The sequence below is a fragment of the Sorex araneus genome, chromosome 2, assembly GCF_027595985.1.
Source record: "Sorex araneus isolate mSorAra2 chromosome 2, mSorAra2.pri, whole genome shotgun sequence".
Taxonomy (NCBI): domain Eukaryota; kingdom Metazoa; phylum Chordata; class Mammalia; order Eulipotyphla; family Soricidae; genus Sorex; species Sorex araneus.
In genome coordinates, this window is record NC_073303.1 from 132,659,492 (window position 1) to 132,774,089 (window position 114,598).

Below are 114,598 nucleotides of genomic sequence, written 5' to 3' on the forward strand. Positions count from 1 at the left end.
CCAGATCCAAGGACCTGTCCTACAGGAACCCAGACCAACCTCCTAAAAGCATCCAGGTCTCGGGGGCATAAGCCAAGTGTGGATGCACATGTAAACTCTCTTCCTGCTGCAAAGGCCGGTGTTTTCCAGTCCCCCCACTCAAGGCGCCCAGGGCCTCTCAACAACCACAGCTGCTTGGTCTTCGGGCGAGAGCTGTATCTCTGGGCTGATAGTCCGGCCTTCAGAAACAGTCAAATCCGAAGGCATACCCCAACGTTAGTACATGTCACTGTGGTGATGGGGGCCCCTTACTCCTTCTTTCTGTTTGTTTGTTTTGTTTTTGGGTCACACCTGGTGGTGCTCAAGAATCTATTTCTAGTGAACTCAGGGGGCCCTATATGATGTCAGGGATTGAACCTAGGTCAGCTGTGTGCAAAGTAAGTGCCCTACTTGCTTCACTATCACTCAGCCCCCTTAACACTTCTCAAACTCCAGTTTTCTCATCTGCAGAATGGCATATCACTCATAACAAAGAAGTTAGCCCTATTTTATTGCAAGAAAAATGAGGCATTAAAAAGAGTAAATGAGGGGTCTGGAGTGATAGTACAGCAGGTAGGGCTTCTGCCTTGCATGCAGCTAACCTGGGTTTGATCCTTGACATTCCATGTGTTCCCTTGAGCAGGTCAAGGAGTAATTCCTGAGTGCATAGCCAAGAGTAGCCCCTAAGTATAGCCAGATGTGACCCAAAAAGCAAAAGCAAAAAAAAGAAACAAACAAAATACACCATTAACAACTAACCCAGGAATATAAGATCTGGAAGAGGAAGAGCCCAATTTAAAGCCAGGAATTCTATTTTCAGAGCCCATTAAGTCTCTTATCTGTCTGGTTCAGAAGCTTTATAGGAGCTAAGAAGCACCAAATTGTGAAACATAGAGGAGACATTTATTTAATTTGTTTTTTGGAGGGCCAGTCCCGAGCAGTGCTCAGAAGTTACTCGTAGCTCTGTATTCAGGGCCCACTCTAGGTAGTGCTCAGGGGCTCATGTGGTGCAGGGAACTGACTCCAGGCCTCTCCATGCAGAGCCCACACATAGCTTTTTGAGCATCTCTCCAGGCCCAGAGCTGATGTTCACTAAGATACTGGTTGAGGCTTCGGCTCTGCTCACAGACTGGGCCCACTCCCATTTTCCCAAGGCAAGATTGGTAGGATGGTTTATTTTTCAGAAAAGAAGAAAGGCTCTAGTGGCAAGACCTGCTGTATTTGCAAAGAGAAAGTCTTGCACCATATTTCAGCTGCTTTTAAAGAATTTGACACTTGAAAATCTCTCATCATATAACGAAGACTGTTGGAGTCAGAGGTCACTGGCCAGCGTGTCCCAGGCTCTCTGTAGGAAGCTGTGCATAGGGAAAATTGTTGATGTTACACTTCCAAGAGGTGCCACCAGGGCTGATGTAGGAACTTGCTGCTGCGAAGAAGGGAGAAGAGGCACTTGAAAGGCGTGATGCCTCGCCTGCAGAGCCGCCAGGCTCATGCTGCAGCCCTGGCTCCTGACTAGGGTTTTTATTTTCTGTTTAGTTTTGCCTTTGGCACTGAGGTTTACAATACTGTTATTGAAGGTTTTCGTACCATTCATTCTAGCACCTCACCCTCCACCAGGAAGTTCACTTCCCTCCACCATTGTCCCAGTATCTCGCATCCCAGTTATTGGTTTTTGTTGCCTTTGGGCATTTTTTAAACCCCACTTTGAATGTTTTCTTAAATGCTCACATACAAACACTAGGAACTAATTGTGCACCAGAAATCTTACATTTAGGGGTGTGGTGCCGCCAGCAGGTCAACCTGTACCTGCAGGGTGAGTGCATCAGCAGCCTGATGGTGCTTTCAGGATTCCTGATACCCCCAAATTGCCGCTGTGACTTTAACCAGACCCCAACAACTTGGGGCCAAGTTTACCAAGAAATTAAATGACCAAAAGTTAGGTATTGAAATTCATATGGAACAATAAACGCCCACGAATAGCTAAAACAATTCTTGGGAAAAAGATGATGGGAGGCATCACCCTCCCCGACCTTAAACTTTACTACAAAGCGGTAACAATTAAAACAGCATGGTACTGGAACAAAGGCAGAGCCACAGACCAATGGAACAGAGCGGAATATCCCTCCACACAACCCCAAATGTATGATCATCTAATTTTTGATAAGGGGGCAAGAAATGTGAAGTGGAGCAAGGAAAGTCTCTTCAACAAATGGTGCTGGCATAACTGGACAACCACATGCAAAAGAATGGACTTAGACCTTGACCTGACACCATGCACAAAAATCAGATCAAAATGGATTAAAGACATGAACATCAGACCACAATCCATAAGGTACATCGAAAACAAGGTTGGCAAAACCCTTCACGATATTGAAGCTAAAGGTATCTTCAAAGATGACACGGAACTAAGCAATAAAGTAGAAACAGAGATAAACAAATGGGAGTATATTAAACTAAAAAGCTTCTGCACAGCAAAAGACACAGTGACCAGAATTCAAAGGCAATCTACAGAATGGGAAATATTCACCCAATACCCATCTGATAAAGGGTTGATATCAAGGGTATATAAAGCACTGGTTGAACTCTACAAGAAGAAAATATCCAACCCCATCAGAAAATGGGGTGAAGAAATGAACAGAAACTTTTCCAAGGAAGAGATACAAATGGCCAAAAGGCACATGAAAAAATGCTCTGCATCACTAATCATCAGGAAGATTCAAATCAAAACAACCATGAGATACCACCTCACATCACAGAGAATGGCACACATCCAAAAGAACAAAAGCAATCGCTGTTGGAGAGGATGTGGAGAGAAGGGGACCCTTCTCCACTGCTGGTGGGAATGCCGACTGGTCCAGCCCCTTTGGAAAACAATATGGACGCTTCTCAAAAAACTAGAAATTGAGGGGGCATATGCTGCCTGAGCCCATGTGCTGCTTGTGCCATGTGGCTGAGCACATGTGTCGCCCGCATCTCCCCCCTTGAGATGTGTACTTTCATGCTTTCCTGTCCAGTGCTAGGATGTGTGTAGAGCTTCCTCCACCCTTGGAGAAGCCCGCGTTCTCCCTTGAGCGCGTTACTCCTACTGGTTTTTCTTTTCCACTTATCCTTTCCCCCCTCCCTAAGACCTTCTAAATAAAATCTATTTACTTAAAAAAAAAAAAAAAAAAAAAAAAACTAGAAATTGAGCTTCCATTTGATCCAGCAATACCACTTCTGGGAATATATCCTGGAGAAACAATAAAGTATACTCGAAATGACAGCTGCACTTATATGTTCATCGCAGCACTGTTTACAATCTGGAAAAAACCCGAGTGCCCGAGAACAGATGACTGGTTAAAGAAACTTTGGTACATCTATACAATGGAATACTATGCATCAGTTAGAAAGGATGAAGTCATGAACTTTGCATATAAGTGGATCAACATGGAAAGTATCATGCTAAGTGAAATGAGCCAGAAAGAGAGGGATAGACATAGAAAGATTGCACTCATCTGTGGAATATAGAACAACAGAGTAGGAGACTAATACCCAAGAATAGTAGTATATAATACCAGGATGTTGGCTCCATAGCTTGGAAGCTGGCCTCACACGCTGGGGGAAAGTCATCCCAGATAGAGAGGGGAACACCAAGTAATATATGATTGGTGATCTTGTGCGGAAAGGGAGATGCATGCTGAAAGTAGACTAGAGACTGAACAGGATGACCACTCAATACCTTTATTTGGAACTACAACACCCAAAAGGAAAGAGAGATATCAAATTGGAATGCCCCGCTACAGAGGCGGGGTGGGGTGGGGGGATGCAACTGGGGGGGTGGGAGGGATATTGGGTTCATGGGTGGTGGAAAATGGACACTGGTGGAGGGATGGGCTCTTAAACATTGCATGAGGGAAAAACAAGCACGAAAATGTGTGAATCTGTAACTATACCTTCACTGTGACTCACTAATTATAAAATAAGTAAATTTAAAAAAAATGTTAGGTATGTGGGAGCCATGCCCAAAAACCACCTCCAGCTCAGCTACACAAGCTCATTTACTGGCCTTATTTCAGAGATCCATAAATAAATCTCAAAAGAGATCAAAATTCGCCGTTAATCTCAGACCCACACATGGCTGAACAGGCTGGGGTACATCAGAGATGGGGGGTGAGTTAGTCTGGTGCCTGCCCACGCAGAGCTCCCTGCAGTTGCTTGCTCCCACAGTCCAAAATTGCCACCCTACCCCCGACCTGACTCCACCGTCTCAGGACAGACCTCACCAAGATATAACTTGCTGAAAACTCGGGTGTAGTTGCCAAGCTACTGGAAAATGGGGGATCTGGGTGAAGGAACCAGCAGAGGAACCCAGGTGTGCGGGATGCAGGACTGAGATCTGCAAACCTACTCAGATCAGGACTGGGCCTCCTCCACCCAGATCCTCCATTTTCCAGTAGCTTGGCAGCCACAACCACAAACTGCCCCCAGCACCGTGTAATCCCATCAATGGCCAAGATCCAGAGACTATAAAACAATGCTCCTGGGAGTGCGCAGCCACATTTGCAGCCATGTGCAAACACTTATAGCCTAGTTCTCCCTCAGAGAACCTGTCAAGCTACCGAGAGCATCTTGCCCACATGAGAGAGCCTGGCAAGCTCCCCGTGGAGTATTCGATATGCCAAATACAGTAACAATGATGGGTCTCATTCCCCTGACCCTGAAAGAGCCTCCAATGTGGTACCGTTGAGAAGAACAAGTAAAGAGAGGCTGCAAAAATATCAGGGCAAGGACGAATGGAGACATTACTGGCATCCGCTCGAGAAAATCGATGATCAATGGGATGACAGTGATACAGTGATACAGTTTTTGGAGATCTACTGGGAAAGTGGGGTAAATTGTTATAAAGGGCAAGAGTAGGGAAATAGAGATAGTACAGGGGTAACATACCTTGTACACAGTCAACTCCAATTTGAATCTTTGCCACCCCATGTGGCCCCCCAGGGCCTGCCAGGAGTGATCCCTGAACAGGGCTTGGCCCTCCCCTAGAAAAGGGTCAAGGACAAAGGTTGGGGATCGGGTGGCCCCAGTGAGCTAGATTTCTCTCTGTGTGCAAGTCCAGAAGTTCAGTTTCTTGATGCTCATTTCCTCTGGGGCTCAGGGGCTACTCCCAGAACTGTGCTGGAGTCCAGGAAACAGTGCGGTGCCAGGATGGAACCAGGCCCCCAGCACACATTGTGTTCCCCAGCCACTCCCTCTCTGGCCCAGAGTGCAGCAGCAGCATCACATTACCAGGCCTAGCACTGAGCCATCATGCCTGCACATCCAGGAGTGGCCCCCTGGCCCCTGAAGAGCCTGGGAGGCCCCAAATCAAGCACGAGCAAAGATAGGGAGCACTTAAAAAGATTGTCGCAATGACAGGGTCATATCAAAGCATTTGCCTGATAAAAACTGTAAATAGGGCTGGAGTGATAGTACGGTGGGTAGGGTGCTGGCTTTGCACATGGATGACTGTGGTTCAACCCTCAGAACTCCATAAGACTCCCCTAGAACCGCCAGAAGTTATTCTTGTGGCCAAGTTGGGACTAAACCCTCAGCACTGCCAGGTGTGGCCCCCAAACAAACACAAAGTAAATAACACAGGGCCAGAGATCTACTACAGGTGGCAAGACATTTGATCTTGTCATATCATAGTCACCTCAGCACAACCCTAGTTCAATCCCTAGCACAGTGCATCATCTTCTGAGCCGGCCAATGGTCACTCCTGAGATAGAGCCAGGAATAGCCTCAGAGATCATGGGAGAGAAATTATCCCAAAGAAACCAGATGGCCATTTCTTTTTAACATGCTGAATAGGATTTTCAGGATGTTCAGGGTAAGACTTCTGACAGGGAGGGGAGCCCTGGAAATGTACTTTTGGAGAATGATAAAATTTAAGAAGAGATTCCCTAGCCCTGAAGTGTAGCCCAAGGCATGTAGATCACATCCCTTTGAGATACAAATCTTGAGCTCCTTGGAGTGGCTTCTGCCCATCCAGATGCAGACTTCTGCCGGAGTCCTGCTCCGGCATGGCTGCCGGAGGCCAGCTCCGGCATGAAGACCACCGACTCAGAGATGATGTGTTGACCAGCAGCCATCGAGGCTGAAGGCCCCGTTTATTCTCAAGCAAGCAGTTTTATATTATTTGCATACCTTGGCCCAGGCACGTAGCCAAGTCCAAAGATGTTCTCATGGGTTAGACATATTTTGTGTTTGTCTCAAGATGTTCTCATTAAAAATACCAAGTCAAATTATTCCCAAGGTTACTTAGAGCACGAGAAGTATGTACGGGCAGGATGTGCCCTGCTTATCTTGCTGGTAGGTTTTACCTTCAAGGCCCCTCTTTCAAGAGGCCCTCTGCACAGGACTCTCCCAAGCCCCCAGTGCAGGTCATACAAAGTTCATTGTCCCACGCTGGTCTCTAGTCTCTAGTCTATGTGCTCCAAGCAATCCCACTACAGACTTCCAAGGCCCCACTCAGAGGAGGGTGGTCCTCTCAGAGAAGGAGAAGCCACAGAAGGATCCATTTTGAAGAGACCATCACCAATAGTGCAAGGGACGGGGCTACAGTGTGAGGCTTCCTGTGACAACACCCAGATTAATGTGTATGTACACAAAGCTCCAGAAATAAAAAATAACATTTGGAAGAATTATGTAAAATCTCCCCCCAAAACGATTTGGATCCTGCTCGTCAAGCCCATGTTCTCCCTGAACATGCACCTCCCTTGTCTCTTTGCTTGCCTCTTTCCACTGGAGAAACCTTCCCTCTCTTCCTCTCCCCTCACATCTCTCTAAATAAGCGTCAATGATCTGGTAGGATCTGGGGCCTTTGGAGTGACTTGGTCATGAGGTGGGGCTGAGCACTAGAGCACTGTCCTTCCATGCTGGAGGCCTGAGTTCGGGGGTGTCCACTGTGGGAGGACACAGCAGGAGAATTGCGCACTCCGGCCTCCTCGGGCCCGACCTCTGATGGAACCTGGACTTCCAACCTTCAGAGCAGTGAGAAAAAATACTGTGTAAGCCTCCAGTCCGTGGGGCTTTCTTTAGTAGGCGGCAGGGTGCTCCTGGATGTGCTTGGGAAGCCAGGGAAGGGGAGTTAAGGGCAGTACCTTTGTCCCATGCGGCCGACCTGGGTTCGATTCCTCTGTCCCTCTCGGAGAGCCCAGCAAGCTACAGAGATGATCCTGCCTGCATGGCAGAGCCTGGCAAGCTACCCATGGTGTATTCAATATGCCAAAACCAGTAACAACAAGTCTCACAATGGAGACGTTACTGGTGCCCGCTTGAACAAATTGATGAACAACGGGACTGGAAAACAGTGCTGAGAGTACTGCTGACCTTTGTTCCACGAAGGGCTGGACCTAAAGAGGAGATGGGCCCACGGCAGAGATGGGGTGGAGAGAGCCTCTGGGCCAGTCAGCCTGCTCCTTCTTCACCCACTGGTCTGCAAACCAGTGTATGTTCATAAAGGACGCGTGTGTGGGCTCTCGCCACGTATGCTTCCCCACCCCGGCCTGCAGCCACCTCCAACAGACACTTGAAGGAAGGAACAGAGCACCAGGCTGGTTGGTGATCAGTTACCGTTTATTCCAATCTCTGTCCTGCCGTTAACTCTATTGTCCCCACGCGCCTGTTCCAATTTCACTGAGTGCCCATTCCCATCTCACACTGCACTCATTCCCGTTTCCTGCCTTTCCCCATGCTAATCTCCCTGCACCCAGTCTCGAAGCTTTAGTCTAGAGTCCGACCTCCAAGCATTGGGGGTAGCAACTACACCCAGGTCAGATAGCACATCAACACTCCTTCAGGGGAAGCTCTTCCTTTTTTTTTTTTTCCCCTTTTTTGGTCACATCCAGCGATACACAGGGGTTACTCCTGGCTCTGCTCTCAGGAATTACTCCTGGCCGTGCTCAGGGGACCATATGGGATGCTGGGAATCAAACCCAGTTGGCTGCTTGCAAGGCAAACTCCCTACCCGCTGTGCTATAGATGCAGCCCCCAGAGAAGCTCTTTAAAGACAAAGCTCTCCTGCTGGGAGACCAGCTCAAGGGCTGAATTTCATCAAAGGACTTATCAAACTGTGTATTTCTCCTTTCCTTAATCCATAAGCATTTAAACAGTCATCTTAAATTTACTTAATAACATTACTAATTTAAAAAAATTATTCTTTTATATTAGTCTTTTTGTATGGACATAGTAAGAGATAAATTAATCGTATAGGGTGGCTCTTCTAGGGACATCTCATTGTAGATCCCAGACTACAGTACTCAGACCAGATTAGTCCTTCCTAATCCTATCAGGGTCCTTGTCCAGTCATTTCTCTTTGGGTCATGACAGAATTTGTCCACGATCATGCTCTTAGCTTTTTATAAGTTTTATGGCACTTGGCCTGTCCCCTTTCAATGCCAGGGTAGCTCACAGCTTGCCCTTGGTATATCCAATCCCTTCATCAGGACTCTCCTTTTGGGGTACTAGGAACTAAGGGCACCTGAGGTTTAAGTCAAGTAAATATGACAGATTCTAGGAGTAAATATTATTATTATTATTATTATTTTTGCTTTTGGGTCACACCCGGCAATGCACAGGGTCACTCCTGGCTCTGCACTCAGGAATTACCCCTGGCGGTGCTCAGGGGACCATATGGGATGCTGGGAATTGAACCTGGGTCAGCCGCATGCAAGGCCTACCCTCTGTGCTATCACTCCAGCTCCTCTAGGAGTAAATATTATTTGGAGCCAATTAATTCCCAAGTTATAAAAACATAGCATTAACTGTCTTCCTGTGTCTATACAAAAAGGACATTGTTCTAACAAACTGTGCAAAGAACATAAGGGAAAGATAAAAGCAATATTTCACTTACAAATACGAATTCAGTGTCCTAAGAAGGATCTGACCTTACAAGTCAACAGTCTGATTAGGGAATAAAGGTGATAGACCGGTTGGGGAAGCAGAGCACAGAGAAGAGGTTACAGATAAACACAGAGGAATGGGAGTTCCTCAGACATGTGGTGCCCAAGGACATGTCATGTGTCGCCTGCATCTGCCCTCTTGAGATGTTGACTTTCATGCTTTTGTGTCTACTGCTGGGGTGCGTGTAGGGGTCTCTCTGCCCTTGGAGAAGCCCAGGTTCTTTCTTGAGCAGGTTACTCTCCACTCTCTCCCACTTTTTCTTCCTCTTTCCCTTCAAAACCTCCATATAAAATCTCTTTTACCTCACTGCTTGTCTACTCCTGAAATTCTTTTCTATGAGGTGAGACAAGAACCCCATACCCCTGGGCCCCGGGTGGCAGGGGAGGATTGGGAGAAAGTGACCATCTTTCTCCTCCCCACTTCACATGAGCCACCCAGGGGCTCATCATCTGGATCAGTCTGCAGGGCAGCTGCCAGTACATGTGAACTAGGTGAAAGAATGCTGATATGGCAGCATCCAGGAGGGAGCCAGCCTCCAGCCAAATGTTTGCATGTTGATTGGCTGTCAGCGGCCCTCTGAGGCTACTCGGACAAAGTTTCAAAGGGGTGTTATCCATATTCCTCTTTGTGGCTGTTTGCTAACACAGGCTCTTAATCCTAGTGAGAGCTGAAAGCACAGGAGAGGTAAGGCACTTGCCTTGCGTGCAGCCTCCGTGGCTACAAACCTGCTACACCTGGTCCTCTGAGTCCTGCCGAGGGTCACTCCTAGCACATAGCCAGGTGTAGCCCCTGAGCATCACTGAGTATGGCCCAAACACCTCAAAAGAACAAAATAAAACACAAAAAAAAATTACCTGCGAGCCTTCTAAGGTCTGGGTGAGGTTTGTTTGGTCCCCACTTTCCTCACGTTCTGTCTGTCTTCCATCTCTGACAGACTGCTGTTAGTCCTGTGTATGCAGGGACTCAAGTTCCCTCAGAGCTTCACAGACCTTTCTCAGTCTCCCACAGTCAGAGTGCGGAGACACCCTCTATGTCAGCCACCTGAAAACAAACTCGGCTTTCCGTGCTGAGACGTTAGAAGCCAGGACGAGACCAGGATGAGGCCAGGTGGAGGCCAGGACAAGGCCAGGACGAGGCCAGGTGGAGGCCAGGAGTCAGGAGGTTCAATATGATGCTGTGAATGGGCAAGCATTAGAGGTTGCATCTTGCTCCTCACTATACACCTCTACTTGCGTTGGGGGGAGGAGAGTGTGGCTTGGCCATGTGCAAGGCCTTAACCCTTATCTCTCCACCCCTCACACATATGCTTCTGATAACCTCTCTTTCCCTGTTGGTCTTGTTCCTCAGTCCTGATGATGAGCCCCAGTGCCAGGGGCAGCCAAGTCTGGGAGACACGGTGTGCCCACGGGGAGCACTTGGGATGGCCTGAGATGCCCAGTCTCGCTTTGCAACCTGGTAACCTGGGAACATATCCCAGATGTGCGCTTGGCCTTGAGGCAATCCAGATCCTGCTTTGGAATTTCTGCTCTGTCCTCTCCTACCCTGTCTCCCATCAGATAGTCTGTAAAAATAGAGCTTTTGCTTGTTCGGAACCCAATTCTGGAGCAGGAGCACGACTGGTCCACCAGCACCATATACACGTGTGTCCCGCTTCTCAAGGCATGTGGGTTGGCTTTCTGCTAGCTTTGGGCGGAGTTTCCACAGCAGTGAGAGCTGCTCTCATGCTCACTGTGTCTGGTCTTGAGCCAGGTCCAGTGACAGGAGGAGGCAGGGAAAGCCAGACGGAGATCTTTGAGCGGCTGTGCCCAGGACACTGCTCTCCCTTCAAACAAGTGATAGGCATCTGCTCAGGTGTCATAGGCCCTGGGGGAGCAGCCACTTGGCAACATCATCAGACCATTGTCCTCCACGAAGTCAGTGCCTGCCAACACCCACCCACCTGGTCTGGGCTAATTCCCTGCTCTGCCCATGACCTTAAACGTCTAACTTGTTTTTCCAACCAGCCTATGAAACCCCCAACCCAACCCAACCCAACCCAACCCAACCCAAGAGGAAGATGGTTTTCTGATTTTTTTTTTCTTAGGACAAGAAGTCCACTGTCTTCTTAAGTTGCTTTCCCCGAAAAACCCTGTTTTTCTCTCAGCAGCTCTTACCTTTGAGTAACTGGCCTTCGATGGTGAACACCTGAGCTTGGGTTCAGCTGCTGTGCCAGCGTTCTACCCACTGAGAGATGGGGCTCTGGACAGAAGCAGGAACCTCTGAGCACCATGCTGGTGCCTCGACAGATGATTAAGATGAGTCCTCAGACGCTGCCCTGCAAGAAGGAAGCAGAAACAGGACCCCACTTTGAATTGAGTGGGCAAGATGAAGCTTGTGAGTCCGATTGATCTGAAAAGGGTTAACAAGTCTACCTTCATCTGCATTGGCCTTACATTAACTCCTGACAGTACAAAGAAGCAGTCTTCCCCTTCCCACATATGTCAGACCTGGCTTAGCTTTTATTTTTTAAATTTATTATTATTTTTATTAGTGAATCACCGTGAGGGTACAGTTACAGATTTACACATTTTTGTGCTTGTGTTTCCATCATACAATGTTTGAGAACCCATCCCTTCACCAGTGCCCATTCTCCACCACCAATGAACCCAGTATCCCTCCCACCCCTCAATCCCATCCTTCCTACCCCACCCCAACTCTGTGGCAGGGCATTCTCTTTTGTTCTCTCTCTCCTTTTGGGTATTGTGGTTTGCAATAGGGTTATTGAGTGTCCATCGTGTTCAATCTATAGTCTACTTTCAGCACGCATCTCCCTTCCCGAGTATGATCTCCAACCACATTTTACTGGTGTTCCCTTCTCTATCTGAACTGCCTTTTCCCCCAGCATGTGAGTCCGGCTTCCAAGCCATGGAGCAAACCTTCTGGTACTTATTTCTACTATTCTTGAGTGTTAGTCTCCTATTCTGCTATTTTATATTTCATAGATGAGCACAATCTTTCTATGTCTGTCTCTCTCTTTCTGACTCATTTCACTTAGCACGATACTTTCCATGTTGATCCACTTATATGCAAAGTTCATGACTTCATTTTTTCTAACAACTGCATAGTATTCCATTGTATAGATGTACCAAAGTTTCTTTAACCAGTCATCTGTTCTCGGGCACTCGGGTTTTTTCCAGATTCTGACTATTGTAAAAGTACTGCGATGAACATATAAGTGCAGCTGTCATTTCGACTATACTTTTTGGCTTCTCCGGGACATATTCCCAGGAGTGGTATTGCTGGGTCAAATGGGAGCTCAATTTCTAATTTTTTTTTCTTTGTTTTGTTTTTGGGTCACACCTGGCGATGCACAGGGGTTACTCCTGGCTCTGCACTCAGGAATTACTCCTGGCGGTTCTCAGGGGACCATATAGGATGCTGGGATTTGAACCCGGGGTCGGCCGCGTGCAAGGCAAACACCCTACCTGCTATGCTATCATTCCAGCCCCTCAATTTCTAATTTTTTGAGAAGCGTCCATATTGTTTTCCAAAAGGGCTGAACCAGTCTGCATTCCCAGGAGCAGTGTAGAAGGATCCCTTTCTCCCCACATCCTCTCCAACAGTGGTTGCTTTTGTTCTTTTGGATGTGTGCCATTCTCTGTGGTGTGAGGTGGTATCTCATGGTTGTTTTGATCTACATCTCCCTGATGATTAGTAATGCAGAGCATTTTTTTCATGTCCTTTTGGCCATTCATATCTCTTCCTTGGGAAAGTTTCTGTTCATTTCTTCGCCCCATTTTCTGATGGGGTTGTATGTTTTCTTCTTGTAGAGTTCAACCAGTCTGGCTTAGCTTTTAAATGCAAACATTCTCTCCTCCCACTTATCACCCCAGATTTGAGGAAGTCTTTTTATTTTTTGGGGGGTCACACCTGGCAGTGCACAGGGGTTACTTCTGGCTCATGCACTCAGGAATTACTCCTGGCGGTGCTCAGGGGACCATATGGGATGCTGGGAATCAAACCCGGGTCGGCCGCATGCAAGGCAAGCGCCCTACCCGCTGTGCTATTGCTCTAGCCCCTTGAGGAAGTCTTGATCTGTGGAGCTGATGTGCTTGACCTTGCGTTTCTCTCCAGAGATTGCAGCCATTTGGTTCACAGGCCTGGAAGGACAATGTATGCTTTGGTGTTTTGATGATATATGTTTATCCTGTAAACTCCTTTTTTCTCCGTTAATGGTTTCCCTCATTGTACTGAATTCATCAGAGATGTATGCAGTAGATAAAAGGAAATAAAAGGAAGTCACGAGAAGCTCTTCTTCATCACAGTGCCAGAGAGAGCCATGACCCTTCATGCTTCTACGTTCCTCTCACCTGACTTGTCTCTATGCCTTTGACTGACGGAATATTCACACAACAGCATTGCACAAATGCAGTGCCAGAGCTTCCTGGTCAACATTTATTCAGCTTTCATAAATGCTAGTTCTTCTAACTAGTGATAAACTAAAAATCCTGAGACTAGAGCAATAGTCCAGTGAGTAGGGCACTTCCCTTGCATGCTGCCAGCCGTGGCTCAAGCCCTGTCATTACATATGGTGACCTGAGCCTTGCCAAGAGTGGTCCCTGAGCACAGAGTCAAGAGTAAGCCCTGAGCACTGCTGGGTGTGGCCCCAAACACCAAGGAAATAAATATTTAAATCCTCTTAAGAGACTAGAGTGAGCTAGAAATACTGTCAGGACTTGGGTCTTTGTTTCCTGGCAGGCTCCCCAACCATGGGCTGTTGGGGAGCACCTGGGGGACCAGGTATGCTGACCTGGCCCTGGGCACTTTCTCCCTGGGGCTCTCCCAGCATTGCTGCCACACTCACCAGTGCAGTTGACACTGGGGTGTGAATTTGACTTTTCCTGCCAAGAAAGTGCCCTAAGTCATAGATCCATTTCTCCAGGCCCCAAACTGTAATTTTTTTTTTTTTGGAGGGGAGACCCCTTGTGGGCAGGATTGTCCCAGGTCTGTGCTTGTGGTCTCTGCTGGCAGTGTTTAGGGGACCATGAGGTGCTGGGGTTCGATGCAGGCCTCCAACGTACAGAGCTTGTGCTTAGCTCTTTGAAGCATCTTGCCAATCTTCACTTTCTTTTGGGGAGAGTCTCCCAAGAGCTGCTCAGGAGGCTGAAGGCTGGAGGGGGCCCTCTGGTGGTTCACGACCAACCAGGCAGACGGGTTTGGTGTGAGAAGTGAGAGGTGTGATCTGGCTGAGAACTACCCAGCCACCCTACTGGTATGGTGTTTCCAGGACCACACGCTGTGGTGCGGGGGGGTCTACTGTACGAGAGGTGGGGGTGCGGGTATCCAACTGACTCAGTCACATGCAAGGCATATACTTTTAACTTCTGTTCCTAACCTTTGCATCCTTTTTGATGGTTTGTTTTGGGTCTCTTCTTTTTTTTTTTTGGTGGGGGGGCTGCGCTCAGAGCTTTCTCAGGGATCACACCTAGTGGGGCCTAGGGGACCATATGCAGTTCCAGGGAACTACTCTGAGCACTGAGGGCAAGACAAGTGCCCAAACTTTAAATTCTCAAGAGAACTTGCCTCAAAGACAGCCACCCAGTTAACAGATTCTTCAGAGCCAGCTAGCCAGCTCTGCAACTCCACCCTTTTTCCCTTTTCTCCAGCAAGGCAGAGGGGTGGCCTGCCCTAGCGCTTTAATACTACACAGGGGCAGGTCACAGCTCCCCTCCTTGGTACCTCTCTGTCCTTTGGGGGGGTGTGCGCCATTAGGCACACACCCCTGGGGTCCAGGAGCAAATCCCAGGTTGGTAGGCACGGAAGTCAGGCAGGCTGCCATGGGTGGATGCTCTGGTTCCAGACCAGGTACCCTGCAGAGACAGGGCACAGCCCCGAGACTGTCCTGGGCTCAGGAACTAAGCCCCCCAGCCCACCACAAGCTCAACCCCTTTCCCTTAATAACCTTTGCAGAAGAATTCTCCCCCCACCCCGGTTTTGGGGGCACTCCTGGCAATGCTCAGGAATTACTCCTGGGGCTCAGAGGACCATATGGGATGCCGGGATTGGCAAATGCCCTGTCCGCATATTATAGCTTGGCCCTGCAGAAAAGGATTTTGTCTGCTTAAAAATTTCCAGTTTTCAAGATCTAAAGAAATTGGATTTCTACAACTAGAAGTTTGTTGTCATTTTTGTAGTTTTGTAGTGTTGGGGATTGAACCAGGTATTCATATAAAGCTAGCACTGAGCTATAGCCCCATCTTAAAGGATCTCAAGACCATAGTGGAGGATCTATCCCAAACCCCAATCCCTGTCCCAAAACACAACCGAAAGAATACATTTTGTATTTTCTGTTATGAAGAACTGCTGAACATGCTTACAAAAAAGTGTTCATATAGGAAACTGTGAAGATTGTTCTATTTTGGCAGGAGCCATTAATACATTCTATAGAATATCAGTAACATGTTGTTAAAGTTTGGTGATGTGAGCTTTGGTATACATATCTAAAAAGATGTTTATATGCATATGTATGTATTTCCCTCTATAATTTGTTGCCTACTGTCTGAACCCCATCAAGTATGGTGTGGCGATTATGGAAAATGGGTAGGTAGTGTCTTATGATGTGTATGTATATCAGGAATATGTTTATTCATATGTGAGGCTTGGCCTGAGTGAGTGGGGAGCGGCCTGGAGCGTGGTGGCAGTTGGGTTGTGGAGGTGTTTGGCTGCCGGGGCTGAGGGCTCTCACCTGTCCCCCTCTGGGGCGCCCCAAGTGAAAAGAGCCTGGCGCCGAGTCCGGTGGTATGGCTATGGGGGCCTCATGTTAAGCTCTCTTCCAGGAGAAACAGCCGTGTGATCCAGACAGTGGCTGATGACAAGAGTATCTGGTGCCAGCAGGAAGTGGCTTATGGGAGTGACCCCTGGGTTGCCGGAGACAGGGGGAAATGGACAGAAGATCTCTGCTCCTGGTCCTGTTGAGCCCAGAGTCCAAGGTCACAAAGTTCCGCATTACCTGGGTTCCATGGGACTTCACTCATGCGTGAGGCTTGGCCCGAGCGTGTGGGGAGTGGCCTAGAGCGTCTGCCTGTTTCTTTTGATGGCTGGTGGATACTTTTTCTTTTTGCCACACCAGTAGTGTTCAGGTCTTGCCCCTGCATCTGCATGGAGGGTTGACTCCTAGGGATACTGGGTGGGCGTGATGCTGGGGATCAAACCTGGGTCAACTGCGTTTGGGACTTACCCTGCACACTCTACTACTGCTACAGCCCCTCCATTTACTTCTTTCTCTCTCTCTCTCTCTGTCTAGGCTCTGTACAAGTGACACAGAAACATAGCACAGGGAACACAGATCAGGGAATACAGCTCTAACCTCTTTGACTTTCAACCAAGCAGCATTGCTATATCTAATCTCCTCCTTGGAGGGGGGAAGGGATGGGGAGGGAAAAGAAGGGAGAGAGGGGGGAAGGGAGAGAGGGAGAAAGAGAGATAGAGGGAGAGGGAGAGAGAGAGGCAGAGAGAGAGAGAGAGAGAGAGAGAGAGAGAGAGAGAGAGAGAGAGAGAGAGAGATGGGCGTTGGAACACAGCCGAGCTGAGAGTGACAGTGTCCAGAGGGTGCTGCTCAGAGAGAGCGATGGGGGGCTGGGGGGTCACCTCTTTTTTTCTTGAATCACCATGAGACAGAGCATCACAAAATTACTCATGATTGCGTTTCAGTCACACAATGTGCCAATGCCCATCCCTCCACCAGCGTAATTTCCCAGCTCCAGTGCCCCCAGTTTTCCTCCCACCCCAGCCTGCCTCTATGGCAAGCATCTCTCCTCTCTCTCTCTCTCTCTCTCTCTCTCTCTCTCTCTCTCTCTTCTTTCTCCCTCTCTCTCCCATTCATTTTAGGTATTATGGTTTGTAATACAGATGCTGAAAAGGTCATCACTTCTATCCATTTACCTGCTTTCAACGCTCAGTTCTTGTCCAGAGTGATATTTCCAACTAGTATTGTCATAATGAACCTTCCTCTATCTTAACTACTCTCCATCTCCCACACCAATGACCAGTCCTCCTGGCCCATTTTCCCTGGCATTGGATATTAGTGTCATTACTGTTCAGGGTTTTTTTTTTCAGTTTTTAAAAAATATATATAACCCACAAATGAATGCAGTCATTCTATATCTGTCCCTTTCCTTCTGACTCATTTCACTCAGCATGATATTCTCCAAGTCTATACATTTATAGGCAAATTTCATGACTTTATTTTTCCTAACAGCTGTGTAGTATTCCACTGTGTAGCTGTGCCACAGTTCTCGGGCACTCAGGCTGTTTCCAGGTTCTGGCTATTGTGACCAGTGTTGCATGAACACAGGAGTGCAGGTGGTGATCTGCTGCTGACCCCATCCAGCCTCCCCATTCCCTACTCTGATGCCCACCTGTTCTATGGGCAGAGACTTAAGGTGACCTTGTGCTCCACATGTCTGCCCTGCTGTATCACACTAGGTCTTAATATACATGTTCTCAGGCTGCTTGGCTCCATGAAATGAAAGGGATGGAAGTGTATGAATGCCACCATGGGGAAGGCTGCCTGAGGACAGAAAGCTAGCTGTTGGGGCCAGAGCGATAAGACAGTGGGAAATGTGTTTGCCTTGCATGCAGCCGACCGAGGTTTCAACCCAGGTTCCTATCCGGTCGGTCCCCAGAGTCTATCAGAAGTTATTCCTGAGTACGAGACAGGAGTAACTCCTGAGCATCACCAGGTGTGGCACAAAACCCAACCCGGCCCCACCATCCAAAAAAAGCCCTTCAAAATTGCAAGACTTTCATACTAAATCCCATATTTCTTGATTGTTTCTTTCTTTCTTTTTTCTTTTCCTTTTTTTTTTTTTTTTGCTTTTCGGGTCACACTCAGTGATGCTCAGGGATTTCTCCTGGCTCATACACTCAGGATTTACTCCTGGTGGTGCCCATAGGGGATGCTGGGAATCGAACCCGGGTCGGCCGTGTGCAAGGCAAACGCCCTACCTGCTGTACTATCACTCTAGCCCCTCTTGATTGTTTCTTTGGGTCATTTCTTGCGATGCTTTGGAGATTGCTTCTGGCTCTGAGCGCAGTGGTGGGGGAGAAGAGTCCCTCCTGACAATGACAGGGGACCGACACTGAGTCTCCTGCATGCAAAGCAGGTGCTCCAGCCTGCCGAGGGCTTTCTCCAGCCCTCCTCTTCGATTTTTAAGACTTAAAAAAAATCAAATTTGGCATTTTGGGCCTTCAAGGTAATGGCCTGTTGGACTGAAAAGATACCCCTCTCTAAGGTAGGCTGACTAAATTCTCTTTATTTTTCCTTAATTGAATCACCATGATAAACCATTACAAAGCTGTTCATGATTGGGTTTTGGTCATAGAATGACCCAAGACCCATCCCTCCACCAGTGCACATTTCCCACCAACAATGTCCCCTGTTTCCTTCCCACTATCCCCCAACACACACCCCTTCCCGCCTGCCTCTATGGCAGGCACCTTTCTTCTCTTTCTCTCTCTCTCTCTCTCTCTCTCTCTCTCTCTCTCTCTCTCTCTCTCTTCTTTCTCTCTCTCTCTCTCTCTCTCTCTCTCTCTCTTTCTCTCCTTTTGTGCATTATGGTTTGCAATACAGGTACTGAGAAGTCATCGTGTTTGTTTAGGGCATTCAGTATTTTTATTGAGAAGGCACAGCTAGAGTAACTTTTTTTTTTTTAAGCTGGTGGCAGCTTTGGGGTATGGACATGACTGCTGGGGCTCCCGGAGGCACAGGGAACTGGGAGATGTAGCCCATCCTGAGTCTGAGAAGGTACAGAGATTCCAGTCACAAGACATGCATACTCGAGTTTTCAGCAGGTCAATATCCAGGCGAGGTCCATCTCAAGAGGGTGGAGTCCGGCAGCGGGCATGGCAATAATTTTGGATTGTGGAAGCAAGTGGCTGACAGGGACTTTGCTTGGGAGGACACCAGGCTGACCCATCCCCCTCTTATTTACCTTGCTCTGTCCAGCCTGTTCAGGTTTGAGATTAACTGCAGCTTTTGATATCTTTTGAGATTTATTTATGGGTCTCTGAAGAGATGCTGGTAGAAGAACTTACATGGTGGCACTGGAGTTGGTTTGCTGGGGTGACTGCCGGTGCTTCCGGGAGTACAGGGAAGTGGGGGCAGGTCGTTCACCCCAAGTTAGATTTATCTCTGGGTCTCTGAAGCAAGATCCATAAATGAGCATGTCTGGCTGAGCCAAAGGTGGTTTGTGGATGTGGCTCCTGCTTACCTAACTTTTGGAGGTTTAATTTCTTAGGAAACTAGTCCTGAGTTGTTGGAGTCTGGCCAGAGACACAGTGGTGGATATGGGGTATCAGGAAGCCTGAGGGCACCACCAGGCTGTGACACACTTGCCCCACAGGTCCAGGTGACTTGCTGAAGTGCTGCATCCTGGGCCTCGGGGCGACTCAGCAGTGGGGACCAGACAGAGGCAGGGTCGGTTGAGTACAAGGCAAAGGTCCTATGTGCTGTGCTATTGCCCCAGCCCCAACCTCTGGGATTCCAAGTCATACAGAAGCCAGGGAAGGCTGAGAAGGAAACTGAGGCTAAACTTTGAGAAAGTAAATTCAATTTGAATGGGTTTCCTGGTAAGATCCACCTGTCTTGTCTTCGGCGAGAGGGCACATGCAGCCGTGCTTGGGGCTATTCCCAGCACTGTGCTTGAAGGTTGCTCAACCCAGTGCTCAAGGACCCACACTGACAAGCCTGGGCTCCTGCGAGTTGCATGGCCTCTGCCCCTCATAAGACACCTCTCTGCCTGGAAAGCTACTTTCCTTCTAATGGTGTCCCAGTCTATGAACTCCGTGGACACTCTTTCAGGGAGATGGTTTATGGAAAAGAAATCCTGTGGTAAATGAATCTTGGTAAGTATTATGACTTCTACTTTCCTTGTGAATATCACAATGCACCATCAGCATATCGACTCTGAAAGAGGCAGGAGTACATGCTCTGCATGTGGGAGTCTCTTGTTTGGTCCCTGTCATCGCATGGTCCCCCAAGCACTGCCAGGAGAAACCCTGAGCACCTAGTTGAGTGAACACTGCAAAGGGTGACCCAAGAACAAACCACAAAGGAACAAAAAATCCTAATTTTACTGTATACTGTGTACTAGAGATTCAAGAGAGAGATGCTGAGAGAATTGAGAATGAAATGTTTTCATTTTCTCAAATCTGAGCACATCAGCTTCTCCATTTTCTCTTTCTCAACTTTCTGTCCTCTCAACAAAAACACCTTGTCTATGCATTTGTTTCAGCAGTAAACTTTGAGTTTATGCTGCTTTCTTGGAGACCTTTAGTAGGATCACCACCACTGGAGTGGGGAAATGACAAAGGATTTCTGCCTAAACCCATGTTCTCTCTTAAATACATATTTCCTCCTTCCCTCCCCTGCCCTCCTCTCCTTTCCTCTCCTCTCCTCTCTCCTCCTCTCACCTCTCCTTCCCTCCTCACCTTTCCTCTCCTCTCTTTCTCTCTCTCCTTCCTTCCTTCCTTCCTTCCTTCCTTCCTTCCTTCCTTCCTTCCTTCCTTCCTTCCTTCCTTCCTTCCTTCCTTCCTTCCTTCCTTCCTCCCTTCCTTCCTTCCTTCCTTCCTTCATCTCTTCCTTCCCTCCTTTTTTCCTTCTGGCAATGCTCAGGGGTTAGTTACTCCTGGTGGTGCTCAGGGGACCATATGGAACACTAAAGATTGAACCCGGGTCAGCCATGTGCAAGGCAAATGCCCTACAAATGCTGCTGTACTATATTTCTGACTCACCTCTCACATTTTTATAAGCAAGTTCCACTCAATAAAAACAATTTTGCTTCACCTTCCAAAAAAGATTTTCTGCCTAAATTGAAGGCAAGGTGGAGGATAGGCAGCTGGGGGAGTCATAAGGGGTGCTCCAGATTATTGAAATTGTTATACCAGAGTAGTACTAACATTTATTGTAAGTGTGAAAATTTTCTCAAATAAAAATTGTGGGACTGCACGGCCGCGAATGACATCTCAGACCTCACACCATTCATACACTAAGAGTAGCACACCACATCTGATGAAATTTAATGTAGAAGGTAACCAATCTATAGAAGAAAATAGATTTTTATAAATACACACACACACGCCTCAACCCTTTACAACATATTAGTATTCTCTTAAAGAAGGGCTTAATGGCCCCTGAGTGAAATACAACAATCTTCACACACTCTCCTCTAAGGAAAGTTTTTTGGAACATTTTCAGCAATTTTTTCATAACAAATAATACAAAATAAATTATTGCTGTTCTGCTTTGGCATAGAAGTTGGGACTTGGGAAGGAAACATCCAAAATATGGTGGTGGGAATGGTGTTTGAATATTAAATATAACCAAATATTGTGAACTACTTTATGTGAAAAATACAAGCTCGCGTGCGCGCTTAGAAGGGGGTGATGTGATGTGTGTTGTGTGTTGTGTGTTGTTCTTGGGCTCTCAGGGCGGCTCTCTCTCTCTCTCTCTCTCTCTCTCTCTTTCTCTCTCTCTCCCTCTCTCACTGTTCGCATTTGATGCTCTCTATCCACTGTGTATGGACCAGATTGGGATGGCTCCTCCTTGTGCTCTGCTTGTGTGTGTGCCACTGTGCTCTCTTCCGTCTGTTTCTCTATCTCTGACTCTGTCTCTGTTGTCTCTCCTCTGGTCTCTTCTGATCTCTCTTCTTCTGACCTCTCTCTCTGGAGCCCTTCTGCTTTTTTCTCTGGAGTCTTCGCTTCTAACTCTGACTCTGACTCTGATTCTCACTTGCTTTGTGCCCTTTCTTTCCCCTGTTTCTGGCTTCGATGATTCACTTTTGCTCTGCGCTCTGCTTCTGTGTCTTCTTCCTGCTTCTGTTTCTTCTTCTTGTTTCTGTGTCTTCTCTCTCTGCTTCTGTGTCTTCTGTGTCTTAGCCTACAGTCTTAGTTTATAAAGCAATCACTTAGGGTGGTGACACAAAGGTGGGTTGAACATTAACAAATCAACAAAGAGGGGTAAGACCACTTCTCCAGGAGATTAACAAAATCTCATCTAAAGAGATTACTCCAGATTACTAGGAGATCTGCTCAAGGGTGGGATCCAAACAAGGGTGTGTCACTTTCTTCCTTCCTCAGCTAGTAATCCATTTAAATAGTTGTAGTAAATCTACGTCAAATATTTCTAGCAATGTCATTCTGTATGAGCACAGTAAGAGATATAAACTTAAAGTTTGGTTCTTCCTGAGGACATTCACTATATATTCCAGACCACAGTCCTCAGGCCAGGTTAATCTTCCTAACTCCAGCAGGGTCCTAGTCTCAGTGTTACTTTTGGATCATTTGTCTATGACCAGGCTCTCAACTTATAGTTGAGTATTGTGGCGCTTTGGCCTGGCCCATTTCGATGCCAGGGTAGCTCACAGCTTGCCCTGGGTCTATTCCATCCCTTGTCAGGACCCTGCTTTTGGGGTGCTAGGAACTAAGGGCAACTGAGTCATGAAAGCAGATGCCCAGGAGTAAATATAATTGGAGTCAATCAGCTCCTAAGTTACAAAGCATAACATTAACTGTCTTCCTGTGTCCATACAGAAAGGACATTGCTTTAAGGTAAACTAAGTTCCCTGTGGCAAGGCTGAAATGACAAACCCAATATTATCCTATACTTTATAAGAACAAAGTAAAAATTAAAAAAAAACGGTGAGTCATTATTCTCAAGTGACACTTCTTGGGTCATTACTGCTCCCCCTATACCTCCCAATTCTCAAAAGCCTTGATTCCAGCTGCCATAGCCACAGGCTCAGAGAAGAAGCTGGCTGCTTATTTGGGGGTAGGGGGATAGGGTTTGGGCCACACCAAGTGGTGCTCCCAGCTTCTTATTGACTCTGTGGTCAGGGTCAGCCCTGGTGGTGCTGGTGAAGGGGCAGGGGCTTGAACTGGGGTTGGTGTCATGCAAAGTAACAAATTTAACAACTGTACTATCCTGCTGACCCCAAAGCCTATGTGCTTCAGCAAATCTCCCTTCTCTATATATTAGGGGCAGAAAGAAAAAAAATGAAAATAGCATTTTTACACTTGCCAGACACTAGACATTGTGCTCAGCACTTTTTACAAATTTTATTTGTTTTGTTTTTGAGTCCCATCTTGCTGTGCTCAGGGATTGTGGGGCCGTATGGGCTACCAGGGATTGAACCTGGCTAGTCCGTGTACAAGGCAAGCATTCTACCTACTGTACTATAGTTCTTTCTGTATATCTTCTTAGCTTACTCTATTTCCATTTTCCATATGTGAAGAAAACTGAGACTCAGTAAGGTAAGTAACTTGCCTAAGATCACATATACTAAGTGGAAGAACCAAGAATTGAAGGTCAGTGGTAAAGTTCAGAATTGTTATCACTATAATAAATTAATTTGTGCACTCAGCAAATGTTTCAGATAGTACTCAAGTATTGGGGATAAGAAAGGGATAAGAAGAGAATAGATATTCTCCAACTCTAGTTTATGTTCTAGTGAGAATGTGGAAAATGCCCAACAAAGCGTTCAGTGAAGGAAACGCAGGTGAGGTGGAGGAGCAGAGGCAGCCGCTCTGTGAGGAGAGTGATCCGGGAAGGCCTCTGGGCAGGGCTGGCATGGACTCTGAGCTCACATCTACCCTGCACTGTCACCTTGACACCTACAAGCATTCCCATGTTGGGGGCCGAAACCTTGGGAAAGAGAACTTGGCCATTCCCTAAACAAAGATTAGCCACCTGGATATTATGAAAATATATGCGTCACAAGATAATAGCTGAACTGTTACAGAGACAGACATCCTGTACTGGGGACAAAAAAGCACAGACAAATCATGCTCCGGCCCGTCATGTCCCCTTACGCAAATACCCCTCGTGACCCCCTGCGGACCCCTGTTCCAGCCTGCCCTACAGCCTATATATTTTGTGCTTCTGCCTTCAATAAATGAGACCTTGACAACAGTTCCTTGCTTGGTCTCCCTCTTCTTTCTCGCCCTTGCTATTTCAGGTAGCGTCTCTTCAGACCCTGAATAACTTAGTCCCTCGGGACGGGACATTCCCAGACAACGCTCTTAGGACTCTATATTGATGTAACCTTGGGTCTTTTGATCGAGAGGCTTCTAGAAATTAAAAACATAGCTTTTGGTTTTTGTTTTTGCATTAGACCCGCTGGTGCTCAGGACTTCCTGGCTCTGTGCTCAGGTATCATTCCTGGCAGAGCTTGGGACCCTATATAGTGCTATGGATTTGAACCAGGGTCTTCTGTGTGTAAGGCAAGCACCTTCACCCGAGTGTTATCACTTGACTGCCCCCCCCCCACTACATCTCATTAGGGAGATGAAGCTAGTGTTCTCCCACAGATCAGTTGTTTTCAGAAGATGCTGGTGGGTTTGTCTTCACTGTAATCTGGAGGGAAGGGGGCCCTCTCCAAACTCCACATTCATGTCATCCCCAGGTAAACATATCCTACTAGTAACAACTGCTGACAATGACTCAGCACTTTGCATTTGTTTATGTCAGATGTGTGTCTATGTGCTTAACACCTGCCATTTCTTTTTTCCCTTTTCTTTTTGTCTTTGGCCCATACCCAGCAGTGTTCAGGGTTTACTCCTGGCTCTGTACTCAGGGATCACTTCTGGCGGTGCTCAGGTGACCCTACAGAATGCCAGATATTGAACCTGGGTTGGCTGTGTGCTAGGCAAGTGCCCTACCCGCTGTACTATCTCACTGGCACCCGCACATATCATTTCATCTAAAGTTGACAACTGCTGAAGGAGAGTGTATTCATTGGTTTTGGCTACCATAACATCACTGACCAGGTTGCTTAATAAAAATGGGTTACTTATCTTTCTATTAATGAGTTGTGAGAGTTCTTCATATATTCTGGATATGTCTCTTAACAGATTCATGGTTGGTAAGTATTTCACTTTCTATATATTTTCACTCTCTAGATAGAATTGTTTGCAGCATGGTGATTTTAATTTTCATAAAGTTTAATCTATTATTTTTCACTTATACCTTGAAATCTTATTGTATATAAGAATATTTTATTTATCCCTGGGTCATGGAAATATGCTTCTATACATCTATTCTTTTAAGAATTTTATGGTTGAACTCTTACATTTATGTTTTTCACTCTGTTTTTGGTGCCAGAGGTAAAATCCAGTGTATCGCACATGTAAGGTATGAACTCTACCACTGAGCCACATTCCCCTAGCCCTCTTTAGTTTTTGTATGATGATATGGAATCGAAGTCAAATACTGTTCTTTTTTCTGGAGGTGGGGGAAGGAAGTGTAAATCTGGTGGTGATGCAGATGACACAGAAGCAGTGAGCGGTGGCAGGCCTCTGTTCCATCACGATTCCCAGATTCCTCAGCATTTTCAAGAATAAAAGTATTGAGTAATAAAGTTTCTCAGATGCAGAGTTGGAAAGCAGAAAAGTTTATCTGAAAGTAAAAGAGAAAGGAAAAGGAACTCCCGCAGGTGGGGAGGAAGCTGGTATAGGACTAAAAGTAAGTGTTGTGTAGGCCTTTTTAAAGGCCCTTTGCATTTCTTGTCAATCAACATGCATGATAGAGACTGCCAGCAATCTACAGAGTGGCCTAGCTGCTTGGGGTCTTCCTGGCATCTGACTCAGGTTTTATTCAATATCTTAGTCTCCCTGTGAGCCTAAGCTCTGGGGCAGAATTTTATGAGGGACAACTGTTATTGTTTATCAGAAAGAGCCCAGCAATTTGAAGGCCATCAGAAATGTAGGGCATTTCTCACAGCAGCTGGCAAGGATAAATTGAGGCTTCCTCTTTCAGTCTTGCTCAGGGTTTCCTTCTGGCTCTGAGCTCAGGGGTCACTCCTGCTGGGGTGTGCGACAAGTACCTTACCTGCTGTACAACCTCTCCAGTACCATCACTGCTCTTTTCCATGTGGATATCAGTTGTGCCAGCATAGATTATTGAAAAGATTTGAGGGATCTTTCAAAACATATAAATTGAATAGCAGTACTCCTTGGATGAAAAAAATTTCATGTTCTTCATGGCCTTTATCATCTGCGGCATCTCTCTATCGACAGTCGTAACTGCTTTGCTGACCCTTCCACTATGAGTACTACTTCTTGGCATCTGCCAGTGTGTTGTTAGTAGCATACATTCGGTTTACAAGCTAATTGTTACGAAACTAGCATTTTCAATCAGAAGAGACTTTAGAAGACACTAAGTTAAACACTCTTGTTTTGCCATGCAAACCAAAAATGCAGAGAGGGTGGAAGGTCTGCCTGAGGTCAACAGCAGTTGCCCTGGCCTGTTTCCTTTTCGTTAGAACACTAATTTACGTCATTTCAATGGCATGCATTTTTGACAAAATGCCTAAATGAAGTTATTTTTACAAATTCTTAAAGAAATGGCTTTAATTCATTAAGTTTCCTTTCTAAACTCCCATAATGGGCCCACGAGAGGACAGGCCGTTAAGTAGCGCTCCCCAGGCGCATCCCCGCCGGCCCCGCCCCGCCCCGCCCCGCCCCGCCCCGCCCCGCCGCCCCCACCCCGCCGGCCCCGCCTACCTGTGCCGCGAGTCCACGCCCCCTTCCGGGCGTCTGCCCGGCTCCAAGATGGCGCGCGGCACTTCGGGCGGCGGGAAGTGAGCTCACGGGCCTCCGGAAGGGCCTGCGGGAGGCGGCGGAGCTGCCGTGTGCTGTGGGTGGGGCGGTGGCCGCGGCGTCCACGCTGGGCCGGGCGCGGGTCCCGCACGGCCACCCCGGTCCGGGCGGCGCGCAGGATGCAGGGCCCCGAGCCGGCGCCGGAGGCCGAGGCCCAGCCCGAGCCCGGCAGGAGCGGCCGCGCAGGCGGCGCCAAGGGCTGGCAGTACAGGTACGGGCGGTGGGCCTGCCGGGCGACGGGTGTGCTTGTGTGCGCGTGTGTTGTGTGTGTGTGTAAGCGTGCGTGTGTGTTAACGTGTGTGTGCGTGAGTGCGTGCCTGTGTGTGTGCGTGCGCCTGTGTGTGTGTGCGTGCGCGTGTGTGCGCGCGTGTGTGCGTGAGTGCGTGTGTGCACGCATGTGCGTGCGTATGTGTGTGCGTGTGTGCGTGCGTGTGCGCATGTGTGCATGTGTGCATGTGCATGTGTGTGCGTGTTCCTGTGCTTGTGTGCGTGTGTGTATGATTGTGCGTGCTGTGTGTGCACTCTCGGAGGCCACAGGGGTGTGTGTGTGTGTGTGTGTCTGTGTCTGTGTGTGTATGTGTGTATGCACTCTCGGAGACCACGGCTGTTTGTGTGTGTACACTCTCATAGACCACAGGTGTGTGTGCGTGTGTGCATGCTCAGAGGCACGGGGGTCTGTGCACTCTCAGAGGCCACGTGTGTGTGTGTGTGTATACTCAGCACAGGTGTGTGTGTGTGTGTGTGTGTACTTGGAGACCACAGGGTGTGTGTGTGTGTGTGTGTATACTCAGACCACAGGGGTATGTGTGTGTGTGTGTGTGTATGTGTGTACTCTTGGAGACCACAGAAATGTAACCTTGAACTTCTTCTGCAACCTAAGATGTCACCTTTCCTCCAATTTAATTCTGCACTTCTTTTTTTGCCTGTGTTGAAATTTGTTTTGTTTTGTACAGAGAAGTTGAAACCATCCATAATTTTTTAGATTTTGTTTTTGGGTCACACCAGCAGTGCCTAGGGCTTATTCCTGGCTGAATCCTGATGGTGCTCTGGGGCAAGTGTCCAGGACTGACCCCGGGCCAGCTGCTTGTAAGTCAAGCACCTTACCCACTCTATCTCTCCGGCCCCAATATTAAGAATAAATGTGCCAGAAATGTAGCTCTTAGCTTTGCATGTGAGGGTGCAGGCTCTGGCACCATGGGAAAAGTATTAAATGAAATCAGGGGATCCTAAGACACTGGAACTAAAGGATTGAGTTCTTAAAATTTAGTAAATTGCCTGCCTGTGTGCCTGATGTAGTCCTTTTTAGCTCTGTGCTGTTTGTGAAATTTGTGTGAAAGAAAGGGATTCAAGCCAAGATTCTGTGGAGAATATCACTGTCATCCCGTTGTTTGTAGATTTGCTCAAGCAGACGCCAGTAATGTCTCCATTAGTCCCTGTCGTGTGCTAGTGTATCCCAATGGTGTATTGGGGGCTCTTTCAGGATCAGGGGAATGAGGACAGTCGTTGTTACTATTTTTGGCATATCGAGTATGCCACGGGTAGCTTGCCAGGCTCTGCCGTGCAGAGGATATAAACTTACCCTGAAAAATGCCTAATTATGTGAAATATGCATGACTGCTTTTACCTAGCCAAACAGTATGGAAGATTATAACTTTATTGGAAATGACTGTGGGACACTGACTCAGGCCGCACCTGAGTCGACATGCGGCCCGTGTGACCAGACTTTTAAAAAGTGTCTCGATGGGTGGAAAATGAACAGGTCTCTCAGGAGCTCTGTGGGGGTTGTCAGCAAGCCATGCACTTTGCTCCTGTGCTTCCCTTCAAAGCCCTGTTATCACTTGTTCAGGGCATTATTGAATACTGAACTGAATATTGAATTTGAATTGAATATTGAAAATTGAATACTGAAAATAATACTGAATTTTCAAATGAGCTGATTGGAATCACGAATGAAAAAGTGCTTTTTTCATTCAACTAACAATGTAGGACTATCAAAGATTTGAAAAATTACCCTGCAGACTCAGCTACTTTACTTCCTAGTAGAAAGAATCAAAGTCACAGTGACCTTAAGTCTTCCAGGAGAGCAACTGTTGAAGAAGGCAGAGAATGCTGTGACACTGAGGAGCAGGGGCCGGCGACATGGCCAGTAGGTAGGGTGCCTTCTTTGCATGAGGCCAACCTGAATTTGATATTCTGCACCCAGTATTGTCCCTGAGCACTGCCAGTAGTGATCTCTGAGCACAGAGCCAGGAGTATACCCTGAACAAAGCCTGGCATGGCCCCCAAATCAACCAAACCAAAACAAAATTTGGCAAGGCTATAGGGTTTGGAGGCCGAGGGGCTCCTCTGACTCTGCTCAGGGTCACCTCATTTCAGCGCTGGAGGGAGAAGTGGGCTGGACCAGGCAAGCACCCGAGCCCCCACTGTCTCCCTGGCCTGGAAATAGCTCTAATTAAAAATCAGAACAAAACTTAAATGCCTGAAAAGCTGAGTTTCGTGGAGCTCTTATCCTCTTTTCCCCAAGATATAGATGGGGCCTTACTGCATCTGTATACTGACCTTTCTTATTGGGAAGGGGCCTCTTTAAGCTTAATTGATTTCTTTGTTCTCTCAGAGCCTGAGCCAGCAGTTTTCCCATTGTCTTCTGTAGTTCCCTCTTCCTTCACTTCTTCCCCTGAGGCCTTAATTTTTGGACTTTAAAGACAAGAATAATGGAGACTGTGTGTGCATGCATATGTAAGTGTGTGTGTGTGTGTGTGTGTGTGTGTGTGTGTGTGTGTGTGTGTGTGTGTGTGTGCGCGCGCGTGCGCGCTTGTGCACCTTCCTCCTAAAAGCTGTTTATGCTCACCGCCTCCGTTTCCTTGACTCCTGTTGATTGCTCAACCCAGGAATCGGCTCTGTCCCTGCTAATGAAATGAATATAAAGATGTATCTTTCTGGCGGGAGGGCCACTTGTCTCTTGGATGGGGTGCTTGGGGCCCGAGGGGGCCTTGGGTTTGAGCTTTGCACACACACCTCTCCGTTGAGACGGGTGCACGCAGAGTATGCCAGCCTCTTTTCAGATTTTTATTCCACTTGATCTATTTGTGTTTGAAGTTTCGAATATGAATTTCTTTTAGTTTCTTCTTTAGTTCTGTATTTTTTGCCTTTTTTTAAAAAGTTTTTGCTTTTTACCTTTTAGCTCTTTTCCTTTAAAAGCTGATGTGATACTCCATTGTTTATTCTCTCTCTCTCTCTCTCTCTCTCTCTCTCTTTCTCTTTCTCTTTCTCTCTCCTCTCTTTCTCTCTTTTCTTTTTCACCACATCCAGTAGTGCTTCTGGCTTACTCCTGGCTCTGGGCACAGGGATCACTTCTGACAGTGCTCAGGGGACAGTATGGGATTGCTGGGGATCCAACTCGGGTTGGCCGGGTGTAAGGCAAGTGCCTTACTCACTGTACTATCTTTCCATCCCCAGCTGTTCATCCATCATTTATTCTCAAGCTATGTATTTTCTGCTTGTTAGCTCATTCTCACCCTTGACTTCATCTGTGTCTGGAACTTGAGTGCCCTACTACCTACCTGTCATTTGCAGGTGACCCATTTTAAAAATGATTGATGAGATTATGTCTGTGGAGTGGTTGGTGTCAGGCCAAGGTCCCGTGCTTCAGAACTTGGGTTTTCCTAAAGGTAAAAGGACAGCGGGTAGTCTGCTTGCCTTGCATGCCCGAGCCGACCCCGGTTCCATCCCAGCCCTCTGGATAGTTCCCGGAGCCCAGCCAGGAGTCATCCCGGAGCACAGAGCCTGGAGTAAGCCCCAAGTGGGTTTGGCCTAAAAATAAAAGCAAAACAAAAAAGGTTTTGCTTTGGAGACTTAGGAGTCTAATTAACAGTGTTTCCAAGGTTCATGTAGCGTGTATCATCACTTTGTTCCTGTGTGGGGTGGCCACACCTGGTGGTGCTCAGGGGACTCTGTCGCCAGGAAATGAACTGGGGTGCCTGAGGAATATTCCGTTATGTGAATATACTACATGGCACTTACCTGTCAATTGGTATACTTTTTTCTTTTTGGATCACACTCAGTGATGCCCAAGGGTTAACTCTTGGCTCTGCTCTTGGAACTTACTCCTGGCGGGGCTCAGGGGACCTATGAGATGCTGGGGATCAAACCCAGGTTGGCCATGTGCAAGGCAAATGCCCTCCCTGCTGTGCTCTCGCTCTGCCCCTTTCCTTTGCTTTTAACTCCATGTCCCCTCCTTCATAGTTATTATTTCTGTGGTGGCAATCTTGCACGCATCTGAGAACCCCTGGAGTTCTCAGGTTTCCTTGTGGTGCTCTCTGTTGCAGTGCTCATAGGTGGGGCCGCCTACACATTCTGGTGAGATTCCATCTCGGCTTGCTGCAGGGCTCGTGTTGGGAGAACGTGGTGAAATCAGAGCTTGAACTCTCACCTTAATGCTTTCAAGGCAGGCATCTTAAGTTACAGAGCTTTTCTCAGGACCCGCATTCAAATCGTGTGTGTGCTTGTGTGTGTTGTGTATATCCAACTGTTCCACCTGTTCTTCAGTGGACATGTAGTTTAGTTCCCTGTTCTGGGAATCGTAAATAATGCTGTCCTAACCAGGAGACTGCACATATCTTATCCCTGCTCCTTTCATTGTCGTGATGATCAGAGGTCACATCCAGGCCTCGGGCCCTTCTTGGTGCAAATGCAGTTGCTCATTGAGCGGTCTCTATGCCCATAGTCGGTCTGTTTTGTTTTTTTTTTTTTTTTTTGCTTTTTGGGTCACACTCAGCGATGCACAGGGGTTACTCCTGGCTCATGCACTCAGGAATTACTCCTGGTGGTGTTTGGGTGACCATATGGGATGCTGGGAATCGAACCCGGGTCGGCTGAGTGCAAGGCAAACGCCCTACCCGCTGTGCTATCTCTCCAGCCCCCTCGGTCTATTTTTTTTGTGTTTGTTTTTGGATTGTTTTTTTTTTGGGGGGGGGTGCTACATCTTGTGAGCTCAGGGGTGACTCCTGGCTGTGTTTGGGGGACCTTATGGGATGCCGGGGGTTGAACCCGGGTTGGCTGTGTGCAAGGCAAGCGCCCAACCTGCTGTACTATCACTCCAGCCTCAGCTGGTCTGTGCTTCTGGCTGTTCTAATGACTGGAAGCTGTGCACACTTGCCTGAGAGCCTTGAAGGAGGTTGCACACTTGGTTCACACTTGGTCATCTATGTAAGTCGAGTGCTCATAGGGAGCTCACACCTGTTGCTTGTGTTGTGCAGTATTGGCTGTTTCCCGGCAGTGCCGGGACCCTCCGTCTTTGGGGTGGCACTGTGGGCAGTGCTGGGGAGCCCTCTCTCAGCTTGCCCTGGGGAGGCAGGTGCTTTGCCGCTGAGCCCCCAGGACTAGCTTCCTGAGACCACTCAGCTTGTCTAGGGTGACTGGGCCAGTTTACACTTACATGGAGTCAACCAAAGAAATTAAAATTTAAAAATTGAGGGAGGCACACCTAGCTTCTGAGCTTCCTCCTGGCTCTGTGCTTGGGCATCACTCCTGGTGGTGCTTGGGGGACCATATGGGGTGCCAGGGTTTGAACCTGGATCAGTCATGCGCAAGGCAAACCCTTTACCTGCGGTACTTCTCCCAACCCCATTTGCCCATTCTAAAATGGGGTTTAAAAAATATTACAGGTATGTAATTGTTCTTTTTTGTTTCCATATTAGATACATGCTTATAGCCATTTCCTTCCGCTTTTGCTTTCAGTGCGGGAGGCGCACCTGGCAGGCCGGGCATCCCGGGACGCAGCCTGGGGAACAGCCTGGACTCTGGAGGAGCTTCTGCCCTGCTCTCTCCTCAGCATTGCTCTGCGCTGGAAATTTTTCCCCTATTTAAAAAAATTCGAGGTGGCACCCAGGGGAGTTTGGGGGCCTATGACTGCTTGCCAGGATGCCCTCCCTGTGATCCAGGCCTGCCGGTCTCTGCTCTGTGGCCTCAAGGGCCACACGTGGGCACGTGCCCGGCCACTGGTGGTACCCCTGGGCTCTCTTCCCACTCGCCAGTTGATTTATGATCAATATGTCACATTATTCTCAGATGTACGACATAATGGTTTGACTTTCATATTGCCAAAGAATCGCCAGAGTAAGTCTCATTAGTGTATGTCACAATACAAAATTAGGTTTTTTTCTTATGATGGAGACATTAGGGTTTATTTTTAACAACTTCCAGCTAAGCTGCACACTATGTCTCTGGAATTCACTCTAACTGGAACTTTGTGTTTTATGACTGTCTTTGCCTATTTCGCTCACATTCCCCTCTTCCCTTTCTTCCCCCTTTTTTGATTTCTTCTTTTTTTGCTTTTTGGGTCACACCCGGCAATGCTCAGGGATTACTCCTGGCTCTGCACTCAGGAATCACTCCTGGCGGTGCTCAGGGGACCCTATGGCATGCGGGAAATCAAACCTGGGTCGGCCATGCGTAAGTCAAACGCCCTACCCGCTATGCTATCACTCCAGCCCCCCTTTTTGATTTCTTGATCAAATATTTTTAATTCCCTTCTCTTTTCCAGTTTCACTGTTGTGACACAGGCCTGGCTGTGTACTTGCTGTGGGGGCAGCGTCTCCCACGCTGCAACCGTGAGCACCCGGTTGGCCCGCCTTCAGTCGTGGGATTGCATTATGCTTGCAGGCTGAGCTCTTGGTTTGGCAGGAGGGTTGGGTGCTACACTTGGTGGGGATCGTGGGATCGGACGAGGTGCTGGGATCGAACGTGGGTTGGCCACATGAGAGGCAAGTGCCCTACCAGCCGTGTGTTGTTTCCCCTGGGTTAGTTGCCCTCATTGAGTCACACAGTGAGGGTTGTACTTGCTGGGGTCTCTGGTGCTCACTTGGGTGCCTCTCAGAGGTCACTGACTTTTTTTGAGATAATGTGAGATAGTGTTGCCATGCTGGGTTATGAATGATTACAGTATTTATATAACTAAAGCCGCAGGTTTTATTTGCTAGTGCCTGTGGGCTAGTGGTTGTGCTGTGGCTTAGTTGACTCCTTTAACTTGGGGGTCTGACTGCAGTCTTTCAGGGGAAGGGGAAGTTTCGTCCACACCCAGCAGTTCTCAGAGCCTGCTTCTGGGGCCAGGGGTCACTCCTAGTGGTGTGTGAGGGAACTTATATGGTGCCCCGGGATTGCACCACAGTCAGCCGCACGCGAGGCCAGCGCCTTACCTGCTGTCTCTCGCCTTCCCGGATTGCAGTCTCCTGGAGGCTCAGCTGAGCAGGATCCTACTTCTAGGCTGACTCACGTGGCTTCTGACCCCGTTCATGGCTTCTGACCTGTTGGGCAAAGATCCGGGTTCCTCAGGAACTCCCTGTGCCCCAGCTTCCTCTGGCCTGAGCTGCTGCATGGGTCACCTCACTGGCCTGTTTCATCAGTGTGAGCATGGGAGGAGGCAGGAGAGTGCTAGTTGCGCAGAAATTACATCTTTTTTTTTTTGCTTTTTGGGTCACACCTGGCGATGCACAGGGGTTACTCCTGGCTCTGCACTCAGAAATTACTCCTGGCGGTGCTCAGGGGACCATATGGGATGCTGGGATTCGAACCTGGGTCTGCCGCGTGCAAGGCAAACGCCCTACCCGCTGTGCTATTGCTCCAGCCCCAGAAATTATGTCTTTTGTAAATAAGCATGAAAGTGAATCACTTTTCATTATTCATTAGAAGCAAGTGATGATACCCCGCCGACACCGGGTGTGAAGTGCTCTTGGAGCTAGGTGGAAGGCGCATGTCAGGGATGCGAGTCAGTTTGCTCTCACTTACATCCACTATGAAATAGGGCAACAGGTAGAGCTAAGTTTAGGACTGAATATGACTGTTGGGAAATAAAAGTAGCTGCTGGGTTAGTTGCAGTGGCCTGGAACTGAGATCATGAAGGGAAGGTGCTAGACTGGAAAGGAAGGAAAAGCAAGATTGGCAGACTGTGGGATTTACTGGGAGGAGAGTAGTAGTGAAGGAAGGAAATAAAAATTATCCTCAGCAATCCTGATTTGATATTTTGAAAGGTCTAGAGGAGAAACATATTGGGACTAAAGTGATGCACTTGCTTTGTAGGTGGGAATCACTTAAGTTACCAGAATGTTTCAAGCCCTTTATCCGCCTTCTCTTAGACATCATGGACATTAGAAATCTAAATAATTGGCCTAATAGTATCCAGAATTCTCTTTTTCACTGCTTTGTTGTATTGCATCTTCACAACAACTCTTTGTGTGTGTGTTTGTGTGGGGATGATGGGGTGTTGAGGCCACACTAGGTGGTGCTCGGGTTACTCCTAGTTCTGTGCTCAGGAGTCAGCTTCTGGCAGGCTTGGGGATGATACGGGATGAAGGGGATTGAACCCTGGTAGGCCATGTTGCCAGCTGTGCTATTGCTCTGGTCCTGTCTCAACAACTCTTAGGGGAAAGTAGAAACATTGTTACCCTATTTTACAGTTGAAAAGGGGAATATAGAATAAGTTTGCTTTCCTTTTCTTTTCTTTCTTTCTTTTTTTTTTTTGTATTCGGTCACACTTGGCAATGCTCAGTTATTTCTCCTGGCTCTGCGCGCAGGAATTTCTCCTGGCGGTGCTCAGGGAATCATTTGTTGGATAAAAATTCCTTTTACAGGGAATCATATGGAAAGAAAACACCTTACCAGGTGTACTCTCTTTCAAGCCGCTTCTCTTCCCTTCCCTTCTCTTTCCTCCTCTCCCACTTCCTTTTCTCTCTTTCTCTTACAGCTGGTGGTGCCTAGGGGCTGGTCCTGGTGACCATTATGTGCTGCCAGGAATTATATCAAAGTGGGCTCCAGGCAAGGCAAGCTTCTTACTTCCTGTACTACCTCAGGCTCCCAGTTTCTAGTTAGCTATTTGCAGAGGTATTGAAAGTAGATAAGCTCTTTAAAGGACTGAGTGATTTTCAAGAGTTCAGGACATCGTGGTTCCATCATTTACTGGTGTTTTACTCATGCATAAATTATTTTTGAGTTCCTACCATATGCGAAGTTCTTTTTTAAATTTTTTTTATCGAATATTTGTGAGATAGACCGTTACAGAGCTGTTCATGATTGGGTTTCAGTCACACAGTGATCCAGTACCCATCCCTCTACAAGTGTACATTTCCCACCACCAGTGTCCCTCATTTCCTCCACCATCCCTCAACACCCCACCCCGCCCTCAAGCCTGCCTCTATGGCAGGCATGTAATATTCTCTCTCTCTCTCTCTCTCTCTCTCTCTCTCTCTTTGTCGTTTTGTGCATTATGGTTTCCAATACAGGTTCTAAGGGTCATGTGTTTAGGGGGGTATTTTTACCAGAAAAGTAAGGCTGGCGTAGATTTCTTTTTTTTTTTTGGGGGGGGGGCTTTTTTTGGTCATTACTGGCAATACTCGGGGCTACTCCTGGCTGTGCTCAAGGGACCATCTGGGATACTGGGGATCAAACCTGATTGGCCATTTGCAAGGCAAACAACCTCCCCGAGATACTGTTACTCCAGCTCCATGGAGTAGTTTTTTATTTTAACTGGGTGGCAGCTTTGGGGTGTGGATGTGACTGCCAAGGCTTTCAGAAGTACAGGTGTGCGTGGGGGGGGGGGGAGGTAGCCAATCCCGACCTTGAGAAAACCTGGAATTTCAGTCACAAATCCTGCACACCTGAATTTTCAGCAGATTATATCAGTGAGGCCCATCCCTAGACTGTGAAGTCCGGCCTGGAGCATGGCAGCAATTTTGGATTATGGGAGCAAGTGACTGTGGGGGGCTCTGCTTGGGTGGGCACCAGGCTGACCAGCCCCCTTCGATTTACCCTGTTCAGCCTTGCACACATCCAAGATTAATTGTGGCTTTTGATCCCATTTGAGATTTATTTATGGGTCTCTGAAGCAAGGTTCATAAATGGGCTTGTATAGCTGAGCCACAGGTGGTTTGTGGGTGTGGCTCCCACATACCTCACTTTTGATTATTTAATTTATTGGGAAACTTGGCCCCAAGTGTTGGGGTCCAGCCAGAGACACAGCAACAGTTTTGCTGCTGAGACACTGCTGCGGGTACAGGTTGACCTGCTGGCGGCTTGTGCCCCATGAAATTCTTATTTGTCGATTCCAAAATTTGTGTATACCTAGAACAGTAAAAGTAGGGAACCCAAGCTTTATTTGGGAAGGATTATATAAAAGAGGGGAAGGGAAGCTTCTTAGCTGCATTTGCGGAGAAACTCATTGTGGCCTTTCGCAAAGCCGAGCTGAGGGGCTGAAGAGACAGCTCAGTGGCTGAGCATGTGCTCTGTGCGCTGGCGGCCTCAGTTTGACCCCCAGCACTGCAGGCCCTGGCCCCCAAGGACTAATGGGTGAGTACAGAGCTGGGAATTGCCTCTGAGCACCATGGAGTGTGCCCCCCTCAAAATTCCCAAATTCAAAGTTGATAAATGAATTTATTAAATTAATTTCTTCTCATCTTCTCACCAGAGGCACTTCTGCTCATAAGATAGGATCTTTGCTCACTGCTTAGAAGGAGCACAGATTTCTTAAATGTGGGTCTGTTTCTATAGTGTTCAAAATTTATTTAAGATGCATTTTTCCATTATTTGATATTTTTCATGTCAGCATTCAGAAGAAATTTACAAATCTGCAAATATGCCACTTTTTTGTAAGATGAATGGAAGAGCAATACTCAAAGGAGGAACTGAAAGATAAATTGTCATGTGCTTTTTTCTTATTTTAGGCTTTATGCTGAGCAACCTCTTTCAGCAAACAGGGAGATCTCTTATTCTCATTGGCAAGTAGTTATGCATCTCAGTAAATAGGTGCAAGTCTGAATATGTATGAAAATCATTTTAGTGGTATCTTTCCACTTAAATACTCACAAGGAAAAAGTACCTATTTACAAATGGGAAAAGTTCTGCTGAAATATAATCTAATATGTATTTCTTCTGGGGTTGATTTGAATGGATAGTCAAATATTTGCTTCCCTTTTTGGGGGGTAGGCAATTGAAGGAAAGATAAGCATACATTTCTCTACTTAGTGTTTGAAATTTTTGTGGGGGTCATACCTGGCTCTGCACTCGGGAACTCCTCCCAGGGCTCAGGGCCAGCTGGGATGCCAGGGATGCAACCCGGATGGCCAGGTGCCGGGCCAGCGCCGTCCTGCCGCGCTCTCTCCAGCTCCTGCTCTTAGTTTCTGCTTTTGTTTTAAAAAATCTTTTCTTTTACTTTCCTTCCTTCGTTTCCTCCTCCCTCTGGTTTTTCCCTTGAGTTGCAGTCACAGAGTTGCTGGTGATGGGACTTTAGGTACACAGTTCCCAGCTCCCCAGCAGGACTCGGGACCGTGCTGCAGCCTGTTGGTGATCTCTCTGCACCCCTACTTGAAACCTAATGTGGATTCTGTTCAAGCAGAAAAGCCGTGACTGCCCCACGCCTGCAGCTGAGCTGCCTGGCCTGGCTAGTTTCTTGTAAACAGACAACATGCACTTGCAGTATCAATAAATGTAGTATGGTTATCGATTATTTCCCTCTCCCTTTTTTCCTGTATTATTTTTATTGTCTATGTCCCCTCTCCCCTTCACTGTTCTTACAATGACTGTGGGTCACTGCGTGCCTGTGTGGCCTCTTGCTGACCACAGTGCACACCTGGGCTGGGCACTGTCAGCCCCAATCGAGTTGGGCTCTGGGCTCCAGAACAGGGGGTCAGTACCCCTGAGCCAAGTTTCGGAAGCCAGAGGTTTTTTGGGGCTATCTGGCTGCACAAGGCAGGGCCCCTGTCCCCCTACATTGTGTTGTCAGCTGAAATTTTGCTTTACAGAGTATGTACAGTCCATTTGAATGAATGTTTCCCAGAGAACTTATGTTGTATTAACACTACACACCAGGTCAGCCTAACAGTTCAAATTAGTCTTTCTAGCTTTTTTTTTATTTTCCAAATAACAGAATTTTGTTACTAGGAGAAAATTGGCTATGAGAATTCTGAGAAATCGACTTTTTCCTTTTGTTTTGTGTTTGTGTCACACCTGTGGTACTAAGGACATATCCCTGGCTCTGCTCTCAGGGATTGCTCCTGGCGGCTCAGGAGACTATTAGGGCTGCTGGGGATTAACCCTGTGTTGTCTGCATGCAAGGCAAGGACCCTACCCATGGCACAGTTGCTCTGGCCGTAGAAATAGTTTTTTCAAGGTCTTTTGGGTTTGTTTGTTTTGTTTTTCTAACTTTTGAAACTAGAGAGACTTTTGTGATGCTGGCAGTTGAGTCAGTGAATACTACCTTCAGAAAAGATGCAGAGGGGCGGGAAGGAGCAGAGTCTTGCCTTGAGTGCAGCCAGCCCTGCTTTGGTCCCCAACATCTGATATGGCCCTCTGAGCCCGCTAAGGGGTTAATTCCTGAGTGCAGAGCCAAGAATAACCTTTTTTTTGAGGGGGGGGGCGGTCACACCCAGTGATGCTCAGGGGTTACTCTGGCTTTGCACTCAGGAATTACTCCTGGCGGTGCTTGAGGGACCATATGGGATGCCGGGGATTGAACCCGGGTCGGCCGCGTGCAAGGCAAACGCCCTGTGCTATCACTCCGGCCCCAAGAATAACCTTTTACAGCATCACTGGGTGCGGCCCAGAAACAAATGAACAAATGGGCTTGGGGATTCAGCCTGGGCCTCCTGTGGCTGAGCATGAACTCCAGCCCTTTGGGCCATCTTCCCAAGACCCTTGAGAATATTCTTTAGTTTTGGGGGGACCACGGGGTTAGATTTTGGGCCACACCTGGTGTACTCAGAGCTTACTCTTGGATTTGTGCTCAGGGATCATTCCTGGTGGGTTCAGAAGTGACAATATGGTGTGGGGCCAGGCTGCATCCGCTGCCCCTTCCAAGGGAAGAGAGGAACAGTCATCAGTGGTCCAGGCAGCGAGGGCAGCACCTGGCAGCAGTGCTGTGCCCAGGAGAGGGCGCTCTGGCTCCTCCTCGAGGCCTCCTGCTCTGCATGTCCAGGAGTTTCTCTAGTGGCATTGGAAGGAGACTGAAAGGAGAGTTTCCAAAGAGTCCTCTTGAGGAAGTTATTCAGTCCTGAGCATCCTGTAAATCTCTCTCCAATCGTAAACAAGTCCCTGCTGAGAGCCTTTCTTCCCAGAATTCTGCTCTGTAGATCAGCTGCAGTGGACAGCCGTGTGCCATCGCCATCCGGGCTGGGTCACCCAGTCTGTTGTACTGTTGTTAGCATGTTGCTCTGCATTGGGTTGTTTGCAGTGATCATGTGCTTGTTTCTCGACGATGTAGGATACTGGGGAAAAATACGATGTAGGCTACATTGGAAAAATGTTACTTCAATGTAGTTTTGATTTGCTTCTGAGTGAGGTGTTAGCACATTTTTTAGCAGTATTCTGTTCTGGTTTGTTATCCCATTAAATCAGAATGAAATAACAATTGAGAAGTTCTACAGGAAAAATGATACTTAAGCCCTGAAAGGTTTTTGGATAGTTTAGAGAGAGGAATGGTTCATTTTAGGGTAAACAAAAATTTGTCTAGTTTAAACTGTTGTTTCATTTTGGCTTGTTTTTTGGTCATCCCCACAGTGCTCAGGAGTTCCTCCCATCTCAGGGATGGGGGGACTATGCGGTGCTGGGGATTGAATCCAGGCCTCCTGCTTACAAAGCATGTGCTCACCCTTCAGCCAACCTCATTGGCGTATGTAGTATATATGTATATATTTTCAAATTAAATTTTTTTTACATTTTTTTAAATGGAAAGACCATGCTATACACCATTACAGAGTTGTTCATGATTTTCAGTCATACAATGTTCCAACACCTATTGATATATTTTTAAAGTAGTGTTTTATTTTCCAATCTTTACATGAATTGGTAAACACACAGACTATAGAATTATCTCATTACAAAGATATTTAATACTGGGGGTGATATTCTTCATAGACAATAGAAAGTTTGAAGTTACACATACAATTTTTGGAAATATTATGAAAAGCTCTATAAAAAATGGAGAGGGCTGGAGAGAGTCCAGGGGCTGAGATGGTCCAGTTGTGTGCAGCTGATCCCGGTGCAGCTCCTGCCACCAGGAGACATCCTGAGCACAGCTGGGTGTGGTCCAAAGAAAACAAAAAGAGAAGAAACAAAATGACCTTAAGTTAATTGTAGGGGGAGCACCCCAGCCGAGCTGGGAGCCCTGGAAGTCTGGGTTCCGGCCTGGCCTCTCATACGCAGGCGTGTCCCCGCCCTTTTGTCTCTCCCTCTAGTCTAGAAAAAACATTGTTATTGCAGGGATCATTTCTGGTGGAGCTCTGGACCATATTCGGTTCTGGTAGTCAAACCAAAACAGCATGCAAGGCAAGCATCCTACTTGCTGTACTATCTTTGACCCCAGAAAAAAGTATTTTTAAACAAAGTTTTAAAAATTCAAATAATGGAACAAACCTTTTTAGTTTTTAATAATATTTATAGGTTAAAAAAAAACCTTAAGTGATTGGATTTATTTTTTACTTGTCATGAATTTGAATTCCCCTCCCTGTCCAAAAAAAGCTCTAGTCAACTCTAGCGTGGCTTGATGCTTCTTCATCTTTTTAAAAAAGATTTTCTTGTACATTTTACTGTTTTAATACAGAGGAAAGATGTTTTTGTTTCTTTTTACTTTCGATTTAGAAAGAATTAGTCCAAAGAAAGAACACATTTTTTCCCCATTTGTTTTGTTTTGGGGTCATCCCTCGTGATGTGCAGGGGCTCTGCACCCAGGAATTACTCCTGGGAGTGCTCAGGGCACCATATGGAATGCCGGGGATTGAATCCAGGTCTTCTGCGTGCAAAACAATTACCCTACCTACTATCTTCCCAACCCCAAGAATAATTCTGTTTACACTCAGTCTGTACTATTAAAGAAGAAAAAATATTGCTCAGTATATTTTGAACATGCATTAGGCTTCAGCCAGAGAGGCCGGGGGTGAGTCACTAACGGACCTGCTGGCGTTTGGAGGCTGCCACTTCCATCTCTAGCACGGCTGTTAGGACGCCCGGTGCATGACAGGTGTGTGAGCACCACAGCTGAGCATGTAACCTTGACTTCACAGTCATGACAAAAAGAAAGGGGGATAGGCTGAAAGAGTCAGCATGCGGCTTGAGAGAATGCAGTTGGCACTCTTAGTACCTTGCTGTCTGTGGTGTCTTGTCTGTTGCAGAGACGTTTGGGAAGAATGTGGGGGTTACTTAAGCCTCAGTTATACTAGAAAAATACCTCTATTTTTCCTCTAAAGTTTTAAAAATAATGGTATGTTTTATTTTGGTTTTTGAGGTGTACCCACTGGTGCTCAGGGCTTTTCCTGGTTTGTGTTCAGGGATCACTCCTGGCAGAGTTCCAGGGACTATATGTGGTGTCAGGGATTGAGCATTTCCCTGGCCCTAAAATATTTGCAAAGTTTTGTAATAAAACATTTTTGTTGTATAAAACCTTTGGAATTCTGAGTGATGAGTACTGTCCATGCATTTATTCATTATTCTGCTTTGGGCCACACCTATCCGTGCTTGGAGGCTACCGCCAGCTCTGTACCCAGTCACTCCTGGCACTGCTCAGGGGACCACGAAGAGCCAAGTATCAAGCCAGGGTTGGCTGCATGCAAAGTGAGTACCTTGGCCCCTTTCATATCATTCCAACCGGCTGTCCACACATTTTATTGGTTAGGCTCACATCCAGTGGTGCTCAAGGCTTACTCTGATGACCCTTGGGGAACTGTGTGCCAAACACAGGCATGAACCAGGGCTGTCTGCATGCAAGGCAGTTGCTCTGACTCCATGACGTGTTGTAGGTGGAAAGGAATACCTAATTAGATTCTTTATTCGTTTAGGTGCTGATTCCATGGTGTTTGACTAACTCACATTTGTTTTAGAAACTTAATTGAAAAGTCTGTACTGGTAGTTTCTGAGTGTTTGGTTTATAGGTAAAACCTATATCCTATTTTTGTTGCCATAAATCCTGGAGAAAACAAATATTTTAACCCCTGTACTGTTTGGAAGGCGATGACCCCTTGTTTTATAGTGATAGCTCTGTATGCCTTTCAGCAACAATTTCACTTTTAGCAAATGTATACAAAGATACTTACAACTTGATTTGTTGCAACATTGTAAAAATTTAGTTCTGCAAACAAATGTCATTTACTAAGGGTTCTGATTAAATGCATAATAATTCTGCCATACATTGGGTTGCAATGCAGATATAAAGGATCTGTAGAGGGAACTGGGGAGGAAGTACGGTGGGCAGGGTGCCTGCCTTGCATGCAGCAGCCGGGTTTCATCCTCGTTACCGACATGGTCCCTGAGCTCCACTGGGAGTGACCCCTGAGCACAGAGCCATGAGAAAGTACTGGTATGACTGGGGATGACCCCAGACAAAAGCAAAATAGAACAAATCAGAGGAGCCAAGAAGATATTTCAGAGGACTGTAGCACAGTGCTCTCGTGCTTGAACCCTGGTCCCGAGTGCTCTCAGGAGAACCTCTGAGCACCATGGAGAGTGGTCCTGGAGCATCTCAGGATGTGGCCTCAACAAAACAAAAGCTTATCAATTTGATCCATATGTACTGGAAAAAAAGAAAAAAAAACAGGAAACTTAGGAAAATGGGTACAGAATAATGTAATTGTAACTAATTTTCAAAATAAAGGGGTTTGGGGGAGAAAAAAAATAATAAAGTTTGTGAGGCCGGAGAGAGAGCTGAATGGCTGAAGTGCTTTGCATGGGCGAGACCTGGGTTTGGTCCCTTACACAGTACGGTCCTCTTGCACTGCTAGGAGCAGCTCCTGACCTCCACTGGGTATGGCCCAGAAACACAGAAAATAAAAAACTGTGTGTCGGGGGGTACATAGATTGCTTTTCAACTTGTATACAAGACATGAGGGATGTTGTATATGAGATGTATACAAGTCGTATACAAGATGAGGGACTTCATCTCCTAGGAGGGGAGCTGGTGGCTGGGAGACAGAATTGAATCAGAGTCAAAAATCAAACTTTACTCTGCTATGCAGGTAATAACTTGATAGGGGCTCCTTTATCTTGGTGAGAAGAGAGTCAGACTGCTCTTTGCTGCATATTGGATTCTGTTTATTTGTGGGCCACACCCGGAGACGCTCAGGGCTTATTCCTGACTCCGCACTGAAGAATCAGTCATGACAGTGAACAGGGGACCATATGGAATGCTGGGCCAAAACCTGTGTCAGCATGGGCATTCCTCAAAAAAGTAGATATTGAGCTTTCATATGACCCAGCAATACCACTTCTGGGAATATATCCTAGGGGTACAAAAAAGCACAGCAGAAATGACATCTGCACTTACATGTTCATTGCAGCATTATTCACCATAAGCCATAATCTGGAAACAACCTAAGTGCCCGAGAACAGAAGACTGGTTAAAGAAACTTTGGTACATCTGCACAATGGAATACCATGCAACTGTTAGGAGAGATGAAGTCATGAAGTTTGCTTATAAGTGGATGGACATGGAAAGTATCATGCTAAGTGAAATGAGTCAGAAAGAGAGGGACAGACATAGAATGACTGCACTAATTTGTGGAATATAAAAAAACATTATGAGACTAACACCACAGAACAGTAGAGACAAGGGCCAGAAAGATTGCTCCATGGTTGGAAGCCTGCTTTATGTACCGGGGGAAAAGGCAGTTGGGATATAGGGACCACTAAGTCAATGATTGTTGGTGGGATCACTTGGGATGGGAGGTATGTGGTGAAAGTAGAAAAAGGACCAAACATAATGGCCTCTCAGTATCTGCATTGCAAACCAAGATGCCCAAAAGTAGAGAGAGAATAAGAAGGAAGGTACCTGCCACAGAGGCGGGGGGAGGTGTGGGATCGGGGTGGGGGATACTGGGAACATTGGTGGTGGAAAATGTGCACTGGTGGAGGGATGGGCGTTTGATCATTGTATGCTGAAACTCATTCATGGAAAGCTTTGCAACTGTATCTCACGGTGATTCAGTAAAACAAACAAAAGACCTGGGTGGCCCATGGAAGGCAAGTGCCCTACCCACTGTGCCATTGCTCTGGCCCTGACAGAAGGTAATGTGAACACACTGCAGGGCGAAAGTCAGATTTCTGTCCAGTAAGTGATTTGGGTCTGGGACCAGACAGATAGAACATTTGCCTTGTATGCAGCCAACCTAGGTTTGATCCCTGGTATCTCTTGTGGTCCCCAACACCACCAGGAGTGATCCTGAGTATGGAGCCAGGAGTGCATCCCCTGAGCACCGCCGGGTATGGCAAAAAAAACCAAACAAAATCAAAAACTTATTTGGCTTCTCTGCACTCGGGATGCCTCTGCAGTGCCACATCACAGCCGTCAGGCCTTGCCCTCTCTGCGTGTAGTGGGACTGACTAGCTGTCCCAGGCAGCTCTCAGTACTCCTTTTGTCCCGACTCGAGTCTTGTGTCTTCCTACCAGTCTTCATGTTCATTTGTAAATAAGGGGCACTTCATAGTTCTGGACCAGGTACCTACAGGGAAAGAAGACAAGTTTGTTCTTATTGTTTTGGGACCATGCCTAGGATGCTCAGGGATTAATTATTCTTGGCTCTGTACTCAGGAGTTAATCCTGGTGTTGCACCGGACTGACCATATGGGATGGTGGAGATCAAATGGATTGCCGCATGCACAGCAAATGCCCTATACTGTACTGTCTACCCAGGCAACGTTAATTTTTAAAATAAAAGAATTGGAAGTCTAAGCATTGTTTAGGTCCCATCATTTTGTGTGTGTGTGTGTGTGTGTGTGTGTGTGTGCGCGTGCGCGCACGCGCACACACAATCCCAGCCATCAAACTGATGGCCTGTCCTTGCAGGGGCTGCTTCCCTCTCTGTGGGCATCAGGCAGACAGAGGATCAAACCTGAGTTGCCCATTGATTGCTTGTAGTCACCTGAATTTGCTCTGAAAATGTATCCATCACACCTTCTCCAGCCATCCAGCCCATTTTTAGGTATGAGACCTAATTAAAAGAGTCTGAGGGGCTGGAGCGATAGCACAGTGGGTAGGGCATTTGCCTTGCACAAGGCCGACAAGGGTTCGGTGCCAGGCATCCATATGGTCCCCCAAGCACCGTCAGGAGTAATTCCTGAGTGCAAAGCCAGGAGTAAGCCCTGAGGATCACTGGGTGTGACCCAAAAAGAAAAAAAAAAAAAGTCTTAGAGCTTATAGAAAACAGATGTATATCTCCAAAATGTAAATGTGCTTCTAGTCACATTGCAAGTTTTGAAGGGTACCTATTATGTTAGCTGTAAATACCTGTGGCACAAATAGCTCTGTGTCTGGACTATCCCCCCTATCTGAGATAAATCAAAAATATATAGATGTATTTTTTTTCTTTTTGGGTTACTCCTGGCTCATGCATTCAGTAATTACTTCAGGCAGTGCTTGGGGGACCATATGGGATGTTGGGAATTGAACCTGGGTCGACTGTGTGCAAGGCAAACACCCTACCTGCTGTACTATCACTCCAGCCCTAAATCAAATATTTTTAAAAGGTTTAATTTGATTATCAAATTGGATTTGTAAATTTTGCTTTCTAAATTTTGAAAATATGAAACATTTACATTGATTAAGTAAAACCAATCTTTTTTCCATCCAGTGATAACCACAGTTACAATTTTGTGTTTTTATTGTGTGTATATATTTTCTACAGTATTTAAAGATATATTTGTGGTCTGGAGAGGTAGACCTACTGGCTGGAGAACGTGCTTTTCCACTGCATGGTCACTGGGAGGGGCCATAGCACCAAGCCAAGAGTACCCGCAGCATTACCAGCATGACCCCAAAATGAAAATAATAGAAAAAAATGTGGCCATGGGACTGGATAGCTAGTTTGGCAAGTAGGGACTTGCCTTGCAGGTGTCTCCCCACATTTGACCCCTTGCACCACATGTGGTCCTTCAAGCCCACCAGGAATGATGCCCCGAGCACAGAGCCCAGAGTAAGCCTCGAGGATGCCAGGCGTGGTCCAAAACCCAAACAGAACTGTGACCTGCAGTTTTTTTGTTTTTGTTTTTGTTTTTGTTTTTTTCCTGACTGAATCACCGTGAGAACAGTTACAAAGCTTTCCAATCTAAGTCTCGGTCATACAGTAATCAAACACCCACCCCCTCACCAGTGCACACCCTCCACCACCAAGAACCCCAGTATACTCCCCTTCCTACCCCTCCCCTCGCCTATGTGGCAGATGATTTCCACCTTACTCTCTCTCTCCCGGTTTGATCACATTCAATATTTCGACAAAAGATAGACCATTATTCCTTGGAATTTTCCCCAACATTCAGACCTGCCGAAAAGGCATCATCAGATAATTTGTTTTCTATTGCTGATATGAAGAGCATTTTGGATTTCTGATATTTTTTAATGAGTCTGGAGGGATTTCTAGCCAAAGCCAGGTTCCAAGATTGTTTTATGTGCCTCTGGGATCATGGCCGTTCAGGAGCCAGGAGCTGTTCGTGGGTGGCAACTCGGGGCCTCATTGGGGTGGGGAGAGGGGCTGGTTCCACCTTCCATCTCGTGAGGCGCCGTGTGTCACATCACTGCAGTCTCATACCTGGCTGTCCAATAGGTTCTGAAAAGATGGCAGCCCCTGCGGTGCCAGGAAGAAAAGGAGGAAGGGGCAAACACCTTTCCCCACCTGGGGTGGCACAGCGCCGTAATTCAGTGCTCAGTCCAGATGCGTTTCTGCTGGAAGCCGCTGGGTTCTGAGGTTGGTCTGTGTGCCTATGGGATCATGGCTGTTCAGGAGCCAGGAGCCATTTGTGGGTGGCAACTCGGGGCCTCATTGGGGCGGGGAGAGGGGCCGGTTCCACCCCCCATCCCGCAAGGCCCTGCGTGTCACCGCTCTCTCTAGTTTTGGGCAGGGGCAGACGCTAGATCATTTATTTTCCATTGCTTACTATATCAGGAAAGGTTGCACGTCCGCATAAGCAGCCATGCGGTTCAGACGGATAGTCCTGTGGCCACATACCAGAGCCATGCTTTTAGAAAGAAGCTCATGGCCGCTGGGATTCCATCTGGAAAAGGTGGGGAGACTGCACCTGCTCCATCTGGGGCTCCTGGAGATATCGGCTCGGTATGGAGCCCAGAGAATTCTCTGGTGTTGTGGTTGGTGCCTGCCAGGTTTCTTCACTCTGACCTGCAGTTTTGATGTTCGTGACAAGCGCTTTGCAGGTATCTTGCTCGGACCTCACATTTTTTATTCATAGCTACGCTTTGTTTTTTGTTTCAACCTGTAGATGCTGTGGTATGCAGTGCTGTAGTCTCAGGAGGGTCTTAGAGCTGCCCCCAAGTCGCCAGCAGCCCTCACTGTCCTCTCATGCTCCACTCCGCACCCGCAAGCCCCGCCTGGGCAGCTGCTTGTGGTCCTGTGTTGTCAGCCCTTGTTTGTTTCCTTGCTGTGGTTTTTAGTTTAATTTTTTTTCTTTTTGGGTCACACCCGGCGATGCACAGGGGTTACTCCTGGCTCTACACTCAGGAATTACCCTGGAAGTACTCAGGGGACCCTATGGGATGCTGGGAATCAAACCTGGGTCGGCCTCGTGCAAGGCAAACGCCTTACCTGCTGTGCTATTGGTCCAGCCTCCAAAATTCACACATTTTAAGTGGGAGCCAAGCAGTGTAACTTAGAATTGATATCCAGTATCCATCACGTAGAGGATAGGAAACAAACAAACAAAAGATGTGCACCATAGTGATCTTCAGACTGCCCAGCGGGTGGCCCAGATGGTGCAGCCAAAGGCTCTGTAGAGGGCGGAGGAGTGAGAGGGACAGAGTACTGAGCTGTTTCCAAGAAGAGAATTCTTTCTTACATTGGTTCTCTGTAACCTGTTTTACATAGTGAAAGCAAGTCAGTGACTTATAATTGCAATTTGAATTTTTTGTACTTCTGAGAATGAGTTATGCCATTATCAAATAGGCATGTCAGTGTCTTTTTATATAATTTTTGAAAGTTGACTCTTAATAAGTATTAATGTTAAATATCATAATTGCTTAATTATAATTAGTACAGTGTTAATAACAGTATGCTGAATATATGAATGTTGCTTCTGCTATGTCGTTCTTAAGGTTTCAAGGATAGGCCTGTATAGTGCAGTAGATAAGATGTGATCCCGCAGGCAGGCAGAGCAAGTGGGCAGCCTGTTTTGGTTCTGACCAGACCATACGGTGCCTGGATCCTGCCCGGAGTGAGGGCTGAGCACAGCCACCTGTGCCCCTAAAGTACAAAACAACAACAACAACAAAAGGTGTTTGAAAGTCCTCTATCTTCAGCTTTTTTGAAGAGCTTGTACAATACATTATTCTTGAAGGTTTAATAAAATTCACCAGTGAGACCATCTGATTCTAGGTTTTTGTTTTTGAGGAAAAATTTTGTTTGGTTTTGGGCCACATCCAGCAATTCTCAGGAGTTAATCATGATGCTGCATTCAGAAATTATAGTGCTCTAGGGACCTTGAGGGGTTCCAGGTATCAAACCTGGGTTGGGAATGGACAAGGTAAGCCACCCTACCTGCACTGTTTCTCCAGGCCCAAGAACATTTTTTAAAAATATCTGTTTGATTTTTTTGCCAGGCTCTGCCATGCGGGCGAGCTAGTAACAACAAATCTCACAATGGAGACTTACTGGTGCCCGCCTGCTCAAGCAAATTGATGAACAACGGGACAACAGTGCTATTTAATTTTTTTTATTTTGGTTCCTACTCAGCAGGCTCGGGGACCATATGTGGTGTCAGTGATTGAATCCAGGTCGGCCATGTACAAGGCAGTTGCCCTCCCCACGGTATTATCCCTCTGGCCTCTCTGTTTGATTGTTTATTCACTCTTGGAAAGTTGAATGTTTCTTCGGGGTTTTCTTAATTGAGTGCACAATGATCTTTCTATTTTTGTCATGGATCTTTGGTATTGCTCTTCTAAAATTCATTTTTCTGGAGGTATGACAGTTGGTAATAGTGTTCAGGGTGCCATTATACAGCTGCGGCTGTGACACCCAGCCCTGCGCAGAGTCCCCTGACCTCCCAGGGCAGGTCCTGAGGATCAGACCAGCCGCTGCTCTCTTCTCGTGGAGCCACATGCCTAGCTTTGCACAGAGTTATCTTTCGGTTGTTCTGTGGGGAGTAGGGGGGTGTTCCTCAGCAGTCCTCTGGGCCCACAGGGCCATACTCGGTAGTTCTCTGGGACGTTGCAGTGCCGTGGACGGAACTCAGGGCAGAGCCCAAGCTCAGCAATCCCCTGTGATGGAATTTTTCCTTTTTCTTTCTTTTTTCTTTCAGTTGGGGCCTCACCTGGCAGTGCTCAGGACTTACTCCTGGCTCTATGCTCAGGGTTCTCTCCAGCCAGTGATCAAACCTGGGTTGGCTGTATGCCGGCAAGCCCATTAACCTTTGCGCTCCTTAAAAGGAATTTTTCATGTAAACTAAACATATAAAGTGAGGGATGACAGATAGTTCAGAGGGTTCATGAACATCCTTTAGGTGCCAGAAGCCCTGAACCTGCGCCTGTCCCCTGAGCACCACTGGTTTCCAAAAACAAACCAGACTGGCCGGGGCGACCCACGGGAGAAGGCAGAGACCATTTGCGCTACTGGGTGTTGGGGCTGTGGAAATAGCTTTGGAGTTTAGGATTACTCTCAGCCAGCCTGGGTCAAGCCACAGTGCCCACGGCCCCAGAGCACTAGAACCCTGCCCTGAAGCCTACAGGTATGGCCTGATCCCACCCCTACACCCCAGCTCTCCCCACCCCCAATTCTCTAGCTTCAGGATTGAATAGCTGTAAAAATATTTCATCTATAATAATATATGTAGTAAATTTGTTTTATACCTAAGTGATCTTATTTATAACGGTTTATGTTCAAAATAGCATATAATTTGTGCAGTTACATTTGTTTTGAAAAAAATTTTTTGATTTTTTTGAATAAGAACTGTCACTGGCCCGTTGTTCATCGATTTGTTCGAGCGGGCACCAGTAATGTCTCTCATTGAGAGACTTATTGTTACTGCTTTTGGCATATCCAGTACACATGGGTAGCTTGCCAGGCTCTGCCGCGGGGGCTCGATACTCTCAATAGCTTGCCAGGCTCTCTGAGAGGGGCGGAGGAATCGAGCTCGGGTCGGCTGCGTGAAAGGCGGAAGCCCAACCGCTGGGGCCGCTCACTACCGAGATGTGACCCGAGTGGCACGTGACACGTGCAGCCTCTCCGTTGCTGGATCACCAGGATCCTGGAGGCCAGCTAAACTACTTTTGGTACCATCAGCTTCTTGCAGAAATGTCTCTAGACTGTGAACTAAGCCACGGTCCCATGCTGCCCCAGGAGGGGAAAGGTTTTTCTCTCTCGGCTTTTTCTTTCGGGGGTAGGGGGGAGGGGGAAGGCATCTTATAAGGACCACTAAAGAGAGGTACGAGCTTGCAGTGATGCAATTTTTTTTTTTTTTTTTTTTTTTGCTTTTTGGGTCACACCTGGCGATGCACAGGGGTTACTCCTGGCTCTGCACTCAGGAACCACCCCTGGCCATGCTCAGGGGACCATATGGGATGCTGGGATTTGAACCCGGGTCGGCCGAGTGCAAGGCAAATGCCCTACCCGCTGTGCTATCTCTCCAGCCCCCTGCAGTGATGCAATTTCTGGCAGAAATTTCACTGAACTTAGTTACTAAAATACTAATATACAGAAATCCAAAACCGCACGGCACATATCTCTTCATTCTCAGCAATGGAAAACAAATCATCAAATGCTTCCTTTTCAGCAGGTCTGATTTTGAGGGGGAAACTCCAAAGAATAATAGTGAGTTTTTTTGTGCAAATATTGAATGTAATCAAAGTAAACTGAAAATTATCAGCTACATAGGCGGGGGGTGGGGTGGGAGGGGAGGTATATTGGGGTTCTTGGTGGTGGAATATGTGCACTGGTGAAGGGATGGGTGTTCGATCATTGTATAACTGAGACTTAAGCCTGAATGCTTTGTAACTTTCCACATGGTGATTCAATTAAAAAAAAAACCATAAAAAAGAAATTTGGGCTATTGAACTTCTATGTGTTAGGTTTTACTTCTGAGGAAAGTGAGTCATTTATAGAAAATGCATGTATTTACAACTACTTTAAATGTTGTACAATTAATTTCTTGGGATTTGTCTTCTTTTCACTGACATTGGCTCTTTCTTATTTTTTTGAAACAGTGATCACATGGAAAATGTGTACGGCTACTTAATGAAGTACACGAATCTTGTCACAGGGTGGCAGTACAGGTGAGCTTGAGACTCCTATGTCATATCACTCTCTTAAGGGACCAGTGGAGTGAGACTGGTGGGTTTATATTCTGATATTGGCTGGAAAATATTTTAGAGACGGATTACCCACGTGCTCTGAGAGGCTGTCACTGACTGCCCTCTTACTGTTGCACATACCTAACTTGCCCACCAAGGTCTTTGATGTGACTCTTAGGTTCCAGTTAGATTTTCAAACTTTTCACCTCCCAGGCTCTTGAGCGTTTTGGAGGACAGGACCTGGCCAAGTTTAAATAACCAGCCATCAGGAAACAGCGAATATTTAAAACCAGTTCGTGTTCTCTAATATTTCATGGAATTATTAGTTGTAGTATAGAGGGATTAAATTTCTGTTGTTTTACATGGTGAAATATTATGTACAGAATTTATCATTGTAACCATTTTTGAATGTGATTTTTTTTAATGCATTCACTTTGTTGTACAGCCATTACTACCATTATTCTCCAGAAAATGTTATTTTCTCAGACTAAAACTATAACCAGTAAGCAGTTTTTGCCCATATTCCCTTCCCCAGTTCTTAAAACCCTGCTCTAAATTCTCAGAATTTGACTTTCCTTACCCATTGTATTTCTTTGGCCCCAGTTAATTAGAAATTTCTACTGTAGGTTGTGATGATAACAATAGAAGCTGAATTTTCCTTCCTTACTGACTGTAAAATGGTGCATAATATTTTTAAATGGTCTTAGTACATTTTAGAAGCATTCATGTAAATGATGCACGCCTGGCTGTCTTCCCTGGGGCTCCTCAGAGGGGATGGGCTCCAGCTTCCCTCCCCACCCCGAGCAGAGCTCCCAGCGGCCAGAGACCACCAGAACCTAGCTACAGCCATGCTTGAGGCCCCTCTCCACACGTTCGGACAGGCCTCATGCATGAAGGTACCGGCAGAGGAACTCAGGTGTGTGTAATCCCTTCAACGGCCAACATCCAGAGAGACTTAAAAGCAAGCTCCCAGAAGGTTTGTAGCCTACTTCTCCCTCTGGGAGAAACTGGCAATCTTCTGAGAGTTTCCTGCCCATATGGGACAGCCTTGCAAGCTTCCCATGGTGTATTCATATGCTAAATCCAGTAATAAGCTGGATCTCATTCCCCTGACCCTGAAGAGCCCCCAGTGCAACATCTTTAGGAGGGCCGAGTTGAGATAGACTTCTAAGATCCCAGGGAAAGGACGTAATGAGATGTTACTGAGCCTGCCCGAGAATCGGTGATTAACGGGATTTCGTGATTCGTGATTCATGTAAATGTGATTGTCTAAAAGAGTTTGGGTTATGTTTTAAGTTCCACCAGGGAAATTAAATGGGAGTGGCATGTGGTAAGTTGGAGGTGATAGGAGAGGTCAAAATTGTATATAAAAGCTGAGACAAGAAGGATTCTCTTAGCCTGGGCCTTAAGACTGAATGATAAATAGAAATAGAGCAGCCAAAATCCTGGTGAAGCACGAAGATTTAGTCACTCAGTTTCTTGCACACCTGGTGCCATGCCTGAGTGCTGCAGTTTTCTTGGAGAAACTGTGTGTGTGTGTATGTGTGTGTGTGTGTGTACACTCGAACTTCTTCTCCGGATTATACTGCCCTAGTTAAGTATTCAGTAGTAAGACACTCTCCCGAACTTCCTTGCTTCCACTTCCAGCTTGAGCCCTGCCCTGCCTGTGACTTCGAAGCTCCTTGGCAGCCACAGTTTCCACAAGTCATTTTTCTCACTGATGTACTTCCCATCAGAATATACTTCAAGTTTAATTTGCTTTTGATGATACTTCACTTTGTGAAATAAAGTTGTGGCCTCTTCCAAAGATTGCCTTCTTATTTTGGATTGCAAAAATTAGATAATTACTTTATTTTTCTTTTCAAATTATTTTTATTTAAAAGAAGTTATTTAGGGGCTGGAGAGATAGCACAGCGGGTAGGGCATTTGCCTTGCACGCGACCGACCCGGGTTCAAATCCCAGCATCCCATATGGTCCCCTGAGCATGGCCAGGGGTAATTCCTGAGTGCAGAGCCAGGAGTAACCCCTGTGCATCGCCAGGTGTGACCCAAAAAAGCAAAAAAAAAAAAGAGTTATTTAATTTTTTTAACCACTTAGGTGAAATTTCTGTGCATAAATTTTCTGCTAAATCTTCCATTTCCCTATTTTGTTTCTTCAGTTTCTTGGTTAGACCAACTTGCTAAATAATTGCCCTGTCAGGCATCTGGTACCCTTCTGGGCACAAGAGCTTTGTTTTGTCCTCACTGTGTGGATTGTCTCACAATCCACAGCCTACACATCTTTAAAAAATATTTCTCTGTAAAAGGAAAGAGGCAAGAACTTTGGGATTAATCCATGTATAATGAAGTGTAGCCCAAATGACTGCATCATCGCCACTGTGTCCATGCATGAGAGAGACGGTGCATGTGACTCATTGCCATCTTGCCAGTCCCTTGTCATCATTACTGTGTATCTAGGTGGTGCCTTCTTTGTTGTCAAGTTTGTGGCAGTGATTTTGGAATGAGAAACATTGTTGGAATAGAGCTCTAAACATTTTATGCTTATACATTGGTTTGTCCTCTCTCCCTGGCCGCTGGGGGTTTTGGTGTATTGGGCTACACCCATCACAGTGCTCCCGAGACATTCCCATTCCTCTGTGTTTATTGGAATATGGCTCTAAACATTTTAGGTTTAACAATGGTATGTCTTTCTTCCTTGCAGTAGGGATCTTAGTTTTATTGGGTTACACCCATCCAGGCACTCCCATTGCTCTCTGTTTATCTGTAAACTCTTCTCTGCTCCCCCAAGTCTGTCACCTTTATCCCCTAATCAGAGTCTGTTGACTTATAAAGTCAGATTCTTCTAGGATACTGGATTTGTATTTGTAAGTGAAATATTGCTTTTCTCCTAATGTCCTTTGCATAGTTACTTTAGAGCAATGTCCTTTTTGTATAGACACAGAAAGACAGTTAATGCTATGCTTTTGTAACTTGGGAGTTAATTGACTCCGAATAATATTCACTCCTGGGCATGTGTTTTGTCGACATATGTTAAGCCTCAGTTGCCCTTAGTTCCTATCACCCAAAAAGCAAGGTCCTGACAAGGGACTGGATGGACCCAGGGCAAGCTGTGAGCTACCCTGGCATCGAAACAGGCCAGGCCAAGTGCCATAATACTTAACTATAAGTTATGAGCACAGTCATGGACAAGTCTGTCATGATCCATAGAGTAACAACTGGATTAGGACCCTGCTAGAATTAGGAAGGGCTCATCTGGCCTGAGCACTGTAGTCTGAGATCTATAGTGAGATGTCCCCAGGAGAGCCACCCTACAAGCTTAATGTGTCTCTTACTGTGTCCTCACAAAATGGCTAATATTATTAAGAAGTAAAATTAAGATGAATGTTTAAATGGTTTTTGGACTAAGGAAAGGTGAAACGCACCCCTAGAGGGTATTTCCCCTTAGGCGGGTCATCTTGCTGGATGAGAATTTGTCCTAGGAGACGCTTCCCCGGAGGGAAGGGCTTTACATCTGTTGATTGTCTGACAACACCTGTGTGAAGTTGCTACCCCAACCCCTCAGATTGGGGATATAACTAAGGATGTAAGGGTGAGGTAAGGAGAGGAGGATGGAGGAGAATCCAGGAGAATAAAGACAAGATTGGGATAAATGGCAATTGGTCACCACCCAGCCTGGCCCTATTTCCTCCTTTGTCCACCCCTTGCCATCGGCCGTCCAGAGTGGGGGAAGCAGCCCGAGAGCACTGCCTGCAGGCAGCGAGAGTGCCGTGTCTTATTATTCAGTTTTTGAGTACATAAAGCATATTCACAACAAATGTGAGATTCCTACTGTACTCTAAAATTTCTTTGAATTGACATATTTAAGAGATGAAAGCAGTCGTTTTTCTTTGATGTGAGTTGATGGTACAGTAGGCTGAGTGCTCACCTCGCAGGAGGCCAACCCAGTTCAGCCCCACCCGCCCCCAGCACTCCAGGAGCCAGGCCTGAGCCCAGAGCGAGGAGTGAGCCTGGTCACTGCTGGATGAGGCCCCCAAACTAGCCAGAGGAATTGTATGAAGAGGGCCCAGAGCAATAGTGTAGTTGGGGGGTGCTTGCGGGAGATCCCTGAGTGCAGAGCCGGGAGTAAGCCCTGAGCCTCACGGGCCAGCCCTCCCACTCCCCAGCCCATCAGAACAGAGCAGTCAGAAGATATTTCTCTCTTTTTTCGTTTTTCATTTTTGTAATGAACAACTTTATTGAACTTCACATGCTATATTAACATAATTTGCCCATTTATTGTTTGTAACTTGTAGTTTTAACTTGTGTTTTTTTAACTTGTTTGTAACTTGTGTTTTAGAATGGGTTTTAGAGTTATTGTTGTTGTCATGAGTTTGGGGCCACATGATGATGTGACTGGGACTCACCTGGGCCTCCAGCACGCAGAGCAGGTGCATCAGCCCTGTGACTGTCTTCAGTGCTGAGAAGAGTTCTCTTCCCTAAAGGACCTTTCTGTTTATTTGATGAGTTTCCTGTGTGTAGATCAATGATCTTCAGCTGTCTGTGCTGCTGTAACAGTAAAACACATTGGGTAGCGTATAACAAAAGAAAATCATTTCTCAGGGTCTACACATAGCTGCTAGGGCCCTTTCTGGGATGAAAGCTTGTTCCGGCTTTCTCTGGAGACGGGAGGTGCGGGGCTCTGGGGTCTTCCATGGGGAATCCCACTTGTGAGGCTCCCTCTGGACCTGCCTTCTAACCCCGTCACTGTGGGGCTACCTACTTATGTGGGGACACATCAGGACTACAGTCGAACCAGATGTATTTTTATCAGTGTGTGAGCATAAATTTGGAAATCAGAAGAATGCTAAAAAAGAAAAAAGAAGGAAAAGAACAATAGTCTATTTTTCTTCTCAGGCCGTTTCAAATTCTTGTGCTTCTCGTGTTGTTTGTTCTTTTTGTCTTCCTGAAATGAAAATCTGATTTCAAGGGGCTGGAGCCATAGCACAGCGGGTAGGGCGTCTGCCTTGCACGCGGCCGACCCAGGTCCGATTCCCAGCATCCCATATGGTCCCCCAAGCACCACCAGGAGTAATTCCTGAGTGCAGAGCCAGGAGTAACCCCTGAGTGTCTCCAGGTGTCACCCAAAAACAAACAAACAAACAAAAAACCAAAAAAATCTGATTTCATTCTCCAAGTTTAATGTGGTCAATATTGTTGCCTTGTTGCTGAAACTATGGACATTGGACTGGACTTTGGGCTTTGGCCTTCTAGGCCTTTGGACTGACTTAGACTGCCTGGTTTTGTTTGAGAAAGCACACAAACGTGGAATGCAGCCCTGCTCCCACTGTCACTGTCACTGTTGTTCGTTGCTCATCGATTTGCTCAAGTGGGCACCAATAACATCTCCATTGTGAGACTTGTTGTTACTGTTTTTGGCATATCAAATACACCACGGGGTATATCTGCCTTGCAGGTGAGATACTCTCAGTAGTTTGCTAGGCTCCAAGAGGGGCGGAGGAATCGAACCCAGGTCTCCCTACCCGCTGTGCTATCATCACTCCAGCCCAATTTCTTGGAAATAAGAACTTTTAGATTTTTTTTTGGTTTAGTTTTTTGTGCCATACGTGGTGGTGCTCAAGGTTTACTTCTGGCTCTGTGCTCAGGGCTCACTCCTGGCGGAGCTTGGTCGACCATAATGAGTTCCAGGGAATGAACCAGGGTCAGTCTCATGCAAGGCAAGCACCCTACATACTGTACTATTGCTCTGGCCCCAGAACTTCTGATTTTTTTTTTTAAATTTATTTTATTGAATCACCATGTGGAAAGTTACGAAGTTCTCAGGCTTATGTCTCAGTTATACAATGCTCAAACACCCGTCCTTTCACCAGTATCCATATTCCACCACCAAAAAAACCCCAGTATACCTCCCACCCCCGCCCCCCCACCCCCACTTGCATAATTGATAAATTTCACTTCATTTTCTCTTTATCTTTACCTTGATTACATTCCATATTTAAACACAAAACTCACTATTGTTGTTAGAGTTTCAACACAAAACTTGTTGGAGTTTACCCCCCAAAAATACAGCCCTACTAACAAGGAAGCATTTGATAATTAGTTTTCCATTGATAAGAATGAAGAGATATGAAGTTTAGGATTTCTGTATTTTAGTAATTAAGCCCAGGGAGATTTATGTTGGAAATTGCATCATTTCCCTTCCTGGGGCAGCATAGGGCAAAGGCTTAGTTCATAGTCTGGAGACATGGCTGCAAGCACTCGCTGGGACCAGAAGTAGTGTAGCTGGCTCTGGATCTTGGTTGTTCAGTAGCAAAGCGGCCGTGCCAAAGCATGGCCACCCGGGTCGAATCTCGGCAGAACGCGAGCCGGTATCGCCCCGGCCCGAGACTGCCTGATTTTTTTTTTTTTTTTTAAAGAAAAAAGATTTCTTTGGTCCAGTGGGTAGGGCGTTTTCCTTGCATGCGGCCAACCAGGGTTTGATCCCCGGCATCCCATAAGGTCCCCCAAGCACTGCCAGGAGTAATTCCTGAGTGTAAAGCCTGGAGTAACCCCTGAGCATTGCTGGGTATGACCCAAAAAGCAAAAAAAAAAAAAAAAAAAAAGAAAAAGAAAAAAGATTTCTTGTATTGCTTAAATTAGTATTTTTTCCTAAGTTGATCTACAGCCAAATCAGAACCTCAAGTTCTTTTCCAAAGCGTATTTGTATTTCATCATTTCGTTTTAAGTTTCTTACCTTTCTGCATCTCCAGTTGCAGTCTTTTCATTTTTAAACAGGACAAGTAATCTTTTCATTGTGACCTATTTAATGATCTTACTACAAAATCTTTCTACCCTGACATACTTACTGTCTATTTCACTGATTAAATCTTAGATTCACTTTTTATCTAGCATTTAGTTAGCTTCATATTCATAATCACTTTTGGTTTGCTGCCAATGAATTTTAAATAAACATTCTCATGACCATTGTCTTTGGGCAGTTTAGCTATCCCTGTAATAGAATTCCGGATGAAATCTTCCTCTGCCGGGATACTCTGTTTCCTTTTGGCCTTGTCTAGACTAGACAAGTTTCTTCCCTATCAGATGCCTCTCCCTCAGCTGAAGGTTTATGTCTTTAATTAAAGTCACCCAATTGTTCAATAACCTTTACTGCTAAGAAATTCCAGATATTTATTTAATGCTTCTGAATTTTAATTTTTCATAGCAGAAACTCCAAAGTGCATAAATCTGTCATTGGAAATTTGGTTAGCTTTCATTTGCTGGGGGAAATGCTTAAGAATTATGACTTTTCTTTTTAAAAATCATTACAGGTTTTTTGTTTTAAATAATGAAGCGGGGCTATTGGAGTACTTTGTGAACGAACAGTCTAGAAATCAGAAGCCCAGGGGCACTTTGCAGCTTGCAGGAGCCGTGATATCTCCCAGTGACGAGGACTCCCACACCTTTACTGTGAACGCTGCCAGTGGGGAACAGTACAAACTCAGAGGTACGGCTGAGACTCGAGAATTAATAATGGGACTTCCTTCTTCCCTTGAGAAGTTGACATACTCTCTTTCTTTCATTTGGATTTTGGAAATTGAAACTGCTATCTTTGATGTTTGGATGCAATATTCTTAATTCTGTGAATGCTTTAGAATTTATAAAACCTTTCAGTACATAACTTTTTCCCAAGTCGCATAATGAATGAATAAATCTGTTCTAAGATTAGCTCCTCCAGCAAGGGCTATAGCTGTGTGCTAGAGCACGCATGCTTCACATAGTTGAGCACTGAATTCAAACACCAGCGCCCCCTCCAAAACATATATATAGGCCCCCTTTTAAAAAATGTGTAGATGGATTACTAGTCTAAAATGCAGACTTCTTTAAAATGGTATCTTTAAAAAAAATGTCATGGATTTGTGTTTTGCCCCTTTTTGGTCTGTATGCATGGTTCCTTTGTGGTCTTCAGTGACTAATTTACATAATTGAGGTTTTTTTTGTTTTTTTTGCTTTGGGGGTCATACCCATCAATGCTCAGGGGCTACTCCTGGCTATGCACTCAGGAATGACTCCTGGCAGTGCTTGGAGGACCGTATGGGATGCCAGGAACAAACCCGGGTCAGCCACGTGCAAGGCAAACGCCCTACCTGTTGTACTATCGCTCCAGCCCCTAATTTAAATGTTTATTAAAATTAAGTTTAACTTGTGTTTAGATAAATTTGATTTGTGCAGGAGTTTGTGTGTTTTTACTTAATAAATGGATGTGTAAATAGTAGTAGTGCTAGTTGAGCACTAGTCCCCAGCAGTATTGGGGACACATCATATTCTTCAGATGTGATAGGTTTATATAAGAAACTTCAGGCATTCTAGAGTTCTGTCCCCCTGCTGTGAGACTTAATCCGACTCTGAGCAGCCGCAGCTGGCTTTGCCTCAGGCCTGTCTCTGGCCTCCCTTAACCTTCCATACAGGCCTTTTCCTTTAAACAAAGCGACTGATCTCTGATTGTCAGTGATTGGTTATACAGTGCTATCGGTAACTTACTGTATCCCAAAAACAAATATCAGAAAGAAATAACCTTTAGAATTGTTTTTATCAGCCACAGATGCTAAAGAGCGACAGCACTGGGTAAGCAGACTTCAGCTATGCACGCAGCACCACACTGAGGCTATTGGGAAGGTACGTGGATTTGTTGTCATTTTGGTGTTTGTTCTTTGTTTTTGGGTCACACCCGGTGATGCTCAGGGCTTACTCCTGACTCTGCACTCAGGAATTACTCCTGGTGGTGGTAGGGGGACCCTATGAGACGCTGGCGGTTGAACTTAGTTGGCCACATAAGAGGCAAATGCCCTCTCCGCTGTGCTCTCTCCAGCCCCATGTGCATGGGCTCTTATATTAACATACCAAATGGGCAGAGAATGTTAAAAATTATCTTTTACAATTTTATGCACAGATCATAATATTTACCATTCTAAACTGTACAATTTCTTGTTTCTTCATGTATTTACAAGATTGGGCAACCATTGCAGTGATCTAATTTCAGACACTTTTTTCTCACCCCCCCAAATCATCTCCATGTATTTTTTCCTTCCCAGGTTCAGGGCAAACACGAATCTGTTTCCTCTTCCTGTAGGTTTATTTACTCTGGGCTTTCCACCTAAATGGAGTCATTCATTGTGGGTTTTTTCAGGGGTGCTCAGACTTGACTATTGACTCTGTACTCAGGGCTCACTGCTGGTGGTGCTCAAAAGTCTCTCTGGGCCCAGATTGAACTTGAGTTCAGCAGCATGCACGGCAAGCGCTCTCCGCAACACTGTCTGTCCATGTCTGGCTTCTTAGACTAAACAGAATGTTCTCAGGGTTCATCATGTTGTTTCTTTTCTTTTTCTTTTTAAAATTTTATTGATTTTTCTTTTTTCTTTTTGGGTCACACCTGGCGATGCTCAGGGGCTTCTCCTGGCTTTGCACTCAGGGATCAATCCTGGCGGTGCTCAGGGGACCATGTAGGATACTGGGAATCGAACCCGGGTCGGCCGCATGCAAGGCAAACGCCCTACCCACTGTGCTATTGCTCTAGTCCCTTAATTTTTTTATTGAATCACTGTAAGATACACATTTACAAAGCTGTTTGTGGTTGGGTTTCAGTCACACAGTGTTCCAACACCTGTCCCTTTACCAGTGTGCATTTACAAGCACCAGTGACCCCAGGTTCCAACCTCCGGCCCCCCCCCCCCACTTCTCTCTCTGCTCTGTGGCAGGCACTTCTCTCTCTCTCTCTCTCTCTCTCTCTCTCTCTCGCTCTCCCCCTCTCTCTCTCTCCCTCTCTCTCTCTCTCCCTCCTTTTGGGCATATGGTTTGCAATAGATACTGAAAAGTTATCATGTATGTTCCTTTACCTACTTTCAACACTCAGTTCTTGTCCAGCGCGATCATTTCTATTATTGTCATACTGTTCCCTTCTTTATCCTAACTGCCAATCTTCCCCCAGCCTGCCCCCCCCCACATACACTTGTGGCAAACTTTCAACTGTTGACCAGTCCTCCTGGCCCCTGTTTTTCCTGGCCTTGGATATTAGTCTCATACTATTTTTTTAAATATATATACCAGAAATGAATGCAGTCATTCTATGTTTGTCCCTCTCCTTCTGACTCATTTCACTCAGCATGATACTGTCCATGTCTTTCCACTTATAGGCAAGTTTTATGACCTCATTTTACCTATCAGCTATATAGTATTCCACTATGTAGATGTGCCATAGTTTCTTTATCTGTAGTCTGTTCTTGGGCACTTGGGTTGTTTCCAGGTTCTGACTATGGTGAATAGTGCTGCAGTGAGCATAGGAGTGCAGATGGCGTTTCTGCTGTGTGTTTTTGGCCCCCTGTATGTTCCCAGGAGTGGTATTGCTGGGGCGAATGGGAGCTCGATGTCCATATTGTTTTCCAAGAAAGCTGGACCCGTCAGCATTCCCACAGTCGTGTTGTTTCTTGTATTTTCTTTTTGTGGCCAAATGATACTCTGTTACTCGGGCACACTATTTTATCCATCCATCGCTTGATGGACATTGGGTGGTTTTCATTTAGTGGCTATTATGTTCATGTTCAAATTTTTGTATGAACACAAGACTTCAGTTTTATTTTGTTTTTTTACAACACTTAATGAGGCTTTGGGATCTGAGAACTGTTAATTATACTTTGCATGCGTATGTCATTCCAACAGTACCCATCACCAGAGAGCCCCTTTCACCCACTGAGGTCCTAGGCCTCCTGCCACCCCACTCCCCTGAGGGTCAGTCCTATAGGCAAAGAGGTTTCACCTCTGCAGAGCCGAGCCTGTAGAAGTACAGCTGTGGACTCACATGATAATTAGTTCTCTGTGAAATTTTTTTTTAAGAACTGTGAAACTACGCATGATTCAAATTTCTTCATTTTCCTTTCCATATTTGTACTTTTTTTTTCTTTCTTTTAAATCATAGACATCCTAATAGGAGTCAAGTATGATATTCTGGTTTTTATTTCATTTCTGTTGTGACTAGTAGTATTGAACCTATTTTCATGGTCATCTGTATGGTTTTGTTTTGCAGTGCTTTTATTTTTTATGGTTCAAGGATGGCTTTATAGCTGAGCTCTGAGGTTAGAGATGACTGAAAACTAATATATGGGAATGTAGTTAAGGAATGCCATCCCAAAGTGATAGCCTAGCTTAAAATAAAAATCTTCCTTATGTTTTTCCCTATAGGCAAATTGGGAAATAGATTTTGATTTAGGCCTTCATTCTAGTCTTCAGGAAATCCAACACACAAGGTCTTATTCATACAGGTAGTGCTAGTTATTTATAATAGTCTAGTTACTGTAATAGTCAGAAACTAATAGCTGTAAAAATGTTAGAAAATTTATTATACTAATTACGTATTTCTACTGTCGTGGTGTTTCAAATTCTGAAATTAGAAATTTCTTTTTGTTTTAATATTTTAAAGATGTGAATAAGTATTTCTTGACAGCACAGACCTAGAATTTTTCATGTAAATTGCCAGTTTAATATGACATGTGTGAAATGCTAAAATTTTAATTTCTTACATTTTTGTCTTTGGGAACATTTTTGGACCCAGTCCAGTGGTTAATTAATTTTTAAAAAAACTGTTCATGTACAAGCCTCAAATGTATGATAAATTTTGGCTAGGGAGCTGAGTTTCTCGAAGGGGTAAGTCGCTCTGTCTGTTTGTCCAATAGAATAACCCTCCTCTGAAGTCACGGAGCTTCTCCCTTGCATCTAGTGGCGATTCTCCTCTGTCCCAGAGGCGACCAAGTCAAAATGCCATTTCTTTTTTTAATGTTGGACATTCCAAACTACAATCAGTGAGCAAAAGAACGCATTTGCCTCCAGACCATCTTGTGGAAGTCAGAGAAGTGAGTATAAATAAATGTTGTTAAAATGCACAAAATACCTGCTTGGTGTGGTCACGAAATTTTAAAAAATCTTGTTCATATCTCCTGCGGTATTTTCAATCTCATTTGAGATAACTTTTTTTTTTTCTTTTTGGGTCACACCCAGCGATGCACAGGGGTTACTCCTGGCTTTGCACTCAGGAATCACTCTGAGCATTGCTCATGGGACCATATGGGATGCCCAGGATTGGACCTGGGTTGGCTGTGTTCAAGGCAAACGCCCTACTCCCTGTGCTATCTATCGCTCTGGCCCCTGCTGAGATACTCTGAGGGCTTGAAGATTCCTGATGATGCATGGAACCCTCAGTTTCATCTCGGAGCTTAGGCATGTACATGGTGCACTACCCTTTCCCAGAAACCCTGGGTATGAGGCCTTCGGTTTGATTCCCAGCACCACAGAAAAATAGTATAGAAAAATGGGACAGGGGGATCATTGACGAGAGGGATGACTGTGTGGCCAAACAAGTGACTCTATAAGAAAAAAAGAAACAAATATACAGTTGTGTATGTGTGTAAGTAATCTCAATATTCTCCTTTTTTATGTAGCGTGTTCTTCGTTGCTGGTCCTATCTTGGTGTCCCTCCTTAACTAGAATGAAGGGTATGATTTCAGACATTCAAGGGGATGACAAAAACTTTGAATAACACTGAACCCTATACATACATTTTTTTTCCTTTTTTTCTTCTTTTTTTTGAGCCACACCCAGCAATTCCCAGGCTGTGCTGGGTCTATGCTCAGGGATCACTCCTGGAAGGACTCAGGGCATCATTTGGGTGCCGGGGACTGGAGCTGGGTCAGGCATGGGCAAAGCAGCCCTTCTGCTGAGCTCTTATTTCTCCAGCACCACCCTTTTTTTGGGTATACATACTTAGCTCTAAAGTTGAATTGATAAATTAGGTATAGCAAGAGATTAATATTAACAAGATATAATTATAACAATATGCTGTAATAAAATTTACATGATTATAGTTTCTTTTCTGTCACATAAAATATCTTATTAACCTGTCATCCTAAAAGTTCAGGAGCAGTTAAAAAGGCAAAGCTGGTTTGTTAGAGATTGAGGAATTGCAATTCAGGATGCAGATTTCATTTAGAAAACCTGAAATGTGTCCCCTGGAGGAAACACACTGGGTGATTTATATGGCGGGGAAGAAGATCCAGGAAGTTGTTAGAATTGATTGATGTTAGATATGGTACAGGGAACCATAGGGATGTTGGGTATCGAACCCTGGTTGGCTGCATGCAAGCAGTGCATGCATCCACTTGAGGATTTCTTGAAACAGTTCCTTTTTGTTTATAGATCTTTGGCCCAGTTCAGAGTTCTCTAACCTCGTTCCTAAGGTATGGCCAGTGCATTTTCTCTCTAGTGCTTTGGCATTGATCAGCATTGTACACATGTATTATTTTCAAATTGTGTATAGCTATGATCACAGAAGGAAAAACTGCCAGCAAGGGGGTTTTACTGTATTATGTGTCTTAGGAATAGTCAAAGTGACCAGTCTAGTAAGAGAGATACACAAAATGTAGGTGATAATAATAACTTGAATCGTGTTTCGTGTTGCTGGGACCAAACCCAGGGCCTCCTAGAGCACGGTGACTGTTCTGTAGGGCAGTGTCTCTGGCTTAAAATCTTATTTTAAGCACGTCAGATGCCTTCCAAGTTTTAAGGTCTTACTGCCTTACTGTTCATGGTGCCTAGCCCAGAGCATCATGCTGTGGGCACATGCTGCACTGCCCCATCTCTCTCCCCTGCTAACTATTGTTTTGTTTTTGTTTTTGAGTTTGGCGGGTGTCACACCCACTAGGCATAAGAGACCATCGTATGAGCTCTGTGCTTCAGGATCACTCTGGGTGGTGCCAGGGATCTAATAGGAATTAACTGCATCCAAGGTGGGTGCCTTAGCCCCGTTAGCTGTCTTTCTGTGCACCCTCACCCCCAAGAAAGCCTTATTGAAGCTTCTGTTTTTAAGGAACTGGTCTAAAGTTTGGGTTTTGTTTTGATTGGGGCAGTGGCTGGGGTAGGAGACCCTGAAACTGTCCGAGGTTGCTGAAACCTCTCCTGATGGTACGTGGCCCAGCCTTCTGTGCCCGAGAGCCCCATCCTCAGCTCAGCAGTTACTGCTATGTAGGACTTCTGCTACAGGAAGGCCACGCTCTCTGGGGCTTGAGCACTGTGCCAGGAGTCAGGCTCAGCCCTCCACATACCAGGCATGTGCTTCAACCATTTGAAATGTCTCCACAGCCCCAAATAATTGATTTTTATAGTATCAGGAACTATCATTAAAACAGCTTAAAAAATTAGTTTTGTGTTTCTTTCTAAGTATATAGTCCTTTGCTTACTTTGGGAAGTGCTGTCACCAAATTCATCATTGCTATAATTAGATTTTAGTTTTCCTATTCAAGAATATTACATCTTTGAAATCTTTATTCTTTTGGGAGGTGGGGGCACACCTGACAGTGCTCAGGTCTTATTTCTGGCTCTGCTCATGGATCACTTGTGCGTGGGGTGGCTGGAGGACCATGTGGGGTGTCAGGGATCGAACCCGGCTCGGTAGCTTGCAAGGCAAGCGCCCTACTGGAGTGTTTTCACTCGGCCACGTAGACCTCTTCACTTTTAACAGCTAATTTGCAGATAACCTTTGAGAGCCACTTGCGTGCACGCGCGCGCGTGCGCACACACACACACACACGAATGTTATACTTTGTGTGTAATACTTTTTCCTCCTTTCTCTTAGGTGTTTCATGTGAGAGCTGAATATATATATTGTAGATATTCGTTCTTGTTAGAATTTTTCCCTATATTCAATTTTTGTTGGCTTTAAGATAATATTGAATAATTTACAAATTATACATGCACATTTTTATATGCTTGTTTTGGATTTTGGGCCACATTTGGTGCTTCTTGGGTTTGCTCTAACACTGGGACCTTGCAGTGTTGTAGACAGAACCTGGGATTCTCACATGCCAAACATGTGCCCTTAACACCATCTCTCTGGCCCCACTGATGTAATATTGAAGTAAGCCCTTCTTGATCAGGAGGTTGACTATTGGGAGGGGCTGGAGCGATAGCACAGTGGGGAGGGCATTTGCCTTGCACGCAGCCTACCTGGACCTGGGTTCGATCCCCAGCATCCCATATGGTCCCCTCAGCCTGCCAGGAGTGATTCCTGAGTGCAGAGCCAGGAGTAACCCCTGAACATCACCAGGTGTGACTGAAAACAAAAACAAGTCATAAAACGAAATGAACTGTTGGGAGACTGGGCACGGCACCTCCCTTGGCTCTCTGGAACTGGGGTGGAACAAGCACGCCATCCTGACATTCCTCTGCTGAGGAACCACGGTGCCACCACAAAAACCTGTGTGTTCTCCTGAGCAGCAGAAGTGCATTCAGGGCCTTGGAAGCGTGTGAGTCCCAGGGCTGGGGAGAGCTCAGCTGGCTAGAGCGCGTGTTTTGCACGCATGAGCCTCGGATTCTTTCCCTGTTCTATAGTTCTCCAAACACAGTGACCCCCAAGTGCTGAGCTTGTAATCGTCCCTGAACACTGCTGAGTGTGTGTGACCATGTGTCGTTCCTGCCCCCTTCCCCGTGAAGGAGAGTGGTCCTTGGTGAGCTCCACAGCCAAGTGTGTGTGACATGCAGCCATCGCATGTCAGCAGCGTCTGAGAAGGAGAAGGGGACTCCGGCGGGCTGCTCCACCGCCCAGGTGAGGCTGGCCTCTGGCTGCTGTCGCTGGGCCTATTTCAGCACGGGAGGCAGAGCCTCTCCCTCTGGGGGTGTCCCAACAGCATCCACACGTGACCTGCACTGTCTGCAGCCCACACCGCAGTCCTGCTTGACCCTCTACTCACTGCTCCCTCGTCCCAGGACAGGCAGAAAAGGCAGAGCAGCATTCAGCTTCAGCAGTCTTCCAGAGGGGTTCATTAAGACTCCTCCCAGCACCGCAAGAACACTGGAAAATCAATGGGGGGATAACAGGCAGAAGCCCACCAAGCTCAAGGGGCAAAAGCAATTTCACCAAAGAGAAATAACAGCAGGAAATCCTCAGATGATTCTTTACTGACACTGTGATGAGATGTTTGGTGAGTTCAAAGAAACGATAGCATGGTGGTCAGCAGCGCGCAAGGAAGCAGGAGAGCTGGAATGAGTAAACTAGTTGGAAACGCCTGAAACGAAGAGCATGTGGGTGATACAGAGAAGTCAGGAGGAGTCTGAACAGCAGGAAGACAAGCTGAGCGAAAGATGGAACGCTCTGCTCTCGGGGAGGGAACACAGAAGGGGGGAGAGTCAGCTCCCGCACTGCCAACTCCAGAAAAGGTGATTTGGATCAGAGTTTCTGAAAGCTGAGTCTCTTTCCTGTGGAGTTTCTGTGTAAATTAATATAGTGTCCAATGGGACGGGCAATCTGAGAACCTTCCACTCAGTATTGAATGTAATTAAATATGGTAAATTCAGGTTTCACCTGAGGGGGGTGGGTGAGAGCCCTCCCCGACCCAAGGGTCCCAGCCCCGGCAGCCGACCTCCACTACCCAACCGCCGCCACGCTCCAGGCCGCTTTCCACACACTTGGGCCGAGCCTCACACATGAGCGAACATATTCCTGGTCCATGACTACGCGACACATCATCATAGATGAGGGAAATAAAAATACATGCCTCTTGTAGAGCCTGGCAAGCTACCAAGAGTCTCCCGCCCAAACTGCGGCAGGGCTTGGCAAGCTCCCCGTGGCATATTCGATATGCCAAAAATAGTAACAATAACAGGCCTCATTCCCCTGACCCTGAAAGACGCCTCCAATCATTGCGAAAGACGAGTGAGGAGAGGCTGCTAAAATCTCAGGCTGGGATGAATGGAGACTTAACTGGCGCCCACTCGAGTAAATCAATGAACAATGGGATGACAGTGATACAGTGAAATTCAGGTTTCAGTTTTATGAATTGGATTGCTCATTAGTCATTATTTTTCCATTGGCTATGTTGGGAGAAGGGGACACAGGGTTTCGACAGAAAAGTTTTGAGTGTTTGCACCAGAGTTAGTCTCATGGAACCAGACAGATTCGGAGAGAAGCAACGTGTGAAACCATTGTGTTCTTGATGTAGGCTTAAACTGAGCCTGCTCAGAAGTCCAGACAAGTGGTTGCAAGTGTAGGCCAGGGTTTAGTTTTATTATGGAATGAAATATTGATACTGATAATTAAGATGATTCAGATGGTTCATTCTGATGACTTTTATAAATCTATACTGTTCGTGAAGGGTTTTTTTAAATCTTAGTTGCTTTCAAATAAAAGTGCAATCTTTTACTTAATTGGTAAGCACTATAAATCATTAATTGAAAATAAAGTAGTTATATGCAGCTGGAGAGATGAAGTCATGAAATTTGCTTCTAAGTGGATGGTCATGGAGAGTATGATGCTAAGTGAAATGAGTCAGAAAGAGAGGGACAGACAGAGAATGACTGCACTCATTTGTGGAATATAAAATAACATAATATTAGACTGACACCCAAGGACAGTAGACACAAGGGCCAGGAATATTGCCCCATAGATGGAAGCCTGTCTTATGAGCTGGGGGAGAAGGCAGCTGGGATAGAGAAGGGATCACTAAGTCAATGATGGTTGGAAGAATCGTACAGGATGGGAGATGTGTGCTGAATGTAGACAAAGGACCAAATGTGATAGCCTCACAGTATCTGTATTGCAAACCGTAATGCCCAAAAGTAGAGAGTATGGGGGAAATTGCCATAGAGGCAGAGGGAAGGTAGGAAAGGGGGGGGTATACTGGGGAGATTGGTGATTGGGAATGTGCACTGGTGGAAGGATGGGTGTTTGATTATTGTATGATTGAAACTCAAACACAAAAGCTTATAACTATCCACGGTGATTCAGTTTTTAAAAAAGTAGGTTATATAAGCTTAATATATTCTAAAAATGACTCAGAAACTGATTATGGTAATTAAAATGGCAACTTTGTGTACATGCTACACAGAAATCCAGTGGAACATGTGGAACTGTTTTTTTTCCTCAGATGATGTCTCATGCTGAAGGACAACAGAGAGACTTAATTAGACGCATTGAATGCCTGCCTGCCTCTGGCCATCTCAGTTCCTTGGACCAGGACCTCTTAATGCTCAAAGCTACTTCCATGGCAACCATGAACTGCCTGGGCGATTGCTTCCACATCCTCCAGCTGCAGCACGCGGCCCATCAGAGGAGCTCACTGCCTGCAGGTGAGTTGAAGTGAAGGTCCGACAGAACAAAGAACATGACAGAAAGAGGACTGCATTCCTCAGGAACACTTAAGTCAAACAAAAAGTGTCTGCAGAGCATATGCCTTCCAAGTGTGAGATCTGGATTTGATCTTCAGTATTGCCTGCACCACACACACACACACACACACACACACACACACACACACACACACACACACACACACACACACACACTTGATCTTCAGTACTGCAACACACACACACACACACACACACACACACACACACAGTTAAACAGAAGAAATGTTCTTTGGGGGGTCTGAGCGGTAGTATAAGGGCTAAGATACTTATCTTGCAGCCCGCAACCTGTGGTTCGAATTCCCAGCACCACGTCTGTTTCCCCAGTACAACCAAGGATCACTCCTGAGCTCAGAGTTGGGAATAGGCCCTGGGTGTGAGAGGGTATGCCTTCCCCTCAAAAAATAAGCAAACAAAAGACCAAGCCAAACCCATATCCCTTAACTCAGACCCGCATCTTTCAGTGGAGATCTCGCAGTGATTCTGCGAGGTTTGTCTGCCTTACAGACTTGAGGCCTCGGCAGAGTTAAAGACTGAAGCCCGGTTCCCCTGGCAGGCATATGTGCTTTTAGCACGTGTGAGTTCTTTCCCCAGCCCAGTGCTACCTGATTTTAAAAGTTCATATTGTATAGCACAATATGAATTGTATGACATAATAAATACCATATAATGTCTAAAATTCTTAGTTTCACATTTTGTTTATGTAGTTTAATATTCATACTTTTAGGCATACCTGGCAGTCCTTAAGGTTTGCTCCACTCTGCACTCGGGTCACTCAGGCAGCGCCCAGGGTCACTGGGGTGTTGAAGATCAAACCTGGGTTCACTGTGTGCAGGGCAAGCACCTTACTCACTATATTCTCTCTGCCCCCACTATGCAATCTTTTTTGTTTTTTTGTGGGGGGGGCCTGTGCCTGGGACCATATGTGACCTCAGGGACTGAACTAGAGTCTGCTATATGCAATATAAGCATTTTCCTTCTATACTATCTCTGTGGTCCAGTATCTTTTAAATGATTGCTTCATAATTAAATATGTTGGTTTTTCTTTTTAAAAGGGAAAGATGAGGCCAAAGAGCTACAACAGTGGGTTAGGCCCTTGCCTTGCATGTAGTTGACCTGGGTTCAGTACCCCAGATCACCACATATATTTCCTGAATACCACCCATGATGGCCCAACCACACAAACACATGAAGAGTGAAACACATTGTATGTTGTATAGAGAGCCTACCTGAAAACTGCTCCTTTCACATTACTATTTTTGGAGTAAGATCTGTAGGCTTCTGGGGAAATTAATGAACATCTGTTGGTATTTCTTACCATAAAAAGTTAACATTTCCCAAATTAGGTGTGTGGGGTCAGAGAGGTAGTTCAGTGGCTGAGCATGTGCTTTGCATACTGGAATCTTCGGTGCAGTCTGGTTATTGCATGGTCACATTTTGTAGAAGTTTATTCTTAGGTTACTTGGCAATAAAACTGTAATTATGAGGTCTGGAGAGAATGCAAGGTTACTTTCCTTGTATGTGGCTGACCCTAGTTCAGTCCCTGGCACCACATCTGGTCCCCTAAGTGTCATTGGGATTTTCCTGAGCAGAGCCAAGAGTAAGCACTAATTGCCATGAAGTATGGCCCAATTCCCTCCTTCTCCCCCAAAGTTAGCCATAACCAATGGGGAAAAGTTGTACACACACACACACACACACACACACACACACACACACACACACACACACACACACACACACCCCTCTCTCTCTTCTATCTCCTCTAAAAGTTGGACACACACACACACACACACACACACCTCTCTTCTATCTCCTCTAAAAGTTGGACACACACACACACACACACACACACACACCCCTCTCTCTCTCTTCTATCTCCTCTAAAAGTTGGACACACACACACACCTCTCTCTCTCTTTTATTTCCTCTCTCTTCCCTCTCCTCTCTCAGTTTGCTGTACTCAGGACTTACTCCTGACTCAGCTCAGGGATCACTCCTGGCAGTTCTCAGGAAATCATATGGGGTCCCAGGGATTGATCCCAGGCCATTCATGAGCACAGCCCACATCTTCCCTGCTATACCATTGCCCTGTCCCTGCTTGCTGATCTCTTAAACAGTTCTCTTAAATTTAGTGCTTGTATGTTGTGTTTTTAGAAGCAAGTACATCTGTATACTAACATTTAAAATAAACATTCTAAGGAGCAAAGAGTTCACATTTCTTTAGAATTTGGGAATAGGCCTCATAACATATCTAGGGCATCCCCCAAATCTTGAAACCCTCCAATCCCGGGCAAAGTATAAGCGGTAGTGGTGGCAAGACTTTGGTCGCCTGTAGTTATTTCTCTATTGGAAGGTTCTAACAGTCTGCGTGAACACTCAACTCCTTTTAATTTCTGGGCTACAGTATTTTCAGTATTCCTTATCGTAGCACTCTTTAACCAAGCTTCTGTGAAACAGAGATCAGTCTCTGAAATCAGATGGAATGTTTTCCATTATTGATTAGGCATGGAATCCACTTTGTTAATCTAGTTGAGGGTAATAAGAGACATTGAGTCATTAATTGCAGGGATGACAGGTCTCCAAATGTGACTACTGTCTTTCACCAGGTCAGCTATTATTTATTTAGTGAAGGGCTCTTCAGTTTGCAAGAATATGAGTATATATATAGACATATATACATATATATATATACACATGATTGAAAAGGGGAATAGACTGATGCAGTTCTTAAATTAGATCAGAGGGTTATCTTGGTTGGTTAGAAAATTGCCACTGAGAATATGGTCCAATTCCAAATTGAAGCAGATTTTCCTGTTGCCCAGCCCCAGACTCCTGCCCTATTTGTGACTCTAATTATGTACTTTTAGATCACTAGAAGGGTAGGATTAATGTAGAAAGGACAAACAATAAACTGTTAGGGTAGAAACACACTTCATGACTGGCAAGTTTGCCCCAGAAGTGAGTTCACCTGTTGATTCTTCTAAAGGTATCTGATTTCAAGTTGCAGGTTGCTATGTTGTAAATACCCAATCATGGTGCTCATGCTAATGAGATAGTAGTAGCCGTCTTGCAGAGTCTCTTAATAGGTTAAATTGCTTTTAGCCTTGTACATGGAAAACCTAATTGTTTAATAAAACCTGCATCTGCTGAACTTTGCAAATTATGAGCACGTTTCAGCGAAAGTTTTCTCTTACTTCATCAGGAACGACAATCGAGTGGTTAGAACCAAAGATACCTTTACCAAACCACTATAAAAATGGAGCGGACCAGCCCTTTGCAGCCGAGCAGAGTAAACCGGCCCCAGGCCCGGAGGAGCAGCGTGGCTCAGAATCTGGACTAGGAGCAAGGGTAAGATAAAGTGAAAAGTGAAAGATCCCTGGAAAGAGCCAGTTCTCTTTTCATCGTGAGGGTGTGTAAGTCAGATTAACATGGAATTAGATTCTTGTGAACTCTAGCTGGAATTTGTTCCACTTTAAATTTCATTGACTGTAGAAGAAGGTGTACTATATGTATATTGTATATGTTGTGTTTTCTAGGCTAGGTTAATACCCTTTTCACTTTTATTTACTCTTGCTTGCTAAAAATTTATTTTTAAGACTGATATTTACATATTAAATTTTCTAGAAAACACCAAATATAAACTTGTGTAAGATTTGTCTCATAACATCTTGCACCATTATCTTTTTTTTTTTTTTTTTGCTTTTTGGGTCACACCTGGCGATGCACAGGGGTTACTCTGGCTCTGCACTCAGGAATCACTCCTGGCGGTGCTCAGGGGACCATATGGGATGCTGGGAATCGAACCCGGGTCGACCGCGTGCAAGGCAAACCCCCTACCCGCTGTGCTATCGCACCAGCCCTTTGCATCATTATCTTAATTGATATTAGTAACTAGATATTCACTATGAGCTTGCAAATTTAAGTTTAAGATTGTATATAACAAACCACTTTTTTCTATTGTGTGTTAGACACAAGCTCAGAGGTAAGGTATATTCCAGAATATTCCAGAAGCTAACCAGAATTTGAGTCTATTCACAGTTCTACTGCTACGTCAAAATCATACTGGTTTTTGCTTTTTGTATTCACATCTATTATTTGTATGTTCATTCTAATTACATGGTTTTATTTTAACTCTTCTTAGTTGGTACTTTCATTGTCTTTTTTATCCTCTGCTTTTTCTTCTTACTTGGTACTTCTCATGAGCATTTTTCTATGTTATCCTGGCCTATGTAATTAAAGATTTTCAGATTGAAGCAGCTTTTGAATATCTAGGTTGTTTATAATTTTTTATTATAAATAGATACATAGTAGTATATGATCCTGAATATTTGTTTTCTTCCTTTTATTTGGAATATTTCTTTAGATTAGATTGCCAAGTTAAACTACTGAATCAAGGGGGCTGGAGCGATAGCACAGCGGGTAACGCATTTGCCTTGCACGCGGCTGACCCCGGCTCGATTCCCAGCATCCCATATGGTCCCCTGAGCACCGCCAGGAGTAACCCCTGAGCATCACTGGGTGTGACCCAAAAAGCAAAAAAAAACCCAAAAACAACTGAATCAAGAATAGTTTATGGCTATTTTTATATTAGTAAGTTACTTACATGAACTAAGACACAGGGACTTCCTTCCAAAGCAGACAAAGAACTGGGCTGACTGAGACAGGCAAAAAGCAGAGTGGCCAGGGGAGAATTGTTTCTGAGTATGAAATGCTTTTTTCTTTTGTAACTTTTTAGTAGTTCCCTTTTGAACCCAAGCAGATGTTCGTGTTTATTTCACCAGGTAGTATATGCCAAGTCAGTGTAGGAGTTAGAGGAGACATAAAAATTATTTCCCTGAAGAGACTTATAATCTTTTTATTCTTAAACATATACACTGAACATCCATTTGATAACAGGAGCAGAATTTTCTTCCCTCTTAATTAAAAAGATGTTTCTACATTCAGAGAAATAACAGATGAATTGAGTAGAGTGGATGAGGAAGGTTTGATCTGCTTTGGGCCCTACCCTGACTGCACTTATGGATCTCCTAGCAGGGTTCAGGGGCCAATGGTGATGCAGGCAGAGCCCAGGTAGACTGTGTGCAAGGCACCTGCCCATTGGACTATGTCCCAGCCCCTTGGATGAGCAATATTTCCAAGAGAAAATTGGAATTGGGCTTTGAGAGGAGACAGTATCTGAGAAGAGGAGGAAGGGAATCTCCGGGATCACAGAGGAATAATGGGAACAAACGCTGAAGCATGCACACTTACTGTCTAGAAGATTGCCTTGCGATTTTGCATCAAGGGCCTGTCTTAATACTAACATGTAGGCCAATTGGTTACTCTCAGTATTGATTTCCCATCTGTAAAGCTGAGATAATACCATAAGATTGTTCAAATGTAAGAATTTAGTGAAGCACTTGTTTTATGGAAAATCTATGTTGGCATTTACAAATCCAGATGACCATTCATATTGCATTCTCTGTGGAATGATAATCCCTGGGCACAATATAAATTGCCCTCAGAAACATCAAATCATGCAAAAGTAATTTAATATGATAGACAATAATAATGGACTTAGGAATGGATGTGACATTGGTAAAGGATATGTCTTGGATTCAAGTGTGAATAGAAGACTATGAAAATAGAAACAATTAATAGGAAATGTGCCTATCAAGATAAAAATCAGTTGGACTTAAAATTGACTGGTTTGAGTAAAAATATGACTGAGTGTTTGACCCTAAATAACTAGGTAAAAAATTGATTTTGTTCACAGCACGCGTAAAGTAAGAAAGCAAGCATTGATATCAGAGATTTAGTATAGTATGGTTTATTCGCATGCTGGTCTTACATGAGAAGAGGCTGTTAGGTCATAAATGTGTGTAAGAAGGCATCAGGAGCAGTGCAGCCTCTGAGCTGTCCCCTATGCCACGGTGCAGCTTTGAAATTAGAATGTTGGTACAAACTGGAGACTATAGTAGTGGAAACGCTGATGTTAGAGGAGAGGTATGTAAGGAGTTTTCTTGTTTTTGCTTTTGCTTTTTGAGCCACACTGAGCAGTGCTCAGGACTTTTGAGCTCAGAGATCATGCCTGGCCAAGTTGTGATCTGTCCAGGCACCGCCCTGGACACTCTCCAGCCCCAGGAGTTTGCAGTGATTTTTACCTTTAGCATGTGTGTTTTTCAGTGAAGCTCTTTTGGTTGTTTTCTGTTTTAGCACTTCCTTGAGAAAAGCATGGTGACCCTAGAGGAAAACATTTCAAAAAGAACGGCCGGCTTCCTGATTGTTGTATATGCATCAAGATTAAGAATCAGTATTTGTAAAAGAAAAAAAAATCAGTATTAGTGGACATAATTCCTCTTTTCTAATCTGATTTGACTTTTTATAAAAACAATAAAATATTCCTTTATTTTTATTTCATATATTTTTTTCATATTTCAAATATATGAAATATTTAAAATATATTTTTATTTCATATATTTATATGGAGTGATGGAGATTAAACTGGGGTAGGCCACATGCTTACATGTGCCCTGCCCATAGTACTATTTTTCAAGCCCCATCTTTTTTGTTATTATTGTTATGGGGGGGTCACAGTCAGTGGTACAGGGGATCAAACTCAGGGTCTTGCACATGCAAGGCATGTGCTTTGCCATATTTCTGGCCCCAAAATAATTTGTTTTTTAAATCCTCATATCTGGGGCCAGTGAGGTAGTACAATGGGCAGGGAGCTTGTCTTGCACTTGACTGACCTGTGATTGACCTTCGACCCTTCATATTGTCCCTGAACACAATCAGGAGTGACCCCTGAGTACAGAGCCAGGAGTAATCCCCGCACACCACCAGGTGTAGCCCCAAACCAGACTAAATAAATAAAATCTTTGTATCTTAAATATAAAGGATTACCAAAGATATGTACTCATATACCAGTCTTGAACAGAGTTATTAGAAACTTCTACCCCTGAGAGAGATAGGAGACTCCCCATGTGACAGAGAAAGGGTCTTACAAGGTTCTTGGGGCATGCAGGGGTTAAAGCACTGCCTTGCATGCTGCTGATCCCAGTTCAGTCCTTGGCCTCACACTGCTCCCACACACCACCAGGAGTGACCCCTGAGCACAGCCGAATGTGGCCCAGGTTCCCCCACCCTCAATAAAAAAAGAAGAAACATGATATATGAAAGACAATAATTTTCGCTGTCATTGGGTTTATGGCTTAGTCGTTGGAAGGGTCATCCTAAAGCATAATATTCACACTTCGGATGCCGTTGCTTAGGCGCGGGATGGCGTGTCTCACACTGGACATTTGCTTTGTGTTGTATCCAGGAGCCAGAGGAGGTCCATACAGAGGATGAAGTGGAGGACACCTGCGACAACAAGGAGGACGACCTGGGGGCTGTGGAGGAGCAGCGCAGTGTCATCCTGCACCTGCTGTCGCAGCTCAAGCTGGGCATGGACCTGACCAGAGTGAGTGTGGGACGCTGGCTTCGGGCACCGCCAGGCCAGGCTGCAGCCGTGATTGGTGGTGCTTCTCACTCTTAATGAAGTGTTTTCTTAATCTCTTGATAATTTCTTTTTAATCTAAAAATTGTGTGTATGTGTGTGTGCGCGTACAAGTCTCTGTGTGTGCGCGTACAAGTCTCTGTGTGTGTGTGCGCGTACAAGTCTCTGTGTGTGTGTGTGCGCGTACAAGTCTGTGTGTGTATGTGTGTGTGTGTGTGTGTGTGTGCACGCGTGCACAGTAAGAAGTCCCCCAGCAAGTAAAAACTTAGTCTTATTTTTCTGTGCAAAATAAACACCAACTGACATGGGAAAAAAGAAAGTCTAAAGAACAGACCACTATCACTATCACTATCACTATCATCCCATTGATCGTCGAATTTCTCGAGCGGTTTCAGTAACGTCTCCATTCGTCCTAGCCCTGAGATTTTAGAAGCCTCTCTTTACTCGTCCTTCCCAATGGTGCCACATTGGAAGCTCTTTCAGGGTCAGGGGAATGAGACCCAGCTTGTTACTGGTTTCGGCATGTGAATACACTACGGGGAGTTTGCCAGGCTCTCCCATGTGGGCAGGAAGCTCTTGGTAGCTTGCCAGATTCTCCCAGAGGGAGAACTAGGCTACAAGATTTCTAGTTATATCTGGGAGCTTGGCTTTATAGTCTCTGGATGTTGGCCATTGATGGGATTACATGCCACCAGGGACAGTCCCTGGGTGTGACCACCTAGCTACTGGAAAATGGGAGGTCTGGGTGGAAGAGGCCCAGTCCTGATTCGAGCAAGCTTGGAGATCTCAGCCCCAGGTCCCGCACACCTGGGCTCCTTTGCTTGTTCCTTCATGTGTGAGGCTCGTCTGAACGTGTGGAGAGGGGCCTTGAACATGGCTGTGGCTAGGTTCTGGAGTTCTTTGGCTCTGCTTGGGGCAGGGAGGGAAACTCAACCCACCCCCTCCAAAGGGCCCTAGTGAAGACAGCCAGGCATGGGGGCAAGAGACTCTGTTCAGTAACAAATTAAATATATAGTCCACAAATCCATGAAAACTACTCCCACATATTCCCACCTTATTTCCCATTTTCAATTCTACATTTTGGGTATTATCAAGAACAGAGACCCACAAACATTATTCTTAAAGGTAGCAAGGTGTTTTCCACTCTGTGGCCAAGGACCAAGTCTGTTGACACTTCTCAGTTCTGCGCTATATTATGAGAGCAGGGCAGATGGCCTGTGGGCTGGGGTTTCCCCGAGAGCACCCGTGGCATCAGGAGGCCTGGTCGCGCGAGTCCGTGGTGAGCAGGCCCTGCTCTACACTCCCTGCCAGCTCAGGCTGCGGCGTCATTCCTCTGGTCATAGCACTCTGGAGTCACCCACTCCTTCTGAATGTGCGTGCAAATTTCAATTTATTTCCTGTACTTGGGGGTCGAAGGGCTTGCACACCCTCACTCTCTTTCTCATACATACTTCCTTAATAAAATTATTATTTTTTTTTTTTTGCTTTTTGGGTCACACCTGGCGATGCACAGGGGTCACTCCTGGCTCTGCACTCAGAAATTACCCCTGGTGGTGCTCAGGGGACCATATAGGATGCTTGGAATCGAACCCGGGTTGGCCATGTGCAAGGCAAATGCCCTACCCGCTGTGCTATCACTCCAGCCTCAATAAAATTATTTTTTAGAAAACTGCGAAACTGAAAGTTGGCTCAACAGGTTGGAGTGCATCCTTTGCTTTTAAGAAGCTGTGAGTTCAGTCCCCAGTTCTACCTGGTCACCCATAAACCATTGGGAGTGACCCCTAGCATCAAGCGCAGAGTAGCCCTGAGCACCACTGGGTGTGACCCCACTGCAAGAGTGCTGTCTGTGGTCAGGAAGGGGCTCAGAGGGCTGGAGTAGGGCCTGGGCTGGTCTTCTGAGTACCACTGTGAAGGGTCCTGAGCCCCTTAGGGTTTGGCCCCTTCTGAAACAAAATATGAGTGTAGTCTGAGTCCTGGCATGGTAGGGGAGAGCTCGTCCTGGGGAAGCAGGTGTCAGAACAGTTGCTCGCTGTCCTGGGGGCTCATTGGAGTCAGGCCCCGAGGGGCTGAGTGTTGAGGGCTCACCTCACATGTGTGACTCCTGGATTTTTTGTTTGTTTGTTTGGCAAGACTTTTTTCCCTAGTCACAGAGTGATCCCTGGGGCCCCTGAGGAGTTCCTGGTTTTTATCTCTGACACTTCAGAAACAGAAGAAGGAAATACTGTTCACCTGAAAATATAACTACAAAGCATCTTTCCTTTAGCATTCACTTTAACATATTTCAAAATCTAAGAAAACTTTTTTCTTTACTTAGATTAACTCATTATACAAAAGTCTTTAAAATAAGCAGATTGAATTAAAAGATACTACCAGACATTTTCTGAATTAATAAACTATTTTCATCTAATTTTAGTATTTAAGCTGGCTATAATTTCTGTTATAGAAATATTTTCAGGGGGCTAGCGCAATAGTACAGTGGGTAGGGTGTTTGCCTTGCACGCAGCCGACCCAGGTTCGATCCCCAGAATCCCATATGGTCCCCCGAACGCCGCCAGGAGTAATTCCTGAGTGCAGAGCCAGGAGTAACCCCATCGCCAATTATGACCTAGAAAGCTAAGAAAGAGAAATATTTTCATATTAGTTGTTCAGGGAAAAATATTAGTTATAAAATTGGTTAAAGTCATGAGACTAGATAGTTCAAGGATTTTAAGGGTTATATTACTTTATTTGTTGCTTGCCTTGAATACCATGAATAAAATAGAATGTTTAGTAGCTAACTCTTCATTAAAGACCTTAGGACGTAAATCTCTCTCCCTGAAGAGATTTCTATACATAGAATCTGTATAGGAAACCCTGCGAGGGGGGAGGAGAGTGCTTAGAGGTTGGTGTTAAGACCCTTGCCTTGCACCCTGCAGACTGTGGGTCGATCCCTGGCACAGCATATGGTCCCTGCACCCCTGCGAGGAGTGAGCCCTGAGCGGCATAGCATCTGGCCCCCAAACAACAAAAACGGAAACTGTTTTGTGTGTGTGTCTGTCTGTCTGTCGGTGTTTGTTTATATTTTGGGTCACACCCAGCAGTGCTCAGGGATCACTCCTGGCAGTGCTCAGAAGACCATATGTGGTGTGTCCAGATGCAAGGCAAGCCCCTAGCCCCGTCTCCCTGGCCCATCTCTCTGACCCTCTTTGACACCTTATATTGGTGTCTAATCTTAATCACTAGGGCATATCTCTTTCATTTTAAGCATGCTTACTTTTTCTGTGAGACTGAATGCATTTCTTTTGTGACTCTATTTCCACTTCCCCTGAAGTGAAATATTTTCAGAGATAAGAATAGTTGTCTACAAATGTATGCGTCAGTTCAAAATTTACTCTTCGATTCATACTGTGTTGCTGTTTCAGGTGGTGCTTCCCACTTTTATCCTAGAGAAGCGCTCCTTGCTGGAAATGTACGCAGACTTCATGTCTCACCCGGACCTGTTCATAGCCATCACTAACGGCGCCACTGCTGAGAGCAGAATGATTCGGTTTGTTGAGTACTACCTGACCTCCTTTCACGAAGGCCGGAAAGGAGCCATTGCTAAGAAACCATACAATCCTATCATTGGAGAGACGTTTCACTGCTCCTGGAGGGTGCCCCGGAGCGAGGTAGCACCCAATGTCACCAGCAGCGTTCCCCCTCTGTCAGAGGAGGCTTTGAGCCAGGCGGGCTCGGACTGTTACACCATCAGATTTGTTGCCGAGCAGGTTTCCCATCACCCTCCAGTCTCAGGATTCTATGCAGAATGTGCAGAGAAGCAGATGTGTGTCAACGCTCATGTCTGGACCAAGAGCAAGTTCTTAGGCATGTCGATAGGTGTGACAATGGTCGGAGAAGGTAAGTAGAAAAGTTATTATTATCATTATTTTTGTTTGTTTGGGGCGTAACAGCCAGTGGTGCCTAAGAGCTACTCCTGGCTCTGTGCTCGGCTGGTGCCCTGGCAGTGTGCAGAGAACCAGTGGTGCTGGGGATCCAACCCAGGCTGGCCATGCGCAAGCAAGTATTTACTCCCTGTGCTACCCGTATGATAGTCACAAAATACTCGGAAATGCAAGGCCCTGGAGAAGCAGTACAGGGGTTAGTGTCACGGCGCTTCCAGTACCACATGGGGCCCCAATTTAGAAAAACTTCATGTTAACAAACATTTCTCCTAATTCAGGAAAATTATGGAAAAACTGTTTGGGGCCATACCCACAATGCCTGGGGTTGCTCCTGGCAGATCTTAGTGTGCCTCTGTGGTGCCAGGGACCACACCAGGCCTCCTGCATGTAGACACGCACTAATGCTCATCCAGCTACCTCTCTGGCTCATGGAAAAAATACAAAAATAAATCAAGAACAACAAAAAAATTTCCCAACATAAATTGTTGTAAAAAATAAAAAAATAATGGCAAAGTGAAAACTACCATTTCAGGGCTGGAGAGATATGCAGGTATTAAGGTACTTGCCTTGACATAGTCGACCCTAATTCAATCTCTGGCACCATATATCGTCCCCTGAGCACTGCCAGGAGCAACCCCCAAGTACTGTGGGTGTGACCCCCAAACAATTTTCATAAAAACTGTGTACCAGAAATCAAACCCAGGTCACCTGCATGAAAAAGAAGCACCCTACCTACTGTACTGTTCTTCGGGCCCACGTTTATTTTCATCTTTAGAAAAATAGCGATTTATTTGGGGCTGGAGTGATAGCACAGCGGGTAGGGCGTTTGCCTTGCACGAGGCTGACCCGGGTTTGATTCCCAGCATCCTATATGATACCCCAGCACTGCCAGGAGTAATTCCTGAGTGCAGAGCCAGGAGTAACCCCTGAGTGCAGAGCCAGGAGTAACCCCTGTGCATCGCTGGGTGTGACCCGAAAAGCAAAAAAAAAAAAAAATATATATATATATATATATGTGTGTGTGTGTGTATATATATGTTTATATATATATATTCAAGAATATATGTCTTACATTTCAGCAAGAACCATGCCCATATAAAATAGCTCAGTCACTTATTTCTTATTGTACTTTGTAATAGTAATAACTGGTATTGCCTTAGGTAAAATATGCTACTTTGGTTTGATTTTTAGTCTCTTTGCTTACCCTGAAAATTGCATTAAAATACCGTGAATCTTGCCTTTATGAGCATTGAGAATAGTGCTGGGGCCAAAGAGAGGGCGGAGTCTCAAACTCCCGCCTCACACACAGCCCACCTGCCTGTGATTACCCCCACTTTCCAGGGGTGATCCCTAAGCACCACCAGACAAAACAAACAGCAGTGTCCAGGCTCTGGGGAGGTGGCTTGGGCCCGGGTGCGTGCTCTGTGTGGGGAAGCACCAGGTCCGTCCCCAGAGCCACTCGGGTCTTGCAACATAGACTGGATGACTCAGAAGCATCAGCAGGGGTGTGCTCAGGGGTGTGCTTAACCGTCTCCCTCCCCCAGACCCCGTCCAATGAAAAGAACAATATAAAGGAAGCTGTATTAGTACTGAGGGCCAGGAGCACATACCTCGCATACGCATTGGCCTGGCTCAGTTCTGGGTAACGTAAGCACCAGCAAGTGTGACCAGACAGGCCCTGAGTGTGGGTGTGAGCCTGGCGGTCAGCGCCGCCAGCCCACCCTGGTGAGTGACACAGGAGCTCAGCCAGCAGCTCATACCCTGCTCGGTGTGCTTGCTGGGGAGCGGCTGGAGCTAGCTTGTTCCTGCAGCCTGTGTATCTCTTACTTGGTATAGGCTGTTCACTTTTTAATTTTTATATTTCAAGTTGGCAAGGGAGGGATTAGGCCACACCTAACCGTGTTCAGGACTTATTCATGGCTTTGTGCTCAGGGATCACAGGGCTCAGGGACTCTGCAGTGCCAGTGATGTAACAGAGTTGGCCTGTGCAGGGCAAGTGCCTTACCCATGATCCTTTCATCTATACTTCTTTTTTTTTTTTTTTTTTTGCTTTTTGGGTCACACCTGGCTCTGCACTCAGGAATTATCCCTGGCGGTGCTCAGGGGACCATATGGGATGCTGGGGATCGAACCCGGGTCGGTTGCGTGCAAGGCAAATGCCCTACCCGCTGTGCTATCGCTCCAGCCCCTGTACTTCATTTTTAAAGATAGCTTTACTGGGTCCAAAAGGTAGTAAGAGTGGGTAGCACAGCCGACCTGGACCTGGAGCACACAGCCCCGGTCCCAGCTCTGGTCCTGCACATCTCTCGGCGTGACCGTGGGGCACGAGGAGCCCGGAGTGGGTTTTGAGCACAGCCAGTATGCGCCCAAAACAAAATATCCTGAGATGCTGTCACTGCAGCCCCGATATGCCAGACCTTTTTCTTTGTGCCTTAGATCCATCTACAATTAGCATCACATAATGTGGAACCACATTTGTCAGAATATTTTTTGCTGAAAATCATCACTTTGCTCTCTTGTAACTTCACCTTTAACATTCCAGAAATATATATCTCCACAGTTTTATCATAGAATTTCTGTTCGGGGCATTATTTCTTGTGGTGCACAGGGGCTACTCCAGGCTCTTTGTTTGAGTGAGGGTCACTCTCAGATGTGCCCATGGGACATGTTGGTGCTGAGAGTAGAGTCCAGGTCTCCAGCATGCAGAGCACATGCCTTTGGAGTCTCCAAGCCCACGGAGTCACCTTTTTAAACACACACACACACACACACACTCTAAACATACATGTATAATGTGTGTGCCTTTAAAAACAGAATAGAGAGAAAACTATTTTTAAGAATTACACTTTCTGAGATTACAGCCTGCACTCTAACATTTGACATGTATTATTCTCAAGCTGCTGAAAAAACTTTTATATTTATAGTTTGTTCTAAACATGAGATGATGTGGTACGGCCTTAAACTCTGACTTAGGAGTTACTATAGTTTCAGGAGCATTAGAGAGAGCTTGGACTGTTTCCCAGCAGAATTTTCAGGTTGCCTGAGCTCCAAAGGCATAGTACAATCACCATGAAAATAACCTTGATCCATTATTACCTGAAAATGTTCTCAAATGCATTTATAAGAAATGTCAGTTTTTTCCAAAGCTAAGGGAAAATTAAGATGTTGTTTTAGAGAAGAAGCAAATTGAACCAAAGTAAACAATACGAAGTTGTCATTGCTGTTTTTAAAATATAGTAACTTCATTTGTTCCCATATAGGTACCCTGAGTCTGCTGGAACATGGAGAAGAGTATACATTTTCTCTGCCTTGTGCCTATGCTCGGTCGATTCTAACTGTTCCTTGGGTAGAACTGGGTGGCAAAGTCAGTGTCAACTGTGCAAAATCTGGATATTCAGCCAGCATCACTTTTCATACTAAGCCATTTTATGGTGGCAAACTGCACAGGTAAAGATGCATGACTTGGGGCCGGAGCGATGGCACAGCGGGTGGGGCGTTTGCCTTGCACACAGCCGACCCGGGTTCGATCCCCGGCATCCCATATGGTCCCCCAAGCACTGCCAGGAGCAATTCCTGAGTGCAAAGCCAGGAGTAACCCCTGAGCATCGCTGGGTGTGACCCAAAAAGCAAAAAAAAAAAAAAAAAAGATGCATGACTTAATTCATCTTAATTACACCTGACTTAATTCATCAGCTTGATCTTGTATTCTAACTTCTTATTCTGCCTCTGCCTTTTTTTATGTTAGATTTTTATTCACGTTTCTCTTTTGTTTGGCATGTTTCAGAGCTTTCTGGAAATCATAATGTGGTTGAAAAGTAGTGGCATATCTAGCCACTTTCATACATTTTTTTGTGATTAAGTGTCTAGCCAGATGTAGAGTAGGATTGCTAACAAATGAATATGCAGTATCTGGCCCAATTCTGTCTTTTAAAGTAATTCAGGGAGGTTGGAGAGAGCACAGTGGGTCGGGCACTTGCCTTATGCCGCTGGCCCGAGTCCCATCCCTGGCATTACATTTGGTCTCCCAAGCACTACCAAGAGTGATTCTTGAGTACAGAGCCAGGAGTAAGTAACCCATGAGTATTGCCAGGTGTGGCCCAAAAACAGAAACCCAAAGAAGCAATTCAGGGGACTGGAGATTTGGCTTCCGGGGCTAGAAGACTTGCTCTACATGCAGGAGGACCCAGTTTGGATCCCACATCCAAGCCTAGAGAAGGTGTGTCACCCTAAAGCAAAATTAATTGATTAATTAGACGAAAAGGAATTCAGGTCTGGAGAGATGGTATAGGGAGCAAGGTGCTTACCTTGCATGTAGCCACCCCAGTTCTACCCCAAGGTCACTCCTGAACACGCAGCTCAGAATCATCCCTGAACACTTACCCCTCTCATAGTAATCACCGGCTTCAAACCTTGCAATTAGAAAAAACTTTAGAAATCACCAAGCGAGGATTTACTGGTTCATAAATCCCTTTGTGACATGCCTGCCGGCTCATCCTCTTGGTATCCAGTCCTGATAAGACAGTTCATAGTAACTCCATAAAGACAGAAAGTGAGCCGTATCAGAGAACAAAAGATAATGGAAATATAGAAAAGTCATTACTGATAGCATAATATATACTTAAAAATGAGTATTTTTTGGGAGTTGGAGCACAGTGGGTAGGGCGTTTGCCTTGCACGCGGCCAACCCGGGTTCGATTCCCAGCATCCCATTTGGTCCCCTGAGTGTGTGACCCAAAAAGCAAAAAAGCCAGGTGTGACCCAAAAAGCAAAAAAAAAACCAAAACAGTATTTTTTTATATTAATTATACCTCAGTAAGCCATCAGCAGTGATGAACTATTAGAGGAAAGGATGACCTTTTTTCTGGTTGAAACAGTCTCCGTCTGTGGTGCAGGGGATTGAACTCGGGTCTTGGGCACCCTGACGTGTGCTTCACTGTCAGACGCAGCCCCCTAGTGGCTGTTCCCCTCTAAGGCAGGGCCATGGAGAGTAGCGCGGCGTAGGCCAACACCAGTGCTCAGGCTTTATTCCTGGTGCCTGGTAGTGTCAGGATCAAATTGGGGTCTGTGGGGGGCAAGGTAGGCAGCTTATATTGGTCCTGTGTATAGAAATCTCTCGGGGAGAGCTTTTGTCTTTAAGGTAGAGTTAGTCACTAAAGACTTTTTATTAATTGTATTCAAAGTGGTATTCTCCGAAGTAGATTATCCAGGTATGCACATAATTTGCAAGTGGTTTAGTGAATCATGGATATTGCCACACTCTTCATTTTGTTTGTGTCTTCTATATGACTTTTCTGGTACTCATTAAGAGACTTTCTTTTCTTAAGGACATCTCCATATTCATTTTGTGCATATATTTCCTGCTCTGATTGGCCTTCTGTACATTGATTGACTCAAAGCAGAATTTCAGAGTTCCAGTGGGAATCTCTTGCACATTGATAGAAATAATATTGTCCTCTAGGAGTTTCTGGCACTGACTCCTGAGTGAAGTATTGACCACATTCATTCTATTTTCAGTGTTTTGCAACTATTAAAATTTTCTTAGTTTAGCCTGAAGACAAAAAAAGTCAAATCTCCCTTATTGATTGCACATAGGTTGAATCAGTGTGAGTGCTCGTGTATTATTTAAGAAAGAGCTCTGAAATCTTGTCCACGATCACTGCCCTTGTAGGATTTTTCTCCTTTGTGAATTCTTTTGTTGTTTGGTTTGAGTATCGACTGAGGGCTGTCCCTCCTGGTCACTTTCGTGCAATTTCTCTTCAGACAGATGTTGAGTATTGGTAGGGAGTGCACCTCAGGGAGAAATGCCTCACACACTGGTTGTCTCCATAAGATTTTTCTCCGCTATTTTTTCTCTCACGCATGAACGGTCTGAAAGGAAGATGGCGCAGGATGTGAAGGAAAGGTGTGGGTTCTCCGTAGTGTGGGTTCTCCTGTGTCTTCATATGAATAATGACTAGGGTTTTTTAAAGTCATGATTATTCACCCTAATGTTTCTCTCCACTGTGAGGTTTCTTCTGTCAATTAAGAGGTAAAATTCTTCTTGGAGAATTCCTATCAGTGTGAGTTTTTATGTATTGAGCTAATGTTGAGTTATGAGTAGGAACTTCTCGTTATGATCTAGAAGGTTCTTTATAATATTCAGTCTCTACTTCAGAGAAATAGGAAACTTGAAGGGCTAATCCCCATGCATTTGTCTTTCTACACGTGAACTCTCTGCTAGTCTTCAGTTAAATCTATACTTAATATACATAATGTTTGCTCTCTTGCTTGTTCAGAATTTTCTTCTTTTGAATGCTTAACTATAGAGTTATTCTAGTTGATTTTACGGGGTGCAAGGAGCTTCTCAGGATACTCTCAGTGGTGTCCAGGAGGTTGTGAGGTGCCAGGGATTGTACCTGAGACTGTGGCATGCCAAGTATGCATCCCACCCTTTTGTGTATCCCTGTGGTCCTTCTAATTTTAAAACCTTATATTGCAGAAACTTGATTTATAAATACACTCACACAAATGATATGTAAAATTCACTTGGTTTATGCTAATTTCGCCATATATGCAAATATGTGAAAATTTAAGGACTTTAACTTCATTTATATTAACAAGCATAAATAGTAACGATGTATTTGCCAGCACTGTTTAAATATGGAGACTCAGAATTCATTCCCCAGACTTTACCTAACCATAACATTTATCTTGTTTCTTGCTGCAAATATCCTGCAGAGATTTTCAATGGGATATTAAGCTCCCCTTCAGTGTTCTTTGGGCTCAGGTCCAGGACACACACACATACAGGCATGAGCTCTACACTCCTACTGGTGTTTAAACCTGGACCTTAAGGGCAGGAAGATGGCACAGGGGCTGAGGCACTTGCCTGGCACTCAGTCTACCCAGTTGGTCCCCAAGCCCCACCGAGTGACCCCCAGATCCAGAGCCAGGAGGAGCCTGGGGGCTTTGGGTGTGGTGGGAAGTCTAGAAGACTGTGTCAGGCTGCCTTAGCGAGCCTCCTCTCTCTCCGGCACTCCTTGCTGTTTTCAAGTTTATGTCTGAGAGACGCTCTTCAGTGTCTCGGTCCCGCTGTATTCAGTAGTACTCCCCTTTCTGATGAAGTACCTGCAGTGCCCCAGGGCTCGAGCTCTGCCTGTTGGTGACATTGCCAAGCTCCAGCCTGTCTCACTGTTCCCATCTAAGCACATAGGCATGGGCAGCACTGCCCCCTCGGATCTCTCAGGCTCTGGAGATCGGGGAGCATGGCTGGAGAAGCCACTGGGCAGGGCAGCCGACCTGGATTCAATGTCCAGCACCCCATGGGCCGCAAACCTCTAGGAGTGATCCCTGAGCACCACCAGGTGTAGCTGAAAAGATGGATCTAGGGGCTGGAGTGATAGCAGAGCAGGTAGGGCGTTTGCCTTGCATGCAGCTGGCCTGGGTTCAATTTCTAGCATTCTATATGGTCCCCCAAGCACCACCAGGAGTGATTTCCTGAGTGCAAAGCCAGGAATAACCCCTGTGCATTGCTGGGTGTGACCCCCCCCCAAAAAAAACAGAAAAAAAGAAAAGAGGGATCTAAAGTCTGGTGACAGATGAAGGAGGGGGCCTCGAAGGCACATTAGTAGGGAGACCAGTATGCATTCGGCCTTTTTTTTTTTTTAATTGAATCACCATGTGGAAAGTTATAAAGCTTTCAGGCTTAAGTCTCAGTTATACAATGATTGAACACCCATCCCTTTACCAGTGCACATGTTCCACCACCAAGAACCCCAGTATACCTCCCCTCTCACCCCCCCACCTGTGTAGCTGATAATTTTCACTTTACTTTCTCTTTACTTTGATTACATCCAATATTTCAACAAAAAATTCATTATTATTGTTTGGAGTTTCCCCCCAAAAAAATCAGACCTGCTGAAAAGGAAGCATTTGATAATTTGTTTTCCATTGCTGAGAATGAAGAGATATCAGGTTTTGGATTTCTGTATTTTAGTATGTTAGTAATTAAGTCCAGGGAAATTTCTGCCAGAAATTGCATCATTGCAAGCTTGTACCTCTCTTTAGTGGTGGCATAAGATGGCAGTCACCACACCACTGCTGCTACCGTCGTGTCCCCCCCCCCCCAACTTCGGAAAGGAAAAGCCGAGAGAGAAAAAAGAGAGAAAAACCTTTTCCCTCCTGGGGCGGCATGGGGCCGTGGCTTAGTTCACAGTCTAGAGACATTTCTGGAAGAAGCTGCTGGTACCAAAAGTAGATAGGTGGCCCCCGGGATCATGGTCATTCAGCAACAGAGAGTCTGCACACGTGCAGCCACTTGAGTCACATCTCGGCGGAGAGCCGCATTCAGCACAGTTCAGGTCAGGGCTGGAGAGGCCTCTGAGGGAACTTTGCTTTTCCCGCTTTCCCTGGCTGGGGGTAAACTCCTCGAGCTACAAGCCTCGGCTTAGCGTCTGGAGTTTCAACTCTCGGTGGGCGTGACTGCTGGCATGTGCTTCCTTCCTGTGGGTGGGACCTGGGGCCTTGTGGGCTCTGGGTCACTCCCAGGCAGAGGCAGGACTGGCTGCTTCTCCGGGTGGCTGGGCTCCTGAGGAAGCATCTAGAAACAGGCACTGCCGAAGCGCCAAGACTTGACATTTAGGCTTCTTAAGATTCCTGATAGCCTCAGATAAACATCCTGCTTTTAGTTTTTGGTGGTCATTGCATAATGTTTGCCACATTACTTCTCTGAAGCTTTTACTTCCTGTCTCTATACTCGACCTGTTCGTAGGTCGCAGGCGTTAGATCTTGTTAGTGGGGACTAAATGTTCCTTTAGTATGCATCTTGCATCATCTCTCCTCTCTGCTTCCACACAGACATTCTCTTAATTTTTGTCTGTTTGGGGGTGGGGCACAGTACTCAGGTGGGTTGAGGGGACTGCCTCTGGAAGTGCTTAAGAGGAAGTGGGGTGCGTGGACCCCTGCCCTCCTTTGTACTCAGTACCCATCTGACTCTGAGACTCTTGCATGCTCAGTACCCATCTGACTCTCTGAGACTCTCCTGCGTGCTCAGTACCTGTCTGACTCTCTGAGACCCTCCTGCGTGCTCAGTACCCGTCTGACTCTCTGAGCCATCTGCTGGGCGCCTGTATAACTCCTAAAGGAAGTTTTCAATTGACTTCAAGTTTCCTTATTTTTCATTCTGATTTCCCTTAAAGCCCATGTCTCCTAGGAGATCAGAGATATAGTGCAAGGAGTCAGGTACTTGCCTTCATACGCTGCTAAAGTCTCCAGTGCAGTGTTCAGCCCTGTGTGTATGCTCTGCTGGGGGCAGAGCTGGGTAGACTCTGAGCACTGCTGGATGTGGCCCCACCCCACACTCCCCCCAAAAAAACAAACAAACAAAAAAAAAACAAGAAGTCGGCAGGAGTAGCCATGAACACCATCAAGTGTGGTGCCCCCCCCCAACAAATGCAAACAAGATTTCACCTAATTTCTTAAAGATTCATATTAGAAATGGAATTTTTGATTCCCCGGCACCATGTATGACCCCCAAGCCCAGCAGAAGTGATCCTTCAGAAACCACCAAAAAAAAAAAAAAGAGAGAAAACCAGGATTCCCTGTTTTATTTTTTCTCTTTAGTTGCATGGAGCATCATAAGCAAGGCCTTCCTCCGTGCCTTCATTAGTCAGTGGCCGTGCCGCCTCCTCGGCATAGCCTGCTTTTCACCACTGTCTGCCTGCAGCGGATACCTTATCTGCTGTCTGCGCTTCCTGTGTGTCATCTTCCATGTGTCTTCGCTTGCGCCCTCATTTTCCGTAACCGTCTCTGATATATCCAGGCCAGTCCACTAAACAGTTCCCCATGCCCTTGCTTATCTCCTGCTCCCATTTCCCACGTTTCCACCTGTGGTAATGATTTCATTTATGTGGGTGAACGCACACATCACGAGACATTCCTGCACACCGGAGGTATAGAAAAGATTAGCTTTGCCTTTACAGTTTTTTTTTGGTCCAGTATTAAAATATAGGACCCTATCTTTGAAAAAAAGCTTTTGTAGGAAAAGCATATGAAATAGTCAAAAATAGTCTTATGGTAAGTGAACAAGAGTGAGCCAGAACAATGCTGTGGCATAGCCCCACATCATGCTACGCTACACCAGAGCTACAGACTTAGACATTCAGGTATTCACACACACCTGGGGTCACTTTCCCACAGACCAGGGTCCAGAGGCCAGGCCGGCCCTGAGTGCGGAAATCCTTTCACCCGACATCGGAGTGCTGTGAAGACTGTTCGGAGCCAGTGAGGCAAGCCCTTCTCCGTGCGAGTTCCTCATGACCTTACCATAGCTCGTGGGACTCCTATTGCCTGTGTCAGCTCTCTCCAGGCCGCTCTTGCTGTGAGCTGTCGGAGCCCAGTGTGCGTGGACAGAGACCGGGGACCCGTTTGTCCATAGTAACTTGAGAGACTGGCTATGTGGAAACCCAGAGAGTTCCAGGGTCCCTAGAGTGATCATTCCAGGTAGATGCGAGTGGACAAGACGTCCAGTGTCATCCTACATCCTGTTTGGCTAGAAATTTTTGAGGAAGGGAATATTGTTGGCAAGTGGGAACAGAGGAAAGTATGGACACAAAAAATTCTTGGCTGGGGCCTCCGATCAGTTGTAGAGCACCTTCTTTGCATGTGTAAGGCCCTGGGTTTGATCCCCAGCATTTCCCTTCCCCCCCCCCAAAAAAAAAAACCAGAAAATAAATAGGCTGTTGTTCAGATTTCTTCTCAGAAGCATAGAGTCCCCGCCCACACTGTCACCAGGCTGATGGCAGGCGCAGTTTCTCTTAACTGAGGGCTACAGTTAAACAAGACCTAATTGGCTCTGCAGTTTGCCTCTCACACCTTTGCATTGACCTTTGTCTTTTCTTTCGAAACTGGACTTTCTAATTCACCTGATTCCCAGGCCCTTGGTTATTTTCTCATATAAAAAATGCTTGGGATTTCTAGGTGATTACAAGCAATTTTTTAAATGAATTACAGTCACTTATGACTGAGCTTCAGGCTCACAGTGCTCTAGCAGTGTCTTCCCCTCTGCCACCTCCCTTTTGTGTCCCCATTTCCCTCCCGTTCCTACGCCAGCCTCGTGGCAGGCACTACTTTGTCTCTTCCCCTCCTTTTAGACACCGTGGTTTTTTACAGTACTGTTCCCGGGAGGGTGTGGTGTATGTCACTTTGCCTCTTCTCAGCACCAGTCCTCATCCGGAGTGACCGCTGCCCTCCATCATGTCACGGGGCGCCTGCCCTGCCCTGTCTCTGCCACAGTGGCAGCCTTCCCGCTGCAGACCAGCTCTCCGTGGCTGTCTCCGTTTGCTGCCTCGGGCAGTTGCTGTCCCTACTCTGTCTCTCTGTACCCCGCACCTGAGAGAGATCATTCTGTCTGCCCCTGTCCCTCGCCCTTTGACTCGCTTCACTCAGCAGGTACTCTTTTGACCCTCCATGGAGCAGCAGACCACATGATGGCATCTTCCTTATGGCCAAGTAGTAGTCCATCGTGGAGATGTACCACAGCGTCCTTACCCCTCACCTGTTCTTGCACTTGGTTTGTTTCCGGAGTTTGGCCTGGCTGATCTCTTGAGCCTCTGGGCTTTGTCCCTTGATAGTCTCTTTTGAGTATACCCTAACCTTAAAGCGTTGTCTTCGGAGTTCTGATTTTTTGTCTGATCTGACCGTGTTGTTATATTCTACACTGAATGTAAAATACGTTGAAAGTAATTAGTCCTGGTCCTGATCCTTAACTCAAAAGTTCTAGTCTCATATAAATGAGATCTACGTTTGATCTCCTTCATCAAAGATAAACGGAAGTCATTGGGTTTGTCTCCTTTCCAGCCTCCCTATAAGCTGTGTCTGTGTATGTTACTCCCACTTGGAGCCTGAGTGCGGGGAGTTAAACCCAGGGCTCCTGACTGTATATACTTCAACCCACTGAGTTTGAACCCATTAATTTGAAAATTTAAAAAAATCTGTCTTGTCTGTATTTCTACCTCTTTCTGATTTTTTCTTTCTTTTTTAAAAATTTAATTTAATTTAATTTTTTATTAGTGAATCACCGTGGGGTACAGTTACAAACTTGCGAACTTTCGTGTTTGCATTACAGTCATACAGTGATTGTTTACACATCCCTCCACAAGTGCCCATTCTCCCCCACCAATGATCCCAGTATCCCTCCCACCACTCCCACCCCACCCCCCACCACCCAACCCCACCTCTGTGGCAGGGCATTCCCTTTTGTTCTCTCTCCTTTGGGGTGTTGTAGTTTGCAATAGAGGTATTGAGTGGCCATCGTGTTCGGTCTGTAGTCTACTTTTGGCACGATTCTTTCAACCCGAATGGGTCCTCCCAACATCGTTTACCTGGAGTTCCCTTCTCTATCTGAGCTGCCTTTCCCCCCTAGCATGTGAGGCCGGCTTCCAAGCCGTGGAGCAAACCTCCTGGTCCTTATCTCTACTACTCTTGCTACTCTTGGGTGTTAGTCTCCTATTCTGTTACTTTATGTTCCACAGATGAGTACAATCTTTCTATGCCTGTCCCTCTCTTCCTTTTTTTTAAAAAAAATTTTTTTAATTTTTTTATTAGTGAATCATCGTGGGATACAGTTACAGATTTACAAACTTTCATGCTTGTGTTTCAGTCATGCAGTGATCAAGTGCCCATCCCTCCACCAGTGCCCATTCTCCACAACCAATGATCCCAGTATCCCTCCCCTATCCCTACTCCCTTCCCCCCACCCCACCCTGCCTCTGTGGCAGGGCATTCCCTTTTGTTCTCTCTCCTTTTGGGTGTTCTAGTTTGCACTAGAGGCATTGAGTGGCCATTGTGTTCGATCTGTAGTCTACATTCGGTTCGCATCTCCCAACCCAAGCTGTTCCTCCAAATACCATTTACTTGGTGTTCCCTTTTCTATCTGAGCTGCCTTTTCCCCCAGCATTTGAGGCTGGCTTCCAAGCCATGGAGCAAACCTCTCCTGGTCCTTATCTCCACTATTCTTGGGTGTTAGTCTTCGATTCTGTTACTTTATATTCCACAGATGAGTGCAATCTTTCTATGTCTCTCCCTCTCTTTCTGACTCATTTCACTTAACATGATACTTTCCATGTTGATCCACTTATATGCAAATTTCATGACTTCATCTTTTCTAACAGCTGCATAGTATTCCATTGTGTAGGTGTACCAATGTTTCTTTAACCAGTCATTTGTTCTTGGGCACTCGGGTTTTTTCCAGATTTTGGCTATTGTAAACAGTGCAGCAATGAATACACACGTGCAGATGTCTTTTCTGCTATACTTTTTTGCCTCTCTGGGATATATTCCCAGAGTGGTATTGCTGGGTCAAATGGGAGTTCAATTTCTGATTTTTTGAGAGTTGTTCATACTGTTTTCCAAAAGGGCTGAACCATTTGGCATTCCCACCAGCAGTGAAGAAGAGTCCCTTTCTCCCCACATCCATGCCAACACTGGTTGCTTTTGTTCTCTTGGATGTGGGCCAGTCTCTGTGGTGTGAGAGGATATCTCATTGTTGTTTTGATCTGCATCTCCCTGATGATTAGTGATGTAGAGTATTTTCTCATCATGCCTTTTAGCCATTCGGATTTCTTCTTTGAGAAAATTTCTGTTCATTTCATCGCCCCATTTTCTGATGGGATTGGATGTTTTCTTCTTGTGGAGTTCAACCAGTGCCTTGTGTATTCTTGATATCAACCCCTTCCCTTTCTGAGTTTTCTGGTTTCTATATTCAGTTTAAAAGTTGGAGGGCTAGAGCGATAGTACAGTTAGGAGGGCATTTGCCTTGCACGCAGCAGATCTGGGTTTGATCCCCAACAACTCATATGGCCCCTAAGCACTGCAGGAGTTATTCCTGACCTGAGTGCAGAGCCAGGAGTAGCCCCCCAGCATCGAAATTAAACAAAAACAATAGAAGTTGACTTATGTGCCTTTGTACAGATTTATATAGATCTAGAATTTCAAATATAGGGACCCCAGACTTTTAAATAGATAACACCCAAAATCAGCTGGGTATCCTGTCTTTCCTGTCCGTAACAGGGTCACGGGAGAGGTGAAGCACACCCTCACCAACACGGTGGTGTGTAGAGTGCAAGGGGAGTGGAACAGTGCTCTGGAGTTCACGCACAGCAGCGGAGAGACCAAGTATGTGGACCTGACTAAGTTGGCAGTGACAAAGAAGAGAGTCAGACCGCTGGAGAAGCAGGACCCATTCGAGTCCAGGTACGTCGCCTTCCGTCCATCCAGGAGAGACTCAGGGCTCGGCACTCCCGCCAGGCCTCCCTGTAGCTCATAGCTCAGGTCAGTTGCGTGGGCGTGCAGCCTCCTCTGTAAGGGAAGGATGGATGGCGTTGGTACTCGAACCTGCCCTGGCCGTGGCATCCTCGCACAGTAATACTGCCCACGTTAGGAAAATCACACATTTCCAATAACCAAAAGCCTAGGGTCTGGAGAGAGCACAGTGGGCACATGGCTGCCCGGAGTTAACCCCAGCTCCGACTGTCCCTCAAGCCCTGAGCACAGCCAAGTGTGGCGTGAGGCCCCCCCCAGGAAACTATGAATAATGTTCAGCAGGAAATTATTTATTCCCTTCCTAAAGCCACTTATAAATAGCAACAAAAAGACAGGTGCCCCAGGAGAAGAATGTGCCAAGAGGAGCCCAAGAGAGATTAGTGGGTGAGGTGCTTGTCTTGCAGACAGCTGACCCAGATCTGACCCCTGGCAGGATCCTGCCAAGAGTGATCCCAGAATATCTCCAAGTGTGCTCCCACCCCCAAGAAAAGAATGAAAAATGGTCAAAGAACACAAGTAGTTCACAAAATAGGAAAAATTAATAGCCTAGTGAAGAAATGAAAATAACTGAAAATTAGAATTAATAAGAAATACAAATTAAACAAGTTAAAACAAAATTTTAATACCTCTTTTGGGGGGAAAGGATATGCAAATTGACATTTTTATGTCACTAGTTAGAAGATAAACTGATATGCTCTTTAAGGGTGTTATGGTAATAGTCTTATGTCTCTAAGGGGAGTGAGAGGAATCTCTGTGTTACGAAGATACAATCTCCCAAAAAGCATTGACAGAATTTCACTTTTGAGAGAAGTTTGGGTTTGAGATAGGAAAGAGACGTTCCACAAACTTCCCTTTTACACCTCTTAAAAACAAAGGAGGGGCTGGAGCAATAGCACAGCAGGTAGGATGTTTGCCTGGCACTCGGCCGACCCGGGTTTGATCCCCGGCATCCCATATGGTCCCCCAAGCACCGCCAGGAGTAATTCCTGAGTGCAGAGCCAGGAGTAACCCCTGAGCATCGCTGGGTGTGACCCAAAAAGAAAAAAAAAATTATTTAAAAAGTGTTTGGGCCACCTCCAGTGGTACTCAGAGCTTATCCTGGCTCAGTAATCACTTCTGGCAGGGCTCAGGATACTATATAAGGTGCTGGGGATAGAACCTGGGTCTGCCACATGCAAGGCAAGTGCTCTACCCACTGTTGTTCTTGCCCTATTTTTTTTCCCTTTAATTTATTTTATTGAATCACCATGTGGAAAGTTACAAAGTTCTCAGGTTTATGTCTCAGTTATACAAAGCTTAAACACCCGTCCTTTTACCAGTGCCCATATTCCACCACCAAAAAAAAAAACCCAAAACCCAGTACACCTCCCACCCCCCCACTCCCCCACCCCCACCTGCATAACTGATAAAATTCACTTCATTTTCCTCTTTACCTTGATTACATTCCATATTTCAACACAAAACTCACTATTGTTGTTGGGGTTTCAACACAGAACTCACTATTCTTCTTGGAGTTTATCCCCCCAAAATACAGCCCTATTGACAAGGAAATATTTGATAATAGTTCTCCACTAATGAGAATTTAGGATTTCTGTGTTTTAGTAATTAAGTACATGGAGATTTAAGTGGGAAATTTTATCATTTCCCTTCCTGGGGCAGCATAAAGCAAAAGCTTAGTTCACAGTCTGGGGACATGGCTGCAAGCACTTGCTGGGAGCAGAAGTACTCTAGCTGGCTCTGGATCTTGGTCGTTCAGCAGCAAAGCGGCCATGCAAACGCATGGCCACCCGGGTCGAATCTCGGCAGAGCTCGAGCCGGAGCCGGCACCGGCCCCGGCCCAAGACTGCCCAAGCGGCCCGCTGTTTCAAGTTCAAAACACACTTTTTTTTCCCGAGCCACCAAGTTCATACCTGTTCAAACATCCATAAGATGGCGTACGCCACGATGCTTCCCCCCAGAGGGAAGAAAAAACAAGGAGGAAGGATATTTCCCCCCTTAGCCGACGTGGGGCAAAAGCTTAGTTCACAGTCTGGGGACATGGCTTGGAGCACTTGCTGGGAGCAGAAGTAATCTAGCTGTCTTGCCCTATTTTTAATTTAAAAGAAGTGTACCTTGGGCTGGAGCAATAGCACAGTGGGTAGGGCATTTGACCCAGGTTCGATTCCCAGCATCCCATATGGTCCCCCGATAAATTTTTTGCTTTTTGGGTCCCACCCAGCGATGCACAGGGGTTACTCTTGGCTCATGCACTAAGGAATCACCCCTGGTGGTGCTCGGGGGAATATACAGGATGCTGGGAATTGAACCTGGGTCAGTCTCGTGCAAATGCCCTACCCGCTATGCTGTCACTCCAGTCCCTAAAAGAAGTACCTTTAGCCGCAGCATCCTGGACATTAAATATTTAAATGGGATAGTATTAGGCTTTGTGTGATGGTTTTTCCTTTTTTTTCTAACAATAAGCATGAAGTTTATAGGTTTGGTATAGAAATTAAAGTGTTTCATTTTACTGTTTTTAGAATGTCAGTTATGGCTTTTTAAAAAAAGAATATTAAGTGATTTTCTGATTTCAGACAATTATGGAAAAATGTGACAGACTCTCTGAGGGAATCCGAAATTGATAAGGCCACCGAACATAAGCGAACCCTGGAAGAGCGCCAGAGGGCCGAAGAAAGGCACCGGGCAGAAACAGGCACAGCCTGGAAAACCAAATATTTTATCAGAGAGGTATGCCCTGTGTGTCTTCAGACCAAAACCCAGTACTCCTCCACGAGAATCTTTGCTTACAAAGGTCTTCATTGAATTTTCTCTCTATGTCTTTCTGAAAGTCTAGCTCACCACATACTCTCAACAATTTGTCAGAGTGAAAAGTTTGCCACAGTTCAGATAAAGTATAATTTGGGAGTATAATTTGGGAATGGGGCAATGCCCCTAAGGGTTAGCGCACGTGCTTTGCATGTGGGTCTCTCAGTCTGGTTCTCCAGCACTATGTGACTACCCAAGCAGTGTGGGCAAGACAAAGCAACTGTACACACAAGGGCTGCCATCATCTCCAGCCATAGTCATACAATATGTATTGTATGACATATTTCCCTTTGTGCTTCACTGAGACTCTTTACTTCTGAAGATCTGGATTGGTTTGGTTTTTGGTTTTTTTTGGTGGCCCACACCCAGCAGTGCTCAGGACTTACTTCTGGCATTGGAAGACCGTATGGGGTGGCAGGGATCAAACCCCAGTTGGCCATGTGCAAGCACGCGCCCTACCCTCAGTATTAATGCTCTAGCCCCATGAAGACCAGCTAATTGTGGCGGTGATACCACACCAAGGAAAGCATCTTCTTCCCGAAACTATGTCTCTATCCCTGGAGACCACATTTTAAGTGAGACTCAAGAAATTTATTATCTTCTCAAATAACAGTGAAATAAATAGAATAGCAACATTTAAAGGAAAAAGAGTGACATGGTGGTGTTCATTCTGAAGTTTTGACCATTATAATAATGGTTTCAATATATGCTTATCACTTTAGAAGTATGTTTGCTTTTGTGGGGGAGGAGGGTTTTCTTATTGTTGGTTTTGGTCTGGCGTCATGCCTAGCAGTGCTCAGGAGCTGTTTCTGGCTTTGTGCTTATAAAAGAAGCCTTTTATCTATAGCAGATTGTATTGAAATCAGATGTGTTCAGTTTGAGACCCAGCTCAAACTGGGTCTCAAAAAATGACTAAAAAATGTATGTTTTATTTAGCTCCTCTGACTTGTTTGTTATTGTTTTTGTTTGTTTGGGTTGGGCTGGGGCCTCACTCACTCCAGACCCTGGGCTGGGGCCACACCCACTTTCTCCTGACCCTGCACTCGGTTGGCCACATGCAAGGCAGGTGACCTGTCCAGTGTATTCTGGCTCTGTGACCTCAGTGTTCTGACCTAACTTATTGGTAAATTTGGGCCCAAGCCATAATACACTGGGTAGGGAAGGCACTTGCCGTACATAGAGCTGACCTAGCTTCCACCCCCAGCACCCTGTACAGTCCTTAGAGCCCACCAGGAGTGACCCCTGGGTACAGAGCCAGAAGGAAGCCCTGAGCACCACTGGTTGTGGCTCCAAAACCAAAAAATATATACATTTTAAAATTTAATTTAGAAAATTAAAATGTGGGTAAATATACAGATGGTGCACTGAAGATGCTCGACCTTATTTTGGGTGAAGCTGGACAGATTGCTTCACGTGTGTGAAATGAGACAGTCACCTGACAGGCCTCCAATTCTCATACTAGTGGGCAGGTTGTGGCATTTTGGAGAATAGTATAGGTGCTGAGAACTCTCAGACAGGTAATTTATCACAATAAGTCCAATGGCTGCTGTTGTTGGAGAGTGTATTCCGACACTTACAAAACAGCAAGGAGGACTTTATTAAAAGCTATTATAAAGAAAAGAAAACCGAATGGAGTGAGAGGGAGGAGAGAAAGATGAGAAGCAACGAAGGGAGGGGCCCGAGATTCAGGTGCATCAGTGTGAAGGCTCCTGCTAAAGACCCAGACCAGGAGATGCAAACCTGAACAAGGTGCCTGTGAAGAGGCAGTTGGGCAGGGGGCGGAGGGAGGGAGGCTGACGCTGGGGATGTGCCCCCTATGTCTAAAACTCAACTATGAATAACTTTGTAAATCACAGTGCTTTAGTAAAATTTTTTAAAAAGCTCTTATAATAGATTGAACTTAACTTTGAGTATAGAGACAAGTGAGGATTTATAGTCAGTGGCAAGGAATTACCCAAATTACCAAGGAATTTAAGGACCAGAATGATAATACAATGGGTACTTTTGCCTTGCATGCAGCTGACGCCTGGGTTTGTATCCCTCACACTCCATGTGGTCCCCCAGCCATGCCAGGAGAGATTTCTAAGCACAGAGCCAGGAGTAAGCCCTGACCACCGCTGGGTGTGGTCCCTCTTAAAATTTTTTTTTCACTGAAAAATTTGATTGTTTATCTAGGGAATTCTGTGTTTGCGATTTATCGGGATTCACTGCTAACATTGCACTCGGCAGCCCATGGACAATGCCTTATCAAGAAGAGAGCCTGAGCTATCTTAGAAAACTAGAAAATGGGCCTTATCTGTGAGCTAGATCATTAGTGCTCGAGTCTTTTGGAATAAGGTAGGGTAACCACACAAACATGGCTTTTAAACTATATGCAGTAAACTGGAGGAGACACGGGTAGAGCTGGTGCCGTGGGTGAGGGGCCTGTCTTGTGCGCAGCTGGCAGGGCCCAAGCTCCAGCACTGAGTGTGGTCCCGGAACACCGTGCTGCAGCCCAGAAGCAGAAAGGGGAGCCAAGGAGCAGAGGTTCCCATTTGGTTTCCCGTAGTGAACAATGAGCGCTGACCTGAGCTCAGGCTTGCCATTCTTGCTTCCGTGAGCCTCCCTACATCAGTGCTGCAGCTGCACCAGCTCGCTGCCTGGCAGAGCTTGGGGAACGCGCAGTCTGCAGTGCTTGTCACAGCCAGCAGAGCATTGCAGGTGAGGTTTCCAGCGGGAAAGGCTCATGGGGCACAGATCCCTCCTCCCAGACCTGAACTTCTCACTAAGTTTATCCAAAGCTATGCGTTGTCTGATGTCTCAAGCACGGACTTTTTTTCTTGGTGCTTCCAGGAAATGAACCCACAGAACTTTTCCCTGCACAAAAGCTCCTGTTGTCAAATCTGAGCACAGAATTTTATTTCAGTGGAAGTATTGTTTCTAGTTTTGGTCACTGATTCGGAAGCTATTAGACGATTGATTCTTTGATTTATTTTCTCCTTGTTTCAGGGAGATGGCTGGATTTACCACAAGCCCCTTTGGAAAATAATTCCAACCTCACAACCAACAGAGTGACATGTACTGTCTAAGACTCACCAAAGGAGCTTCTCTGTTTACCCCCCCTCCCAGAATGGAGTCATTGCACTGAGTGACCTGCTTCCTGATTGCACAGACAAAAACTAGGTAACCCTGAGTGTCGCTGCTGGACATCTGCAGGATTGCGCAAGACCAAAGTGTCGGAGAAGCACGATGGGCCTCGCTCCAGCTGCTCGTGTGCTGTGAGCAGTGTCAACTTGAACCTTTACCTGAGTTATTCGGTGATTAACCTTTTATCCATTCCTGCTCCTAATGCTAAGTTTAATTCCCCTATTTTTGCTTGGGGGCAGCTGATATATACAGCAGTGAGAAAGAGGTTTTGATTTCTTTGTAGTGAAAAATGAGGCCTGTGTCAGAATTTGTGCTTTGCTTTTTCTCAGTAACTGAAGTGTTCACTACTCTTATAAACAAACAGGAGGAGCAGGAGGAAGATGACCCAGAGATGGATTCAGCCATTGTGCCTGAAATCAGTGTTAAAAAAAAAAATCAACCTAGTGGTAGTAACAAGGCATTCTGTTCCTTCAAAAAGACTGCGTCCATGTGTTCAAGGAACTTATTCATATTCCACCTCTGTTGGGACTCTTTTAAAAACATGTTTATAAATTAATTAGAGTTATAACCATGAAGAATTTTTCTTCTGAGCATTTTAATATACTTGAAAACAACATCGACTTGAAAGATTTCAGAACAATTTTCAATAGCTAGTTTTATTAAATATCACACTCAAGAGACACTTTATAAAAACGTGTTCATGTCAATATGAGAAAATTTAGGCCTTTCTGAAGAACTGAGGCATTAAAGAACAGCAAATATTAAAAGATCGAATGGTTACTTTCTTCTTCTTATCTTGTTTTTTCACTTATAGGTTGATATCCAGTATTATGTGCTATCCTTCTGGATAAATATGCTTTACCTTACCTCTGATTGTTCAGAATTTAAAACAGCTATTCATACTTGTCAGTAATTCAGGAGTTCTATACATGAGTGATCGCATGTAAGGACGGTATGGGATGGGTGCGGGGTGGGGGGTGGCTCTTGGTTTCTTTTTTTTTCCCCAAGGAAACTCAAATGCTGAATTAAGTATGAAATTGAACACTATCAGGATATAAAAGATATCAGGAAGTTGCATTCAGGTACAGATATTTTTTAAAAATAAGTATTTTACTGAGATTGAAGAATTGCTGGCAATTAAGAGAATAGTGCTAATTATGGTTTTCATCATTCATTCAAGTATTTATTGAGCACCTACATAGGGTGCTCAGCACTTGTTACTGCAAGCTACCTTAATTTTTCAAGCGTGGTGCCTTACTCTGTCCCTTCTGCTGTGTCTTCCAATCAGTGTGTATCATATAATGTATTCACCAGCCACTGTGGGTGGCTGCATCTGTTCCACCATCAAAAGAAGCTTAAGCTTTGTACTCTGGTTAATTGTGTTCTATTGAAGGGGTTAATAGGATGAAAGAGAAGACAATTTTGTCAACGAATTGTAAATTATAAGAAAACAATTGGTGTACGTACAACCATTTTAATGATTCCCTTGTTCATTTTTGCTGTGAAACGCACTGAAAAATCTCAAAATGAAGTATAGTTTATGTGTTGAAAAGATTGAAAAATAATAAAACTAAGGAACAATAAGGTTTTTGTCTGTTTCTGTGAATAGAAATAAAAGTTTGTATTTTAAGAAGTTATGTTTAGTGGAGTCATTGCCCTGTTCATTTAAGAGGGACATTTTATCTTTAAATTCCTTATTTTGGGGGCAGGGGAGGCGGGTGTCAAGCCCAGTGGTGTTAGGGATTAAACCTGGGGCTCCTAAGGGGGGAGCCACAGCCCTGTCTTGAACCGTTTCCTTGTCCCTTCTTCTTAGGTTCTTACTCTCAGGGCCACAGAGATGGCTCAAAGGGCTACTGTCCAGACTAAGCATGCTGCAGATGGGGTGGTTCCTGGCAACACATGGTCTCCCCAAACAGTGAGCTTGGAGTAACAGCGTTGTCATGGGGCACAAATACCGAAAGGAAAAAAGCCTAGGTTCCGGAGTGTTGGGGTCTCAGCAACCAGCCTGAGACCCTGGTCAAATCCCCTGCCCTTAGAAGCAGGAGCAGGCTCTCTTCAAAAAGGGCCCTAAGGCCCTGTGCCAGCACTCCACCCAGAAGGCCGCCCTGGTAGAGGAGATAATGGGATGAAACCTGAAAGTCACCACTTGTCTGAGCTAACATACCCAGCCTTGAGAAGTGGGCAACATAAATCATTAGCTAACATCTGTAAAGGGCCCAGCAGAATGTTTACGTCAAGAGTTGATAACCAGGTGTCCATAGTATCCACGCCGCCCTGAAATTTGACTACAAATATCAGTGTGTGAGAGCCAATAAAATGAGAGTTGCTTGACCTCCAACTCTCCCCCCTCTGCGTGGTTCTTTCTCGGTGGCGGCGGTGGGGTGACCAAGGTGCGCAGAGGGGCAGGGCAGAGGCTTCTCCCCTTCCCACTCCCTCTCCTATAGGGAGTAAATCCAGTGGCTGGGGGATCATACTCCAGTTTGCCAGGGTCTACTGGCCAGGACCCTGACACCGGAGAGTCCAGTGGGTAGGGGCCTGCCTTGCATGCGGCTGACCCAGGTTCCATCGCCGGCATTCCTTATGGTCCCCTGAGCCCACCAGGAGTGATTGCTGAGTGCAGAGCCAGGAGGAACCACCGAGCATGTTAGGTGTGGCTAAAAAATAAAAGCCCCAAGTTACATTATTATCTTTAGGACTCCGGGGGAAATGAGGGAGCAAATTAAATAAGAATTTTTAGGGCTGGATAAACAGTACAGCAGGTAGAGCACTTGTCTTGCCCTCAGAGCAGCTGATCCTGGTTCAATTCCCAGCATTCCATACTGTCCTCAGCGCACCACCAGTAGTAATTTCTGGGTGCAGAGCCAAGAGTAACCTTTGATCATCACTGCGTGTGATCGCCCAAAAAATTTTTTTAGGGGCTGGAGATAGCTCAGCGGATAGGGCGTTTGCCTTGCACACGGCCGACAGAGCAATAATATAAAAGGAAACTAGTGTGGCAGAGAATATAGCTGGTAAGGTACTTGTCTTGCATTTGCCAGGCCCAGTGCTGACTTTGGTACCACATACAGCCTCTGGAGAACCACCATTTGTCCTCTCTGAGCAGAGCCAGCTGTGACACCCTCGTCTGACACCCACATCCCCCACACGGTCACCACAAAAATAAACTAGAAACTCTTGGATTCTTTGAAACAAGGACTTCTGACTTGTTCTTATGTGTCTTTCTCTTTTGAGGTCCCATCTTTTTCATTTTAATAATACTTCCCCCCAGAGAATAGGATTATTTTTTAAGAAGCTCAAAACTGGATGCAACAGAATATTCTAGCCCATGAATTTAGGCTCTTATTATTTTTTAACCATGTAGTGACTTGCCACCCTGTATATCTTCTGCCTTATGTTTGTGTTTTAGTCCCACTCCAATTTATTGCATTTGAATAGACATTAAGCCCCAAGGATTCAGATGTGTACAGGGTAGTGTATGATATCTGTGGGGTCCCGCCCTTTCCAGCAGGGAGGACCCTTCGTGGGGCTAAGGAGGGGACACAGCTGAATGAACAGACGCAGAGCCAGGAGGAGGAGGAGGAGGGAGAGAGAGAGTTTATTCTACTGCAGTTACAATACTTATACCTCTCTGCTGGGAGGAGGTGGTATAGTATGCATGCTTGGACCCCCATAGGAACAGTAGTAAAATGCAGATCAGGCATGGGCATCGGCTAGTGAGAAACAAATGGCGAAATGATAAGATCAGTAAGGTCAGCAGTGGTGACCTTGTTACAGGAATCCCAAGTAAGCCTCCACTTGACTAGAAGATAAGAGCCAGGCTTGTAAAATGGCTCCCTACAACTCCCCCTGTTTTGTTTCAAATTAAATGTGGTCAGGGGAGGCATTGTCCGGTATGCCTTGTGACACAAAGACTCCACTTTTGTAGGGAGAGGAGGGAAGTGATAAGTGGAAAGGAAAAAACAGTAGGAGTAACGCGCTCAAGAGAGAACTCGGGCTTCTCCAAGGGTGGAGGAAGCTCTACACACATCCTAGCACTGGACACGAAAGCATGAAAGTACACATCTCAAGGGGGGAGATACGGCGACACATGTGCTCGGGCACTACATATGCTCGGCCACGTGGGCACAAGCAGCACATGGGCTCAGGCAGCATATGCACGCACTTCCTTTGTTCAAGGTGGCCTTTATAGGGTTTCTTCAACCTGCCCCCACGTGGGGCTTCTTCCCAGGTAAAAGTCTGTTGCTAAGGAGGTTACCAGGGAGGTTGGGAGTGGTGATGGTCTTCTTTAGGCTGGATCACATTTTAACCAGATTAAGGGAGAGGTCCAGGGAATTGGAAGAACTTCGTGGGGAGGGGTCCAACCTCCTCAGGTCTGCTGAAGGTCTTATCAGGTCTGTTTTCTGCATCCACAGGGTGGATCAGTCTCAGGATTCTCCTTCCCAGAGACTTTGTTAATCTGTTTCATTGCCAAGGGCCTTTCCCTATCTACCTGCCTACATCATATTCCCCCCCTAGAGATTTCACCACCTTAAATCTTTAAGGGGAAAATGGTCGGCGGTCCATCTTCTGAAGCTGCTTCATACTGACAGAGGGGCGCAGACCCTGCCTGCACAAGGGGTGAAATCTCATGCTACCTTAGTTTTAATGGGCCCCAGGCAATGAACTGGCTGGGTTCCTGAAGTTATCTGAAAGAAAAGATCAGATCAATTAGATTGAGGGATGGCACTTTGAAATGATTAGACCCTGGTGTTGTGTAAAATCCTTCTGACCTAGTAAGGACAGAATAGTTTGCTATCTTAAGAACGTAAGAGTTAAAGCAACAGAAACCAAAGCAACATAATGCTATACCCATTTCTATCATAAAAACAATGGAAAGGAATAACTGCTTTACCCATGGTTGATAGAAAATGACTTCTAGTGGCATAGAAACACCAAGCTACTTCTCAGATTGGAAAAGCTATCCATCCACTGAAGCTATCAATTGGAACCAGTAGGTATCTATATATTGAATATGAGCGTTTGATCATTTGCATGTCAAACTGCCAATCCTCTCCTTGGTAAATTCCTTGAAGTTACAAGTGTTAGGAAAGGAGGCCCACGATTCATTAATGAAACAGAAAGCACAGTTCTGAGTTCCTTCCCATGAAAGATGGCTTTCACTAGTGTGGGAAGCTTAGTGCAACCCTTTATCTATCAATTTCCTTTTGAAAACCTTGTTCCAATGCCTATTGTTCCTCTTTTGTAGAGTATCTTAGATGAGTATTCTCTGGATGGGGTATTAATCCCATGATGGAACGAGAATTAAGAGCTGTTAAAATTCTAGTTCTCTCCAAATGACTGTGTTCATAGAACTAAAAGTGAATACTTAGATGTCCACTCTTGGCACTGTAGCCAATTGATAGGTTGGGGGAAAGCAATTAATTCTGCACTTTGAGCTGAGGTTTCCCCCACTAAAGCTCTGGCTTCCGATTCCCTGGTCAGACTAGTGACAGCATGTTCAACATTGAGTCCCAAAGACTAGGCTGCTTACTTTACAGTCAGCAAAACACATTTTACCTGAATTACTCAAAAGGGATACCTTTTAGATCAAGATTAGAATACATTTACTAGATCACTCTGTAGAATTTGAATCTGATTCTTTAAAAAGCAAGTTACAGAAACATGGTTTTCTCTCCACCTTCATTTTAAAATTTGCCTGATGGCTTAACAAATCTGACTTGTTCTTTTGCATAAATACAGCAAGTTTGGAGAACTCTCCATTTGGGGTACCCCACTATTTACTGAGAAGTCCTGGGGGTTGGCTAAAGACAGGAGGCACACCAATAATGGCATTAATTCTATGTGGCACATCAGAGTTACCCAGGCCTGGCCAAAAGTGTCCCATAATGAACTGGATGGCCTCAAGTCTTCAGGTTGAACTGGAGGTGGCCTTGGGCCTCATTTTCCATAGATGCATTCTGGCAGAAAGGAGTCCATCCCCTCCCTTCCTCAGGGCTGAAAGAGATCCTGATTTCCAGGGTTTTTCTTGATGCTGAGAGTAGGCCCAGGCTGTGTCAGTCACACAGATCCCCGGATTTCTCATTTTCCATAGCAGTGATGATTTCCATTCTTTCCTTGAGCCAGCCGGCCTCTAGGGTCTCCCTGAGGTTTGTAGGGTACTTGAAACAGTACCTGTTAAATACCTGCTCCTGTCATTTAGACCAATCCCTTGACTCTTTCCCTGAAAGAGGGCTTTGGGGTTCCATAATTGATTTTCCTGTCTACATGAGGGGTAGACCCTATTACAGAGAGGAAAGACTTTAATCTGGATTTATGCAAATCAACATAGTGCTATGAAGCATCAAAAACATACTGAAGGTAGGGGCTGGAGCAATAGCACAGCGGGTAGGGCGTTTGCCTTGCACGCGGTCAACCCAGGTTCGATTCCCAGCATCCCATATGGTCCCCCGGGCCCCGCCAGGAGTAATTCCTGAGTGCATGAGCCAGGAGCAACCCCTGTGCATTGCCGGGTGTGACCCAAAAACAAACAAACAAAAAAAACATACTGAAGGTACAAAGAAGAGAAAAACATTTCACTTTACTCACAGGAGATGCAACGCACCCATTTGTTGTGGGTCCTAGTCAAAGGAGCTAAAATCTGTAGAGAAAAAGTGTACAATTTAACATCATATTTAACCCATTCAATCCCATGTTGAAAACCTTGACTTCCCATTAATAAGAGCACTGTACTGGGAGTCCAGTGTACAGTTAAACATGTCTAGTTCATTTAATCTCATTTGAAAAACCCGTGATTTTCCGCAACTTTTGAAGAATTCAATTATCTAAGAGCATTGTAACAGGAGTCCAAACAATCCGTCCAATATCTTTTCCATAGATCCTACCAAAAAACATACTAGAACAATTCCGCATGTGATTTAAAGTTTCTTAAAACAGTGATCAGTTTTTTCCTTCAGACACAACCTCAAACCTTCTACACTTTCCTTTATATTCATTCTGTCCTGTAACTTTCCTTCAACACATTTCAAAATCAACTTCACTTTAACAGGATTCCTTTCCTTTTTCCAACTGATGATATCTGCATCCATTATCTTTCTGACTTAAGACATACATCTATATTCCTTATAGTCGTCCCATAAATCTAAACTCTTATTTTACTGAACTCAGTACAACATGATATCCCAAATTTGGACACTAGTTATCAATCATCTCGTTTAACATGACAAAACTACTCTGCCATACCATTTCAGAAGCATTATCAGTGCTATAGATATTCAAAAACTTTAGAGTTCTAGGAAAACACAAATATAAAGATTAAAACACCCATAGATTACCATAAAACATTTGTACACTTGTGTACAAAGCTCTCTGTGATGGTCCAAGCTAGGTATGATACCTGGTGACAAAGCTTTGCAATGAATAAAGTTATCAGAATAATAACATGCATTTTCATGTACTGGACAGACTGATTTAACAATAGTCAGTAAAAGTTCCCACATTTTCCACGAAATTCTCCATTCTTATCTCAAACTTTAACCAAGGCCTAATACTATGGCTTCAGACTATCAGGCTGACACCTGAGATTAATCTCTTATAATTCTTTGCTAAGTATCTCTAGAAATTTTAGTTACCGAAAGTCTCAGATCAAATAAAACACTTGTAGAATAAATTTTGCAACCAATTTTATAACTCTAGAAACTCATATTTTAACTAAACCATTACTCTTCGAACCCTTTTTTAACCACAACTATTTCAGCTCACATTCTAATAATCCAATATAGATGCATATATACATTTACACAATAGCATAAGACCTTTAAACCATCAATTTTTATGAAACATGAGTAGACCTTCTTTGGCTTAAGTTCAATAGTTCTCGTACCTTACTTAGTTCAAATCACAAGCTTTCTAACTTTATCAATTCCACAATACAAATATACTTTCAAACACAGAAAGAGCTCTTTGGGTATTTTTTTTACCAGACTTTGATAATAGCATAGAAAAAACATTTGGACTGTCAATGTTTATGGAAACATAAGAAAACTTTGTTTATTTTGAGGGTTTCTGTACCTCTGTTGTTTGAAAAACAGCTAAATTCCTCATTAAAATTGGCTGAGGCTTATAAGATAAAGCCTTGCACTCTGAATTCTTATTTCACTTTTTAGTTTTCTGGCTCTAGTTCTGTAGCTTTTTCTAGATAGTACAGATACTAGAATTCAAAAGAATTTCAATTGTTAATAACGATTAATGTTCTTCCAATAAGAGATTTAGATTGAAAATTTCAATTACTTTGTAGGCTCCACATTCTGATTAGAAATCTTTGTTTAAACCTGATCTAACAAGTTCCAAAGATACCTAGATCTTTTAAATTGCTGGGCTTCAGATCACTCTGATCTCCCTTGATTTTGTTTGCCCAGGTCTAAGAATTACTGACTTCAAACTAGCTCTAACACTCGAGTGTTCCACAGACAGACAGACAGACAATAAGTTCACTAAAAACACCACACATACATGTGCACACGTCTGCAGTTGATCTATCGATCTGACCTTTCAGAAATGGCAGGGAGAAAACTGACAGACTGAGAAAGGAAGGAGCAGTCCCCAGGGCAAAGTTAAGCCCTGTCGGCCGATTGGGAACATCGCTCCCCGTTTCTCAGCCTGATCAGCCAGTTTCCTGCCTGTTAAGAATGGGTCAAGAAAGTGCTTTTGTTGATATAAGCCGGCAAAACCTTTTCAAAATTGTTGAAACCTAAGGTGGTCAGATGCTAGCATTTTTCTTTCTTGGTCAAGACTAGTTCTGAGACAGGGAACTAATATCTTCTTATTAGACTTGGGGATAGGTTACCTTAGTGATATACTTTTTCATTCCTGATATTATTAAACACTTAACCACATGATCTTGCATTTTCCTGCTTTCTCTGCTGATAATAATAAGCAGAACTAAGAGAAAGATAATGAGACAAATACACACACTGAGGGCACACGCACAAAGCACACTCCTGCACTTGCTCGGACCGGTCCTTCTTTCACACGGGTGCACACCCCACTCACCATGTTCACACTAAGATTCCTGAACCTGCCCTATGGATGTCCATGTTATCTTTGGTCTTATCCCCCTGACAATGGGGTTGCTCCAATGTACATTGGGCACTTTCTAATTAGTAGCTGGCAAACTAAAGGCAAAGCGGGGGTGATCATCAGGATGCAAAGGAATTGAGAAAGAGCAGTCTTTTAAATCGAGTACTGTCTTACACATTTCTGAAGGAATGGCTGCTGGGGACGGCAGTCCAGGTTCAAGCACCCCGAAAATGACCATGGTTTTATTTACTGCTCGTAGATCCTGTAGCAGTCGCCAACTACCATTTTTATTTTTTATATTAAAAAAAATGGGTGTGTTCCAGGGGGAAGAGGTGGGTTCTATGTGCCCCGCTTCGAGTTGTTCCTGCACTAACAACTTGGCGGCCTGTAATTTTTCAATGGCAAGGGGCCACTGGTCCACCCATACAGGTTCATTGGACTTCCACATGATCTTATCCATATGGTGTGCAGGAGGAGCAGTGGCAATTACTGAAAAAAGCCTAAGCCTGTGCGGTCATTTTTCACTGGGGCGAGGGCTAGCGGTGCAGGCATGCCTTAGAGGTTTCTTCCTAGACCCTTTCCGGGAGAATAATCAGCAGTAAATAAAACCAACCAATCCTGGGGAGTACTTGCACACCCTGAGTGGGCATATTGCTCCGTTCAATAATTAGGCCAAAAGTTCCAGATTATGGTTTTATTTACTGCTCGTAGATCCTGTAGCAGTCGCCAACTGCCATTTTTCTTTTTATAAAAAAAATGGGTGTGTTCCAGGGGGAGGAGGTAGGTTCTATGGGGGTGGGGTGCCGGGCCCCGACGGGCCCCTCCGGCCTCGGCCGCCGTGAGTTTTTCCTGCACTAACAACATGGCGGGCTGTAATTTTTTCAATGGGAAGGGCCACTGGTCCACCCATACAGGTTTATTGAATTAGCTGTGCTAGCCATGCGCCAGCAACCAGGACTAAAAATGGGGAGGTTGCTTCAACTACTACTCCAATCTGCCCTTGAAAATCAGCATCTACAATCCTGGGGAGTACTTGCACACCCTGAGTGGGCATATTGCCCCGTTCAATAATTAGGCCAAAAGTTCCAGATGGCAAAGGGCCACAGGCGTTGACATACACTATCTGGGGACCCTGTTCTTTAACTAATATTGTGCGGGAGGTGGCACAGAGGTCCAATCCGGCTGAGTAGGGGATGGCTTTGCAAAGGGATTGGATGCCGATAGGTTGGACGGCCCATGATTTTGAGGTGCCCCAGTCATGGGAGGGGGAGCAGATTGGGGGCCCTGGGGCTGGCCCCGAATCAAGTTTCCTGGCCTGGCCTTCCAGCGGCACTCTGACGCCCAGTGAAAGCCCTGTTTGCACACAGGGCAAGGAGTTTTAGGTCTGGGCCACGGTTTTTTATTGGGACAGTTTTCAAAAAGATGTCCAGGCTGTTGACAGCCAAAGCACAGCTTGTTCTGGCTGTTCGCTGGTTGAATGGCAAGCTGTTTGAAAGCAGCCCCTATAGCAAGCCCTATTTTTTGGGTGGTGGGATCGACATATAAAGCTAGAGTGTGGCGGGGTGAAGGAGAGACCAAGCTTTTCTTACTAGGTCCTTGAGAGACGCTAGGTCCTCGAGAGAGTGTAGAAGGCTGCAGGGCACTCACTAGTTCCTTATCCAGTTGCCTTATTTGAGTCAAAAGTTGGACATATTCCTGCTTCTGTTGGAGAACTGCGCATAAGGCGGCAGTGTCCCGGGCAAGCTGGCGGACTGCCTCACTGGCGTCATATGCGGAATTAAAAAAGGCAGTGGCAAAAAAAAAAAAAAAAAAAGTCAGTGGCATGGGACAGATAAGGGGGTGGCTGTTTTCCCAACGGGGGCCAAGGGGCTGAAGGCTGATACCTCGCCACCTCATCTTCCAGGATAGCCCTATCCTCCAGGGGCAGGGGTTCAGGTTCCAGAGGAGAGGGGTCGGAGATACCAGAAATCACAGGATAAAGCCTCGAATGCACCTCTGCGCAGGAGGGCTCAGGTAGGGGAGCAGGATGGTCAGAGTCTATAGCAGTAGAATTTGAGGAGTCAGCCCCGTGCATGGGGGTGGCCTCATCCCCACAGAAAGAGGGAGCCTTGGAAACAGAGGATAAGCAGGCCATAAAACAAGAAGAGAAAAGATAGGGTCACTGGGAGGCTGTTTCTGCCAATTCGACAGAAATGAAAACACAGGACAAAGGGATTCAACCTTCCACCAGTGACTGTCTTCACTGGGAGGCTGTTTCTGCCAATTCGACAGAAATGAAAACACAAAAAGAACAAGGCTTATGGTTTGTCACAAGAAGGGGGAGATGGGGACACTCATAACGGACCACTCAGATGCATGTCTGGCCGGTGAGGAACTTAGCCATAGTGGATCAGCCTGAGAGGTGACTTGCGGCTGGTGTCTAAACCAGCACCACCCTAGACCATATGTTCCTCGTGGAATCGCAGACAGCCCAATAGGAACCTTAAATCAGAACCCTCCATAACCTTAAAGGGATCTTAAGGATGCCAAGTCGTGGCATCAGACTCAGTACAAGGACGAGGACGTCCAAGACTGCACAATCACTCACACATACACACAAGACAAGGGAATTCAAGCCTTCCAGCAGTGACCGTCTCGTCCTTAACTGTATTCGAGCCCGGTCCCATACAAGGGTGTGCGCCAAGAGAGAGGCAACCCTCAGAAACACTCACTTTTCCATGAATTCGTCGGCTGACGTGAACCGGACCGGGCGTTCGGTGGTCCCCTAGTGCCCCACGCTGGGTGCCAGGTGTGGGGTCCCGTCCTGTCCAGCAGGGAGGACCCTTCGTGGGGCTAAGGAGGGGACACAGCCGAATGAACAGATGCAGAGCCGGGAGGAGGAGGAGGGAGAGAGTTTATTCTACTGCAGTTACAATACTTATACCTCTCTGCTGGGAGGAGGTGGTACAGTATGCATGCTTGGACCCCCATAGGAACAGTAGTAAAATGCAGATCAGGCATGGGCATCGGCTAGTGAGAAACAAATGGCGAAATGATAAGATCAGTAAGGTCAGCAGTGGTGACCTTGTTACAGGACTCCCAAGTAAGCCTCCGCTTGACTTGTAAAATGGCCAGGCTTGTAAAATGGCTCCCTACAGTATCAACATACTGATTAGTGAAATCTGTAAGTTGTGGCCTGTGACTCCAATGCCTCCGTGTCATCAAAAATAATTAAGAAAATAAATATTGAATTCTTCACTTCACAATCTGGTACTTTATTTTGCCCCTCTAGAAATACTTGGCACCTGAGGAGCCAACTTCTACAGATAAATTATTAAAATGCTTAACTGTATGACTTTAAATTTTGTTAAGTATAATTCCTTAGTGCGCCTGGAGTGTGGCTTTTTGGTAAAGTGCATAGCTTGCATGCATGAGACTTGGGTTTGATCCTGCCTCCCTCCCTGCTTCCTGCAAATGGTTAACTTCTATCTAATGTTATCCCCCTCCCCCAAGAAAGGCCAATTTGTGTCACTCCAGAGTCTACCCTGGAGATCTCTTTATACAGCTGATGGAAACTGGGCAGTGGGTTACCAGGAATAATAGCAAAGGAAGGAGATGATTCTACCCGATGAGAATTAAAAAAAAAAATAAAGGTGAGGGGCAGGAGGGGGTGGGGGCGAGTAGACACTTGCCTTGTATGTAGCTGAGCAATGTTTGATCCTGGCATCCCATATGGTTCCTTAAGCAGCAAAAGGAGTGATCCCTGGCACAGAGCCAGGAATAAGCCCTAAGTACTTCCAGTTGTGGCCCCAAAACAAAAGTTGGTGGGGTATTTTTTTTGTCTTTTTCACACAAAAAGGGATATGAATAAAGGAGGAACAGGTGCCCCTAT

At 45.6% G+C, this 114,598-nt stretch overlaps 1 protein-coding gene across 1 annotated transcript; it reads left to right on the forward strand.

Moving 5' to 3' along the window:
* Positions 1-26,599: 26,599 nt before the first annotated feature.
* OSBPL11 (oxysterol binding protein like 11) lies at positions 26,600-103,285 on the forward strand. The gene is made up of 13 exons (XM_055128858.1): positions 26,600-26,788; positions 51,742-51,810; positions 59,133-59,308; positions 60,398-60,477; positions 63,525-63,701; positions 69,762-69,963; positions 73,229-73,374; positions 77,330-77,470; positions 80,908-81,382; positions 84,687-84,873; positions 95,473-95,655; positions 98,295-98,448; positions 101,515-103,285. Exons 1-13 carry the CDS (start codon positions 26,697-26,699, stop codon positions 101,578-101,580), a joined length of 2,148 nt encoding a protein of 715 aa, XP_054984833.1. The 5' UTR covers positions 26,600-26,696; the 3' UTR covers positions 101,581-103,285.
* Positions 103,286-114,598: the final 11,313 nt, after the last annotated feature.

Excerpts from the sequence above, each read along its gene's own strand:
- OSBPL11 (XM_055128858.1), top strand. The coding sequence starts at position 26,697 with ATGCAGGGCCCCGAGCCGGCGCCGGAGGCCGAGGCCCAGCCCGAGCCC. Across the intron at positions 84,874-95,472 it reads TATGGTGGCAAACTGCACAG|GGTCACGGGAGAGGTGAAGC; the intron begins GTAAAGATGCAT and ends TGTCCGTAACAG. Across the intron at positions 98,449-101,514 it reads CCAAATATTTTATCAGAGAG|GGAGATGGCTGGATTTACCA; the intron begins GTATGCCCTGTG and ends TCCTTGTTTCAG.